The 114,153-nt window shown below is 39.6% G+C and overlaps 4 protein-coding genes, 1 long non-coding RNA gene and 1 other non-coding gene across 10 annotated transcripts; 4 read left to right on the top strand and 2 right to left on the bottom strand.

Moving 5' to 3' along the window:
• Positions 1-5,955: 5,955 nt before the first annotated feature.
• SLC44A5 (solute carrier family 44 member 5) lies at positions 5,956-74,210 on the bottom strand. 2 transcript variants are annotated; one of them, XM_015636725.3, is made up of 22 exons: positions 73,982-74,210; positions 42,817-42,865; positions 41,309-41,382; positions 39,405-39,489; positions 35,395-35,479; positions 32,846-32,974; positions 32,017-32,077; positions 30,258-30,381; positions 29,283-29,366; positions 26,626-26,738; positions 26,066-26,197; positions 23,254-23,353; positions 20,322-20,414; positions 19,308-19,395; positions 17,340-17,602; positions 16,178-16,272; positions 15,744-15,847; positions 14,439-14,512; positions 12,523-12,593; positions 11,537-11,625; positions 10,809-10,893; positions 5,956-8,854 (listed from the first exon to the last, which is right to left on the bottom strand). In XM_015636725.3, exons 1-22 carry the CDS (start codon positions 73,998-74,000, stop codon positions 8,742-8,744), a joined length of 2,130 nt encoding a protein of 709 aa, XP_015492211.1. In that variant the 5' UTR covers positions 74,001-74,210; the 3' UTR covers positions 5,956-8,741. The 2 variants fall into 2 exon arrangements, with proteins under 2 accessions (XP_015492211.1, XP_015492209.1); XM_015636723.2 differs by lacking the exon at positions 73,982-74,210 and adding an exon at positions 73,567-73,783.
• Positions 74,211-84,704: 10,494 nt separating this feature from the next.
• Positions 84,705-99,328, top strand: ACADM (acyl-CoA dehydrogenase medium chain). The gene is made up of 12 exons (XM_015636750.2): positions 84,705-84,979; positions 88,363-88,462; positions 89,272-89,369; positions 89,489-89,558; positions 91,469-91,569; positions 91,656-91,736; positions 92,597-92,727; positions 93,774-93,882; positions 94,735-94,875; positions 94,953-95,048; positions 95,720-95,968; positions 99,027-99,328. Exons 1-12 carry the CDS (start codon positions 84,956-84,958, stop codon positions 99,096-99,098), a joined length of 1,272 nt encoding a protein of 423 aa, XP_015492236.1. The 5' UTR covers positions 84,705-84,955; the 3' UTR covers positions 99,099-99,328.
• On the bottom strand, positions 93,775-94,773 carry LOC109022782. Its single transcript, XR_002002042.1, has 2 exons — positions 94,687-94,773; positions 93,775-93,936 (listed from the first exon to the last, which is right to left on the bottom strand). It is a non-coding gene; the product is annotated as an uncharacterized LOC109022782 (long non-coding RNA).
• Positions 99,329-101,156: 1,828 nt separating the features above from the next.
• On the top strand, positions 101,157-105,990 carry RABGGTB (Rab geranylgeranyltransferase subunit beta). Its single transcript, XM_015635733.1, has 6 exons — positions 101,157-101,177; positions 101,416-101,607; positions 102,090-102,209; positions 103,187-103,384; positions 104,738-104,779; positions 104,961-105,990. The coding sequence occupies exons 1-6, from the start codon at positions 101,157-101,159 to the stop codon at positions 105,099-105,101; spliced, it is 714 nt and encodes a 237-aa protein (XP_015491219.1). The 3' UTR covers positions 105,102-105,990.
• LOC117244825 lies at positions 102,364-102,446 on the top strand. The gene has a single exon (XR_004498620.1). It is a non-coding gene; the product is annotated as a small nucleolar RNA SNORD45 (small nucleolar RNA).
• A 1,894-nt stretch (positions 105,991-107,884) lies between the features above and the next one.
• Positions 107,885-111,771, top strand: NAA20 (N-alpha-acetyltransferase 20, NatB catalytic subunit). Of its 4 annotated transcripts, XM_015636730.3 has the most exons (7): positions 107,895-108,072; positions 108,213-108,237; positions 108,317-108,407; positions 108,560-108,643; positions 109,595-109,730; positions 110,686-110,831; positions 111,438-111,771. In XM_015636730.3, the coding sequence occupies exons 1-7, from the start codon at positions 108,020-108,022 to the stop codon at positions 111,521-111,523; spliced, it is 621 nt and encodes a 206-aa protein (XP_015492216.1). In that variant the 5' UTR covers positions 107,895-108,019; the 3' UTR covers positions 111,524-111,771. The 4 variants fall into 4 exon arrangements, with proteins under 4 accessions (XP_015492215.1, XP_015492217.1, XP_015492216.1 ...); XM_015636729.3 differs by having other exon boundaries at positions 107,885-108,072; positions 110,686-111,771; XM_015636732.2 differs by lacking the exon at positions 108,560-108,643 and having other exon boundaries at positions 107,902-108,072.
• Positions 111,772-114,153: the final 2,382 nt, after the last annotated feature.

Here is a 114,153-nt window from a genome sequence, read left to right on the forward strand (position 1 = left end):
ATAGGGGACTGCAGCAGAGAATCTGGTCTTTGACTCTTCATTTGACAGTGCCAGAGCCATCAGAAGATGGTGTTGGGCTGACAGAGTTTTCTTTAAAACTATGCCATAATGCAACAAAACCAATCCCCTTCCTGAATGATATGACAACTGCCATCACTAACTGCACCAATATTATTTCCCAAGTTAATCTTATGGGAAAAAGATGTCTCCTGCTCCAAGCTTCCCAAAAACAAAGGTTATTACCAAAACAGGGGAAACTTAGGGCAACAGTATACTTGTATATAAAAAAATTACACATTTTCTTATTTTAAAATTAGGCCATTGCATTTTAAAGATAGCTACTCCATTAAAAAAAATCACATGGGAAGCATTTGATTTTGTTTAATGTAAGTTTGCAGGTGATCCAAGAAAATTAATCATAAAAGTATCATTTAAATACTATGTAAGCTGTAATATGCTGAATGCAGGAATCACTAGCAGCCACTTTTTTTTTTACTACTTTCAGAAACAGCAGAAATACTAGCATTCCTACAATAGGGATACAGATAGTTAGCCAAAATAAGATTTTAAGACCAAAGAAGTATGTATCTATGTTGTTCATAGTTAAATGCATAAAAATACTACCTTTCAACATGAACTTTGATCTTCAGTGTCTCTGGAGGAATTTGTGCAGGTGACTGGGTAGTGGGCTGGGATGTGCAGACATGCTCCATTGATATACTGAAATATGCCAGTGCAGGCTTATCACATCATCAGTTCAGGAAGAGTTGTCACTGCAATACAAGAGCCACTAACATAAAACTTACAAAGAGTTTAACAACAGATTTTTTAAGCTCTGGTGACCCAGAACCACTACAGCTGACTGTTATACTATGATTTGTTAGTCTGTTTTTGACTATTGTTAGTGTTCTCAAAAAAACAACCCACTTGTGAGTTTAAACATACCAATGTCATGACTGTTAAAATTGTCAGTATTTCTGTAAGAAAGTGGAACTTTGTAAACTAAAACAAACATAAAGTAAAATAAAAACTACAAAACCCTTTTGACATTATTATTTGGAGCAAAATAAGTATAGACCCTTCTCCCTCGGAGGACTTTGATTATTTTCCAAACTTAGTATCTTTCAGATTCTAAAATTAAAACTCATAGCTCACAGAGCCCAGCCAAACCAACAGAAATGAGAACCTGGGACTTAATTAAATGAAAGTTGATTCAACACAGGAACTTAAGTTGGTCAGATGTGTTGAAAATTATGGCAACCAGAAACTACATTATGAAGCTTCATACAAAACAATCCTTTCCTTCTCCAAGCCATCTGCAGATGTGTGGATTTGCAAAAAAAGTGCCAGGTTTTTGCAGAAACTGCAACAAGAGCAACATTCATCTGCAAAGTCAAACTGCGAAGATGGTACACATCAGATGCTGGCTGAGACAAAACCGGGAATATTTTCTTCCCATATTTATGACCAAAGTCTGTTTGATGTAGCAGGTCAGTAACATCACCATTTCCTTCTTTAGCAGAAAGTTCAGGCAGGGCACACCACTTCAGCACAATGACAACTTGTGGTGCCAGAGCAGAGGGAGGCAGCCTCTTTTCCTCTCTCCCTGAGCAGCTGGCACCAGTTCTGGAGAGGACACCTCCATGAAGAGGGTGCTCACAACATAGGTGCTTCCCAAAACAAACCTACTGACTGAAATCAAGTAGCTATGCTGCATTCCATCAAGTGGTGACATGGGTCACTGGTCCACATTCCAGGGCTGCCTGAGAGACTTGAACAGTATGACATTCCTCTTGGCTAACCAAAAAGAACAAACTGTGCCAAAGTAGGATCCCTAGAAGAGACTGGAGAGTTGACTGCTGGTACATGAGAAAAATCCCCAGGTATGCTTTGAATTAATCTAGATGTGGATTAGTTTCTATGGCACACAGCCAACATTAGATTTAAAAGTAATATGAATAGCAAGAAAACCATGTGAGGTAAGAAACCCATCAGTCTGGAAACAAATTTTATAAAAGGCAAGAAAGCAATTTTGTTAGTAAACCTGACATTTTCTGAAGGAGGACAACATAACTAATAGCTGCAGTCAGCTCCAACAGGCTGCTTGTATTAACAGGAGATACTGATGTTAGCTTAAAAAATAAAAACTTCCAGATTTTAATCAGAATAATACATATGAGACACAGTAAAGGTCCTCTGTCCTCCAGAATCACCCTAAAATAAATTTTCTATTACAATTGTACCTTTCAGTTTCTGGGTACACTATGTTAGATTCTGCAAGGCTATACATGATCACTTTTATTCAATGTTCTTTAACCTACACAGTGCTTTACTGCTATTATTACTTTCTGGCATGGTCAAAATTGACTTTTACAGCAATGCTTTACAGAACAAAAAACATGCAGGTTTTGTTTGCCAAATTTGCATCTGATTAAATGTTAAAAAGAAAAAAACCCAGAACAAATAAAAGGGAAACAAAAGCAAATATGCTTTCATGGAGATTTACCATAGCACAGTAGTGTCTTTTATCTCTTCCAAGCAACTGTAATGTACCTCTTCCCATGTGGCATGGCCTATGTCAGTCTAGCTGCTAACCTGGGCTCAGGGAACACCAATATTCCTCTGAAGATCACTTCTGCTTGTTCACCTTTCACTGTCTAGTTTGGACTGAACTGGCCCACATCTAAACCTCCTAGGCTGTCATTCTCTTCTCCATAAGCATTTGCTTTCACAGAATCACAGAATGTTCTGAGTTGGAAGCATCAAGTTCAACTCTCAGGTGAAGAGCCCATACAGGGATCAAATCGACAAAATTGTCACAAGTTCTCTTTTCCAGCTGCCTACCACCCCTTGTGGCACAGACCTGGGTGGAACAAGTACTGCTACTCTTGGCCAGTGACTGGACAGCACAAACCAACCATTCTACCCACCAACACTGATAGCATTTAACTCTTGCCAAAAAATAGCATCCTATGGTATAAGCCTCATACACACTCATTTTTGCTTAAATGATATATGCTGCAATTAGGTGTACACAGATTCTGTGTCTGCACCATTTGCTATTCAGCCACTGAATCCCAAACACACAGCCATACCAGCTTGCTTTGCTAATTTATGATCTCATTGCAGGGAATGCTGAATGTCAGAAGCAACTTCAGACAAGACTCCCCACATATGGACTTACAAGGCATACCCATAACCTTGAGTCCAAATTCTTTCTTTGTCCCGACTCAAAATAATTGCTTCCCTGCTAACTCTGCTGAAATCCATCCTCATCCCTGAAAAGCTTTTGCACAGGGTTTGGTGGTGGCCTTTTCCTTTCCTGTCCTCCAGAAAAACGTATGCAACAGGCCAGATGGGGAGTCATCTGTCACAGGTCATCTGCCTGTGATGCTCCGCCAACTCATGGCGTACAATAAAGGTTTCTTCGCTTATCACAAAGACAGGGGAAGATAAGACTGAGCCTCCTAAACTCCAAAGAAGATTTCTGCTGAGTTCTATGGTATCATTTCAGCCAAATAGCTTACTTTATATAAGATCTCAATTCAGGTTCAGACAAGAAACAGTATGGTTTATTATTACATGGTTCAAAAAATTTAAATTGAAATGAAAAAATGTAAAAACAATCCTCCATCCTTTATAAATAAACCCCAGAATTCCCCTCCGACCAGGAGCAGCGGCAGTGGCCCCTCCAGGCGCCTCCTCTGCTCCACTCGTACGCGGCAGCGGTCACCACGCGCGCCCTCAGGACCAAACTGCGCCTCGCGCCTCACGCCCCGCTCCCACAGCCCCGCGTACAGCCCGGCGCGGTGCACACGCACTCTGGCTTATATTGAAATCTTTATTAGAACAATCCCCAGGAACTGGAAAACGGTGAAGTAACAACAAAATTAAGCACTTCTGTTATCAAAGATATTTAAACAATAGGATTCTATTTCTGCATAGCAGAAGCAACAGGGTTTAGAGCTCAAATCATCGTGCTCATGTTAAATCGGTTTTGGCAAAACAATACAATCTTAATAATCATATTAATGAAACAGTAACCTACCTTTCATTTCTTAAACCTCAAAGAGCCATTTTTATGGTTTTAAAACTCTGTTTGGGACAAATGCATGTGGACATTTTGTAGCATAGAGTAAGAGACAATATAATACTAGTAGCACTAGTGTTACTTGAACATGAAGAAACACTCATTTTCTAACTGTTTACAGTGCAGTACAAATTACATATTACCCCAAAAATCATTGCCTGTATCAAAAGTTTAAAAATTTAGAACAATTTATAAAATGGTTTCAGAATAGGAAATTATCAGTCTTGAAATGAGAAGGAAGTTTATGCTTATGAACACACAAATAGATGTATTACAGTAATACAGATGTAATTTTTAGCTTTATTCCTTCCGTTGTAAGTAGCAAGAGCCCAGTTCTACCCACAGTTACACAGGTACAACATGCATGACCATTGTAAACAGAAAGCAGAATAGGCCCTACTCAGAAGTCCACTGTATCACAAATTAAAGCTATTTTAAAAATCTACTGTATAAAAATGGAACAGTCTTGCATTGTTTTCATTTATTTGCAACACTATTGTCATGTTTTCTCCTGGACCACAAAATCAACTTTCATAATCTGACAACAGCAACAGGGAAATGATGGGTGCTGCATCACACAGTGCAAACACATCTGACATCCTCACTACAGTTCATTTTTTGTTAGTCAGTTTGAAATAAAGTGTTGGTTTTCCTCTTTAACCTTCTCTGTTTTGTAGTCTACACGGTATAAATGAATTTCAAAATGTAAGCTAGGTAAAGTAACAGCCAGTAAGGCACTTGGTCTGCAAGGACACAGCTGTGCAGGCTGAGCAACTGGCCAAAGGGAGACATTCTGGGTTACTCAAAAACTGTCAGTTCATTCTCCATAATCACTTCTCTGACAGCCCATTTGTGGAAAAACACCTACTGACTATTCCAGAATCAGCCTGACATTGCATCCACCAAAATATTTTTCCCATTCTAGAGCAGAACATGCAATTGTAAAATATTTCATTAAATACTATAATTTTGAATATTCAGTATGCTTGGATCACCCAAGAATCATCTGCTGAATACTGTTTGGGAAAAAAAACCCTCAGCAGAAGAAATGATCCTGTCTTCTTGTTTCTGTTTTGTTTCCACGGGGGTTTTTTGTGTTTTTTTGTTGGTGGTGGTTTTTTTTGTTGTTGTTGGTTTGTTGGTTTTTTTTTAATTTTTCTGGGTTTTCTGGGTTTTTTTTTTTTACAAAATTTGAAGGCTTGACATTAAAACTTTGGTATAAAACATGTAAATGGAAGCCATTCGGTAATATGTCTAGGGAGATACAATGAATCCAAACCAAACTAAACAAACGTGATTTCATGGATGTGAAAGCAGGTGTTTTCTACTGTCTTGGTTTCTACATTCTGCTTGTTTGTGATCTTGAGAATGTTCTTTATTTCTACTTATGTAAAAGGGTCTTTCTTCAGATCCACCTGCTTTTCCACAGCTCCTCCCAGGGAGAAGGTGCCTGGCATAACCCTGACTCGTGCTGGGGAGCCTGTGGGTTCTGGGGCCCCCACGCCCTGTGTCCATCAGCACCACATGCACAGAACCAGTGCAGCTGGTGCCACTGTGGCCACTGTGTCACCAGCTCCGGGGGGCTCAGCAAAGCACGTGGCATATTTTAACGTGTTCCACTCTCTAACATAAAAATGGAATTTTGAATTTTATACTAAACCAAGAAATAAAGTAAAAGTCCAAATCCATAAGTGTCAATATTAGTACTCCTCTGTGGTGCACATCTGCAGACTCTGGCCCACAGGATTAATTAGGAACCATTATAATAAGATAGTCTTGAAACAAGTTAGGTGAATCTTTCCCAAGTAAATATTTGCATTAATTTTGACTTAGTAATTATTAAGAATTTATTTTTAAAAAGCCAATTTTAATATTAAATAATTACTACTTACTTACTGAATTACTTATTTATTACAATATCTACATAGTATTGCTTTGTATTTTCACAGTTCTCGTAATTATATCGTAAGAAAATGGCTTTCAAATTTTCTCCTCATAAATGATGATCAGTACATTCTAAATACTTTCACAAAATAGTGAGAGGAGCAAATTTATACATACATATTTTTTACCATATATAAATAATAATACAATTTAAAACTTTCACTTTTAGAAATTCCTTTAGTAAATGCATAGGTTTGTTACAAAAGTTTTCTAATCAAATAACTGTATACTATTTCTATAATGTTTTATTCCTAGTAAACGCTGTGGTTACATTCATATGATAAAAAAGCAAGCTATAATCAGAAATACGCTTTTTCAGTTGAGCTCCCAGTAAGACACTCAAGTCCAGTAGAAATATAGATTATGTAATGCAGTTTCTTTAGCTGAAAATTAATCAGTAGTATTGAAAACAAAACAAAAAAAAATGGTTTACAACATGGATTGTAGTGAGACCAACAGCTTCTTTAATCACAGAATGGTTACACATACCCCCAAAAGTTACTGACTAAATCCTCAGAAAATATTAGAATCATGGGGGGTTGTGTAATCCATGCCATGCACATAATGAGAAATGAATGATGATGATGATGATGATGATGATGATGATGAAAAACTTCATCCCTCAGGAGTCCTTTTTTTCAAAAAGGTGGGACTCTCAGTCCTTTCTGAAAGTCAAGTTTACTCAGGGTATCTCAGGAGCAGTTACCAAAATCTAAAGGTGCCTATAATCAGTAGCAACATTTGAAACCATATGCCTTTATTTTACATTATTTGAGTCCAAAACTGAACCCCCCATTTTTGCTTCAGGGAAAAGGGCTCCAGCACCCATTGGACCACAGAGAAAGCTTACAAGGACACTCCCACCTGCACCTCAGGACACTGAATTTCAAGATCTTACCATGCCCATGACTGCAAGCATGTGGATGGTGGTCACTTGTGTATCAACATGACCCCAGACCCATGGCATGAAGGAGAGTGTTACTGCCTTTGCAGTGATCACAGTTACCACAAACAGAGCTGTAAATTAGAGAGCAAAATCCCATTGGGCTGTGGATGGTCAGTAAATTTTCCCTAGAAACTTGCCTTCAAATCATCTGGAAAAGAATTTGCATTTCTTTTTGTGACACCAATGGACTTCTAGGGTTAGGAACGTATTTCCAGGTGCTGAACTCCTGTCATAGAACTGGCAAATGTATGGCACATGCCATTCCTGAAAAGTGGACAGTACTGGAATAATTTCTTCAGTACACTGGAATCCATGAAAACTAGGGGCTGGCTTCAGTATGGCTGGGACCTTGGATCCCCCAGGAGACTAATAAAATAAAATACTTTTAGCTCAGTCTTGGCAGTAACAGACCTGGGAAACTCTCCAGCGTTAAGACCTTTACCATCAGCGGAGCTGTTACTTAATGACAGTGACTATAGTAGTTCCACTACTGGGAGGGTCATAAAACACACTGAATGTTAACGTGCTTTCTACCAACAGGTGTATTAATGACTTTTAGTACTAGTAACTGGGAAAATTTAACAATCAAAAAGCAAACTAAATCTTTCAGAGCATCTCAGTACTCACAGTAGTTGAATAATTCATCCTGTACCATGAGAAGACTTGAGTTCAATGTCCTAGTACCTTACTGTGTGAGCCCCTGGGAGCACAGGGACATGCAGGAAGCGCAGCCCTGACCTTCTGCACCTGCACAGTCATTCCAATGGCTTGGTAGGAGCCCTTCTAAGCTAGGCAGAGACAATGAAACTCCCTGTGCACACACACAGAGTAAAGACTTTCTTTCAATGAAAAAAAAGAGTGCATTTAGTTTTCTTTCAGTGAAGTTCAACTTCCTTATAACACAGAACACAATCAGAGACTTGTCAATGATAGGGGAATAGTAACACATGTGCATCTCTCTTAGACATCAGCTAAAAATTATACATTCACCATCTTGTACCAGATGAAACCTCATTTGTGTGAACCACAAATCACTTCAGCTGCAGTGGGACCATCTCTCAGTTATATCATCTTTTAAGCACAACTCCCAGAAAACTTCATGTTAAGCAGTATCAACTAAAGTCTTTTCTGACTACCTTCTTTGGGACCTGCAGGGTACCATCATGTCTTAAAAGATGCAGTTGTGGATGTGATTAAAATATCACTACGTTTTTCAGTGTAGGGAATCATTAATGCATGTATAATCACAGTTTAAATAGCTGTGAACCAGCTTGTACAAAAAAATACAATCATAGCACCATATTTACAAATTTAGTACCATCTCCTCGTTAACTAGAGTCTCAAACTATCTTTTTTTTATGGCTAATTAGGTTATACTTAGTGCTTTCAAAAAATTGCCTGATATTCTTTTACAAATATACACTTATAAGAAGAAACATTATCAAAACTGCTGTCATCTAATGCAGCAACTTGTATTACAAAAGTTATTAAAACATCATTATACACTTATAAAAGTTTCAAATTTACATTTTCCTTTTCATAGGCACTCTATAAACTAAAATGTGGCCTTGTTTTCACAGCTGTTAGTTTAAGCATTTAAACTAGTTAAATGTTACCAATGTTGCCTTTTTTTTTTTTTTTCCCAAAAGGAGAAAAGAATCACCCATTAACCAGAAGCATCATTTACAGTTTTTACTTTTGCCTACTTTATACATGTTTTGCTTAAAAGTGACACTTTTTGATGTTGAGGTTTAGTGTTCATTATCCCACTGCCTTCTTAGGGCTTAGCTTCTTCTTTCCTAGAATTCGGTGGAGGCTAGCTGACATGAAGTAGGGTTTTGCTGTAGATCCATCATTCCTTTCCAGGTCTTCACCTGAATTTACACAACAAAACCAGTCAGAAAAGGAAACAACCACACACACAGACACACAAACAGAATTGAAAAAAGGAGGGAGTAAAACACCCAACATTAAAAGAAAATCAAGGTGATTTAGCTTTATTATTAAGCTGGCAAAGGACATTATAAAATTTCTATTTTCTTAGACCAAAAGAGGTTTTACATGAAGGAGAGACACAAACATCTTGCCGTTTTTTAATGATAGCAATACATCCATTTTATTGTCCAGATCTTTGGTTTGGCAGTATAGGTGGAAATTTTCAGGAATTCTCATTCCTTCACTGAACCCTGGCATTTTGGAAACCTCTTGCTAGAAAATATGTCATGAAGACAGCCATGGAGTTAAGCACTTTCTAAAACTGGACTATTTTTCACTGCCTAAGATAAAGTTCACTTGAAAACCTGTTGCCGTGAAGTAATAATATTCTATCTGATCTATTGTTCTTTACTTAATGGGAGGCAGAACAGAATATGAATTTAAAACAACAAGGCAGACATCACTTTTTGTCCTACGGAAGGTGCTGACTGAATCACTAGTCAGGGTTCAGCTCAGTTGGTGCCATGCAGCAGTGACAGACCAATGAACAGTTACATGCCAGTGGGCATTCGTGAGTGAGTGTCACTGAAACTGCAACCCTGCAGAGGCAGACAGCTGCACCTCCAGAGCCAAGATGAGAGTCTGAGCTGTAAGGAGTGGCCAAAGAAGCTAGAGCAGGCAAATCTTAATATATCTCCATGGCAATATATACCATGTGTCTCTGGAATAAACTAAAAGGAAAATATATTTGGTTTTGAGTGCACCAACAAACTTGATATAGTCCATTCTAAATAACAAAATAAAGAAATACGTAACAGTAATAATTCAGAAATTTATTTGTGGCTTAGCTTATTTCTTTGAGTGTTATTAGTGTTATGACTGCTTGTGTTCATGTTTGCTTACTTTCTTATGGTGTGAACCATAAGCATAACATGAGATAAATAGGATGTAGTTCTGAACTAGATAGCAATTTTGAGTTTTCTAACTGATCTTGTTATTGTGATTCTTTGGCAACCCAGTTTTTAAGAATCCCTGCTAACCTTAGTTTCTAGGGAAGCAAGATAAAAGTGAGTGTTTAAAGAATCACTATTACCATGTTTACCTCACTTCAGTAACCTATAGTACGTATTTATGAAAGCCTATGACTATTTCCCTTAGTACTGTCAAATAAATTGCAAATTGCAAGAAAAATCACTACCATGTAATTAACTTCTACTTGGACCTACCAGAATAGCTTTCATTATAGAAAAATACAGCACATGGAAGGTACTACATGATAAGGATGCCTGCTTCTTATAATCACATCCTAATTTAAGAACAACAGATTTCTTTTGTGATTTTAGTATTCTCTGACTGTACAGCCTGAACAGTAGTCCCTTTGACAGGGCCCATGATTTTTTCCCATTTGGAGTCCAAGGGATAGTTTCAAGTGGTATTTTATAGAATCTTCGAGGTAATTCAGCATAATACTTTGTTCAGAGTTATGAAACTGAAAAGCAAGTACCATCTATATACCAAATAATATATTTGCTGTTGTCAAGATACTTAAGCAAATCAATACTGTACAGGGCTCTTCACAAAGCACCAAGAAGCAAACTTCATGAAATTTAAGGACAGTTGAAAATTAAGAACATTAAGAAATTAAGAACAGCTGAAAAACAAAAGCCAGATATTTCCATAAAACATAAAGCTACCTTACACTTCTTAAAGTAATTAAATTTGAATACTAAAGCATGGAAGACTATATCACAGAGACAATATGAAAAGAAGAAGCTGCTAATTTTTCATATAGTTTGCTAGTATGTCACCAGATTCTGTAAGAATGGATAAGGTGATTTTCAACTCCTCTTTCCATGACTTGCAGGTATTACTGAAAGAAAACGTAATACTTACAAAAGCAGAGGAAAAGTGTGTCGACACACATTGCATAGACGCTGAAGAACCCGTGTGCAACTAGGTAGGAGCCAATGATGACTGTCTACAAAAAACAAACAACAATAAACCCCCAAATTTCTCTTGGCACCAGTGTGGTAGTATTAACATAAGTCAGAAGCCTAGTCTGCTAATCAAATTTAGAAGAATTTAATGTCACCTCTGTATTTCTACCAAAGTTTACTACTGCTGTGGACAGGGATCACAGGTTCAAGACACTGCATTCTAACATAGTAGTAGCTTCTAGTTTCCCAGCTTGAAATAGTTCCAAACTGGAACTATTTCAACTTCTGAGGAGAATATATGTCAAGAATATTTTGAAATCCTTCAAGAACCACTCAGCCTAGAGATGTTCTGAAGCTTAACGGGGGGGGGGGCGCGCAACAAAAGGAGAAAGAGATGCATTGCAAGTCCTTTCCATTAGAAGACATACTGTGTCATCAGTGTCTTGCTGTCTGGGAAGTCTGAGATGTGTAACCTATTTTTTCTGAAGGCTCAGAGTCACTGCAGTGCCACTTCTGCCTGAAGGATCCTGAGGACTGGAGTACAGCAGCTCAGCCCTCACTTGAGTGGATACTATGATGGGATATGCTGGGATGCTGACCAAAGAAGCTGTTCCCAGACCATGCTCTGAGTAGTGTGAGTTCCTCAATGCCCCAAGCATTCAGGAGATTAAATGGTTGCCTTACCAACAATGGTACCCAGTAGTAATTTAGCATTGGCACTTCCTGTGCAAAGACTGGTATTCTCTGTGTGAAGAAAAAGAATGCAAGAACACCTGCAAGAAGCACAGGCAATTAGTGATTCCCATGCTAGCTCTGATTTCCCATGATCTAAAGAATGGATAAGACAGACAACAGATCCAAGGCTGGTTTCAATAAAAGTCTGTAAACAATACATTCTTCAGTACTAACTATCAAACAGAAGAGACATGTAAATGAATAAATTACCATAAAGATATTAATGGGCCCAGAAAGACTACTGAATTTAGCAGCAAAATAAATAAATAATGTAATTCTACAGTGATGACAAAATACTGACAACTTGTATTTCTGAAAGTGCTTCATTAAAAAATAGAAAAACACTTTTTTGTCATAGCAAACCATGAATAATCTCCTTGATATTTACTGATAACAAAGAAAACCCTATAAGGATGCTATAAATATTCTATTTATTTTACTATAGCTTATAGCTGTAATGGGCTTGAACACAGCAGAGCTTCAGGTCCATTCCTGCAGACCTGTACCTTCACAGCTTGTAGGCAGCTGTCTGTTAACACGTGAACCTCATTTGCAATTTTGTTCAGTTCTTACAAAAGGAGAACTGACTGTGGCTGACTTATTGGATGTGAATTTTGCTTGTTTCAACTATGCTGCATGACTGCAGAAGTCCTTGCACAAGCCACACATGCAAAAGCTGTAAAAGCAATTATAGAAAAGATGCTGCCAAGGCAAACCAGGTGCTGGGCAAGTGGGAGACAGGGGGAAAATAAAGAAAAAAGGTTTTAGTTCAATCTAGCAAACCCTAGAAACACAGAAAGAGATTTCCGAATACTCAGACCAATGAGATCCTCCAGCTGCTAACTAAGCATATATGAACATGGCAGGCGTGCTTGTGGGTACCAGAAAATAGAGCACACCATTTAGAAAAAAAAACAAACAAACAACCGGCTTACCCACACCACCTGCAACAAGGATTTTCCCCAGAAATAGAAGGAAGTCTGTAACTTTGTCCAGAACTGCAACCCTGTTTAGCAAAGGACAAATGATACATGATCATCACAAACCAGACATTTTTATTCTTTCTCCTTAAATCTATGGATAACTGCAAAATATGACCAGAAGCTGTCTTCTGCTGGTTTTACAACCTGACAACACAACACCACAGACAGGCAGTGCTGAGATGGGTGTTGCTACAGCGTAATCTCAGGAGGCAAAAAAGCACTGAGCCTTTGCTGAATAAGGCCATAATGTAGCAATGCTGCTACAGGATTGACATGAAGACTGTTTATTCCTCAAGCTGGTTTAAAAAAAAAAATCAGCCAACCCAAAACTTCAAAATATTTTTATTTCAGGCTTACTTCTAGGGGCACAGATAAGCCAAACCAGAATAGGGGAAGTACACATCAAAACAAAAAGCAACATTTATGTAGATTGCTGGTAGGCCTCCTTTCAACTTGGTCTTATCTGGCCATCTTTCATGATCCCATAACATGCCAAATCTACTATTTTAAGATATCATGGTACAACATGGAAGGCAGGAGACTTCAAAGCAGGAAGATAATCACAGATGAAAGACGACAGACAGAAAAGCTGACAGTAAATCTGCAGCTCTCATTGAAGCACAGCAGGGAGTTTCTGCTCAATGTCCTGCCAGCCTGTAGAATCAGAAACTGCAGATAAATGATGGGCTGAAAAATGAACTTTGTATCATCAACCTCTTGACAGCATTGAAGGCCACATTACCATTATGGATATGGTATATATAGTCCTAACTACTGTGAAAAATAAATGTTAAGAACTACTAAAGAGACAAATCATCATTAACCTGTCAGAATTCAGATTTAGCAAAATACACAAGATAAAAATACCTTTATTTGAAACAACAGAATTATATGTCTAGCTTTTAACTGTTCTTACTGATTTAGAGCAAAATCATAAAGAGCAGAGAGATGATATTCTGTAAGGAAATAAAAGTAGCTTCTCCTCTCTGTTGCACAGCCTTTACTCATTATGGACATCACTGTCCTGATATCAGTGCAGGGTAACACAGTGAAGATATTTCATCTCCCAGCTCCAGTTCTTTCCTCTTCTTTCATAAGTATAATTTCCACTTTCCTCTTTCAGCCTTCCCGTCCATTTCTCTCCTTCTCCTTCACTTAATGCTTTAAACCACCTAACCAGCTTTACTGTGTCTCTTGCTTGGTAATTAGATTGTGTGATATTACATCAATATGGCCTGCTCCTAAGTTATTCTCCCATGATTTTTTTGATCTTACAATAGCAAAGGAGGAGCCAGGAGCAATGGAGGGAAGTACTGATGAGAATGGGGAGTTTGGCAGCACACTTGGTAGTGAAAGAAAGGGCCAGGAAATTTCCAAGCATCAGAGGAGATCAGGTTATGTTAAAGACAATCTTTTTGAAATTAAATTATTCTGTCTTCTTTACTTCCACTCTCTGACACTTCGTAAGATTTCTGAATGAAACTGAAGACTTAGGTTTTTCTGCTTTCCCATTCTCACACCAAGTTCAAAAAACAAATGTATGGCAGATGATGAGCATCCCATTCCCATGTATCTGCAGATCTCCTCTCAGGGCCTCCACTTGCTTCTTTGAGGCATTATTACAATATACTGGATATTTTGGAATTTAAATAACAAATCACAACAAAACCATGAGATCACATCAGCTCTGCATAGGTTACTGTACTGGCCAGCCTGCTGTTACACACTGAGTGCAAGAAGTGAGGGCCATGTCTGAGGACAGAAGCAGCACTCAGTACATGGAAGAGATATGGGAGAGGAAAGAAGTGTGCCCAAAGTGCAACAGCAGAACTCCAAACATTTCCAAGGACAGGGAGATAGTCCCTTACCTCACCACATTCCGCATGAGTAAAAAGAATGCTTCCTTTGCTGAGGTGCAGAAGTTTTTACCATATATGGCAATCTGCAAAATAATAGTAGGTGTTAAGTATTTTAAATAGGATAGCGTCTCGTATGCCAGGATCTATCTGCATGTAATGCATAGCTCTCCCTATATATGTGGCCTTGAAACTCAGATGAAAAGAAATCAGTTCCCTCTGTCACCTGCTATTTCTCAACACCTCCCATCAGGCTGGGACAGAATATTATCCATCCTTCCCCTTCAAATCACCTAGTGATGAGCATGCCACCTCTTGTGATCTCACAGGTAGTAGACCCAGTACTTAGTTTGCGAAGCAGAGCAAAAAAGGTACTTGTTGAGGGATTCTCCCTTTGCTAGTTACCTACACTAGATTTATAGTCAGTGGAAAAGAACAGGCACTTGTAGAGCTGAAGTGAGCTGACCCCTGCAGTTATCTATCGCCTTGGACCTGATGTTGCATTCCCTGAAGAAGAAATTGGCATAAAGTAAAGTAGCTAAAGTTATTCAGGGACAAATCCACATCTTCCTGGAATAGTGTCCAGCACGGTAAGATATACTAGAACAGCTCTCAGCTCAGACGTTTTATGAAATGTAAAAAAGATTATCAAAAATGCTTCTTCTTCAAGATGGCAATAATTTGAAACATCAACACAGATTGTAATGGACCACTACAGCCACCTCCTTTGAGACAAGAAGTCTGTGAATGTACCACTCAATCACTGAAACTGCTTGAAGCCAGAACATCCTAGGCTGAAATCTGTGTATGTTAATTTATGTGAAGATTTCAAACTTCTTGTATCTGGAAGCTAAGAAGGCTTATTTGAGAGAAATATGGCTGCTGCTGCTAGTAGAATTTGTGCTTTTAACTTCCAGGTGGAAATACAATTATCACATTCCTTCTGACCTCTTTATTCAAATACTGCCTCCAAAGAGAAATGTCATCAACATGCAATATGAAATAAGTTAATTTTCCTGTTGAAACCAGGATATCAATGACTGAATTACAGGGGCAGTTAACCAGTTATTCCATCCCTTCCCAATTATTTTGGGAGTTAGAGTGATGGAAAAAGGCAAGAAAAAAAGGAGGCTCAAATGAGAAGGAAAAAAAAATCTTATTTTTTCATGGTAGAACCACATGCATGTACTGAAAACTCCCATAAATCACATTATTTATTCAGCAGATTCAAGTATTGCTGCCTTCTGATCAACTAGTTGCATCTAGGATATTTCAGTGTCCTAGACAGGGAAGACCATATGCAGATACAGCACATACCATGATGTAGGCATTTCTGTTTATAAATTTTAAGAATTTTTCCAAACACCAGAAACAGCACTTGAGGCAGCAGAGTAGGAATCTAGTGAAGGAGTTCTGAGTACCTAAAAAGAGCAGGAGAGAGTACATCATACAGAGAAGATCTTAAATTGTGACATTTCTTTATTTCTAGGTATGGACTCTCTCTCTCAACCAAATTTAACTCACTAGCTTTCAATCAGACCAGACTCATATCCCATCTAAACTTTGCATTAGGTTCCCAAGATCATAGACTCAGTTTGAGTAAATGAACATAAATTTACTGGCTTCAAAATAAACTACAATGGATAATGTTGAATTAGTCTCTTTTCCTTGCTAAAAAACAGCTTGGGGAAGTAAAGAAGTAATTTAGCAAGGAAGGTCTTAACAACTTATGGCAGATTCATAAATCTCACCTTTCAGTTTGTGATCCAGGTACTCCAGTATTACTCTAATAAGTTGGACAATCGCAAGAATTAAGGCTCCAAATGCCAGTGAACCTGTATGGTATCTAAAAACAAAATATTTGACTGTTATGTCACGTGTGTGCCCATGTACATGGATATATGTATGCATATGTGTATGTATATACAAAAAAAATCAGAAGTGAAGGAAAGTCCATTAGTGGGAATTATACAAAACTAATGGACCTTCATCCTGATCCACCACAGAGGAACGGGATAAAGCCATTGGTGCTGCTGCTGTTTGTGAGTCCTGTGTCTGCATCTCAATCTGTGTACACATCTGTTGTACACATGTATTTCATGTGTGTGTCTACTAAGAGTACCTGCTCAGCATTACAATTGGTTGGACCTAGGGGCAGGGAGCTGCAGCAGCCTTAGTACTGTAGGGCTACAGGATCCAGCCTTCCCCCAACAACTACATCTTCCCAATTGTGCTGGCTGGATGGACTGTGCTTTTTTTTATAGTAGCTTGTGCTGTGCTATGTTTTGGGTTTTTGTCCAGGATAGTGATTATAATGCACCCATGCTTTAGCCACTGTTGAGCAACATTTGCACAGCACCACGGACTGCTCCGCTCCTCACCCTGCTGCACTGGTAAGCAGGTTGGGGGTACCTGAAGAGCTGGGAGGGGACATGGCCAGGATAGCTGATGTCAAATGATCCCAGGGATACCTCAAGCCATACTGTGTCGTGCTCAGCAGTATCAGCTGGTGGAAGGAGGGGTAAGAGGGGAGCATTTGAAATTTTGGAGTTTGTCTTTCCAAGACACTGCTATTCATGAAAATTCCCTGCTGTACTGGGGATGGCTGAACACATGCCTGCCTGTGGAAAATGGGGAATGAATTCCTTGCTTTGCTTGTGCATGCAGCTTTCTTTTACCTATTAAACTGTTTTCATCTCAGCCCATGTGTTTTCATATTTTTACCCTTCAGATTCTCTCCTCCATCCCACTATGGGGGAGCAAGCAGGCGGCTGAGGGGGACTTAGCTGCCACCAATATTAAACTATAATGCTGACTAATAGTTTTATTATATTCTAAGACTGGCTTCTTCAGATGTAAAAAGAGCACTTGTCAGACACATGACAAGGCTCCCTTCCAGCTCCACAGACTTACCGTATTGCTCGTCCAAATGAAGAGAAGAGTGGCCACAGTGGAATATCAGCTGGCTTTCGATAGGCCCAGTAATAAGAGGCAAAGGCACCAGCAAGGGTACACTGACCCAGTGCAATTGCAAAGTTCACCAGCCAGAGAAAGACAAAGGCATTGGCTAACTGGAAGATGAAGATGTACTTATGGTACAGGCCTTCTCCTCCATAAAAAGCGAAAGTACACTGAGCACCTGGGCACAATTTAGTCACATTGGTTGTGTTAAAAGTCTAAACAGAAAGAAAAAATAACACAATCATAAGCAATGAATTCTATATACATAGCCTCTCATATTTAGCAGGTTAATACAAATAACGTAACTCTGCTTGATATTTCATTAGCTCATTCAAAACTGCAACACTACGCAACCTGTTTACATATTTAAGGATTCATATCAAGGACTTATTCAGTCTCATGCAAAGACTTAAGTTTAAACTAGGTATTGGCAAACAGGGCTGTTAACCACATCCCTGAAACTCAAATAAATGGAATTTAAATTTCAGGAATCTACTTTTAAGATACATAAATGCTTCATTAAAGAAAACGCGCTCAATTAAGGAAAAAAAAAATACTTGAAAACTAGAGGCCAAATTGGATGTTCAGGTAAAATCACCATGGTTTAAATGAAAAACTGAGCTATACAATGTAATACAAACTGTGGATGTGGTCACAACTTAGCTTATGTATATCAGACTATTATAAAAAGGAGTCATCTTTATACTGAATTACTTTTCCCTATTTCTAGTGTTTATTTCACGTATTTGCTTGGTTTGGACATGAAATGAAACCACATGAATTCTAATTCCTTTCTTTTGTAAGTGTTCAGACATCTTTAAAATACTTTTGTAGTGTTCAGACATCAGCAGCATGTGCATCACCACTGCAATACAATGAAACTTAATGCATCAGTTTCTGCTCATTGCCTCTTGTCCCATTGCTGGCCCCCAGAGCAGAGCCTGGTTCATGCTCTGCTCTCTCCCTGCAGCCAGGGACACTCAGGGACATCCAGGGACAGAGGGACAGCCAGGGACAGCCAGGGACAGCCAGGGCTGAGGCCCCTCTCAGCTGGGGCTCCTCTCCAGGCTGAGCAGCCCCAGCTCCCTCAGCCTCTCCTGGGCACGGAGATGCTCCAGGCCCTTCCTCGGCTCAGGAGCTCCTGTCCCTGCTGTGCTGAGGATCCAGAGCTGGACACACACTCCAGAGGTGGCTCCAGGGCTGGGCACAGGGGTAGGATCCCTCCCTGACCTGCTGGGAATGCTCTTCCTGAAGCACCTCTAGACTGCCAGAACAAACTGCTGGCTCAGGGACAGCTTGTCGTCCCCACCAGGATTCCCAGGTCCTTCTCCAAAGAGCTGCCCTCCAGCAGGTCACCTGCAGTCTGTGCTGGTGCATAGGTTTATTTTTCCCCTGGTGCATAACATTTGATAAATATTTCTATTTTTTAAAGAATCCTTAAATTCAAACCCACAGCCAAGTAAAAAAATTTGTCTGAGGGCAAAATTAAAAAAAACAAACAAATATTTCTGGAGCTTTATAAATATAATTACTGTGACAGAAGCGGCTAAGCTTCAGCTTCAAATCATGGCTAGTCCCTGAGCAAGTTTGAGGTGCAGCTTTCAAAATTTACCACTGCCTTTGGAAGACCAAAAAAAAAGACTCCTCACAAATTCAAGAACATCTTCCCAATATTTTTTTTCTCTTCCTTTCTCACCCTGTAAATTAGAATATTCACATTTACAGAACAGTTTAGCAGAAAAACTAGTTTATGTCTGTAAAATAAGAAAGTGTTACCTGAATATTAGGTAATATTATCAGGTTTAACGTGAGGTCTCATTACTTAAAACATGCACATTTTTTACCAGAAGTGCATTTAACAGTGATTAAAAAATGCAATTAGTATAGCTCTCACTATAGGTAAATATTTTTCACACTTACCTCTGGGTCACAAGTCAGGTTTGCATACTTGCACAGTGTTTGATTAGCCATTACTTTGTACACAGGTTCTCCTGATGTGGCCAGAAAACTGAATGAAATATTTTAAGAAGGAATCACAACACTGTGGTTTTTGTGCAACTTTGGATTCTGCAGTGGGTAACTACTAGCTCTAAAAAACTTGCGTAGATAACAGAAAAGCTACTCTTGATCTGCAGAGACATATCTGAAGAGCTGACAGACAAGACCAAGTACTCTCATTACCTAGAGAAATAAGGCAGACTCATACCTGGAGCTGTAATAACCCCTGAGCAAAACAGGCAGGGGGCATAACCTTGAAAATTGTCTCCATCTCTCCTCCACATCTATCTTTGACAAGGCAGACTATGCAGTAGTTCTTGTACTTTGCAAAAGTAAATACAGAGCATAAGGATGAATTAACACTGCCCTGAAAAGCAGCAACTGACCCTCTTTGCATATGAAAAAACAGCTGGATTTTAAATAGCAGTTTTCCCTTTTTTTTGGTCCTTACCAAACGCTTGCTGTTCAGGAACAAACAGTGGTTGCTGTCAGGCAATTCAGAGAAGATAGTGCACTTTATATTCTCTCAGGTTTTTCTCATGTTTTTCTGAACAAAACGCACACAACCCACTCTACCTCCAGTTAACTAAGAAACCATTAACAGCAGGCCTATGGAGCGCACAGCACATCAAAGACCAAATTCACTCTTTGCTGAGAGCCCTTTTCACCACCTAGAGTCAACCTTATGCAGCACACAGGCTTTGTATGATCCCCCTGCCTTGGCCTGAATTTTAGTCCAGTTTTTTTTAATTCAAATAAAATCAGTCTGTTGATCACATGTCGATGTGCAGTATGGAAGACTGCATCAGAGGTGTAAGTGCTAAGTGACCAAATAACCCTATTAATATTGTTTTAATTAATGTGAAATAGCAGAAAATCATCTAGTCTTGCAGACCAGAAGACTTGCTTCAGATAGGTACACAGACAGAAGGATACACAGCCGTCACTGCCCAGTAGGAAATACAAATTGCAATGAGTAAGAAGGTGACGATTGGGTAGAACAGTGTAGACATTATATAGCCAATTGCCCTATAAAAGAAAAAAAAAAAAATCAATAAGATACAATTCCAGAAACAAGCTTTTTATCAGTTCTCTTCTAAGCAATTTTACTTTGAGAACCTTGTTAACACTCACAGCATAATCTAGTACTAGGATATCAGAATACTGCAGGAATTTTTTTATGTCTTCAAACCTCGACTTTGTCATTTCTACCACTCCATTTTTATCAATGGTACTACAGTGAACTTTATCAAATTGCCATGTTCCAGCCTGTCTTCTACTTTCTCCTTCTTCATGGCTGCTTCAGAGATCCATCTCTTTCTAGGCCATTACCTGATTTTCATGACATCTTCTTGCTAACTTTGCAGGCATTATTACCCTTTATGTCCTTATCTCACTCTGCTCATCCTGAGTTCTTCCCTCACTCTTACAGATCTGAAACTATCTTGTTCTATTTTGTATTTGACAACTCTCTTCTCAGCAACTTTCCTGCATTAAGTGCTAGCTATTCAGAGGCAGAGACAGTCAACTTGTCTTTGCAATGCCAGGACAGACTGACACCTTCCTGCGACTATGTGACCTTCCTTGCACATGCTGTAACTAAGTGGCGCTCTCCTATTACTACTGGAAGGCAAAACGAATAATTACCTTTTCCTGCTGACAGCTTAGAGAGGTTCTTTTAATATCAAGGCATACGTAGACTGATATTCTACTGCTAATTCCTGCGGCTAGAATGTGACTAGTGAGTAGGAACTCGAGAATCCTAGTTCCTACCCTGCCAGGGGCTTGTTCTCTGTAAATGGGAGTTGATACCAGCCCTCTTGGTAAACCTGCTGCTATCCCAGAAGTGAGCTCTGCCAGCTGGGTATCTCACTGGATGTGAATTCAGAAAGCATGTGCTTTGTTCACTGCAGGCTGTTATGGGTTGGCTCTCTTTATCACATGCCTTTTTGTCTAGTACTATTTCCTATAGTATTTATCCTGTGACATAGGGCAGGCACTTCTGATGCTATTTGTGTAATAGGATGTAGTTTCCAAAATGCAAAAGGAGAAAACTTTACTCCATTTTTAAAGGTAAACTAGTAAATGCTGGGGCGAATGAAAGGAAACTCTTATGTGCAATCCAGAGGTTATAAGCAAAACATCAATTGTTGTCTGAGTCTAGAGACAAAAGAGTCCACTACAAGTCACACAGGAGGACAGAGCCTTATGCTGTCTGAGAAACAATCACAACAAATTAGCTGTGTACAGCTAATGGTGTCTTAGTTATCATTAAGACCATTGGCTATATTCCAAAACACTGATTAACAACTGTTGTTTCTAACTATGGATTTCAAGTAAATTATTGGCATTATAACTGTAATATTTTTCAAAATGTAGCTAAAAGCTATTGAAAAATATAATGTGATTTCAAATCATCAGTGCCTTACTTTTTATCTTTCTAAATACAGGACCTGGCCTGTTAAGTTTACAGTAATTACATACACTGTTTCATCTCATCCATTATGCAGGAGAGAAAAAAGTTCACCTTCAAGTGACCCTTCCATGCTGCTGGAAAACTATAGAATGTTATTACTAAACAGCAAGAAGTTTATGAACTTTCTAAAAACCTTCTACCTGTCAAGGTTGTGAACAAAGGTTCTGAAGAATGTTAAAAGTGTTCCTGGATTTTAATGAACAAGAATTTAAGAGTATAATTTAGTGGTGCCTAAATTAATTGCTATGCTCTAATTGCACAGTAGCATAAGACAGGAAACAGATACCTGGCTAAATGCAGAACTTCTGTATTTCTTAATCCCATGACAAAAATCCCAAATCCCAATTCCCAGGAACCACAGTGGCAACAGAGATAGCAGAAAACCACAAGCAAGTGCATATAGATGAACTCAGAGCTAGCTCTATGTGCTCTGAGAACACAGCCTTGCTTTCAGGGCCTATGAGACCATAGCCTATCTGGAATGAAACCCAAGGGCCAGGTGTTTTAAATCAGTCAGTTTAAAGTCCATTTATTCTTTGTAATATTCCCAATAAAAAAAAAAAAAACAAAACAAAAACAAACAAACAACACCCCCTACCCCCCTGCCCCAAAGAAAAAAATAAGCCACCAACAAAAACACTAAGTATTTGCACTGTGTAAACTAGGAACCACTGTTAACAAAGACTATGCAGATTTCAGGAAACACACAGTGAAGGGGTCCCTTAGGCCCTAAACTCTCATATCCTGCTCTGCTTTCTCCTTTACTCAGAGCTAAAAAGAAGTATCTTAGACTGCAATCTCTTAAAATGTCTGGTCACAGGAGTCCCCTTTTTTATTTATGCCTGTCCACACAGAAGTTTGATTGGAGCCAGAAGAAACTCCTAGTCTTTCCTAAATAGAAGCCACAGCCAAAACAACACCAATCCTCTACCACTAGTATACAACTCCAGGGACAATCCAATGACAGAGCAAAGCTGGCACTTATAGGTCCCAGACTCCTATGAACAGCATACCATACTTAGCTTTTCTGCTGAGACACCTTCTTTGCACTAAGGATATGTGGTAACATCAACAGTGTATGTATTCTTAAGGCAAGAAGTGGAGAGATAAGAAATACCTTACTTTAAAAGAGAAAGCTCTATTAAAAGCACAATCTCATTAAAAGGTAACTGGCATTGCTTGACTGTCTCCCCTGAACTCCTTGTTGAATCTGTTTGGTTCAACAAATGCAGTGTTGCATTTTAAACCCCAATTTGCTGCCCTTGCTAGCACAAGATAGAGTTCAGGAAGAGTGTACTCTAGAGATCATTTAATACCATTCAACATATCCATATCTCTATCTATATAAAACATATATTATATATAACATACATTAAAATCAAACAAACATACCTACTACCTTCCTTCAACAGTGCAATAGCAATCCGGATCCTATTTCTTAGGAAGATCAGCATCAGTATGATAATGACCTCAACACCACAAAGTATTATCACTGTAAACAAGCAAATAAAGAAGTTAGATTTATCAAGAACCAAACCAATATGCTGCCTCTGTAATTTTTTCCTTGTAGTTCGAACTATTGATCCTGAACCCTGTAAATTCTCTGCTTGAGCAGTTCTTTCTCCAACTGCACCTGCCAAATTTCAATCCCATTTCATAGGTTTCTAAGTCCCACTGTAAAAAAATTATGTATGCAGAGAGTTAGTCAGAATGTGTATGACCCAGATATTTGTACTTTTAACAGAAAAACAGAACACATAATTCTCAGAGAAAGATAAAAATTTACTTCAATGCGAGTGCAGTATCCTTAGATCTGTATCCTTAGATACAGTTCATCCTTTACAAATTCCACTTTCCAGAAACAGAATTTTTCTCATAATAGAAGCATTTGTTCATACTATACTGTTGCTCATTTGTAGTGTTTAGATAATAATAAACAGGAGTTTAATAATAGGAGTCAAGTTTTTCATGGAGAGTGCATTTTTCTGATCTACATTTTTCTAAGATGTAGATGTACTAAAATCAATAAGTTTGTTTGAACATTAACCTGGCATGAGCTCCTTTCACCAAATTTGAGTTTAAAAAAAATAAAAATAAGAGACTAAGATAGGACCATTCTGGACAAATTACTTTCACCTTCCAGTTGTGCTGCTGGAATCATGCTCTAATATTAGAGAGCTGAGAACTGGTTATAAGCCACATTTGAATCATAACTCTGATTTCAGTAGAGTCTGCTTCTGTCTGATTTCTATTCATGTTAGTTCAAAACCTACTTCTACAGTAGAAAATTAGAAAATTCTGTGAACTTCACCTAGAGAGGACTGAGTCTTTAATGTCTGAAGCACACATCCTCTGACTCTGAGACATACCCATTTATTTTTGGTGCTTCAGATTGTTAGACAATACTTCAACCAGCCCAGCAGGGGCAGGTTGTTGTACGCAGCAGGACCTGTGCCCTCCAGCTGAAACCAAGAAGTTCTGTGGAGGGAGAGGAAGACAGTAGGGACAGTACCCTTAAGTATCCCAAAACTTATACGAAGGTTTGCAAAGGAAGATGAGATTTGACTTTAGGTCCCTCAGTTAAGGCATATCAGACCAAATAGTCACAGATGATGTTGAACTACAATCCCAAGTATTACCCCCGGCAGCAGAACTGCAGGTGGTCGTGCTCAGACCCATGGAACTTGTTCAGAACGTAGTTTTTGTTAAATACATTTCAATGACATTTTCCCATGAAGGAATATATAAACAGTTTCTTTAAAGTTGATCTAATTCCAATTTGGCTCTGTTAGATTAATAGATCGTCTGAAACATCGTGAAAAAGGCAAGTAAAATCAGTACATGGTAAGTCCTAGACTAGGACTCTGACTATGTTTTCTTCAAGGACATGTAACTATCTACATTGCTCGGTGATTTTGGGAAAGCAATTTAATTCCTGAGTACCTCAATTTATTCTTGTGGAAGGGACACTAAACTCTAGATAAACTATACATGGGCTGCTAAGAATCAGGCAGGAGAAAAGCTTGAAGAGTTGATAATAAAGCATAATAAAGTCCTAATATTCTCTAGGGAGAGCATACTAAAAAGCTCTATACGTAGAAGATGCTTCATAAACTCAGTGATCCAACATGGAAGTAAATTATGACACAAAGAAGAAAAAGGAGATTTAAGCAGTAAGGTACTGTTCTATTAATTTAGCTACCAATAGGGAGAGGCAGTGCTTTTGGTTATGACCCATCCATTATCAGTTAGAGTCTGTGTGTCTTCTAATAGAGCAGGAACAGGAGTGCAAGTAGTATTTCACAGTTACTTCTTTTCTCTTCTGCCCCCGCTTTCTTGGGGAGGAACGTGTATGCTGCAGGTTCCAGGAGGATTTTGTTTAATATGGTTCGTTCCAGAGTCTTAGATCAGACTCCAAGAAAATTCAGTGGCATAAGTGTAAACTGACAGGAGACCTCATTGTGGTCTTCAATATCCTCACAAGGGCAAGTAGAAGGGCAGGTACTGATCTCTTCATTCTCATGTCCAATGACAGGACTCAAGGGAACAGCTACAGCTGGGACAGGGGGATTTAGGTGGGAGATCATGAAAAAGTTCTTCCCCCAGAGTCGGGCACTGAACAGCTCCCCCAGGAGCTGTGGTGATGGGCCCAAGGCTGTCAGAGCTCAAGGAACATTTGGACAATACTCCAAGGCACAGGGTGAGATTGCTAGAGTGTCCTGTGCAGGGCCAGGAGCTCGACTTTATGATCCTGATGAGCCCCTTCCAACTCAGAATATTTTATGATTCTAAGACACAAAAAAGTGTAGTCATTAATTATTAATCTAATTTCTGGGGCTCTCAAAGAGGGAGGAAAAATTATCTGATAGAGAAAAGTACCCCTCCATATGCAACTTCATCATGATGAACTTAATTATCACCTTCTGCTTTCCCCATGATGAAGACTGAACACACAGGAAGCAGAATGCTAATAACAAAAGGTTTTTTCACTCTTATCACTAGTATGATTGCATTATCTCCCCTTACAAATATACTAGTGTCCTTGAAAAAAGCACATTTTTACACAATACAGAGAAAAGGAATTCTGCTTCCTTCTCTGAGCAATGTGTAGAGGAGGAGATTTAACAAGGCAGAAAGTGTATCAAGACACTGACTGATTTTTCTGAATATCCATTAACAGATACCAAATTTAAAGGGCACTTACTAAAGGCTAACCATGTTTGCCTCAGTTGCAGGTACACTTTGAAGTCTGTCTGGAATCCAATATCATAAACAGTGAGGTCAGATCCAGGTATTCCTTTAAGATGATCATACTCCCAGTAACAATGCCAGATGCCTTTTAAAAAACAATCAATATAACAGGAACATGTCTGAAGAGGGCAAAGACAAATTTAAAAAAAATCTTACAAGCCAAATGTTTTGCTTTTGTATAAGCCTGTCAGGTAAGCAAAACCCAAGAATGCATCACTATGAGACTAGCCAATTATGATATCACATATATGGGAAAGAAATACCAGTACAAGTGATTACAGACTAAGCATACTGTGCACAAGTGATGCAGGTTGCTACATCAGCTGCTAAGTATCAGCACAGCTGAATTCTTACTACATTTTTCTGCATTTATGTCCTTCTCACTTAATTGCGTCAAAAACTAAGCATTAATTCACCCAACTGTACCATTTAATTGAAGTAACTACTGATTTTCTTTCCCCAGATTTAAGCAGTAAGAAAAAATAGTCTCAGAGGCTAGAAAATTACACCTACCATAACCTATAATACCAATCACACCAAAGATGAAAATCCAGAAGAGAACCCCAGCTGTGAACCTCAACAACACAAGGAAGAGCAGACTCAGCATCATTGCAATGAACAGCCCACTAGAAAGTCAAGAAACAGAAACACAGGAAAAATGAGTGTAAGAATCTATTCACTTGCATTCCTGCTACTCCAAATGAGGGTCACTTCATCTCTCATAATAGCATGATTTTTGATAATGTATTTCAAAATCTTTTTTATGAAATACATTCTCATGGCTATTATCTGCCATTACAAAGAGCTTATATATGATGACCTCACAGGGCAGAGCCTGAAATGTTTATGTGCACTGTGTTCTCAGGCTGGTTGAATGGGATTAATATAATGCCTTTTTTTTCACTTACACCAGCTGAAAAATTCACTGCCTTTTTCAGGCCACAGTTGAATCTACAGTACAGAAAGTTAAATTGGAGGAATACCTATATTTGGGGAAGTTGCTGGTTTATGTCCTCCACAGAAAACCCCTGCTTGCAAAGAAACAATGTTAGTAAATAACATTTTAGGAGCTTCCTAGGGAAAAAAAATAATTAAATTTAGGAGGAAAGCCATCAGGAGGTTAGGAGGACGTAATTTCTACTCATCGCCACTTCTACTAATCAGAAGAGGAAATGATCACGGCACTATGATGCATAGAAAGAAACTGTTAAGAGCCTTACTATGCAGGCCCTAGGAAAGATGTCTACAGTGCCTTCTCTTCATCAAGATAATAATAATAATAATATACTACTACTACTGCTGCTGCTGCTACATAGAATATTTTCATTTCACTCCTAGAAAGCAAGTCCAAAAGGAAAAAATTATTGCAAAAGACTTTTTTCCTCCGCAAAGCTTTCTAAACAATTATGAAGAAAGCAATATGAATATTAATCCCATAAAACAAATGTCCAGCTCAGGTGCTTCAAAGAACAATTAATGTCTCATTTTTATTAAGTGTTACATCTGAATTTTTTACTAGTACAGACTCAAAAAAATTTAAACCCCCTTCTTGCCTGTGTTCAGTAATTTTTCTTCTGAATGTTCCCAGCTTATTTAGCCAATAAGCAAAGCTAAGAAATGGGGCAGCCTGATCATAAAATAGCACATCAGCTTATTTAGTTAAACCTTTCTAAGCTTGCCTTAAGTCCTACCCCTTTAAAGGCTTCCTTGCTTGATGTACTTTCCCTTTCTGAATGATTTACTGAAATTCAGAATGTATTCCTCAAGAAAAGTTGTAGTTTTGGAGTTCAATCATGAAAGCAGTAAATTACGCTTATCTAAAGTTATCTTTAGTATATATGAGTCCTAGTAACACCAAAACTGAGTACATAGTAGCAACTGTCTTCAACGGAGTAGTTCCCTTAAATTGAGCCTTGAAGCAGTGTTCTTTTGGGGTATGCTAAAAAGATTACAGCAATTCTGTATTTAAATTTTAATCCAGCCTCCCTTGCACTGTCATCACCCAACATTTGATGTATGCATTTGATCTATGCTAGCATTGGGTGAAAAGTGTAAAGAAAATTACCTATCCAACTACCTTAAAGTGGCAACACTTACTTACAAAAAAAAAAGTAAAAATACCATATTCAAAATGTGGAAACCTGTTTCAAGATTTAGAATTTCTGTTCAAAAAAATGATCTGTCTCTGTCCAGTGTGTTGAGTGGTATCTCCTTTGAAAGAATCTGTACCATTAGCCTGATTTCATTAAGAGATAGAGAGACCCAAGCTTGCTGAATATATGTGAGTTTCCTGCTACCAAATACTGTGAGCTGAGTGTCAAACTATGAGAAAGCTGTCTTTCCACCAGTGACTGACTTTTAAAAGTTGACAACTCATGTTTCTGAATTGACTAAATCACTATATTATTATCTAAAGTATGTATTAATTGTTATGGATTTGCATTCAGGATTGACTAATGTATGCTTAACATGTGCATGTTATAGGTTCTCACCTGGTGACAAGTTCTGTTCTTGTTTAAATAGATCAACACACTGGTCCATCAAAACCAATATCAATGGGCTAGGAATTCACAAGTACTGACACATTTGCTTTAGCAAAGTAGCTTCTCTTGTTTCAGTGCTGCATTTTAATTAATCGGTGATTAATGAATATTAATTGCAAGATAAAGTTAATACTCCTCAATAATTTTTATTCTTGATGTTGCTTTGCCTGCTGCATTGGATTTATGGATTTATGTTGAAATTGAATATTATAATGGATTTAACTGTATATTGCTTGCATGAATTTTGAAACTATCTGTTTTATATATATGCTAGCGACACTTGGCAACTGCAACTGGCTTGAAAGTCACTTAATTAAGATTTTTCAGTTTTGGAGTTGCCACACACGGGTGCTGCAACAGAACACTGCGCCTCTTGATTTTCTGTCTGGCAGGACATTAAAAAGGTATTCCAGATCAACTGACACTCCATGTATGTATGCTGTACTATCCTTACTTCACACACAGAACCATAACAATCTTATTATCACGTGTGATGAATGGAAATTACAGTTGCTCCTTGAGTTTTAAGGTAGGATTTGTACCAAATACATACATGATCTATTTTTCTATACCCTGCACACTCCAGAATGGGTTTGGAAATGCTAAAATACCAACAAGAACCCTTACATTAAAATCCAATACCAAGAAATGGCATAGTCTTCAAAAATTTTCATTCCAACTGATCTTGCATCCAGGACATTATTGATGCCACTGAGAAAAGAAAAATCAAAGAAAAGATTGCCTCAGGTAGAAAGTGAGAATTTATTTAAACAACAAGCAGGATCAGTGAAAGAATTTGAAATATCTTTGGCAGTGATAAGAGTATATTACAATTTTTCAGCCCCAGTTCTGTCACCAAGCAAACATCAATCACAGCAAAGAAAAAAACTGTGTAAGAATGTCTCTACAAGTCCTGAAAAATAATTTATTAAAAAGGCTTTATTGTCAGAACTGCTTATTATGTCACAAGACAAGGGTATAGCATCAATATTTGCAATGTACCAGGACACAAACAGTTGTGACTCCAGAACTGCTAATAGCACAGGACCAAGAAACTAGTCAGTGGAACAACTTCATGGAACTGTTTTTCTGTCCTGCAGAATGCTTGCCCATATAATTGTTTTCTGAAGAACAGCCCAATACATTACTTTTTACCAGAAGCAGGAGCACTCTGATGAGCTGACATACCCAAAGTTACTAGGCCAGTCCATGGTAGCAGAAAGGCCATCACAGAACAGGAGAGCCAAGGCCATTACTGGCTGGCCTGAGTCCTGCAGCATGAGGACTGCATTTTGAACCTCATTTAACTTTCCTCACAAAACTTATTTTTGCTAGGAAAAACAAGAATGATTTCAACAAATGACTGCTACCATTGGACTAAAGCTTTTAGTACTTTTTCAGCACAGTTTTAGCACAGAACAGTGCTGGATTTCCTAAATGGAACTTTGGAAATGCTCAGGCACAGAGAGACTATTTAATACCAAGTCTTGCTTGGGTATCCTCGGTCATTTGCTATGACAGAGTCTGAATTTTTTTTTTTTCATTACTAAATTATTGCACAATCTCAGAATCCAACAAACACTGAAGAAAGGTAAAACCTACTTTGCAGCTTCCCTGAGATCAGTTACATTTCTTGTTTTCCCTCTTCCATCTTTGAATGTAGTCTGATTTGCCACGGTCAACACACCATTCTTCGTGGAGAAATCTGGGAAGCATCTCTTCAGAACTATTCAAAATATCAAAACAAAGCCTGCATATTACATTTCATGTCAAGCTCCGCTTTTATCATGTGTGTTTTGTAACATATTTAAATAATTTCAGATTCACAGTCAATTGTTTTTGAACTGATTATCTAATAATATGTTGACTTTGACAAATCTTGGAAGAGCCGTTACATTCAAGACTATGATTTCTATGCTCTGGGGCTTTTTATCTATGCTCAGGCAGGGTGGGATCATAGATTTCAACTGGAGATTCTAGGTCCTACCAAGTAACAGCAGTACTATACATAAGAGTTTAAGAATTTGTAATAAATGTGGAACTTACTCTCTGTCAGTATCTGGGCAGATTAAAAAAACTGCAGCTTCTCAAATATGCCATTTTAAGGTAATAATGGCGTATTTGAGAAGAACAGATTCCCAGGAACAGATTCAACTTGACTGGTCATGAATCATATTAGCCCCCAAAACAATATATAACAGCAAGTGTCAGTTTCCTTATATGCCAGATGAGCTCCAGTACCAGTCACTACCACTAGATATTCTTGGAGATGAAGCAATGGAAAAAAAGATGGAAACAATTGGCTAGAGAGAGGGAAGACGAGATTACAAAGAAGAGAGAAAAGGAGAGATGTTTGCATACTCATTTACACTGCCCTGTTCTTCACTGCAAACCATCCTTGGTTTCATTCCAAGGAGAAGAGCAGCTGAGTCCTCCTTCAGAGCTGTACTTCACATAACCATTCAGTTCTTTCCTTACCAGATTCCAACAAATACCAATGCCAGGGCTCAGTGTTCAGTCTGGTGCATCTCCCCCAGCAATCATTCTGACTAAATGATTAAGGACCAAATCTTAATGTATCTTTTCCTCCCCGTGCAATCTCTGCCCCTTGATGTAGTCTAAAAGAATATAAGAGCTTCTTTGTAAATTATTTCATGTCTTTTGAGTCAGTACTTCAGTTTTCATACAAATTCATACTATGTTTTGAAAATTTAATCTTTATTTTAATGACATGTTCCTGGTTTATATGATCCTTACTTTAAAGTATGGCAAAAATAAACACCAATTTCTTATTTCCATAAGATTCTTGGTCAGTACGACACTCATGCAGCTGAGATGAGCTCTGAAATCAGTGGTTATCTACTCAGAAACACTTGTTGACAATAGTGACATTTTTTGCCCCTTAATTCCTCTGTATGCCCTGTGTAGCCAGCATTGCACTGAAAAGAAAGATGCATTGTAACTGGGCTGAAGTATCATTTGAACTTCAACAGCTGGCCATATGATCCTTCCAACATTGACAGCATTTTCTTTATGCCAATGGCGTTGCTTGCTCTTGTTTTGGAAGGCACAATTTGAGTTAAAGAGCTTTTGCTATCACTGATGATTCTAGAGCAAGAAAGAGTTCAGCGTGACTTGATCACATGCTAAATGCTCCCAGATGACTGTTAGAAAAAATATTAATAAATATTTATATTTTCAAATTGAATTGATTTATACTTTAAAACTGAATGGATGTCAATGTCAGGTAAGAGAAAGCTCCTAGTGATATTGCCACAAAACACATTTCAGGCTGTAGTTGTTCTTTAATATGAACACTCACAAATCTTCTAAGATGTGTATAAGAAGTAGAACCACTCACAAGGCCTGCTTGGAATGATCATCGAAGGACAATCTTCATCACGTAGGACTTGAGCAACAGACTAAAAAGGGGAAAAATAGGAACGCTGAATACATAGCAGTGTAACTAGTGTTATTTGTTTCTCACCCATTCTCAGGGAATGCCCCAAACTGGGCTTTGTAGCCTCCTTCCCAAATTTCATTGGTGGAGCTGCAAGCTACATTTATATCTAAGTGAGAATCCAAGCTGTCATCATGACTTGGGAAAAGACTACTCTTTTCTTTTCTAGTGACATAAAAGAAAAGACCTTTGGATCAGTATCTAAACCAGAACTGACTGGGCAATTATTCCTTGCCTACCCTTCCTCTTAAAGAAAAGTAAGAATTTAACCCAATTAATATAGCTAAATTGCAAGATGTTTTAAAGATGGGAGAAGTAATGAAGTACATTTGAGTGCAAATTCAGTTACATGAAGGATAGATTAATTTTCTTAGCTAACTTTTCAAGCAGCTATAGATGACTTAGGACCCTTAAGAACTGGTTTGAGACACTCCACTCTACTGCTGTGGGGTACCTAAGTACTAAAGGATACTGCTTGCCACAGTATTACAACTACATGGGTAGCTGCAGGTAGTCTTTTAAGCAAACAGCAATCATTTCAAGAGTGGGGGATTTAGTGTGCATTCAAGACCTTCAGCCTGGATTAAACAACTGTCAAATCACATAAATGGGACATCTTATATGCTAAAATCAGAGTAAATCAAATCTTTGATGCAGCTCAGTAAAATTATGCATATTACATACTGCTTGAAGAACAAACGTACTTTATCATCTATAGAGACATACACACCTTGCGAGGATTGTTAAAACCAGGTTTGCAGAACTGCCTGAAGTAATTCCACTGATCTGGTCTATATCTGTAGGAAGCCTGAACATCAATGTAGGTTGCAAACCTGTCTGGGCACTTTGAGACACAAAGCTGAAAGAAAAGAAAAACGTAAGTTTTTATACACTCTGGATAGAGAAGGGTAAGGAAAGTTGGTGCAATGAAAAAGCAAGAAAAATGTCACTGCCTTCAGTAATGTTTACTGCAGGTTTTAGAAAGGATATGTTGTCCTTTAGATTCCCTAAATGAATACTTAGAGAATTCTTTGATAGAAAACACTTTCAAAGTGTGTTCTCCTCATATCTGGTATATCAAGCCCCTCTCTGTATCTTCTTAGGTTCTACACATTCTGATAGGTAAGAAGAGCTTCCAGTCTGTTGAAAAGAGTATTATTTATTTTTTTGGACAGCAAGCAAAAAACCTGTCTTGTGCTCCTTGTCTACATCTATCAGCAGCAGTATACATGAGCAAGGTGGTGTGACAGCTACTTTCACAGGACACATGCAATTTCTTTCTACTACGTGTATAAAGAGAACTTTATTTAAAGAAAGCCTCACTAAAATCAAAAGTCTCAGGGAATGTTGTTCCACCCTTCTACACAACCTCTTCGGCCAATTACATCTGTACAAATATTGCCAAGTTAGGTGTAAATCACTCAAAAGTGAGTTTTGAGTACAGACTAAGAATGGATCTCCCCTAGTTACAAAGAATGGGGATGCTCATGTCAAGAATGAAGTTCACATGACTCAAAGTACAGCCATTATAAGCTGGATTAATGTGAGAAAACAGGTGAGGACTGGGGTTTATTGAATGCATCCACTGAGAAGTTGTGATTTAGATAAGTGGCTGCCCTGATAAACAGATTCTGAAAGTTCTGCTTGTTCCTGGAATCACACAAGTGAACAGACATTCTGAGTCCTCAGTGTTAAGACTGTGAGGTGGTTTGAATTCCATCTTAACAGCAAGTTTCAACCTTTTCTAGAAGGCAGTTTGTTTCCAAAGCTGTGCAATCCAAACACCCTTTGCAAAGCTCTGCTGTCCAAGTACGAGACAGACATCATCCACAAAAAACTGTCTTTCATGTAAAAGGCATTCCGTTGTAAGTAATTACATTAAAAGAATTTTGGGAAGAGGTCTTGTAGTAATCCTTAGAACAGGGCAGATGCTGCAAGAGGGTCCTTCTAGATGAGTATTTTAGTCCTACAGACTACCCACAGGCCAAGGAACAAAGAAAGAAGAGTTCTGTCCTTGCTGGGGCAACAGGTGACTAACAAGTACATACTTTGCTATAAACTGTTTGCCATCTATGAAACTGGCAGTGAAATGTGCTGTCTATGGATCCCATGGGCTGTAATAACAGCTTTCCAATCCAGTCTTATTCAAGAACTGAAGCTCTTCTCATGTTAGTTCTTGGGGTTTTTTCTCCTGCTATGTATATTTGTATATATGTACATTTAGATGTATAGGTCAGGAATGAAGACACTCTTTGCTGTTCAAAAGAGGAATGATCAAAAAAAATTTCTTCAGCAATTTCCAAAAAGACCAGTAATTTACCCATCTGCAGTAACAAACAGCATTCAAAAACAGCATTCTTAGTTTTGGAGTTGTCGCATTATTTGAAAATGAACGAAGTAACTGCTCTGCTTCCAAAAACTCTCCTTCAACAAGTACTTCACCCTATTTGATTCATGGCCATTGCCAACTTGACCACAGCACCAGTCAAATCCCACACAATGACCTCATATTTCTGACAGACTGAACTGTTCTAGTAAAAGAGTCTAAAGTCAGCAGGGTAACAGTGTCAGTGTCTGCATGTGGACAGATGGAGATTCCTGAAGCAGATTTGCAGCTGATGGAGCATGTTTTATTTCTGACAGCAACTAGCCAGTGTTAAGAGGGTTCTTGCTCTTTCTTGGTAGAGATTTTCAAGTTCTATGGTCAGGAAAATGGTCTTGTAAGAAAGATCAGGAGATTAATCTTAACCCACACAAATGCAGTGATTTGGTTTATTTCACAGCTTCATGAGGAGTCACAGCACAACAAACAGAGTACAAATTGTGGCATAAGGCAAGAACAAGCTTTCAAAATCTTCACTTTTGAAAGAGCCATAGGCTCTAACCACACCCAGATACTCCTGTCACTGGTGATATGAAGTACCTTGAACATGCCTAGCTTTGAAAACCTTAGATATAAATCAATATTTTCTGCATGCACTGAATATTACTGGATAGTTGCCTGTGATGAATTCATAAGTAACAAATTGCTGTATTCAAGACAGCAGACTTTTTTTTGTCTACTCTTACACAAAATACATGATTTTGTGCATTTCCATTTCATTTTTCTGACCGCCACATGCTACAGAGAGTGTGTGCTACATGTCATTTATAAAACAGTCGCGTTGTATTTTGAAGGACATGAACAACAATTTTTAAATCTAAACAAATACACATCTCGTTTTTAAGCACCTTGACTAAGATGCAGGGAAAATATTTTACCTCCACATTTTCACTCACCTGTGTTGTAGGGCACTGTAGGTTTATTAACACTACGGGGCTGGCACATTTCAGAATATTGAAGTAAAACAAAATGGTTTTGTTCCTATGGAAATGGATATAAGATAATCATCATCATAAATGTAGGTGCTTATACATCCTACCATTTCAAAATTTGTAGCATACATTGATATTTAAATTCTATTACCGTGAACATCCATATTGCAAACTCAAAAAAAAAAATCCAAGTAGACCTTGAATGTTTCACATCAAGACATCTATGAAACCACAAGTATTTGTTCTAAATAATGTTAATTTTGACAAGCTATTCTCTGCAGCAAGATTTTAAGCTGAAACAATCCATGTATCTGTAGTCCTGCCTCGAGAGGGTGAGGTTTGTAAAATAACACTAAAAAACACCATAGTCTCTGTGCCACCTACATCCTGTGTATGCACTGCATGCAAACTCACTATCAGCAAATGCTTCACTGTAAAAGCTGCCTAATTGTTATTGATCAGAAGGTGGCACCAAAATCAATCAGAAGCTTTTTATGGTTTGAAACCAGAAGCAGTTGTCCAGAAAGCAGAATATAATATCATCTACTAATGACACTGACAAGATCCCCCTTGATATAAATAAGGGTCAGTCTGTCAGTCCCACATCTACCAGAACTTGGAGCCTTGTGGTAGCCATTACTTAAGTCTGAATTTATTGGAAACCGAGGACCCCAAGATCTCTTGATTTAAAGACTTGGGTTTTGAAGACAGCAAAATGTGCTGTTAGTCTTCACTATGTCAGAAAATTATCAGATAGCTCTAGTGAAGATAATATGGCAATAGACCTGCCCTTTTTAAACAAGACTTCAAAGCCAGCTAGCCAGGGTTATGCATTACTCCTGGAAGAAATGCTGCATATGCCCCTCTATGGACTATGAAAGTCCACCAAGTTGATCAGAGAGATGGAGCACCTCTCCCAAGAGGAATGGCTGAGAGAACTGGGATTGTTCAGCCTGGAGAAGAGAAAGCTTCAGGGGTGTCCTAACTGTAGCTTTCCAGTACCTGAAGCGAGCCTACAAAAAATACGGAGAGGCCATTTACAAGGGCCTGGAATGATAGGACAATGGGGAAAGGCTTCCCACTAACAGAGAGTAGGTTTAGATCGGATATTGGAAAGAAATTCATTGTTGTGAGGGTGGTGAGGCCCTGGCACAGGTTGTCCAGAGCAGCTGTGGCTGCCCCATCCCTGGAAGTGCTCAAGGCCAGGTTGAACAGGGCAACCTGGTCTAATGGAATGTGTTCCTGGCCATGGAACAAGGGTTGGAATGAGATGAGCTTTAAGGTCCCTTCCAACTCAGGCTATTCTATGCTTCTGTGATGTGCAAGAGACCCCACAAAGCAGTGTCTGAGCCCCCACTGACCTTCACCATAGCAATGCAGCACAATGGGAGCTCTGTCTTGTGAGCAGCATGGCAGTATTAACAATCAAGGGTGCTTGGGCTAACAAGGCTGTCCCTCCTCTATGTGTCCTGCTTCAACACTAGTCCTGCTTCTACATCTCATTGTATCCCCAAGTTTGGGACATATCCTCTGCTCTCCCACCAGCACGTGACTCCCACCAATTGCTGAATAGGGCTGTGCCTTCAAAGCCATTATATAGCACCAGTGCATAGTCAAGCTCCAGTTAAAACTGGGGTTAACTCAACAAGGTTAACTTGTTTTCACTGAGGTATATTCTGCTATGCACTGTTTAAGAAAAGATGCACCCTGGCAAAACTAATTCACCACCATTAGCTGCTATTTCTTCAAATTAGTAGAATACAATTTTGGACTGAAATGTCATCATTCTTCAACAGTTTCTTGAAGGGATTATTTATGATCTGTGAGCTGCTCAAAACCATTAATGATTTTTTTCATTTTTTTTTATTTTACTTTTAGCCCACTTACTGGTATTGAAAGCAGAAAATAAAGTTTAAACATATACATAACACATGAAAACAGCCACACCCATTCAGAATTAGGTCTGTATTCTGTATAATGAAACTGTGTTGTATTCCATTAGTACACAATGCGCTGTAGAAGGCACAAGTTCAGAGATCAAATGGCAATTGATGGACAGATAACAAGAAGACATGAAGAAGTTTAACAGAGACTTTCATGATGATACAAAAAGAATTTATTTGACTGCACAGCATTCACTGGAGTTCAAATAGGTTTTTGCACAAGCTGTGAGCGTTGGCTTTGTTTCTAACTTGTCTTTTCTACTCCTCAGTTAGATTGCTGAAAATACTTGTTACAAGGACAAGATTCAAAACATGAAGACTGATTACTTTCCAAGAAAAACGTCTCAGATTAAACCCTTGGAGACTTTGGAAAACCACAGCTTTGAGTTAGTCTTTCACACTGCTTACTTTCAGGGAATCTGAAAAACAATGGTATTGACAAAAGCCTCACAAGTGCATCCACAGCCCCACCCCAGGAACTAGAGGGACTCATTCAGAGGGGTGTCCTGGCCTACTGCCGTAAACACTCTTCATTTTCCAGTAGGCTGTATTATGTGTCTTCTGATTTACATTTTTATAAGAATCTCCTCAATGTACCAAATGAATGCCAAAATGCAGTCTCAGTAGCTGTTATATTCTCCAGTAATCCTAGGGATTAGTAATCCTAATAGGGAGAGTCATTTGTAAATACAAACTGAAAACCATTGTGTAAGAAATAACTAAAGCAAAGGATCAAGTAACAAAGAGAAAGAGGGAATGGGAGTGAATAGTAAGAATCAGAGAGAAACACCTGGCTCCACATCACACAGGATACTGAAGCTGTGTGTCTGAGACTCCCAAAGCCATTTGTCCACTACTTCCTGCTGGTGACACAGGGGACAAGGACAAATTGGCAGCAAGGGGGGGAGCAGAGAAGGAGTATGGTAAAGGGAACACACACTACTACAACTCTTTCTCCTTGTTTTTCCTCTTCAGGAAGTTTGACTCTCCAAGAATTGCTGTGAAAAATAGTAAGAGAGTAGAACAGGCTTTCTTTCACTAGCCTGTTTTGCCTGAAAAAAAACTTGAGAGGATATATAGCCCTAGCTCTGCTTCTGTTCCGGTCTCTATCTCCTCCTCCGCCCCTTCTGAACTGCCCTTTGGACAGTGGCTTCCTTATTTTTTTCCACAGAAAACTAAATGAGGAAAGGAAGAAGCAGCAAAGAGTTGTTATCAAATACTAGCATAGCAGCTTCTCGACAGTAACAAGGGCATAAAGTGTGCCTAAAACTTATCTTTTGAAGGGAGGACTACGCTGAGTGAAAAGGTAAATCTTTTTTAAAATTCTGTTTCATAAACCTCTTAGATTTTCAGAGAAAATATTGATGCAACATCTTTCTTCCCCGAGCAGTTATTTTCATGTGTAAGTACTCTGTTGGTATCAACCAACTAATTTAACTCTTACAATTCAAAATCTAAAATGACTGAAAAACAGAGATAAGTAAATAGAGCAATTTGGCTCTATTTACCTCCTGTTTATCCAAGGAAGATGTGGTTACAGTTGCCTGTCTCCCACACTACTCAGTCTCCTCTCTACCAGCAGTGGATAAGCACCAGAAAAAAAACAAGAGCCTTTCACTACGGACCTTTCTGTTATTTGGTGCAGGCTGAGAAAAACTATAGACCAGGCTACAATGTCTTAAGACTACTCTTATCCCAAGGTGGATGAAGAATTACTCAATGGGCTATGAATTACCCTGCCAAACTTTGGCAGTTAGAAGCTGTGCCAGCTAGTCACTTTCTATTTAACTGCTGACACAATCTTTAATTTATATTGATACCTTACAAAAAAATATTCTCTAAATGACACAAACAACTGCATTACAGTAATAATTTGCATCTGGATTTGCACTGGGAACCTAATATATTTCTGTGCTTTATTTGGAATAAATACTGTCAGAGTGTCACTGTCTCTTCGACAGAGAGATTTGAAACCACATCTTATTCACACTGCACAAGTAATAAAGGTAGGTGAATGGATTTAGTACTCACTCATTGAGGGTATCTCTCTGACCACAGAACTGTCCATAGCTGTCAGTTGGATAAATCACTTTCCTGGGGTCCCCATGCACCCAAGCTGCAAAATATACAATATCTCTTAGGGTTTCAGTCAAATGTTCACAGTTAATGATTAAAACTAGCTAGCATGAAAATGTATCACTTTAATACTGTGTTGATCAACACTGGAGAGTACTGATTAGTAGACTTCCTAATGAAAAACTAAAATGCAAAGCACAGTAAGCCGTACTAGATATGGACTAATCTGCAAAAAAGCAATCCAATGCTCCAAGCACCCCTCCAGCCTGCCCTTGAACACTGCCAGGGATGGGGCAGCCACAGCTTCTCTGGGCAAAGGCCTTCCCCTGTTCCAGGGCCTCACCACCCTCACAGGGAAGAAATTCTTCCTAATCTCCAACCTAACTCTGCCCTCTGTCAGTTTAGAAGCCATTTCCCCTTGTCCTGTCACTCCATGTCCTTGTGAAAGTCCCTCTCCAGCCCTCTTGGGGACCATTTAGGCACTGGAAGGGGCTCTAAGGTCTTCCCAGAGTGCACTCTTCTCCACACCGAACAACCCCAACTTGTCAACCTGCCTTTATAGTAGGTGCTCCAGTCCTCAGAACACTTCTCTGGATTTGCTCCAACATGTCAATGTCTTTCTTGTGCTGGGGGCCCCAGAGCTGGATGCAGGAGTGCAGACGGGGTCTGACAAGAGCAGAGCAGAGGGGCAGAACCCCCTCCTTCCACCTGCTAACTACACTTCTTTCAAAACAGCCCAGGATACGTTTGGCTTTCTGGGCTGCAAGTGTATATGGCTGGCTCATGCCCAAACCTCATCAGTCAGCATTGCCAATTCCTTCTCCTCAGGGCTGCTCTCAACCCAAATTGTTTTTCTCTAGCTTCTGCTGCCTGAAATTTTCCATCACAGTTACTTTTTGATTGCAAACTTTTCAAACTCTGTCATTTTTTTGAGCACACTTAATTTTGAGGGTTTTTTTATATCAGCAAACACATGGCTTTGAACTTCTCTCTAATTACCTGCAAAAAGCAGCTCTGGGGGGACAACAAGCTGTCCCTGAGCCAGCAGTTTGTCCTGGGGGCCAAGAGGCCAGTGGGATCCTGGGGTGCCTCGGGCAGAGCATTCCCAGCAGGTCAGGGAGGGATCCTGCCCCTGTGCCCAGCCCTGGAGCCACCTCTGGAGTGTGTGTCCAGCTCTGGATCCTCAGCACAGCAGGGACAGGAGCTCCTGAGCCGAGGAAGGGCCTGGAGCATCTCCGTGCCCAGGAGAGGCTGAGGGAGCTGGGGCTGCTCAGCCTGGAGAGGAGCCCCAGCTGAGAGGGGCCCTCAGCCCTGGCTGTCCCTGGGTGTCCCTGGCTGTCCCTCTGTCCCTGGATGTCCCTGGGTGTCCCTGGCTTCATGGATGGGGCAGAGCATGAACCAGGCTCTGCTCTGGGGGCCCAGCACTGGCACCAGTGTAACGGGCAGGGACTGAACTCAGGAAGTTCCACCTTAACAAGAGGAAAAACTTCTTCCCCGTGCAGTGATTACACACTTGAACAGATTGCCCAGAGAGGGTGTGGAGTTTCCCCTCACAGGGGATATTCCAGAACCATTGATGCAATCCTGTGCCATATGCTCTGGGATGACCTTTCTGAGTAAGGATGTTGGACCAGATGACCCACTGCGGTCCCTTCCAGCCTTACCCAGCCTGTCATTCTGTGAATTACAATAGATACTGAATGTTAATTCATTATTTGCTTCTACAAAAGCCATCACTTTATCGATTGGAAAGCTTTGCACAAATATAAGCAAAAGGGACATTTCAATTAAAAATTCTAACATTCACAAAGCTGCTTCCCCTCTCTATGAAAAAGTATACTATACCTCTATTTACTTACCCACAACTCCTAATGCAATGTAACCCAGAATGACAACTATGAAGATCACACAGCAAATAATGTCTGTGCAGTGCCTATAGGTAGGGGCAAGAAGAAACACTTTTAAAAAACAAGGTGTTTAATATAACCCTTCAAAACCACTGGTTGTCATAAGGTATTTATACATCCGAATAAGATATCTGCACCAGTACTTTGCAGAACTTTTAGTCACAAACTCACGTTTGAGGTGTAAGGTCCTGTTTTTGCAGCAAGACCAGCAAATAAATGTGTATGCTTTTTTCACTCTAGACAATGAGAACATATTGAGAAACATATTTAAATGTTGTTGAAACAAGTAATACCTTACAACACTGAACCCATGATATCACTTATCATACAAGTGATCATATAAGAGCCAAGACATACTATAGGACATCTGCCTCAGAATTCATTTTTAGCACCTGACATTCTTTCTTTTTTCCAATCTATGTTTCCTCGTACAGAGAAACATTTCTAATGTAAAAGAGATAAAGAGAGCAGATTTTTTTGAGCAGCTGGAGAACTTGAAATGTGTTTCCAAGTGTAGATACTTCTCTAGAGAGGAACATCTTTATCATCTCACTGAAGTAAACTTTAAGTGAGGCTGAGGTGGTACAGGATCCAGTGTCAATATGAGAGTAACTTAAGATAGGACAACTGATCAAAATTGAAGAAGCAATGCTATATCAATGCTCATTTTCCCTGTCTCCATTCAGTTCTGACACCACTCAAGCTTGGCTTGACACACTGGCAGTATCAAAAAGATACTTCACAAATTAGGACAAACTCCCTAAACAAGTATTTCTATTAATTTCTAAAATTATTAGCTTTCAGAAAGGAAGAAATACATTCTGCATAGACAAGAACAGTGTGTGTGTTCAAATGATAGTACAAACACCGCAAGTCTGCAGTGTTCTTCTCTCTCATAAATTTTCTCCTGAGAACGATAAATCTGAAATAACTTGTGGTCCTCTAATTTATTTTTCTCAGTAAGGACAGTAAATGCTAGTTTAGAACTTGGCTCTCTACATCTAGAAAAACACTGAAAAGTTGCCCATAATTAGAAGTTGGACTTGATGATCTTGGTGGTATTTTTCAACCTTAATAATTCTATTATTTCCTTGGATGCTTTCTGAGAAATTTCACTCTGTAAACTAATGAACCTTCTAAGTGGCAACATGCTTTCATCTGCACTTCTTAAAACTAAGTGAAGTCAAGCCAGATTGTTCTGGGAGGAGGCTCTGTCATAAAGAGGTGTGTCAGAACTCCTACACGTTAGACAGCAGATACTAGTCAATGCAAGGCACACAGAATTGACATTCAAACTAAAGGGACTTAGGAGAACACAGCTTAATACTCCCCAGTAATCATCCATCCTCAGGGGTGCTAAACTGGATTTAGAAGACTTACAGAATTTCCAAGTTTTGCTAACAAAAATTTTTAACCCCTGTTCACCAAAAGAATTTAACAGAATGAGTTATGATATTTACCTGTTATGAATAGGTCCTCTGAACTTCGGGTCAAATTTCCTTGGTTCACCTGCATTTAAAATAAAGCAGTATAAAAACTTGTCCTTATCTAAAATAAAATCTGTCCAGAGGGGATGTTAACACCAGCCTTTGAAGAGCATTTTCCATATATTCCTATTTAATCAGTTTTGTTAAAATCATTTCATATGGGAAATACCAGTAATTCACCAATAAAATTACCTAGGTTTTGTACATGAAATTAAAGCTTTTTTTCTTCTAATTTAAAAACATTGAGGGCCTCACATTTACCACATGATAAATTACCTTTAATGTACATTCCATGACTACACCTATGCACATGTTCACAATATATTTGAGAGACAAAGATTATGTCTCCCACTCACAGGCTAAGTGTGTCTGACAGTGAGTAAATGAAGATACCTTTCTGCAGTTACAGGCTATGTGCTTCTGATTTTTCTCTAGACCCATCAAATGTTAAAGGGTTACAAGGAACCGTAAATATAATCCCAACACCTCCTGCTATGGCATTGGCAGGGACATCTCCTCCTAGACCAGGTTGCTCAGAGCCCCATCCAACCTGCCCTTGAACGCTGCAGGGGTTGGGGCATCCACAGCCTCCATGGGCAATCTGATTTTCATGTGGCGATATTCTGGTTTGCACAGTCCAACTGATTTACTTGACACATAAAAAAACCATATTAAAAATCGATCAAATACCAACCCACCAACCTGTGCTTCCAATGTGGCCCAGAATAAGAGAAATTAAAGTATGATCTCACTGGGTAAAGAGTTACAACACATTATGGTCAAATTGAAACTTTCAAGTTTTGAGCTACTGTATGAAGACAAGCAAACAGTATTCCATTCAGCAGACCAGATTTTGGATTTTTCCTTTTGAACCTAGCTATCCAGCTTTATGGGACCTTTTCTTTACAAAGTTCAGTAATTATGAAGATTTACTGAACAAAACTCTGTGCAATGAAAAATTACTTCTTCATTCAAATGTCAAAGCTACAATAGCAATTACTGCATCTGAGTGCTTTTTCACTGCTTTCTTGAGGATCTCCTTAACATCCCCAGTATTACATGGTGCTACCAGCCTAAACTTCCTCCCCTAGGCCCCAAAGAAAACTACTTGTTTTTGTCAGTTAGAGAACAATTCAGCAACTTCTCAAAAGCAGAATTTGCTTATTAACTAAATGCCAGACTTTGCTCTTGGTTTGGTATCAGAAAAACCTTATCAAAATACAAACATACAGCAGTACAGTAAACACAGCAATTAATAAAATCCTATTTGCCCTTCATCTGAGGTATTCAGATCCCCCTTAGCAAGCTCCTGCAAAAAAAAAAAAATCTTAATACAGAAGAGACCGAAAAATTAAAACTTTGGAGAAGTGATGTATGACAGCAATGCTGGGGAGTGGAAGAAACTATGCTGTGATACATGGCCAGAAAGCAAATGTACCATACACAATACCTAATGTTGGTCCAACACCTATATATTGAATGAACCTTTTTGAACAGAAATTTCTACAAAATAAACTTTTCTACTACATAATAATTTACCACCAGAACAAAAGCGCATGTAACATCATGCCCTATAGACAAGTTCTGGCTGTAAGGCAAACTGAAGTTGGACCTCTGTCCATTGCTCATACAGGACCTGTTGAACACGTAAGAACAGCTACCACACTAGATCACACAAAATAATCCACTGAACCCACACCCTGAATCTTATAAAGGGCCATATCTGTGGAGGAATGCAGCACCAAGGTAAACACTGCGGTATTTCTCCAACACTGAAATTACAGAGATTTGCAACTGCATTTTTCTTAACTGAAAGGACTGACTTTGCATTTAATAGCTGTGAGGGAATTTCTTTTTCATTCACTGAAAAACTGAAATTCAAGAAATGTCTACTTACCTTGCATATACTATAAGAGTCTGCAATTCCCTGCATCACAGATGATTACAAGTTAATCAAGCACTGAAGTACTACCTTCTTTTATCTGTTTTAAGCTTGCAATCAATCAGTTTATAACTGTATTGTATAATGTGGCAGCATGTTATGCTACCAAAAATGTTACCAATTATTATACTCAAATGTTCTGATCTGCTCAAATGTTTCTTGTACATAAGCCATCTCATAGTTTCACTCATGCTTATATTCCTTTTTTTCCCTTTGACAGTGCTATTACAAATCACTAGAAAAGAAGGGGCCTGAACTGCACAGACTATTCACCACAAATATTGGATGTGATTTATATAATCCTATAATCCTACAATGATTCTTTCTATCTTACTTCAGTCTATTCCTAACAATTCTTTCTAACAGCCTACTTGCTTCTGTGGGCAAACATTTTTACTTAGTCACCCATTAAGACTCCAAGTTCTCACTTTTGCATTTTAGTAGTAAGCTCAGTCCCACTACTGGAGGAGCCTATTCTCCAAAGCTAGTCAATGTTTTCCTTAAAAATTAAAACAATGAAGTAGAACGAACACATTGAAACTGTGCAGGCAGCAAGCGTTCAAATACTTCCGGAGACAGAAGTATTTATCAAAAAGGATTTTGATAACACTTCAAAATGATTTTTGTAAAGTAACAAAAGTTAAAAAGACAAACTCTATTCAGAAATCCATACAGAACAATTGATTTCAAAAACACTGTTGAGAAGAAACCTAAAGGATTGAAGCACACTACAAAGAAAGAATGAGTCAGTCAAACAATGTCTTCAAAAAAAGCACCACTCTTTCAAGATGTATGAGCACGACTGAAAAAGTCACTGTTCCTTGTACCTGGGGACATGTGAGGCCTCAGATGAATAACTATTTCTAGATCATGGCACTAGAATTTCAGAAGATACAAATAAATTGGGAAGAGTAGAGGGATTTATTTAAAAGAAGATATTAGGAGATTTACAGAAAGCAGTAAATGAATGCAACTTCAATGTCTGTGATTACACAAAGAAGCACAAAATAAGAGTCTTCAATCACCACACAAAACAGACCACGATTAGTAGTTCTGTTCCTCTACCAGTCAGATAAGCTAACTTCATTTGCAGCGAGGATAGTTTAGATTAGGCATTAGGAAATCTTTCAGAACACAATTATATATTGAGACATACACTGGAGTTTTCATCACCTGAAGTTTTTAAGAAGGGATTACACAATTACCACTTGGGAAGAGAACAAGAAAATGTAACATCTCAGCACACAGACAGCCAAATGGATGTAATAAATAAGAGGATAAAAACAAAGCACTACAAAAAGGGAGCTTTAACTCAAATGGAGACTCTCATCTTCAACAAGCAAGAAGACGGATGTTATGAAATAGTAACCACCATTAACAGCTGTAAAATTACTGCAGTACAGCAAACTCCTTCCAAGCACTTCCTCACACCAGCAGTCTGTACGCTTGTGGTGGCATGGTGTAGGGCAACATGGCTCAAACTACCTCCTCTGTCACTGAGCTCTTGGTATAAATTCATTGCAGAATATGGTAAGAAATGGTAACAACATTCTAAGTTCAAAATACACTGGAATTCAATGTCAGAAGTAGTCTGGATCCCTGGAACACTCATTACCAAAACATGACACAGCTGATAACAACTGTGATCAGTTTCATGGAATAACAGGAAAAAAAAAAGAAAAATGCCATTTGTTTAATCTAATTTTTCTAACTTAATTCTAAATTAAATTCAAACTCCCTATTTAATTACTACTATTCTTTAAAAATACAGACTTTTTTTTTTTTGGGGGGGGGTGAGGTGGGAATTATTTATCTTTCTAGTATCTACATAACTCCTGGTAAAAGCAAACCACTTCCCCAGCAACAAAAGCCCAAATGCATTTAGAAGGCAAATTCCAAGCTCTAGGAGTTTGGTAGGCATAAGGAAGAAAGCAGTGGTGAGGGGGGACTGGCAGCTTTTGCTAAGATTAAAAACTGGGATTATATTTGTTCCTTGCAGATGAGACAGATCTATTTTAGAGGCTGCCTTATAATATGAAACTTTTGTATAATGAAGTAAAATATCATTACAAGAAATAACTCACAAGAAATTTACAAATTCTGACTCCAAAAAGCATATGAAGTTAATTGTTACACTTTAATAAATTTAATAAATCTAATCTAATGAAATTTAATAAATTAAATAAATCACTGTAATAATTTTAAAAGCAACTCTGAATTACTTACCTAAAATAAAAATTGACTAGATACACATGTAAAATTTATTTTCAATGTGCAATTTAAATAAACTAGGAAATGACATGCAGGAAAAAATGAGAATATTGTTAATAACTGAAGAATTTACAGAAAACCATTTGAGTCTGGATCCAACCCCATTTAAATCAATTGAAATAACACAGCTCAAATGCATGAGCTTTAGATCAGGTGTTTTGAATTGTCTTTAAAAAGCAAGCAAATTACCATGTTTTCCATAGTAGTTGTCTTCATCTCTATCCATGCTACTGTACCTGGATCAGATGAGCAAGCTGTCTGTGTGAGATACCAACTGTGGACTTTTGCCTTGCTAGCTAGCACACTTTCCCCAGCAAGCAGAGATACACAAAAACACTATTTAAATTGATTTAAAAATAAAGCTGATTGTCAGGGACTTCTCCAACCAGAACAGAAATTCACAAAGTAGGCAGGCCTTTCTGTGAATAGAAAGTTATCACTCAGTGCCTTGTCCACCTACCCGAGCCACTCCGTACAAAGAGAAATTACTCTTATCAGCTTGTATTAACCTACACTGTACATGCAGAAAGAGAAATAGCCACACCTGAATACCATTTCTGAAATAAACATATGGAAGTCAACACCACCGAAAAAAAATCCCGATGACTTGCTAACTGAAAATAAGGTGCAACACTGTTGGCGACATTTCTGTAGCCTGTGCTACTGTGTTACTGTGACTGTGCGCCTTTACAGGCAACAGGTGGCCACTTCTTTCTTCTATACATAGGACTAGCACTCCAAAGTTCAAGCCAAGTAAGTCTAAAATGTAAACTGCTGTATACCAAATTTCCAGTCTTGTCAAGTGGAACTCTATCCGTTGAAGTAGTCATAATTTACTAAATTGTACTAGAATGTACTTTTTGTATTTCTGCACAGCACAGAAGTGCAGAACAGAAGAAGTAGTGCTAGAAGGTCTAAGCATTGTAACATTAATACTGTAATGATTTTACAGTGAAATGAAGTACAAGGCATTATACACAATATGTGCATCTGAAAGCCTGAGGCAATCTGTCCTTTGAAGCCCCAAAGGAACAGAATCTACATGTGGTGATCCTGATCAAAATGAAATTTCCATTCTCTGCAAAATAAGATTAAAATACCAATTGTAGAACTCTGCAATGAAGAATGTGTACACTTGTATATGTACTCCGACCATAATGCACAAGACAAGGTTGAACTACAGGCTGGAACGACAAAAACAACATTTTTTAGAGAGTCCTGTCACTGCATAGTACTCAATGACAAAGAAGAATAATCTCATATGACATTCAACCAATGATGCCTGTCATATGAAGTCAAAGCCCATTTTGTTATTATAGAATTTAGCAGCAATTTTCTAATGTTTACCAAATTAGATAGTTGGTATAACCAGTATCAGACAACCAAGGTAACAAGGTAAAAGTAACATGCTGAAGATAGAGACTGATCTCCTGCAAAATATTAACTGTTGACTGAACCCTTGTACTGAACTACCTCCCAGACCTCCTGTCATTCTCAGACAGACAGAAAAAAAAAAAGAAACGCAGTGAGGCTGAATGACTGATTTTACTGTGCTCCCACTCAAGTTTGCACCTCTGTGAAAGGCTGCTTCACTAAATCTCATTATAGTAAAGGAACAGAAGGCACTGAATAAACAGCGCTAAGCATAAATGCACAGTAACATGCATTTGGTCAGCAATGCATTGCTATTTCTAGTTTGGCAACTATTAGTTTCTTCAGGTTTCTCCCCTGGTGTTTGGTCAACAATTACACTTCCCAGTGACTAGAATAGGCACGGCTTTTTAAGAGAATACTGTTTCTATTAGCAAGCCGTTGAACCTGCATGTGTAGGCGCTGCTCCCCTCTACTGGAGCACATCAGTCAGTTCAAGTAATTCAAAGAATTGCTAGAAAAGGCCTCAGCAACAGTAAGGCCTTGTGTACACAAGCTGCTAATTGAATGCTCAAAGATGCAAGTGCACAAGACAATGAACTAGGCCGCTAAAAAATGCACAGGGTGTAGTAGGATTGAAAGAGGATCACTCCAGTTATGTTTCTCAAAAAAAATCACATTAAGATTTTGATGCTTCTGCCCATCTGTTCTCAGTAGGATTATAAAAAAATCCCAATACGTGTTCCTGCACAACTGATGTATCCCTGACAGAAGCAGAAGCTTCTTGAACACGTATAAAACCCTAAACTTTTCAAAGTTTACAGTCTTAATTTTGCAATGAATCCAAATAAATGTTTGAAATGTACTGCTGTTTAGTGGTAGCCAATTTAATTTTACTTAGAAGATTTTTTTAGGCAAACTTAAGGTACATTTTAAGCCACATGCAATATTCCTGATGCAGACACAGCCTAATAATCCTAATAATTTAAATTAATACCTTATTACTGTAAAACACACATGTATTGAAGCAGGCTATTAAGTCAAAAGGTTGCCATTAATACAAAAACAACTCTTCCAGTAAGTCTCTACCGGCATACCATTTTTTTTTTTTCCTCTTTGAAAGATTCAGGTATACCTAATTTCTTGTAAAATCGTTTATTTTGTATCATATATATTTTACATATGGGTAAAACCTTATAAAAAAAAGGGCCTTTTTCCCCTTCTAAAATCATGGCTCAGGCCTGCTACTTTGGCTAAGCAGAAAAGGATTATGGGAAAGTGACTCAGCTGAATTGGAGGTAGAAAAACAAGTTATATAACCATTACGTGTTCACATCATGGTTTATAGTGGTTGGTTGGATTATCTTTGTTCAATGCCTTAAAACTGTGTAACTGATAATGGGCTAACTGCTTAAAAAGGCCTGGTTTTTGCAATAAAGTGGCTCTCCTTTGCACCTGCCTGGGGACCCTGTGTCACTTTGCTTCCTACGATCCTGCATTTCACACATACATTGCAATTATAATAAAAATACACTTATGATTCCTCTCTTGTGTAAGAAATCACACTAAATGGTAGCTGCCTTTGAAATATGCTTTATGTGCCAGTATAAGTTTCTGGACTGCAATTACACTGTTGATACTGGCTCTTGACTTGCAAAAAACAGAAGGGTGAAAAGGGAAGAAGAGTGGTAGATGAGACAAACCAGTCACCTCATCATTTAAGTGTCCTTTTCTTTAAAAAACTGCAAAGACAAATCTCAACTTCTGAGTCAGTTTCCACCCACACTTGGTCGTCCAAGTTTCAAAAGTGACTGTTGCTGACTTACAGTGAAGCTAAAGGCATTCAGCCTTACTAACAAACCAAGTGCCACTGCTGCAAGTCTTACCAAAGGACAGAATAAAGGAAGAGGGGGTAAAAAACAGAACACAGTGAAAGGCAAGGGTTTAAGGTTTCAAGCAGACCAAACTACTAAGCACTATTTCTTTTTACCCATCATTCATACTCCTTTGCTTCCCAAGAAGTCCAGGCATGTGCACTACAAAACAAGAATTGCCCAGGAATCTTGATGTCAGTGACAGTTCAGTGGAGAAGGCTGACCATTTTTCTACTATGGTTAAAAAAACAAGCACTAAATCAAACTCTAATAATGAAATTATTATCACTGCAGTCTCCTAATTAGTCATGTAGCTGAAAAAGTATGATGTACTCCACGTCATAGCCACAAGACAAAGTGAACACATCATACTCCCAGATGACTATCAGTCTAAAGATTGTGCCATTATTTTTTCCTGATAGTGACTATACAATTAACATGCTGTCCATGCTCATGTAACATTAGACAAACTATCACCAGCATGATATCATCAAATGTCAAAGGTCCACATATAACATTCTCCAATATTAGTGACAGCACAGGCTTTTAGGCAGGTATTGAAATATACCAGCTGCCAATTACCCTCAGAAAAGGTACTGAAAATGTATACAGTTAATGTATTACAACCAAATTACCACTGAACTGCTATTCCACCATGCAATCAAAAACAGCAATAGCTAGTGGAAGTTTTACAGTTCTCTGAACAACAAACAAAATGTTCCCAGCAGTTTGGGTCACACAGAGAGCATCATTACGGTTTCCATTTCAATGTGCTTATTAGCTGTTCCCCCAGATTCTTCTTTGGAGCTGAAATTGTCTGTTCTTTTTTTCTTTTTCCCCAGCTTCCATTCCTTATTTCTGTTCTGGCACTAATGCAGCAGCAACAAGTTTCATGGAATATCCAAGCAAAGACACAGCAACGCAGCAAAGATATTTATGAAATGGCATGATGTGTGGGAAGGGTACTTCTCTGCAAACGCAACTATTCCACAAGACATCTTCTGCAAAGTGAGGTTGAGCCCAGGAGACTGGGTGAACTCTAGAACAAAGCAAGTTCTGTTTGTTAGCTATGATTGATGTGACTGTTTTGTTAAATATTTCCTTTCCCCCAACATTTTGATGTATTAATCCAGCCAGAAAGGGCTCTGGGTCTTGGAACATACTCACACTTTAGAAAAAAACAGCACCTAAAACACAGCTTTGATGATGCTTTGCCCAGAAAAAGACATGTTTTGAAATAATCAGATGCATCCTACCCAGGATGAGAAAATGCCAGAATTTTCTGTTTCTAGGCTGCTTTACACCAGCTGATCTAGAATGACAGTTGTCACCTAAAGGATTTTTTCTCCTAGCAGAGTCTCTAACCCCAAATGCTTCATACCATTAAATATCATTGCAACCTTTGCTAGTTATTCTTATTCAGTAAAATGCTGCATGCAGATACCATACCAAGACCTTTTCTATAAATCATTAAGATAGCATAATCATAATCTCAGAGAGAGGATGTTATCTTCAGCATCTACCATTAATAATCACAACACTGTAGGAGACGCTTTCTGGGGTGGACAGTCTGAGACACGGCAAAGACCTCTATAATCGAGTTAGGTGTTAGAAGTTTATTTCAGGGCGTGGGGGAGAGAGAGAGAGAGAGCCTGCTATGAGCCAGCAGATAGAGCTCAAAGCAGGCTCGGAGAGAACAATACAAAAAGGGGTAAAATATGAATACATGAGTTCAAGAGTTAAGATGGCTAAGAAAGAGAGGAACAGAACAGAAGTGAGAGAGCCGGGGAAAAAAGAGAGAGCGTAAGAGAGCCAAGAGGGCTAAGAGAGAGCCAAGAGTTAAGAGAGACTAAGAGAATCAAGAGAGCCAAAAGAGCCAAGAGAGACCAAGAGGGCTAAGAGAGAGAGACAAGAGAGCATAGTAAGAGAGTACCAAGAGCGAGAGTTCTCTTTTACAATTACTTATATAATCTATACATTTGAATATTCTATTCCTTTACTAACCAATCTTTCTAAGTATACTAATACAGTAACATTTGTGTGCAACCTATAGAAATCGCTGGTTTTGCATATTTTTAGTTATCTCAGGGTCCTTCAGACCTTTCCTTATAAGGCTGGGGAGAGGGGTCTCAACTTAGTTTTATTGGGGGAAAGAATGTGTTCTGGCATACCAGCCCGGTTTCTTTGAATTATTCAAACCGTGCTTTCATTTGTATTTCTTTCTTAGCCTTTCTGGCTAAAGAGTCATATTTATATTTTCTTTCTAATTCTACCTTCCCAACACAACACAGCACTGTTGCTACTGGGAAAAAAAGTGCAACTATACACATTTTTTTATATATAAAAATGCCAGTTGGATGAAACAAGAGCTGGTTTATTCTGGACTGTGTACATCATCTATCTGACACTATTTTATTTGTACAAATGCATTCAATTACTTTGGAAGCAAGAGAACAGTCAGACTCACAATCTTATGAATAAACTAGTGTCTAACGCACAAAAGCCACGTTGAAACTGCAGTCAGAGAATGACCGCAATGCATAATTTTGAAGAACTGTCTTTCTCTGTATACCAGGTCTTTTCTAATAGCTGCATATTAAACCAAGAATGGCCAATGGTTGCCTGTATTTGTTTAATGAGCTGACTTCTTTTTTCGAAGCTAGACATCAAAATCCTAATGTAACATGTTGGTACAATGTCCAATATAAAATGAACAGGGCAATCACATGTCTCAAGTTGTTCCATAACTCCAAATTTTTTCAGTCAGTATTACTTATACAATTCTCAGAATACTAAGATACATTTAAAAATGCAGCTTGTGTCTTGAAGACAATGAATCAGGCATCCAAATCTTAAAGACAATTCCCTCTGTTTTATCTCCCCTTATGGTTCTTCATGTCTCAGAGATTCTATGCACTGTGCACTACCCTGTTCCTGATGTAGTACACATGTATGACACTTCCACTTCAGCAGGAAGTGCCTGCTGAGCATATTCAGAAACTGGTGAGCTCACTTCTACAATTAGGACCCCACTTTTAAGAGGAACTGTATTCCTGCAGGTAAACATAGGAATTTGAACATAATCTTTACACAGTTAGAGAATGTACTGAGTTGGACAGCACCCTCATTGATCATCAAGTCCAACGCCCAGCCCTGCATAGCATCATCCCCAAGAGTCATATCACATGCCCGAGAGTATTGTCCAGATGTTTCTGAACTCTGTCAGGCTTGGTGCTGTGACCACTTCCCTGGGGAGCCTGTTCCATCACCCAACTACCTTCTGGGAAGAACCCTTTCGTAATACCCACCCTAAACCTCCCCTAACACAGCTTCAGGCCATTGCCACTGGGCACCAGAAAGAAGATATCAATGTCTGCCCCTCCTCTTCCCCTCACAATGAAGTTGTAGACCAATGAAATCCCCCTTCAGTCTCCTCCAGGCTGAACAGACCAAAGGATCTCAGTGGCCCCTCGTATGACTTCCCCTCAAGGCCCTTCACCATCTCTGATGCCCTTCTTTGGATGCTCTCTAAGAGCTTAATATATTTCTCATATTGTGGTGACCAAAACACACAACACTCAAGGCAAGGCCAACCCAGTGCAGAGCAGAGTAGTACAATCCCTTCCCTTGCCCAGATGGTGATGCTGACCCTGATGTGCCCCAGGCACAGTTGTCCCCCTGGCTCCAGGGCACTGCTGACTCAAGCTTCAACCTTCTGTCAACCAGGATCCCAGGATGCTTTCCACAGCACTGCTTTCCAGCATCTCATTCGCAGTCTATCCATACATCCTGGGTTGCCCATCACAGGTGCAGAACCTGGCACTTGCCCTTGTTGAACTTCATATGGTTGGTGATTGCCAGTCCTCTATCTTATCTTCCAGTTTTTCATTCAACAACAGAACCCCCACCACTACTATTACAAAATTAAATGAGTCTGATATTGAAATCAAATGGAAGGTGTAAAATAAATAAGATAACCTTTAGCTCTAGAACAAGTTATTATTTATTGTTAAGGGGAAAGCAGACTGTTAACAGCCTTTCAGAATTCATTTTTGGGACTCACAAAATTTATACCACTAAACCTTTAGCACAAGGTTCAAACCCCACAAAACATTTACATGCCATGGACTCTGACCTTTGATAATTACTATAATCTTCTGTAAGATGGACTCTATCCTACATGATTAAATACCCCAAAATGAAGACAATTCATAGATTTGTCACAATTTTCCATTAAGAACTAAAAACAAATAATAATTTTAAATTGTATTTTATCTCCTATTAATTTTTATACTATCATCCACTAGAAAACAAATATTACAACCTATTTAGAACTTTCCATTTAAAACTTATGTAGCAAATTTTAAATTTCTTTTAGATGTAAATAGAATGCTGGAAGTGGCGTTACAAATGATGTTTTTCCATCTACTGAAGTAGAAGCATTTGAATAAGAACTTTGTAGCGTAGGCCAATTCAAAACCAGAGAAACTACATAAGCGTATTCTGTAAAAGAAGCATACACATAAAGTTCTGTTTTTAAAATAACATTAAGAAATTACAAAAATTTTTTTGAATTGCAAGCCAGACATCCTTATTCACTCAAGACAAACTACTGTCTCTCATCTCTAGAATATACAAACATCCATTCCCACAGTCCTTTATTCTGGAAGGAAAAGGGGACATGAATCTATGGAGTACAGTCTTACAAAGTAGCACAAAGTCTCTAGAAAAACTGTCTCTAGTAATTAAATGCCCAGCTTTCAGAAACTCTTAGCCCTACAGTCTATGAGAATCTCGCATGGGAACTGCACTCATCTATGATGGCTGATTAGTAGAGAAGTCAGAAAACCATACAGAAAATATCCCTGCATAGCCTGGAGAATTAGTAAAATTTAAATCAGTTTATTTTACTAGTCCTTGGATGTCGTTATTTTATGACAAGCCGTTGCAACATGTTTTCTGTGGGTGTCATCACCATTCTCCTTGCATTCCATATCTGAAATAAAACCACTCTTTTGCTTAGAGAGATTGTAAAAACTGGAAGCAGGGCAAAACATTTTCTGCCCTAGTTCAGGTCCATGGCTCAGGCATCCCCTTTCGGCGCACGCCTGAGTGGGAGAAGCGTTAATGCCAAGCCCTATGAGCTCTCTGCTTGCTCTGCCCCAGGCCTGGGCTCAGCACGGCCACCGGACCTCCGCCGTCAGCCGTCTCCGGAGAGGCGCCGGGGCAGCGCCGCGAGGAGGCCTCAGCCAGCGCCGATGCCCTTCGGGAGCCCTGCCCTGCCCGCAGCTCGGCCGTGCCCGCGCCAGACACAGCCCAGGCCGCTTCGCGTTCCTGCCCGAGGCCACGGAGGCGTCCGACCCTCCTGAGGCCCGCGGCCCCTGCCGTGCTCTGCCGCGCTCGCAGCGCCGGCCCAGCGCCACCTCTGCCTCCCGGCCTCAGGCTACCACAGCCCCGGGCTCGCTTGGACTTGCTGGCCTTGCCCAGCGCCATCCAACAGGCCCTGCCTGCCAGCCCAACCCCGGAACTCGTGGCCCAGCTTCCAAGGCAAACCTTGATCTGGCAGCAGGATGGTTACATGGAGAGTGACTAATTAATTATTCTTGAAGAACAACATAATAGAAGTTTAAGCATATTTAACATTAGTAAAACATCTTCTCTCAAAAGAATACCCTCCACAACAGCTGAAAGGGTTGTTTCACCCAAACATCACTAAATACCAATAGATCATGTCTGCATAGCAGTGTCTGGTAAATTACAACTACATAAAGCTTGACAATTTAACATATGGCATGTTGATAGTTCAAGGCATTTCCAAAGGTAGGAGATGTCTTATTTTGCCTTTACAAAGGGCGTTGTTTGAACTAAGCACCCAGAGTTTCACTGAAAGTCCCACTGCCCAAATGCATGACCAAGTTTGGACTTGGTTACTAGTATTCATTGTGACATAGAAAAATAAAACCATTCAGATGAGGATTTGTTGAGTCATGACTATTGCTGGTTTAACAGAGGTTAAAATTTATGTTTATTTAATATTGCACATAAGATGCATTATTATGAATGCCCATCCCTATGAACAGTCTCTGAATAGCATACCGTCTGGTATAATGAACAAAGCGCCAGCTCTCCCTGGTTGTTTCTGAACCATTAGATATGTAGTGACAATTAAGAGTTTGTGAGCCTATATTAATTAGATCCAGTATTTTAACAGGCAGGCACATTTTCATTTATTTTCCCTTCAGTTCTGAGACTTCTGCTACTTACTGTAGGATGTGCTCAGTAGTCTTAGGAGTGTTAACAATGGCTCTGTGTCTGGAACAGTGAATATATTCTCAAAATTATAATACAGGCAGATGTAATTTAAGAATTTATTTGAGCAAATACAGTTGCTAAGAAAGGGTCAGAAGTCACCCTTTATTCCAAGTTTTTTCACTTAATAAAAACAGACTTCCACTGTATTCTCTATTTTGTCTTCATAAAAGAAAATACTCTGGAATCAAAAGCTTGCCTTTACACAAAGCCAAATGCATTCTTAGACAAAAGGACTGTGACTACTTATGTTTTCTGTTTCTACAGGCTTCTAAAAGAACAACACTAAGTTGGTCTCATCCTTTGAACCAGGTTTGATTCCCAGGACTGTTAGCAAATAAATAATCCAGTATTAGTTACAGGTTTTTATTCCTCAAAGGAACTTGTTGGCATTTCCAACATATACAAAAAATGAGAGATTGTTACACGCTGATGCAGAAAACAATGTCTCCATACATTTTGTTATTAGGTGTTACAACAAAGAAATTATGATTTGAATGGTGATCTGAAAACCGTTTGAATAATTTTGCATGTAAGAGGACTAAGTCTGAAAAATTTCACATTAGCTAGATATCTGTAAAAACTGATACACAGTGAGTCCTAAACCTGCACACATACTGACTTGCAATGCTACTACCAAGCACTGTGCATTACAAGTCTTTCTAGGAAACAACCTGTTTCTGCAGAAGCAGGTGTCAAGTTAGTGCCTAAAGCACAGACCTGGCTCAGATTCCCCCTCTGTTTCAACAGAAAAATATACAATATACTCATTGTATAAGACTAGATTTATTACAACTAGTTTGAAGATTTTCCAGTTTGTGATGGGTAACCTAACCCTAATTTGGAACTTCTGTTGCTGTTGGTGTATCAATTTAGAACAAAAAACAACTGAAAAGTATAATTCTAGATGTAAATCCACAGACACAGTGGCACAAATGACAGTCCTAAATGCTCAGTCTAGACTGAAATTATTACAGGACTAAAACCCATATGTATGAATCATTAGGTGTGTATCAGTTATATGTGGAATTAATGAAGATGTGATCACAAAAGATAAAATCCTCTGAGAACCTTTCTACAGTGCTGCTCCTTGTTCAAAAGAAAGGGTACTCAGTGATAACCCAGCCCAATATCTGCCTCATTATAGGAATGGGCCATGGGCCTTCCTAGCATCTTAACAAGTGTTCAGGCTTCAAAAGCTGGGCATTTGGTTAAATACTGATGTTGGATCAGACCCTCATTGTTTTCTAAAAGGGAGTACATATTCTTACAGATTTTTCAGCAGCTCCAGAATATGACACACTCGTTATACATAATGACATGAAAAGTGTATTCCAGCTGCTGGAGGGAGAGGAAGGAAAGAAGGAAGGAGAGAATCACAGTCCACTGTAGATGTGAACATTTAATGTGAATGTTTAACACATGAATATTTAACAGACTGACAAGTAACTTGTATAGAAGAAACATCTCAAAGACAAATCAAAAGCAGACCAAAACAGGAGGCAAAATATGATTTGGGGAATTTGGGGAGATTTTCAGAATACGTGTTGTTGTTAGCAACACTGAGAAAGCTTTTAAGAGAGTTGTGAAAAAATATGAGAAGATTGAAGCCATATGAATAAGAATTTGGTTTACTCTGATGAAAGATCAGAAAATACCTTCCCAGTCTCAGAAGCAGAACAAGCCTCACCTCCTTACAAAAAGTAAAAAACAAAATCTGAGCATTTTACAGTCCTACACTCAGCTTTATGCACTGCAGATACCTTAACATTTTGAGAATAACAGTAAGCAATAAAATCATAATGTATAAAAGAACTTGCTGACTGGAAGTTCTGGTACTATTTTCTCAGCTAAAAATGCTTAATGTTAGGCCCAGATGCCTAAAAGTTAATCTCTGGTTTAATCTCCAACTCATTCCTAGACATTGATGTCTTATATTTGATAAATATTATAAATTTGATAAATTTGATAAATATTAATAATATAATGTAAATTATAACTGGAAATAGCTTCTGTTCTTGTATGTGATGAGGATGTGATATTCCATGAAAACGTGAAATCCTAGGAACTGGAAGCAAATTTTGAAAATGGAGCCTTTAGCATTACAGATTTATTGCTGAATCAACTCCAGTGCTTTTTTCTTAGGGTTATCTGGCACTGAAAAGTATAGTCAAGAAATATCATGCTACTAATAAACAACTAATATATTGTTACATTGCTGTTATTATTGTTACATGTCCCTGGTAAAACCGCATTTTTTAAAGTGCTACACATGAACACCCAAGTTACTTACACTTTTCTCTGCAATGCATGAAGCCAGTTGCTAGTAAGTACAGATACCAGAGGTGGACTGAAAGCACCTAAGCCTAGCATTCAGCTATGAAGGTGCTGCTAACATGCTATAGCCCTAAGGTTTCTGTGGCTAGTAACTCTGCTATCGGTGCCATGAAAAATTCTACTCTGTTCTTCCCAATGGTATTCTAAGCAAACACCCTCAGAACACATGTACTTGGAGCCAGTGCAGGTCACAGCACTCTTTCTATGACTTTCAGATACTGTGCTTAAACTATGACTGAGCCTACAGAAGGCATTACGACAGGACACCTCATCTCTTCAGACTTTGAGCAAATTGCACTTCAACAGAAATTTTATGGTGTGCAGCCTGAATTTGCCTTCTCCAGTGAGCCACAAGACCATGGTATTCATTCTGATGAACATCTAGTTGATGGAAACAAAAGGTATTGCAAAAAGTGTCAGTGTGTAGAGGGAAGATCTCATAGTGCACGCTTGTACTCTACTCTTTCCTTATGTTCTGTTAATCCACTCATCTCTTTAAAGAATGGAAAGTGAGGAGAAAGACATTAAATCTGTATTATATTATATATAAATGCAAAATATGTGACTTTATTATCAGCACTCACTAAATATTCCAAATCTCTGGAGGAGCTAAAACACCCCAAACTATTAACTAGCAATTTTGCAACAATTGTATTTTACTTACTGTTTGCTTCCATGTGTGTTCTGTGAGCATATTCACACACAGATTTTAAATTTTAATTGGAAGGATTTTCTTCACTGTGACTCTAAAATGCAAGATTTTAACACTCCAGGGTGACATGTGTCCATATGTTATTGCATAATAACACTTTTTATCACCTATATTTAGCTATCAGGCTACATCCTTTCCAGTTGAGCAGAAGTGATTGTTCTGTTAAGAGAGCAATACATTCATAATAGGGAGATCTTCATGGAATTCCTCTTGCTAAAAAATAAGTAGAACATGTTCAAGGATTCATAAATGCTATTTCCATAATCTGTGACCTCCAATGTTCTGGGTCCTGTAATCTGTTTCCTTCTGTTCTGTCAATGTTTTTCAACCCTCCTTTCCTAGTTCACATTCTTAAGTAATTCTCCATCCTGAATCCCAAATTATTCTCTCTTCTCTTCCTAACCACATTTTTATTACCATTCTGCTGCCATATATGAAATGGGATTGCCCCTGAATGACAGGTTTCCATTCTGTTCACCCTTAGAGATAAAAAAGTTTTATACGTTTTTAATGTGGAAAACTGGTCCAAAATCCTAAATCTTAACTGCCTAAGAAAGGATGTAAAGACCAACCAAATAAAGGGACTACTGCATACAAAACCTGTTCTCTATACCTTAGAATGCTTAGCACTAATTAAATATCTCAGTGAGCAGTAATATTTGTCTAGTCTCCCCTGAATTGGTGTCATTTACACTGCACCATCGCCCATTAAAAAAATATCAGCTCTTCATGTCCCCTAAAATATTTTGCCAGTCAAAAGGCAATCTTTTTGGAAGCCTACCACAGAAAATAACTGTGAAGAGTGAAATTCCAACATTCTAACATTCCAACAATATTGTAAATTATGTAAGGTAACCAAAAACTAATTTGAAAAAAAGAGATGTTTTGTAGAAACAACCCTGTGTTGACAGAGAGATTAATAAAAGGAAATGCCAAAAAAAGGACTGTTTATGATGCAAGGAGAAAAATACTAATTTTGATTTACATTCCTTTCCTGGGTATAATTCAGCATTACAAATTTGAAAGTTGAGATTCTAAATCTTGCAAATCTTTTTTAACTTGCTCAATTAAAAAGACAGGTATATCTATGGGTTCCATAGGAAAGGGCCTAGGTTAAGTCTTTCCTGTAAGCTGAATGAGACTTGAACTAGTCTGAAATAACAGCTCAGAAACTTCATCTTTCTCTACTGCTTCTAAATAGTATGTTCTCATTTGTTTTTCTATAAGACAGATGGAGTCCTTAAAGAGCAACCTAAATTTGTGTGGCAATTACTACAGTAATTCCAAGAAAAGCTGCAAACATATGCACTGAAAATAGCAAGAAATCTTGAATTTCTCTCCTGTTTTAAGCAGCAGACCTTATGCTAGAGAAACTGATGCCAAATATAAGTATCAGAAATTTTTTTACTCTCTTTTTACTATTTTCTGGAAGGTCTTCTCTCCTCTAGTAACCCAGTTAGGGCTCGCCTAAGGTGAAGAGACAGATCTATAAAGTGAACTAGGGGCGTAAAAAAAATGTGAAGAAGGCTTACGGGATCCGATTACAAGCAGACCACATGGACAGTAATTTAAAAGTTGAGATCACTGTAAGTAAGCCAAGAGGAAAACAGGACTAGTTTACAGATACACTTACCTAGTGGGAGAGGCTTGGTTTCCACACCCAGAGTACAGAAAAAAAACAACAAAACAAACAAAAAACAAAACAAAAAAGACCACCAAAAACCCAATAAAAGCAAATACACACAAAAAAACCCAAACCAACTAACACCTTATTCAGGACCTTCCCTGGTCTCTTAGCCAGAGCATCCTCATACAAGAACCACTCTGTTGAGATTTTTACAGCAGTAGAGCTTTTCTGAATGTTTGCCTATTCAGAATCCCCAGTCACCTAAATAAGACTTACGGTATTGCTAAGAAAATACGTGGTCTGTACAATAGCAGTGTCTTTTTTTTTTCTGAGTGCTGCTTCCAGGATGGCAGGATTGTGAGGTTTTTTTCTTTGGTTGGGTATTAAAATAGGACTGATCAAATGTTTTAGAATGCTAATGTTTTCTGCTTCCCAGACTTATTTCCCTGTCAATGCAGCAACAGCAGTATTTGTTCTTCAGTTTAAAAGACACAATACCAGATGTCCATCTAAACTGCAATTAGTGGGGCTTGATTAATGATTAAATGGAATAAAAGAAATCTTCTGGAGGGAAAAAAAAGGAAGGAATGAAAAAAATAGAGTGGAAAGCAAGTAGAAATGGAAATAATCAGATAAGCAAGGGAAACAGGAACAAGATGATGCAGAGGGGTAAATTGAAGAACAGGCTGTAGCATAAGTGTGGGAGAGTTTATAAGATTGATCAGGTATCCAAGAACAGCAGCAAATTATCCATACGTCCTTTACAAAAGACAAGTCCACTACAAATTGTATTTAATAGGCAACCTAAAGGCATTAAGTTAAAATTGGACTTCGGTTATTCTGACAACTGCAAAATGGAATAAACTATTCAAAAAATCAATTTCTGAATCAAAATTTTGAATCTAAAGCACAGCAATTTTGTAATTTAGAACACTGTGAACGATGAAAGCATGCTAGCATTTGAAAGACGTTCAAATGCTAGCATGCTTTCAAGATACAATTCATATTATGACTTATAAAGAGTTGTTTCTTGAATCTTAACCATCAGCAATAATTTCTTTTAATGCACCAAAACATTTTCTAACTACCAGTACACTCCCATCCCCTGAATCCATTTACATCAAGCTATAACTGTAGCAAACTGTGTGTAAATGATAATTTAATACTTACAATATGTTTTTACTTGATTTCTGGATAATACACTAATTAAATGATTCCTGAATGTTTACAACAAAGACAGAACCCTAAAGACAATGAGCATGTACTGGTAAAATGCAGAATGAGATGACAGTACATATATATCCTGAATGCTTTAGGAAATGCAATACGGAATTTGACTGAAGGACAAATTAACAGACAAAATGAAGGCTAATAAATGGTTTTCTTCTTAGAATAGCTTTTGTGAAAGATCTCAATCAGTAAACCTAATCAAAGCTTATTTAAAACTGAAAGGATTAATATAGATTAAATGGGACAAGTTGGGAATACTAGGACACGAAGACTGACCTTCTAGTCTCGTGCTAGAAGGATGTTCCAAATTACTGTTGTATTCTAAGGATGGAAGCCAATGTTTTTCAATCCCAGGCTTTTTTAGATATGCCAGTAATTACCCTAAGTCTCTCTTCCTGCTTCACTACAGGCTAGGAAAAAAAAAGTAAAAAATTGCTTGAGTCGTGGATTACTGCCCTAAAAATCTGAAAATTAAATCAGTTTGCCAGTGACTCTGTAGTCTTGCAAAACACTTCTAACTACGTGCTTGCCGATTATTTTATGCCAAGACATGGTCCCCCTTTCCCTCACTGTGATTTGGATACCTATGCTGCTAAGCCCTACTTTGTTATACAGCTTGTGCTGGAACACTGGAGCAACCATATGTCTTCACAGAACATATAAAAGCCATCATTCAGACTTAAGGAAAAAAAAAGACGGCAGTGGATTGGCTCCCCACCCTTTAAATACTTCCCACCCACAAGAGAATTTGAGCAAAAAACTGTCCCACAGTGCACATTCCATCCTACTGGTATTCCCAGAATAGAAGTGTTTCCATTGTTTGGCACAGTGTAGCACCAGGAATAAAGACATCAAGCCAAACAGAGCTTGCGTATTAAGACGTGTTATTTCTGGGATACTCTGCCATTCTGTCACAATATCAATACAATTGCATTTACAATTGCTTTGAGTGCTACTGGGAAATGGTCCTGAAGCACGAACAACTTCTCACACATTCCACAGGTCTCCCATCTTGAGCAACACACAAGTCATTAACAAACAAGAGGCTTCCTTTACCAAATAAACGTTTCCTCATATTTTTCTAATGTGATAGTACATGGTCACATTCTTCTTATTTAGTACTTCCAGAGAAAGACCTTCTCATGGCAAAAATGTCTTTTATTACAGATGTAGCACATTAACTCAGCAGAAGATTTGGAAAAGATTTGGAAACAACTTTCAGCTGTATAGAAAATCTGCTGCAAAGCGCTTTCTACCTAGTTCTATGAAAGCTGAAAAACAAATGAACAAAATCACCTCCAACAACCTCTTGATCAATGTTTATCACTACTGAGGTTTTGCCAAAAAAAGGGGCAGGTTTTCTACAGGGGTCCATCATGCATTACAGAGGATTCACAGCTGGAAGTCAAGTACAAACTCCTCCTGAGAGAAATCTTGTGTTCTAAATATGATTATGTTTTGGAAATCTGCAATTACCTTTAAAAAAACATTCTGATGGTGAAATATGCTGCAAATGTAACACAGAGGAAAGCTTCAGATTCCTTGCTTTTTGCTCATATCTATTTTGCAGAACTGAAACCAAGAGAGAGATAGGAAAGAAAAAATCACAAAATTCCTCTAAAACAGAGGACAACAATGAAGAAGCATGTGATAAATTAAAACTGTATTTTGTAACAAAAAGACAGATTGACAGAACAGAGAGAGACAGACAATAATAAAAGACAAAGCAGATAGTCCAGATGCCTGTAATGACAACAGCTACAGTACAAGAACTTGACACCTGTACTAATCATTTGCATCAACTTTATCCTTGCAGGGATGCAACCTCACAACTATTTAGAAGCATCTACATTAGTAACATTAGCATTATTTGGTTGAGGGATTGTGTCAAATGGTCAGGAGGAAACCGTGAGTAACTACAGTGTAACTTACCACAGCTTTTGTAGTGCAGCCAAAGCAGCAGAGAAAAACAGTATGTAGCTGTCATCAAATGTAACATAGCCCCAAAAAATGTAAGTAACATAGTTTAATCTTCTAATCAAATATTTAGCTTGCATCTATCTTTGAAAAAGAAAAGGTAAGGACATGGGTAAAGAGTAAACCAATTCCAGTGTTAAGTGGAAATCATGTGCAAGACCATAGCAAGGGAATGAAGACACATATGGCTTTGCCTTTTATTACGCTAATCATGACTGATATCAAAGTTAAAATGCCCTAACATCAGTAAAACATGTTTTAAGATAGTGCCCAGCCAGCTAGGGTTTGCAAGTGCTCATCAGGTCTACTTGAGAGGATGAGCAGACAGGCCAAGACAGCGCAAGCACGTTCGAAAGGTCAGATAAAGCACAGCTATACAGACCATAGTCCTGCCCTTCCACAGGTGCTCCAGAAAGGCTCTTGGGATCACACAGCGAGAACAGAATCCACTTCCTCTTTCAGTTTCATTTATTATGCAGGCTACAAGCAGAATTTTACCCATAAACAAGAGAATCTTTCCAAATGCATAGCAGTCTGTGTAAGGACCACTGTCATTCAGTTGCCCTTGTTTGGCTGGGCAACTACAACTTATTATTTTAAAGGCAAAATCAATACAGGCAAATTCAACACTTTAAAGCAAATTCACTGCAGGATGCCTTTTAAAGATAATCTTTGGTACAGACATGAAACTGTGATACTTTGCCTTAAAGTATGACAGAAAATGGTTAGACAACACAATTTAACACAAGCCCATAGATTTGACTACGACTAAGTCAAATCTAATGAACTTTAATTCCCATGTTGAATGTAATATTATCATTAACTGATCCCACTAACTGAACAACAGCTTCAAACAAGTCAAAAAACAGGTGACCAAAAATACATTAATTGACCATTCACATCCCTCAGGAGTCACTATGTGGGGAAAAAAAGAAACTTCCCTACATTGTTCCTTTACCATGCCACCCTCTCTCACTACATTTTTCTTACACCTTTGAGTGAGACAGAGCATAAATAAACATTTGTAGGTTTTCTCATGTATCTTATTCTGACAGTGTACGTAACAGGGAAGAGTCTTGGAAAAAAGCTCTTGGCAGTTGGGGGGTTTATTTTTTTCTGCTTGCAGAGCCACATTTCCACGTGTACTATACAACTTAACTGATAGTCATTGGCATAGAATTCTAGTGCACTTGTTTATTTGTTTACCATCCCCACTTACAGATTCACTTGATTTGGAGTTACTTTCACTTTGTTAAGAAACTTTCACTGATTTCTCTTCCTATTCTACTTGTCAGTATCCCAAACCACTACCTACAGATTTTTGACTCCCTCAGTTGAAAGGAAAACCTTTCATTATAAAAGGATTAGAAGAAAAAGCCAAGTTTGCAGTAGCTGAGCTCTCTTTATTATCTTCTCTACAATTCCAAAATAAGCTTCCAGACAGCTGCCAAGATGGTTGTTTTCCCTCAGACTGGAGACCAAAATGGTAGCTAACCTCAAGTTTGTGGACTGGTGTTACACGGCTCTTGCCACAACACTTAAGTCATTTGTGAAGACTCTATCAGCATAAATTAGCAATGATCTGCTCTGCATGAACTGAATAACTAGAAATACAATATAATGTAACATTATGTTACTTGCTTTCCAAATGAAATTATGTATTCCTAGTCATAATAATTCTTTTAGAAATATATATGTACATATTATATACATATTCACTTAAATACACACACACACCCACCCCTATATACATATGTATGAAAGAACTTTATTATCTCAAAAAACCTACACAAACCTTTAAATTACTTATGGGGGTAAATATTATAAAGTTCAAGAGTATTGGTCACAGGGCACATCATTTCCCTGTTAGCAGTTGCCCAGATGCTAGCACAGATATTGCACTGTACTGAAACCAACAAAAAGGCGTATTCACAGATACAGCTCTTTGCCTTTTGTCTGACAGAATAAAGCAACAGTACAGGAATAATTTATCATTCTACTGGGGGTGGGGGATGGGGGAAGACCAGAGGGGGATGTAAAAATAAATGCTCTATTTTGCTACACTTAGCCAGTTTTTATCAACCTGATTATATCCAAGAAATTATAACTCTTATAGAAAAATAACAATGATGAAAAACCCAGATAATTTTAATGTAATATCCACTACAAATAATCCCTTATAATAAATACCAGAGGTATTATTTTGCATATTCATTTATTTCAAAGTACACTGATTATAAAGGATACTAATTCAGCTACCAAATTTCACAGTACATCAGCTTGTACAAGTCTAGATGATCTGCATGGATTAGATACTCTCTTTCTTCTATATACAATGAGCTGTGGAGAAGAGATAATTATGTGGTATCCCAGCCCACTCATGTCAGATCTTCTCTTTCAGGTGAAACATACTCCTAAAGTAAAAATGGGTTCCCACCCTCATCACATCACAAGTACATACTAAATCATATATTTTAACAGATATCTACTGGTTAAAAGCAAGCTCAAGCATGGAACTTCCTGCTGAAGAAGTAACCCACCAAACATCTCTTAGGAACCCTAATCAGGGGCCTCTTTAGGGAGAGGATCGCTTTAGGCAAAACTTCCTTTTCTTGGCAGTCGTCAGAGGTCAATCAAAGACACCACTCCAGGTTTTAGTAAAACAGAAGACCTTTGACTTCAAAGTGACTGCTCAACAGAGTGCCTTCAAGGAGTACAGTCACTTGCTGCAAATTTCTTCAGCAGAACCTAAGAGGGAAAGGATGATTTCATTTATGTGGAATGAGGCTGGAAAAATGCAAATATCCCTTAACTAGAAGGAACAGCCAGAAGTATCCCATCTTTGCCCATGAAAAGTTGTCCATATTTTGGATGGGCATGTGGACAGCATTGAATTTCTACATTAGCAGTAGACACTGTGGAATTATGCTACAAGCGAAAGAGATTCCCTCCTGGCTACTTTTATTTCTGGGTGCTTATAGCATCCCGGCTGCTGCAAAGTGCCACAGCAGATGAATGGGATAAGAAAAAACTCTTGATGTTTCATATGGATTGCAGCTCTATTATTCGGAATGGCAGGTATAAAGCTATTTATATCTATACCTAGAGAGAAGTGAATTCCAGAGACTGGAATTCCAGTATCACAAAAACTTGGTACCAACAAATTTAGACTGAATAATAGGAAAAGGAAAGAAAAAAGCTGAAACATTCACACAAAGTTTAAGTTGCATGGATCTTTTGTCCAAAATAATATTCAGTCACTGTTGGGATCTGTCACCTAAGAATACTTAGATATCTAAGACATCCACTTAACTCTAACAGCTGCCAGGCATTTATTCCCTGTAGTCCTAGCAAAAAATAAAACACAGGTTTATTATAAACTTTTTTCCCCCATAGTTACTTACTAGACTGGTCACCACTTTCCTGCACCATCTTCATGGACTTGACTCATGTGTATCACACATGTGTATCACACATGTGTATCACACCACCTCCCAAAGTAAGTGCTCACAGAAAATAAAGTTGGAAAGAACTTTGAAATGTTATTCAGTTAGTCTACTTCCAGGATTTCTTGGGTACTTCTTCACTGTTTTCTCAACCTCTGACTGAAGCACCTTCTTCTAAGTCCCAAATGAATCAGAACAAGTTCCACATATGGAAATCTAAATGTCCAGGTTCACTTATATGTTGCACAGTGCACAGACATCCCATTTTCCTTAGCCTTCGCTGTAACAAAGTAAGGTTGTTAATAAATTTGGGTATTTATCTTCCCTGTATTAAACAAATCAGAGTTTTATTTCATTAAACACATCTTGTTCCTAACCTCACAGGAAAGCTCTTTCACTTATGTGCTTTAATAGCCCTAAGTTAATGTAATATACACTATCCTGCTAGATGCTTCTGTATTATTTTATTAGATTATTAGACAGTAATGGCACACTGACTCTCTGACATATTACCCAGATGCTAAGGAATCACGTTAGCAGATTTTGTAAATCTGACTGCCTCTGAGCCAGATACTAGCAACAGGAAACACAAACAAACACAGTTAAACAACTGTGAATGTGACGTGCCTTTACACTTCAGCAGTGAATTCAGAGCAAACAGATTTTCTCATATCCAAGTGAAGATCAATTACAGAATTACTAAATCACCTCCACATTTCTGTGTGCTTAACTGTAACAGCATTTTTATCTCTGACCAGAAGAAAATTGTGGCCAAAATATTTTATTTTTGCTTATTATGTAACAGTAACAACCAATTACCCTCTGCAGAATGAGATATTTATGACTCTAATATAAGGATACGGTGTAGAGAAATACAGGCCTGGTACAATAGGAGAGACTTTCAGAAGCAGAGATGCAAGATTGGATGATGATATACTATACATGCTTGGGATGGCAGTAGAGAGAATTTCCCCTCAACTATGTATTAGTATCCTGCTTGTTAAAAAATATAACAAAGTTTAACTAGTCAACAAGAAGTCTAGCTTATTAAACTCTTTCTAGATAATGTTCAGTGACAGTTATATGTAACTCATTCAATAGTGTATAACTATGCATAACAGTTCCATTAATCTCCTTACTTACAGATGTTCTGATTGTATCATCCTTGTCCATGGCTGAGCCAATACCTTACTACCAAGAATGACTCAGCTTAAGTTAATAAGTTAAAAGATGTGCAACACTCAAGTGCTAAAGGATAACAAATGTAGAACCTTTACACTTTCAGATACTCTAGAATCTTAATTGGACTGGAAAATGCAGTAATTAATTTGGCTCAAGAAAGAGCCACTTACAAAGACATGCTAGACCACTAGGTGAGGAAAAATTGTACTACCTAAATCCTACCAGTTTTATTGCCTATACTGACCAAACCATCTCTGGTATGCAGTACTCTTCCTATTTTCACAGAATCACAAAATGGTTTGGATTGGAAGGGATCTGACAGCTCATCTCATTCCTACCCTATGCCATGGGCATGGACACCTTCCACTAGACCAGGTTTTTCAGAGTCCCATTCAGCCTGGCCTTATACACTTAGATGGTGCAGCCACAGCTTCACTGGGCAACCTGTTTCAGCACCTGATTACCCTTGTGATAAAAAATTTCTTCCTTATGTTCAACCAAAATCCTCTTTCAGTTAAAAAACATTGCCCCTTGTCCTGTCAATAGAAACCTTGGAGGAAACAAAAAGAGAAAAAAAAACAAAAACAAAACAAAACAACACCAAAAAAAAAACCCAAAACCCCAGAGGGGTTAAAAAAAAATGAAATCTTTCTCCATCTTTCTTTCAAATCCCCTCTATACATATCAAAAAGCTGAAAAATTTCAACTCTTTTGGCCTTTCCTCATAGGAAGGTGCTTCAGCCTGCTAATCATCTTTGTGGCCCTCCTATGGACCTGCTCCAAGATTGCTGTATTGTTTGTGTTGGAAACACTGGAGACAGGTGCAGTACCTTCAGTGGGGGTCTCACTAGAGTGGAGTAGAGGGGCAGAATTACCTCCCTCAACCTGGTGTCCCACTTCTTTTCACGCAGCCCAGGACACAACTCGCTTTTTGGGTTGCAGATGCACACTGCCAGGCCACAGTCACTTTTTCATCCATCAGTACCTCAAGTCCTTCTTCTGCAGCATTGCTCTGAAACCGTTCATCCCCCAGCTTGTGCTGATAATGGGGATCTCCTAACCCAGGTGCAGGACCTTGTACTTGGATTTGCTTGACTTCAAACAGCCTGCAGATCCTCAAGCCTGTCATGGCCCCCTGAATGGCATCCCTTCCTTTCACTGTATCAACCAAACCACTCACCTTGGTGTCATCTGCAGCTGTGCTGAGGGTGCACTTAACCTTGTTGATTTTGTTGATGTACATACTAATAGCACCGGTTTCAGTACAAACACCACTCATTACTGGTTCCCACTTGGATACTAAACCACTGACTGTAACTCTTGGGAGAAGGATGTTGTGGAGGACATTACCACAGAACCAGACAAAAAATGAGGCAGTATGCTGAAAGTTTTCACCCAAAAAGACCTGTCTGCAGTGAAAAACAACAGGGAACATATTACAAAATGTTTAAAATTCTTTCTCTGTTTTTCTGCACAGCCTCACAAATTTATTCCACAGTGAATTGCTTTATTTAAAGCTAGGATATTGGCAAAATCAGGTGTGTCTGAAGCTCTGTAACCACGTGCAGCAGATCTGCTCAAAGAGAAAATGATTTATCCCACCTAAAACGTGCACTGCAAAGCATAGATGGGAAGTGGACCCAATTTATGGCAGAGAAGAAGGCCATCTGAATCTGCATTTCACTACTTCCAACACTTCTGAGTACATTAAATTGTTAATATAATGTTAAATAGTTTCCTTTTTAAAATGAACCTACCCCACTGGTATGAAATTTGAACCTCAGAAGGCAAAATGAATTACATACCACACGCAGAAGAATTTGCCAGCAGGACCTAGGGAAGATTTATCTGCAGTAGTGTCACAGCCAATAGCTTCCACATCGTATGACACTGCTGAGGCTAAATAGCCTATTTTCCTCAGCTTGAGGAAGCCCTTCCTGCGTGGCACATATGCATAACTGGAGGAAATTAGGAATGGTAAATACAGGTCAAGTGACAAGAATGACATCTTGATATTAAGTGTCACAGTTCCTCAAAAGCTCTCCCAAGTGAAACAGAATTTCCCCGACTTGGGAACATAAACAAATAGAATTCTTCTTAGGAGAAACCTAACATGATCACTTCACAGCAGTAACTAGGAAATCACAATTATAAAATCAAGTTTTGGTTGCATTCATTATTGGCAAAAGAAATCACAGGTAAGTAGTTCTTCCTAGAGAAGATCTAAACATGCAGATATAAAAAAGCTAGATGAATTTGAGTTGGAAATAATAAATTGGGCCTTCTCAATGTTTCTTAAAATGGTGATAAAAGTTTTTCTTAAAAATGTTATCATCCCTTTGGCCTTCAGTGTAATGGAACTACAGTTCACTGCTACGGGAAACTGATTATGGGACAATCACTGATTCTACAATGAAGTAAAAAGTAATTTCAACATTCAAGAGTCACATGATGGCATTTAGTACTGCAGTCCTAGAAAGAAAAGTACTGCTTCCCTTAAAAAATAAAGACCCCAATCATAAACCATGCACTTGACTAACCTCTTCTAAAGAATCAGACTGATGACACAAGTTTAAAAAATTTGAGAAGAATTTGCCTTTGTCATTCATAAATGCTGCGAGGAATCCTTGAGATTCCAAGAAAAGAAGTTTAGGGCATCTATTCCTCTGAAAAATATACCTGCAGGCTAATAAATAACCAGTTGCTGGCAAAGACAACAAAGTCAAGAGAATAACTATTACAGCAACCTAATTTAAAAGACAAACCGTATTACATATGCTCAATTTGAAAATACAGCACTTTCCATTTTATAAGTCCTTATCATTATACGATCTAACAAGAGAAAGAACCTTGCTTCCCAACACAAGAGTAATTGCTCAGGATTTCTGCAAATGTAGTAGCACAACAAACATTACCACTATTAATATCCATACATGTAAATGAACTAAAAGGAAGTAAGCACATTGATGAAACAGCTCAAATAGCAAAAATTCTACAATTCTTCACAACACTGCTTCCCTAAAAGTGAATAAAAAGATTCACCCTTTCTTACCCATCTAATATGCTTTCAAAATGAAGTTTAAAAGACTACTGAATTACGACAGTAAAACACTCGGTATCGCTCATCATGACTTTACTAGAGTCTTCTTGCTAACAAACAGTAAATGAGGAAGCATACATAGCACTTACTGAACTATATTCGAAAGCTATTTTTCCCTTCCTGAATACTGTGCGCGCTTCTTTCACAATAATACTTCCACTCTTTCTGCCATCGGTGTTGAGTATCTATGATCTTAGGCCTACACTCTCTCTGCAGTAACCCGCAAAGTTATTTGAATTCCATAGGAGTATAAAAAGGTTCTCTCAGAAGGTAAATGATTTCTGACTCACCAATTTTTATTTCACCTTAGTTCTGTGGCTTGTCATCCCTCCCTAAAGGCTTTTTTTTTTTCATTTCCCTTTTTCGAAGGAAGCCAAAACATGGATTTTCCTTCAGACAGATCAAGCTTCAGACCATGGCAGTGAATTAAAAACCAGATTTTTTCAAGGTCTAAACATGTCACAAAGCATGCCTGTGGTACCGAGGCAAAGTCTGCTTTACCAAACCACGTTTACCCTTTTGCGTAACTCGGCTCATTACTGGAGGCCTTCAAGGCTCCTGGAGCAGCAGACCTAAGGGGGTTTGCTTATTCTGCACGTTTGTTTTGCCATGGAAATCTCGCGCACACTGGAAGAGGAAATCGGCTTTGTAGCGACACCTTCAAACAGGCTAAGGAGCTTTGCAAACCCCGTGCTTCCATCGCAAATATATCGCCTTCCAAGGAGCAATTAAAGCAAAGCTCGAACACCCAGATGAAGTTCTGCCCCCGGTGACCTTCCCGCAGCGCCGGTTAGCAGGACCAGAGGGAAGCTCCCGCTGCACGCGCCCCGAACACCAGCAGCCCACAGGTACCACCGCTCAGCGGGCTCCGCCCCCGCACACCGCTCCGGGCAACCCCCGGCCCCGCACAACGCTTCAGGAATCCCACTGTCGAGTCGCCTCGGCTCGTCTCGGCCCGACCCGGCCCGCGCACCTGCCGCCCGGCCCCTCTGTGCCCCACAACACGGACAAAGCGGCCACAACGCACCTGCTCCCGCGGCGGGGGCGGCGGCGGAAGCTCCAGGTCTGCCCGCCCCCATCTCTGCGCCCACCGGCTCCTTCCCTGAACCGATCGTCCTGCTTGCTTCAGGCCGGGCCAGGTCCCGGCGTCCCGGGGTCTACCTCCGACACGGGGGACCCCGCGGCCACCGCGCCCCCACATTCGCCAAGGGAAACAAACTCCGTCTGCCTCTGGCCGTCGCTGCCCACCGGGCGGATTCGCGCTGTAAACAGGCCGGAGGGCAGTGCAGGCGCCGGCCGTCCCCGCCCCAGCACCGGCGCTCGCCCCGCCGTACGCCGCGCTCACCGTAGAGATGTGCGGAGGCTTCGCCCTTCCTCGCCATCGTCTCCCGTTGCCCTCTGCGCCGGCACTGCCGGGGCACAGCCAGGGGCCCGGCGCCTCCGCCCGCCGCTCAACGCGTTCTTTGTTGCCGTGAAGGCATGAGAGGCGGCGGCGGCCGGGCAGCCTCCCGCTCTACTCTGCCGCGGCCGCCCGCACCCCACGCCCACCCTGCCGTCCCGCCGGCTCCGCGGCGACGCCTGCGCCGACCCGCGGGGGCGGTGCCGGTGCCCGGGTCGCGAGGAGGGGGGGTGCGGGCGGCGCGGCCGCGTCGAGTGCCGGCGAGGGCAGCCGGGACGGGTCGCGCGTCGCCAACTTCCCTTGGCCCCGGCGGCAACTTCGGCATCCGGCGAGAGCGCGGCCGGACCCGGCGGGGCCGTACCTGGCAGGGCGGTTTCCATCCTCCCGCACCAGCCGCCGCTGGTCGCAGCCGGGTGCGCTGCCCGTCTGTGCCAGTGCCCTGCGCAGAGCCCTGAGGTGTTGCCGCTGGTGGGAGGCGGCCGGCCGATCGCCGCCCGCCCGGGCCCCGCTGGGAAGCACTTCCCTTGGCGGAGCTGTCCGTGCCGCCCGTGCTGAGCGCCGGGCCGGCCGGGCCGCCCTCGAGCAGCAGTCTCGTGCACAGCAGCCGGCACGGGCTCCCGGGGCTGGAAGAGGACGAAGTGTTCCTACGTGCTCACCGACAGCCGTGCGTGTGTCTCCCGACGGAGGGAAAGCATGTTGGTTCTGAGTTGGGGCATTTTCATGATTCAGTAAAAAAACACCCTGAGAAATACGCATTTCTGGTTATAAACTTGCCTTTATTTGACATCCCCCATGCATTGTATCTGAACGGGGCAATGGCCACTTACGAGCAATTAGTCAGATTGCTGAGATTCTTTCACAGTCGTGACAGCACAAATCATCACTATAGCAAAAGGCGACTATACGCAGATGTCACAATGCTATTAGTCTGTTGTCCCTAAGTCCAACACACAGTATTTTGTAAGAGAAAAGATTCTGACACGACAGAAGTGCGCTGTCGCTTATATTTTCAGGCATGAACTTTAGAGGAAAAGTTTCTTTCCAAGGCTTGCAAATAAAGGTACCCTTTCAAAAATTGGCTTAAGACCTCAAAAGCACATGTCTCATTCGTTTATGAGTAAGTTAATGTCCATAGATCATGGAAGTTGTTGCTATGCTTGTATGGAAATGTAAACCAATCATCTGTGTATTAGTGAGGGTACGTGCCTCTTACATACATGGTCCATGCATCGTCGGGTCTTGTAGAGGTAGCTGCCTTGGCTAGTTTCAAGAAAACTAAATCAGGCATATGCACAACTTAACCCATCCTCCTAGGGGGTCTCAGTTCAGGCTAATTGCTCCAATAGTTACTGAATTTCACATATGTAGTTTTGTCTGCTAGTAGTGGAAATACTGTGTGGAGTCACCCTTCCCCCCCAGTATTGAATTGTTAGAGTTTATACTTTTAAATATTATGTTTTCAATTGAGTGCATGCTTCCTTCAGTCATCCCACATCATCAGAGTAGTGTCTGGGCAGAGGTTTATGATTCTGTGCACTGCTCGTGGTCTACAAATTTAATGAGAGCTCCTTCTTAACCCAGTCCCCCATCCTCTAGGCCACTTACCTAGCCTAGCTACCCAAGATGCCTGTCTGTGTTCCAGGAAATGGACCTCAAGTAAACAGACGATGTAGAAAAGGGTTGATATACTTTGCTATATAAGAAGAAATTCTTATTTCATCTCAGTGATGTTGACTAGGAAAACAATTCAGACAATCACACCTACAGAAGAAAGAGCTTCTTGCGGCAAAGCCTGAGCCAAACATGAGAAAAGTGGCATAGGGCAGCTTGGTAAGAAGGAAGGAGGTGTATTGATGGCTTCTGGCTTGTTCTGATAATGCACAGCAACCTAAAGATAGCAGGGCATGACCGGATTTGATAGTCAGAGCTTAAGTAGCATGCTTGAGGAAAGTTCAGTATTATTCTACAGCTCAGTGTTCTTCTGTTCCCCTTGTACAGAGGAATGTATCTATCCGTAGCTGTATTGGTTTGGTTTGGCTTCATGGGTACCTGTCATTGGGCCAGCATCAAATCACAATAGCCTGCCTTTGAGAATGAATATTGGAACCTCAACAATAAAAACCATAGGTAATACAGGTAGTATAGCCTGTTCTAAAAATAAATATATAAGATATATAGGTATCACATATTATATATATTATATATAATACAGAGCATATACAATATTGTGTCTATACTATACAATTTATATAATACAGTATTTATATCCTCCAGGAGAATAAATAACTTTTGACTTGGTTCCAAGAAGTTATTCCAGAACCAAGGAATAACTTAAAAATACACTAAAATAAAAGCAAAAACTTGCTAAAAAGAATTCAAAAGGTTAGAATAGTGCTAAAAACTATAAGACAGCTATAGGGATAGATAGAGGGCGATGTAAGGAGACCACTTTGAGATGCAGCAGATCATCTTTGCATATTAATGTTTCTCTGGATGGTCTGAGAAATGGCAGAAGGAAGTCACCCAGATTAGATAGAATTAAAAGGGCAGCAGTTATAAACTAGGAGGAATATTCCTATATTCCTATAACCATGAAAATAAGGAACAGTTTTGTTCAAGTGAGTAAATTATAAAGGATCACAAAATTTGGCACGTTAAGTGTAAAAGGCAGGCCAAAAAAGAGTTTGACCATTAATTTTCAAAAGAGTATGGATGTTAAAAAGAATCCTTTTTCTAAAGGCTAAGAGGAGGAAGAGAACATGTAGAGTTAAGCGGATATTTTCCTTAAGCTTCCTATGCACATATAGCCTTGGAGGTGATAAACATTTTCAAAATTTTTGAAAATCCTTCTGATGAAAATCCATAAAACTGCAGACCTTGCCTCTGCATTTTGCAAATAGTGAAAACTACAGTATTGCAGACAGATTTGGAAAATGTGATGCATTGGCAAGTATAATTTTTGTAAAAAGAAGTCAGGACTCAGAGAACTACTGAAGACTTCCCAAGGAGCCAGCAGACATGAAAATGTGGGAATGCAGCTGATTTTCAAGTTATTTGTATTTCTGAAAACATTCCATAAGTTTCCTCATGAAAAAAGTTTTAAACAAAATGAGCCACCAAAGAGGGAAAAGTCCTTTTATGGCTAAAAATTGTTAAAGGGTGTTAGGAGGGCTTGTCATTTCTTGCAGCTCCAGGACCCCTCCTGTCCTGCCCAGCTGCCGGAGCCCATGCTAGTACGTGGGGACACAGGGTCCCTACCAGGCAGAGTGGCGTGGCTGCTGCTGCCTTCCTGTTTGTGGTGCACAGTCTTCAACAGCACCTACATGCTTGACTCACCCTTGGCTCCAGCAGAGTACAGGCAGCCATGTCCTCTCCTCCTCTTGGGCTGGCAGAGACAAAAGGTCACTAGTGCAGACACACACAAGACTCCCTGGATGCCCAAGCACATGCACATGCATGCACACCCAGTACCCCTGCCCAGATCCCACCTTCCTTACCTGCCTCAGGAGTGCCTATTTCCAGGCTAGTTCAGCTTGATGCTTGCTGCAAACATATTGCACTCACACATCCCACAGGCACTCCACACTCACGGTTGCCACGGATGACAGGATGGATCCCTGCCTGCCTGATGACCCGACGTCTGCTACTCATTGGCAAGCCCAGCTTGAAGTTTGCCAGGAAATGAGACATGCACACCCACTATGGGGAAGATAATGGCCCCCTGAGCATCAAGCACCACGCACACAAGCTATGACATGCGGTCACTCTCCAGCTATTGGTGCTGAACCCATCACTCACCTCACCCACACCAGTCCCTCTCAGTAGAAGATTTTTCAGGACATGCACTGTTCCCACCTCAGCAGCTGGCAGCTAAGACCTCCAACCCCTCCAGCAGCAGATACTGAGAGCTCCCCAACACCAGCAGCAGCCATGGGCATCCACATCCCAAAACGTAACCTTGGTACCAAACCCACTCACAGAGGACTCTCAGTAGTTGCCACTTGATCCTTACAACACACATACACATGGGACAGCAAGATACGGATCAGTCAGACAAGTGTACCTACTGCCCTTTTTAACATGACTGGTCCATTTAATGCTCCATTCTTTACTTTCTCCTCTGTTCCTCTAGATGCCCTTCCCCTGCACATTCCTTCATTAATTTGAATAGCTCCACAGATCCATTTCCAACATTATGGACCCTCATGTTTGCATCTTATCAGGTGCAAAGTCCCAGTCTCCCTGCGGTTTATTGAGAGGCAGTTTGTTTCTTGTCCTTATCATTGTTATCTTTGACTGTCAAGTTTGTGTCTCCACATTTATGGCTTTCCACCTTTTCTTATTATCGCACTTGACAAGACCTTTGATCAGATAATTGTACTGAAATAAACATTCCTCATCAGTTAGCATGAGTGTCTGATTTGTGTCTCACCTCTGACTTCCTTACCATTTGCCAGTCAGGTCTCTGTATCTTCATGTTCTTGTTTATGGCTTCCCCCGTTTCTGCACTGAAAAGGTTCATGACCAGATGACCGCAAAGAAGCACATATCTTCCTTCCACATAGCCTTATAAATTTTTTTTTTTTTTCAAATCTGAAGACTAATCAAATTTTTTTTAAATTGGTGAGGTCACCCATAGAATTTCAAAGGCACGTACGTAGGAACTCTTGTTCCAGATACTCATCAAAGATTTAAAAAAGGAGAGGAATACTGAAGTGGGAAAAATTAATGCCAATAGTTATGGGGCCGAAAGAATTTCAGATAAGCTCAGGGCAAATAGAATGTAAAATGACATGGACACCAGGTGCAGAGAAATAATTATATACAAAGATGAGCTTTGAGTTGACCATTATATCCCACATCTTGTTATCACAGATAACATATGAAAATTTTCACTTCAGTCTTCAGAGGTAGTAAAAAAAAAAGGGTAACAAAAAATCACACAAAAGACCACAGAAGTTATACTCTTTATCTTTTTGTGAGAACATGAGCAACATTCTGATTCTAATTCTTTGACACAAAGCTAAGACATTGTAGAGAATACTCAAATATGATTATTCAGCTTGGAAAAGAAAATGCTATGGGGATATCAACACATTTTATTAAATCTTTGATGCAAAGAGGATGACTGCCTCAAAGATGTTATGTTTGAATGTGTCTGAATTCAAGTAGTAGGGACCACAAATGAATATAGCAGATGCCTGATTAAAAGGAAGCAACCTGAAGTGGTTCTTCATAGTGTAGAAACTAAGCTGTGGTTCCCAACACATTCAAAAATCAAGTTAATGGCAGAGCTATGAAGCATGATTAAACACAAAGACATCACCTCCAGCTCAGGAAACTTATAAATTGAAAAATTTTTGGAGGGTGAAAAAAATTTGGAAAAAAAGATAAAAATAATCACTACATTATTGGCAAATGATCTGTTCTGGAACCATGTCCTGACCATTCTTCATTGCACTGCCATAAACTGGATACTATGCCAAACAGATCTTTGGTCTGACCTAGTGAAAGTCTTGTTACTTCCATGGCAAAATGAGTTTCAGCTATTCATGTTGTAAAGGCCCTCATTGTTTGTCATATGAATGTTAGATGAAAATCTCAATCACCTTCTTGTGCTTGTGTTCTCAATCCCAATATTCTTCTTCCAGAAACTCCAGCCCAAGATTTCTCCCCTTCTTTACTTTTCCACTCTATGTGCCTAAATAGGGATATAATCTCAGCTAGTGTTTCTAAACTCTACCTTATACAATTCAACAACAAGCAACAGCTATAATCATTATTGAATTCTGTCTTTATTATGCAGGCATAAGTTCTGTCAGCTGTTACAGAAACAGAACTCTTGTGCTTTAAGGCATAGTTTACTTTGTGTTTTGTCATTTACTGCACTTAGTAAAAAAAGTATACATGTTTAGCTATAAAATTAGTTAAAATTGTATCAATACATATTTACATGGTAATTTCTTGTATACTATTAAGTGTTAGCATTGGTATGGTCTTGCAGAGCCACAAACAGAGTTTTACAATAGAAATGTTTATTAAAAATCACACCCGCTGTACTGTCATGGTGCTGCTTATGTGGTACCTCACCTTTAGTCAGCTTGGGCTGGCAGAGTGGTAACTTCACTGTTCTGGGTTCCAACATACAAGTGTTAAATTTGAGAGAGGTATGTTCACTATAACTGGACTTTTATTAATATCTGATTCTACAAGGAGAAATGTACAAAAAATATATATCTTGAGAATTATTAGGCTGCTAAAGTGCCAGCTGCAGCATGTTTAGTGCAAAAAATATCCTCGATCCTTCCTTTACATGTGGCTAGGCCTACCCCTCTTTCATAATGATTAACTTGTTTATATTTCATGAAAGCAAAAGCCATGCTTGTCTAACCAAGCAATGGTTTCTTAAAGCAGTTAGTCCTGGAAAAGTCTCAGCATACGTTAAAAAAAAATTAGGACAAGTGATTTTTACACTAAGGCACAGTTCAAAAATCATCTTCTCAGGTTTCAACTGACTTTCTGTTTCTTCAGAAAGGCAATAGAGAGCAAAATTATTACTGGATGCCACTGATTGGTTTTTATTTGTTCTCAAGCTCTGTACATCTGTCCCTTCTCTTTCCTTACAGTTCATGTTTGATAGTCACATAAATGTAACCCAGTGTAGTTATACAACATTAAGGAAAAAGATTTGAAGTGCTTACATACAGTAGTTAAATAAAAAACTTTCAAGACTTAGAGCAGCTATGTCTGTAATTAAATAAGATTGTTTAATTCCTGAGTATCACAAACAGTGCTTAATGTCAAATTTCCAATCTAAAAATATACTTGAAAATATTTTAATTCAAGAATTAAATCTTTGATGCAAAGAGGATGACTGCCTCAAAGATGTTATGTTTGAATCTTGATTTTAGATCATTCAGATGTTTCCATAGGGATGCTTTCCTTTTTTTTTTTTTTTGTTTCTCCCCCCCTCCCCCCAATAAAGTTATGGCTTTAAAAACCATGAAAAAGCTGGGAAAAAACCCTAACTACCTAGCCTGTGCCTCCCACTAAACCCCAAGAAAAATTATAAAAATCACAAGAGCTTGCAACAGAAATTTAGAAAAAAGTGTTGCATTTAAGATGTTTTAAGTTTCTATTGTATCAAGGATCACAGAAAAGTAAAACATGTCATAATTCTATTAAGAAAAAGTTGCCATGCTTGTTGCATTGCACTGCGTCAAAAATTAATCTACTTTAGAGATCATGAATTCAGGACCTACACACTAAATTTTACTATGTTTCTTTAATGCAGTAACTTCAGTAACTTTTAATACATAAATCACTGCAGAAACTCCAGTAGCTTTCCATTTCTAAAACAAAAATTCATTAACAAATGGTAAAATCCTGTTTGTTGTTAACAATTAAAAAAACTCCAAACCTGTAAAACACTTACAATTACTAATAAAAAAAAAAAAAATTACACTTCAGCCTAGAATACAGCTGTTAAGTTGATAAGTATCCTGGTTCTGGCCAGGAGAAGGTTAATTTTTGCAGTGGCCAGAAGGCACATGGCCAGGACCCAGAGGTTACTCTTCACCACCTCACAACTGTCGGGGTGGGGGGGAAGGGGCTGCTTCTGATTGGAGTAGTCAGGATTAATGAGCATTTTGCATGTGAATCACTCTCTCTCTTTTGCACACTTTTATTATTATTGTTACAGTTACTAGTAATTTTTCTTACCTCATTGCTTATTTCAACCCACGATCTTTACCTTTTGTGCCTCTGATTCTTTACCCAGCCTTCCATAGCAGGAGTGAGAGGGTTAGGGAAGAGGGAGTGAGTGAACAGAAGTGTGGTTTGGAGAGTCACACTGGGAGCTCTAAGTCGGGGAGTACTGCTCCTAAACTACGACATTACAATATCTTCAAACAATCCTATATCTAACATTACGTAATACAATTTATAATTTTTTATGTTTAGTGGAGGAGCATGGAAAAATATGGAATTTGCAGAAATTAAATTCAGAGATCAGGTTATTAACTGACTGTACAAACTCAGATTATGACTAAGCAATGTCAAATCTTGTGGACATTATCCATTTAGCTTGCTCTTGTAAGAATGTGTCTCCCTCCATGTTTTATCATTGGATTTATTGCCCTGAATACCCTGCCAAGAAAGAGATGCTGAATTCTCTCCAGCCTGCCACAGGAGGAGAGGGAGTGAGCGAGCGGCAGGGCAGTTTCAAGAGTCTCAGCATGAGCACTAACTTGGGGAATACTATTCCTAAACCATGACAATGAGCTGTAGTTTGTAATGCAATGATCTTACTGTGTTTACTTGCTAAGTTATATATTTCAGCAATAAGCATCATGCATTTTGCTGCTTAATATATAAGAGATTATTCTAGGCTAATAAAGCAACATACTGTGCAGTATACAATTCTTACTGTAGTAAAAGTTAGCAGAGGAATATTAATTAAGAAATATGACACGGTAGTAAGTATTTAAGAAAATAAAAGCAAAAAGACAGATGCTGTATTTCCTGTTTCAGAGAAAAATGCAAAAAAAATCTAAGTACACCTTATGGAAAATTTTATCTATTGTCACTCCTTATGTAAATAACTTTGAACCTCAAGGTTCTAGTAGTTCAGGCTTTGACAGATAACCTTGACATCTTTCATACCCCTCTATTCCCAAACACTTTGTAGACATGGATCATCCAGGCTTTGAATTTTCTTCTCCATGTTAGCTTTGGAAAAACTATGTTGACAACATTTTGGCAAAAAAATTCTCTTTCATTTACCCATGGAGATGTGAAGAGAGGTAGCAAACGATTTGAAGGAGAGAAGGAAGGTAAGGGTATAGCTTCAAGAGTGGAAGCTGCATAACGAGCAGTTTTAGTACCTTAACCCAATTGCTCCTGTCATTTAGCAGGAATGCCCTGGAATACCTTTGTCTTGGCTCCACGAGGTCTTTCCTTCCTTTTTCTGGAACAATTTATGTTCTTTAACATCTACAACCCTGCAGGAGATCACAGATGGTTAGCAGCTTTTTACTACAGAAGCTTCCTTCCAGACAGTATAGACATCTGTCTTCAGAAGCAAGTAGAAAATTTCACTTGTTTCTAGCGTAAGGCAAACCCAGACAACAGCAAATGTTATGGTGTATTCCTGACTCAATTCCTTCAATTTCTCTTTCTTGAGAAAGACAATAACCTTCTCAGTCTCATGAACAGTTCAGTTCAGGTGAGGAGTCTAGTTTTGAGGGGAGTCTCCAAATTGCCCCCACTTACTGTGTCTTACTTGAGTCACAGAGAGATCGCAAAACACATTAACTGATTTTTGGATGAAGTTTACTCGAAGACATGGTCTAGGAGTGTACCCAAAGTGTTCCAACTCCTTACTAGGGAATATTCTGTCAAGCTGGAAGTAGAAACACTCCAAAATGTTTTTTAGATGAATAAAACATTTCACTGTATAAACGAAACAGCATTGCTCCCATTACTTCCTGATGTCAAAATTCCCTCAATGTATTGATTTATTCAATCTCCCTGCCTTAGGGATGTCCTCAACCCCATTCAAAGCTGTCTCTTCACCTCAAAAAAGAGCTTATTCACTACTAAAGGTCTATGGATCCTAATCTCAAAGGCATCTAGAAATAATGTTTCATTTCTGATCCACTGTAGGATTTGAATCCTGCAGCTAGGAACTGTGCTTAGTATATAGCGTTCTTACAGGTGTGTTTAATCATGATCAGTCAGCTGAAGTTGCTTTTTACATATGACAGTATATATTACATATGACATCGGCTTTTCATACATACTCTGAACCTATCTATGCATCTTTAGAATTTTGATGTGTGCCATCTTAGAAAATGCACAGTATAATCCATGCCGCAAATAAAAAAATTAAAACTTTAAAGCTTTCAAATGAGATTAGTGTGTTTCATTATATATCGTCACAACATAGTCTTCCAATGATAAATAAACTGAGGAATACAAAGATATTGCATACACACATACCACACATATAGTTAAATAATAATTAGACAGAAAATTGACTGCTCAGTAATGAAATTCTCACACTAAATTCTGAAACGTGACCTACGGAAGAGAACACTATATAAATTGGAACACAAAATGCTGACTTTGAGTGCTGGTATTTGAAAGTCCCACTACAGCTTTACATTCCAAAGGTATGTGTACTTGAAACAGGAATATACAGAATCTTCAAAAATACTTAAGCAACACAGAGTTATAAATTATGCTTCTGTCTTTTACTCAATTACCCTTAAAATATAGGAGAAAAAATTCAACTGATATTAGATTGAAAAAGCTGCAACCTATGCACTGAATCAAAGCTGCCTACATGCCTCCCTTAGGTAAACACCTGCAATCACAACAGTATGAAGTCTGTAAAACATTACAATCATCTCCTTTCAGACAGTTGATAAATATGCCTGGAAATAACTTTTATATGGCTAGTTTTCTATCAAACCGTTTCTTTAGTATTAACTACAAAATCAATACTCTCAACCATCAGAAACAAAACAAGCAATTAAGAGCCAAACATAAAAAGGCAAAAAATGAGGCAAAAATATTATTTTGTATTATTATGTAAAATAAAATGTTATTCAAAATGCAGCTTCCAGAAAAATACTTTATTTTGTTAATTCTGTTAAAATTTCACACCCAATAAGGAATTCACAGAAAAATCAATGGCTGCCATTTTCCTTGAAATCCTTGTTTGAATAAACCCCCAAATAACACTGCCGTGAAACAATAATATTCAAAAGCGTCTATTTTATGCACCGCAGATAATTACCTAAAACACTGCATTTCCTTTAATATACAACCGGAATTAAGAACGTTTATGAGAACATTTTATGTAACTATCAACACAGTTGGCAACAACTCCTGTGCGTCAGGCCCACTCTCTAGTTCCTGGCACACCTACGAAACATGAGTTTATGATTCTCTGAGGTGCAAATGACAGTACAACTGCTTACATGGGCTTTTCTGCTGACAGGTGAATGATACAGGTGATTTGAGCCAGCCTAGCACACTCAGCAAAAAGGCAGCAAACCAGCCAAGCCCGGGACACGGACACTGCCCGCGTCCGGGCGAACGGGCCGGGCCGGCTGGGTCACAGGACGCGGCTCTCCTCGCACGAGCGGCCGGAGGAATAACAGCCCGGCCGACGCTCTTCTCGCAGGAGCAGAGCAAGGCGGGACGGGACGGTCGAGCTCAGGGCTTCCCCGGCCGCCCGGCACAGTGGGCGGCCCGCGTGGCACCGCCCAAGCCGCCCGAGCACCGCCCCGCCGACCCGCTGCGGCTGCCGGGCACTCCCGCCGAGATGGCTGCTTTGAGGGCGACGCGGGTGAGCGGCCCGGGCGGGCGAATGCTCGGAGGACACAAGGGAGAGGCAGGGGACGAGACGGGACGGGACGGGACGGGACGGGACGGGACGGGACGGGACGGGACGGGACGGACCGGACCGGACCGGACCGGACCGAGGCGCTGCCGGTGCTGGCGCGGAGGGAGCCCGGGTGGTGGGAAAGGGCCGATGGATCGCAGAGGGCGAAGGGCGGAAGAGGCAGGGCGAGCCCGGGTTCCGCCCGCCGTGACCGCCGGGACAGCTGCAGGCGTAGGAGCTGCGCCGGTGGGGAGGGCCGGCGAGGCTGGAATCCGCCCGCTGTGCTGCTTTTCCTGCCTCGCGGTATTACCCGAGTTTATGGCCGTAATCCTCACGGTTCGAATGGGTAGTGGCATCTGATGTTCTTTAGTGGAGTTACTGTACAGCCCTGGGGTTCCTCAGGTGGCAAAGGCCGCGTCGTGCCAAGTGTTTCTGGCACCTCCCATTTAACGGAGGAGACGGCTTCAAAACACGGGGGTTAGAGTTCAGGGTATTTTATCCAACGCGTTTCCTTTAGCGTACATAGCTGTACTACCTATGTTAGTTTTTTTAAAAAATATAGGTGAAATATAATAGTTGGTTCTCTAAAGTAAGAACTTTCTACTGTATTGAACCACCAATAACCTCACAGCTTCAAACTAGAAAATAAAAACTTCAAAACACGTTTAGAATGTCTCCATGCCTTTTTCTGGATTCTCCACTTCCAGAGACGTTCAAGAGTCTGAATTACTTGAAAGGCCCTTCACAGCCTCCTGGCAGCTGTGTTAGTTTGCCCCAAACTGATGCAGCTTGGCTACAGGTCCTAAGCGTTGCTGTGAGCGTGAGGGAAGAAGTCTCCATCTGAAGTTGGTATCTTATGGATCAAAAGTAATGCCTTAGATAAAGGAAGCCCACAGGAAGGAAATTGTTATTTCAAGTTCAGCGACCTCCTGACATGTTACCCCAGCAACAAACTGCTCTTGATAATTCTTTTCATTTTTGCCCTGAGATACATGAGGGAGAATCAAGATTAGCAACCCTTAGCTTACTGTTCTCCCGCTGTTTTCTGTGATGTGTTTTTTTTTCCACAAGTTCTATAGTTCTTTTGGCATCAAGGTAATAAAGAGATTGCATCACTTTTGTGAGTAGCGTTGTCATACCCTTTTCCTGATAGCACATTCTTCCAGTGTTAGTCTTGCTACATTGATGACCGTATTTGTAATTGCGACAGTTTATACAATAGTGCAGGGAAATGCAGTAGGAGTTGCATCTGAACATCACTAGCAGTAGTTTGTCACTGGATCTAACTGTTCCTCAGAGTCAAGCAACAGGAAAGTTGACAAGTAGATAGATGGTCATCCAAATTCTTAGATGTAGCAAACCCTCATCCTTTGTCACCTGATCGGTCATGCAGATTCCAGCTGTGACTCCCATCTGTCCATATTTGTTTGTGGGGTACTGTTGAGTTTTTCCAGAGTAATCCTCAGTGTTTCCTTGCATACTATACCACAACAGGCATAAGTTCACTGGTTTAAGTTTTACAGCTTCTTTCATATAGGATATCTCTTTTAGCATCAGTTTGAATCCAGTACTTTTCCAAATGTAGGTAAAACCTTTTAGTGGCAAAACTATGCATTAGTCTACCAAGGGCTGCTGCGTAAAAAAAGAGAAAAAAAATTACAATCATCTGACTTTTTTTCAACCTCATCTTGTCTTTTTTCCACATAAAATAAGGTGTAAATAATTCTGAAGGATTAAGGTCTTTCTAGGTTTTTGTGGTATTGTTTTGGTTTTTAATATGAGAGGTAGCAGTAACAGAAAACTTAGCAAGATACTGTTTTGCAATGTCTATTGTTTCTAAAAACTTGAAATTAATAACATATTACCTACTGCAAAATGCTATCCTGAACTATTAATAAACTGACATTACCAGCACAGTGTGCAAATATGTTGTAGACTCTCTCTCTTCTGTGCCTAGCAGTGGTCCTTCTGCATTTCTTCACCTTTGCACTTTATAGAAGTTTTCAGTATCTTCTGGAAATACTTTTTTTCATTGTGTTGATACCTGTTATTGGCAGTATTCTTCATGCTTCTTTTGCTGTGTTATAACCACCTATGACAGTATTATTATTTCTAAGAGTACAGTTTATCTACCATAATTTTTTTGAAGATACTTGTTGCCTCCCCAGCTGTGTAACTTTCTCAAATGTCTGTCTTCTAGATTTACCAGTAAAATTCTGGCGATCTTGTTTTCATTACTATCAATAATTAATTCTTTTTTAATGCTAGGAAATAAGTGACTACTCCGATCACAATTTAAAAAAAGAAGTCTGCATTTTCACAGAAGAAAATCAAGAAGCCTTTCCTTAGTGTTCAGGCAAATTTGTTTTTGCACTATTGATTTGAGTCATCCTAAAAAAGTATCCAATTACATATTTTTCACTAATTTCCAAACATTTCAGAGATTCGTAGCTCTTGAAGAGAGTGAACCATGCTCTTAAAACAAATTCAGACCTGCTTTTGCACAGTATTAAGACATTCTGAAATTAGCTGTAGCAACGGTATTTGGGACTCTGAACTAAAAAAAGCAGAGAAAGTATTTACAATGAAGAAGAAGAAATTCATGATAATTATTAAGAGGAGAATAAATTTCAGATAGTCTTCTGTGTTCTCTCCTATTTGGAGGATAACAACAACAACAACAACAACAACAACAACAACAACAACAACAACAACAACAACAACAACAATAATAATAATAATAATAATAATAATAATAATAATAATAATAATGTTGTGGCAGTAGCTTATTTAAAGAAAGCTACTTTCTTTAAATAAAGATTAGAGAAATAATCGGAGATTAGTACATTGTTAAAATATTCTGATTTATTTGCTAATAAGTAGATTGTTTTCAAAACCTTGCTAAATCTGCACGTAGGTAAACATTGAGTAATAGGATATTATTTCACTAGAGGGCCAGAAAATGAAGTTTGATGAGTGTGTGTATAAATGCAAGAAATATATATTGCTGTGTCTCAGTGAAGATAAATTTGAATTATGCTTAATAATTTTTAAATACTCAATTGCACAATACTTAAAAGCGTATACAGCACTTTACTTGCCCTTTATCCTGTTAAAGCCTGAGATTCCTGGTAGAGGTGTCAGTTCATGTAAGTGCTGCTAGCCACAGGAGGAAAACACAAAAATGTAGCCAGTAAATCTTTTATCACTGTAGTAATTGTATTATACTTGATGTGATACCGTTTCTAGAGAGGAGTCTACATTTAAAGTTGTGCTGTGGATAGGTTAGTAGCTTTAGGAGGCTTGAGGTGTAAAGGTCTTACAACTCATGTTCTTTTCTTCTTTAGCAAATGCTTCAAACCATCACAGGGCACGGATGGAGGTCCTATTCTAGTAAACCTGCGCAAAACTTACATGTAGGCAAACCTGGAGCTGGCTTTAGCTTTGGTAAGTGGTACAGTTTTTCAAATAAATGTAACAGTAATGGGCAAACTGCAGAGTTAAAAATGAATAATACCCTCTATTGTAGTTCATCATGATTTTAAAATGAAGGTGTTTGTTCTAAATATATTTCTATAAAAAATTAGTTTGAAAAACAAAGTGACTGTATCTTCATCTGAGGCAAGGCAGATATGTGTGTTGTGATCCTAATTAAGATTTTATTCTTTTTTTAACTCATGTCCCTCTTAAGTCTTTTTTAATTGCCAAAGTGTCTTAGGTTTGAATACTTACCTCATATTGCTGTTTTCAATATTATAGTACCCAAATGTAGTCATAGTTGAACTTGGTTGTCAAGAAATGTAAAAAAAAGATATTCATCTTCATCTTGGTATATTGTATACAATATATATACAAGCAAATTTAGAGGATCAGAGCTAGATGTTTGAAACTGAAGAGTCAGGATCTTTGGGCAACCTCTGTCTTTTTATGCATTTAATTAGCATAGCATTCTTCTTGTTTCTTTTGGTAACACATTTTATTTTGCACAGTCCTCTCTACTTAATTTTCAGTATTTTGTGGATAGTTTCATCAGATGTAAGTAAGTGCATGTAGGGGTTGATCAGAGAACAACGGAGGTTTTCTCCCAGGAGAAGGAGGAACCTGAGCTTTTTTGCTTCCTGGAGAGCCCCAAACAGTGGTGGTTCGGGTTGTCCTGGAAGGATGCTCTGGTTTCTTTTTTCTCGTAGTCCTGATAATTGGAAAAATAAAAGACAGCAGAGGATTTATGATCTTTTTCTCTTCCTTTTTTAAAACAGAACTTACTGATGAACAGAAAGAGTTTCAAGCTACTGCTCGTAAATTTGCTGTGGAGGAAATTATTCCTGTTGCTGCACAATATGACAAAACTGGAGAGGTAAATCTACCATAGTGTAAGGGAAGAGTAGGGAAAAACTGACTTTTACCTTAGCCTGCATAAAATTTAAAGTTTTGGTTGTGGTGAATCAGAAGGTGATTTTTCCATGTCTGTTTCAGTATCCTGTTCCACTTATAAAGCGGGCTTGGGAGCTTGGTCTTATGAATTCACACATACCGGAAAGCTGTGGTAAGTAAACATTCTTTTTAATTTGTAAAATGAAACAACGAAAAGACATTAGATGAGTTTCCATGTGTAATTATGGATTTTGTACCAACTAAATAGTCACATACTCGAATACTGTAAATTTAATCAGTAGGCAGGTTGACACATGCAAGTGTGTTACTAGGTGTGGGTGTAATCAGGAGACGAATTAGACAGATTATGGTTTAGTAATTTATGACCAGATTTTTCTACTGTGATTACAGCTGCTTAATGTTCCCCTGGTGCAGTGTCAGCTGGTTAGGCAGGGCCATTAGAAGGTCATGTTTCGTTCTAGTCTCTCCTACAGAGCAATCCAGGAGTTTATCCCTTCTGAGGACAGTTTTTCAGTTTAGATTGAGTCCAGTACAGCAGAGTCCTGGCTTGTAAGATGTATGAGTGATACAGATAAACATGATGTACTAGAGAAGGGTTTTAGTGAAAGGAACTCATGCCTCATAAAATCATAGTTCTCTGAAATAGCTGATCGATGTGTGAACAAGGGATCGCTGGTTGAGAGAGAGTGCCTGAGCTTCCAAAGTAAGTCTTAAAAATCATCAGGTTTCATACTGACAAAATTAGCAGCACACCCTTGCTAGGTCTTGTGCTATTTGGGATGCCTATAAATAAACTGGAAAAGGGCGTAAATGCAAAGTGATAGAGTTTGCTGGTAATACTAAGTTATTCGGCGTAGAAAAGATGATCTGGTTCAGAGAGCTGCAGGAAGAGGTCATGAAACAGAGGGAGAGTTAAAATGGCAATGCGATTCCAAAAAGAAAAAGTGATGCATATGTGAAGGGAAAAAGGCAATCTGAACTTCACAGAGAAAAGGTATGCTGTGCACTAGATAATGCCTCTCAGAAGAGACTTCTTTGGATCCTGTGAACATGGGTGTAATGCTCAGAAGTGGTCAAAACTGTAAAATCTAAGGTCAAGAGGGATCCTTAAGGGAATTTAAAAAAAAAAAAAAGCAAGCAGAAGGCATAATTATGCTGCTTGCTTCCTGAATCCAAATTGCACTTGCCTCTTTAACTCATATAGTCAGATCCTTCCATCTCAAGAGAGTATTGGGGAAATGGAGAAGGTTTGTAAAAGGATGACAAAGTTTACAGAAGTTTTTTTCTGTGTGAGATGTAAATTCTGTGGGAGAAATGACTAAAATGTCAGTGTCATGGGAGACTGTGAAAAGGGCTTGATGGTTCACTGTCCCTTTCAATATAACTAGAAGGCATCAAATTATGTCAGCAGGTGCTAGATTCAAAATACGTGAAAGGAGATGGTTCTGCATGCAGTGTGGAGTTAATTTGCGACTTATTGCCCCCTGTAGAATATAGGTGCTAAAATTTTACACAGATTCAAAAAGAGACTGGACAAATTAATGTAGCAGATGGCTGTGAGGGGTTGGCGTAACAAAGATACCAAAGAGAATTATTTCTCAGGAAAATATTTTTGAGGTATTTGCTACTGTATTTATATGCAGTTTTGGCCATAGTGTTGGCTTCTGTCAGAAACAGATTATTGCGTTGGTTGTCTACTGATAGCGACACTTTTTTGTTCCCAAATGCTTTTGGCTCAGGAGCCCTTTCTCTGCTTCCTAGGAACTCTTAATTCTTGAATGTACAGTAATAAAAAAATGTGAGTGGTACATTCTTGCCACTTTGTGCAAGTTGTCCCACATTAGTCAAACAGTAACTCTGGATACATGATACGCAATTTTATCTGTTACTCTTCTGATGAATATTTATTTAAAATACATTTATGAGAATGCCTAACCAAATACAGTACACAATTACATGTATGTGGAAGAATACATTTGTGTCAATTATGTTGTGTAAATCACTAATATTAATATGTTATAATTTAAACCCCCTCGGGTAACATAAATACTTCAACCATAGGTGGCCTTGGCCTTGGCAGTTTTGAAGCGTGCCTTATTACAGAAGAGTTGGCTTACGGATGTACAGGGGTTCAAACTGCCATTGAAGCAAACTCCCTAGGGGTAAGTTCTGTCTTTCCTTAGATCCCTTAAACTACAACCTCTGCACTTGAAAGAGCTGCATTAGCGGTCTAAATATTCTCTTTCAGCAAATGCCAGTCATCATTGCAGGAAATGAGCATCAGCAGAAAAAATACTTAGGAAGAATGACAGAGGAACCAATGATGTGTGTAAGTATAACTGCTACACTGTAGAACATTTCTAAACCATATTAATAGTATTACTACCTTTTTTTTCTTACTTTTTCCTCTTTTTTTTTTTTGTGATTTTTTTCCCCCCTGAACACTTACGTGTACTCACAACGTAGCCCTTTTTGATTTGTATGTAAACAGTGACATTTACTGAGAGTTGGCAAATACCTAAAGAGATACATCCTGTAAGTAAACAGAAGATATTACTTGGAAAATTATCTCCATCCTAAGTCACTTACCAAAAATTAATAGTTTTTATTTCCCTTTCAAGAAGGGTTGTACACGTTTAAGAAAAATACAAGGTTTATGTAAGGAGACCCTTAGCTTGGATGGGAATGAAACCTTATTTGTGATCTTAAATATTACATAAACAGTACTTGTTACATAGAAAGAAGTAGAGATTTGTGTGCAATGTATGTAAATCTACAACTAAGCCTCCTTAATTGAAGGACTCAGTAAACATAAAATGTTACTCAATGCTCTTATTTTCAGACTTTAAAGATCCTCAGCTTTGACATCATGATTTTTGAAGCCTGAGGAAGTAATAACTGAAGGGTTACAGAATGTTTCTGTTTGATTAAAAGCCAATTTTATGTATTATTACAGATTTATAAAGAAAATTGTAATTTCAGCCAGCTGTCTGCAGGAGGGAGGGGGGTGGGTGTTGGGTTGTTTTGGGGTTTTATTGGAGGGGTTTTGTTTATTTGGTGTTTGGATTTTACAATGCAGTTCACTTAAATCTTTGACAGCTAGTTTGATGCACTTAATCTGCATTAATTTGTCGCTGACTAAAGACAGAACTTTTACTCCCCAAGATGTCGCATCTTAATTTCTTTTAGGCTTACTGTGTAACAGAGCCTGGAGCAGGCTCTGATGTGGCTGGTATAAAAACAAAAGCTGAGAAGAAAGGAGATGAATACGTTATTAATGGTCAGAAGATGTGGATCACAAATGGGGGGAAAGCAAACTGGTATGTTAACTGGTGTCATAGTTCTATGCTGTTATGTAGTGGCTTTACCCCACCCCTCCGATCTCAGTTAAATTCTTTAAAGACCTATCCTTCAGATATAGATATGAATGTTCTCTGCATTTCAGCGGATTACATTTTAATTTCTGCCCAGTTTATCAGGATAGCATATACAAATGCAGTCCTGAGTGCTATGCAAAGCCTAAAAAGCAAAATGAATGATGACATCATGGCTCCATACCCAAGAATGGCCTCTTGCGGCTATCAAAATTAAATGTGATTCTACTAGAAACACCTTTTACTCCTAGTGAAGCTAGAAACGCTGTTAGATTGTAGTGTTACTTACTTAATTTCTGCAAAGAAGACATTTTCTATCTGTCAAAGATTGCAGATATGACTCTGTTGTCTGGAGCATGCTATTACCATATAAACCTCTTAAATCATGTCTTATATCACGCTGATTCACAACACAGAAATTTCCCTGAATTCCAGGAAAAAACTTTATACACCTACCCAAAAACTGAATTTTCTAGTTATTTTCTTGTTGAAGGCAGACCCACCAAAGACAGTCTATCAGATTACTGAGTACCATAAAAGCTGTGTAATTTCTAAGATAAATACTTATTTACAACTTACATTTAGAAAAATAAAATGAAGATCTTTGAAATCAGGTGATTTCAAACTTTTACATCCGAGAATGTATGTCCTAAGCATTAATTTTTATGTACATGGTATGAATAGGTTTCTTTTGTACTATTTGGGAAGGTGTTACTTTCCTAAAGACTTAGAATACATGGAAAAGGTAAGGAATCTTTGCATGTTGATCTGAATAATTTTATTAAATTTTATGAAACCTTGAATCTTTGAAACTTCTACTCTCTTGCTCCCTCTCCTTTTATTTTCAGGATGAGCAAGAAAGAAAGGTTGTTAACTCAGAGACAGAATCTCTTATATGGTAGAAATGCACATAAAAATGTTCAAAGCGCTATAGAAATATATCTTATTAATTGTGAGGATAAACTGTATCCATCTACTTTGTTTTACACTAGGTATTTTTTGCTAGCACGTACCAGTCCAGATCCAAAAACTCCGGCAAGCAAAGCCTTTACTGGATTCATTGTGGAAGCAGATAGCCCAGGGATCCAAATTGGAAGAAAGGTGAAGACTGTTATTTCTTGTTCAACAAGCCAGGAATTATTCTTCATTTCTAAACTAATAATAAAACAAGTATACCACTAAAGAAAAAGACTGTTACACAACTGAACAGTTTCAGATGCTTATGTACAACCATCTTTTCGTTTTCACAACATAGAGGAACTATTCATAAAACATAATTTTAAAGCTATTATTCCAGAAAAGGAATTACTCAGAATGGTCTGCAGTAGGATGACTACTTTGAATGGCTGCAAGAGAGTCTTTGAGAACTACTGTATTGGCAGGTGCCAATAAATGAGACGTAGTATGCCTTGAAAGAATAAGAAGCAAGTTGGAGAATTTTGACTGTAAATACACGCAGTGAGTTTTAATTTTAGCTAGTGCTGGTCAAAGAAGAGGCCTTAGAGATACTGATGCTAGTTCTCTCTATATACAAAAAAGTACTATTTTTAACTAGGTAAAACTGACTGTTGAATGTTAGGCAAGAAATCTGAAAACCGGAAAAGCTCATTTATTTATTCACTTGTAGTATACCTGTACTTCCTGCATATTAGATTCTTTTCTTTTTCCACTTGCATCTCAAAGATAGTTAAACTAGAAGAAGACAAGAAGACTGACTACAGTGACAGAACTAGCTACATATAAGGAGAAAGTAAACTGCCCAGCTTAGACAAGTTAAGGGCACACTGGTATGCGAGTACAAAACTAGTATTTGCCTTGTATATGGTAATTTTTAGATTAAGTGTTTTGGGGAAGAAAAACTATATGCTTTGAGTCACATATTTAAAGAATAAAAACATATTGTACCTTTTAATAATCCAATTTAGTAGCACATCTCTAACCTTCCCGCTTCAGGAAATGAATATGGGTCAACGCTGCTCAGATACAAGAGGCATTGTCTTTGAAGATGTGAGAGTCCCAAAAGAAAATGTATTGATAGCTGAAGGAGCTGGCTTTAAAATCGCAATGGGAGCTTTTGATAAGACCAGACCACCTGTAAGTATCAGAAAAAACTTGGTTATGAAATATAGCAGGAATTTCTGATTTTTTATTCTGGCCTGTATTCAATTTAGGTAGCAGCCGGTGCTGTTGGATTAGCAAAAAGAGCCCTTGATGAAGCTACTAGATACGCTTTGGAGAGAAAAACCTTTGGGAAACCAATTGTAGAAGTAAGTATGAGGGCAGACAGAATATAATAAAACCTTACGTTTTCACACCAGATGTACGGCTACTGATTTTTCAAGGTTATTCCTTGATATTTATATTTCCTTAATTTTTATATTAGAACTCTGCCATTTAGTGGTTTCCAAGCATATAGGTTGCACCATAAGTAAACTTAGCCATGTGGTAACTTCAAGAATTTTTGGTAATTTATCAATGATAGGAGTAAAAGCAGAAGGAAAACTCAGAACTTACATACCAGCAGGGCATACTTAAGTGCTAATAAAGAGGGATTTTCAGGAAAGAAGAAAACATCTGAGGTATGTGAAACAAGACATATAGCATTAACACCAATAGAATACATTGCCCATCATGCTGCTTACTAGTTTTGAAAAAATATGAATAAACAGGAAAGTAAACACCAATCTCATAAATAGGAAAGAAGAATTTCAACTGTTCTTTAATCAGTATTTAATCCCTGTGACTAAATGGATTTGGAAATAGAAAGCTTAAAAGTATACTTCAACATACATATATGACAGCATGACGCATATTCTGTAGAACTTCTCTTGTACAGCTGAGTTTTTTTAAAGAAGTCCCTGTATTAAGGAGATTATATCTTTCTCGGATGTCATAGAATTTTAAGCAGGCAATATTAACCTAGTTTATTTCATCATAGCATCAAGCAGTGTCATTCTTGCTTGCTGAAATGGCAATGAAAGTTGAACTCGCTAGGATGGCTTACCAGAGAGCTGCATGGGAAGTTGATGCCGGTCGCAGGAATACCTACTACGCTTCCATTGCGAAGGCATTTGCTGGTGACATTGCAAACCAAGTAGCTGCAGATGCAGTACAGATTTTTGGAGGAAATGGATTTAATACTGAATATCCTGTAGAAAAACTAATGAGGGATGCTAAAATCTACCAGGTAAGCAAAAGAGAATGTGATAATGCATAGATTTTATATAGAATAAACTAATGGTTACTTGCTTCAAAGCACGATGAACACATACTAAAAACATAATTTTAGAATGAAAGCAGTAATCCTTCCATTTAAAGAAAGAGTAATTCAAATCAGGAAATTACTTCAGATCAGGAAATTACTTCCATACAAAAGTCATTGCATTTGATGAAAACTGAAACCGCTAAGAGAAATAAACTATGTTGTGTGGTTTTGGGGGATTTTTAATTCCAATGTGGTAACTCGTTGCAATTCTTGGCTTCTCAATTTTGATGTTTTTCAACTCTTAGGAAAATAATCCTGATCAAAATACCAACGCTTGCTTTAGCATTTTATAAGTAGAGGTGGTTTACGTATCATACAGCTCTCAAAAACCTTCCAAGATGCAAATCTTCTGACTATCTATCTGTATGGATTGATGTCTTCTTACAGTTTAGCTGTCTTCTTAGCCTGAACACTAAAGCAGTTCCTTACCCCAGTGACTTCTGAGGGAACAGGTGGTTTTTGTTCGGTTAGGATTTTTGTTTTTCTTTCCCGTTAAAATTTCTGTTTGAAACTTTGGCATTATAAACTGTGTAGAATGCTGTGGCTGAGGTACCACCAGTATTGTGTATCACGGTGTTGTAGTCTAACCCCAGCTGGCAACGAAGTTGCCACACAGCTGCTCACTCCCTTGTCCTCCCTGCTCCGGAGGGGTGGTGGAGAGAATTTGAATAAAAGGTAAATCTCATGGATTGAGAATAAGAACAGTTTAATAACAGAAATAGAATAAATTGTAATTATAAAAGGGAGACACGGATAGGAATAGAACCCAAAAAGAATAAGCGATGCGCAATAAAACTGTTCACCGCCTGATGACCAATGCCCACGCAATCCACCCACAGCAGTCGGCACCCTCCTGGTCAACTGCCCCTAAGTTTATATACTGGGCATGACTCTCTATGGCATGAAATACCCCATTGGCCATTCCTGGTCAGCACTCCTGGCCATGCTCCCTGCTTTTTGTGCACCTCCTCACTGGCAGATCACAGGAAACTGAAGTTCTGAATTTGGAGTAAGCACTACAGAGCAAGAACTGAAACATGAACGTGTTGCCAGCACTATTCTCACAAAACACAGCACTAGACCAGCTACTGGAAAAAACATTAACCCTATCCCAGCTGACACCATGACATCTAAAATGATTACATGTGTTGTATCAACAGAAGCGTGACATAACCTAGAGGGATTATACTTTTTTTTTTTTTTAACAACAAGACCTTTTTGTACTCATGTTTAGCCCATAGTTCACTGTAATCCCCAGGTTTTTTACTGCAGAGTTAGTGTCAAAAAATTCTCCCATGTCATGTTATAATTAGTATATTGGCATATATATATGCTGCAGCTCTTCATTCACCAAGAATATTTTCATTGCATTCAGCGAAACCAGTAATCTTCATTGACATCTAACACTAATAGTTCCATTTCATCCCCTAAAGAAGCCAGGAAAGGGTTTTGTCTTGCAATTATTTTGTCCATGTCTTCTGATTATATCTCGCACTTCACTGTGTTTTGCTGTATTACTGCTCAGTTCCAGATGGTGTATATTTCTGGCCATACGTTGCATGCATAAAAACTTTATTTTTTCAACTTGTTTTTCATATGTTTGCTCTTTTTTGTTACTACATGATCCTTTTATTGTGTTTACTGATAGCATTTTAACACGTCCTTACTGTGCCCTAGTTTTGTCTGGCTACAAATCTCAGCTACTTTGGTAGAAAGTCTTAGGTTTGGAAACTCTTAAATTTGGAAAACTTCCTTTCTTTATTTGTCAAGGAATCTTGAAACTGTTTCCATCAGCTTATAAACCAAAACCTTTCCTGTAATTACTTAAGAAGATTGTGAGTTGTGATGTCTTTACATTTGAATTCCATGGCTGTTGGCAATTGGAAATTTAGTGCAATAGGAGCTGTTTTGTAAATTGCAGGAACAGCTGCCAAGATCAGCTACACTCAAAGCAGTTTGAGCAGGCTCATAGAGTTCACAGAAAGCCTTGCAGGCTTGAAAAGCCATTACGGCTTTCCTAGGGAATGGTGAATGTTTAGTATAGAGAGAAAGCAGAGCTTCCATTTCAGTTGGTTTCAGAAGGCACCTAGTATTCACAAAACAATCTGTTTTGTGGACTGGATCAACATGGGCAGCAGAGAATTCACCCTGGGAATCAACAGCTTGTTCTGGACCAGAACACTAATGTGAACGCAGGTTATAGCGTTCTTATTTTTAAAATGCTTTTTAAGGTTTCTGGAAAGTTTATTCCTATAACTGAATTTGCATGATTTTCAGCAATTTGCCAAATCAAGTTATGGCAGAACTGGGAGCAGAAACATTAAGGCCGGTAAACTGTGTTGCCTCAGGCCTTGCATTCCATTGCAGTATGCCTGTGGAGCATACATCCTCCTTTGGCGTTAGAACTTCATAGGTGCTTTTTTGTCTATTTTTGACTTTGCTGCCAGCAAACAAACAGAACAGAGGGGTGATGCAGGCTGTTTCTAGAAGAAAATGCAAGAATAGAGAAAATCACAAGCAATACTGTATGGGAGAGAGTACTCGTTAACAGGAAGCAATGGAAACAAATGGATCCGAGACAACATGTGGTAGGACCTTGAAAGGCTAGTCGAAGAAAACACTTGAGGACAAGTTATCTCTTCCCTTCTACCCATGATTTCATATCCTACTTTGAAAAATCTAAATAATGTATTTTCTTCCTGAAATAAGAGGAATTTGTTTATCTGCCTATCTGCACAAGAGCCCCTCTGACTTTAGGTAAGAGCACCTGAGAGAACAAGATTTTCTCAGCATCTTATATGAGTTACATTCCATTTAGCCCACTGTAATTTCTCTGTCACACTGGAATTTTCTCTGTTTTTTCTGTCTTCCTGCACATCCTAATCCACACTGGATTAGTGCCGTGGAGGTTTACAAATATGTACCTGTTAAAACCTTTCTAAAAATCACCCAGTAACATCATTGCATTTCTTCTTTTCAGATTTATGAGGGAACTGCCCAGATTCAAAGGATGATCATAGCTCGTGAACACGTTGGCAAATTTAAGGCTTAAAATATGTATAAAGTGCCTCCTGTGTGGCTGTAGTGGTCTGTGTTCTTATGGAAAAAGATTTTAGTGTGTTTCTCAATAGAATTAAAAAGGGATGAAGAAAATAATTCCTTCAAAATACTTTTATTTGGTTCTTTATCAAGCACCAATTCTGTTCTCACTATAAAATAAGATAATCAGAATGTAATTTTTGACAGTCAATGCTGCATTTTAATAAAATATTTTTAAGAGAAGTTGTGTTTGGTTTGTATTCATTTTGCTTATCATATCACGTACACTGGACAACTAACCCAAAATACAAATTCTGAAGCATGTTAGTAGCCGTATTCCAGTTTCTTTATGCTCTTGCCCCAAGCAGCTGAAGAGCCATTCCATTTAGGCAGCTGGAAGGCCTGCATTGCTATTCTCTGCAATGGCAGAGTTGTGTGTAACTGCAATAGCAGTTGTGGTAAACTTAACCAGCATATCTTAATGAGTAGTGAACGAACCGTGTCTGTGCTGAGGATTTATGTACTATCCAGAAGTATCAGTATCAGCTTGAGAGTCTCTGGCCTTTACACTCTGAAGCATGTATATATTAAATGAGGATGAATCACTTCAAGTGTAGCTTTTCCTTAAGAATGACTTACAATATATTTTTTATTTAAAATCCATATATTTAAATACAGAATCACAAAGTACACCGAGATGGGAAGGACCCACAAGGACCATCAAGTCCAACACCTCGCCCTGCATAAAAATCCCACCCTGTGCCTGAGAGCACGGTCCAAATGCTGCTTGAGGTCTGGCAGTCTCGGGGCCGTGACCAGTGCCCTGGGGGACCTGTTCAGCACCTGACCACCCTCTGGGGGAAGAGCCTTCCCAACTCAGCTCCAGCCATTCCTTCAGCTTCTGTCACTGAGCACCAGAGAGATGAGATCAGTGTCTACCCTTCTTCCCCTCACAAGGAAGTTGTAGACTGTGATGAGTCTCCCCTCCAACTCCTTCAGGCTGAACAGACCAAGCGACCTCTGCCACTCCTCATACAGCTTCCCCACAAGGCCCTTCACAATCTTCATTGCTGTCCTTTGGATGCTCTCTAATAGCTTAATGTCTCAGATATATATAAACTTATTATTCTTTTCCATCAATGTATATATTTAATTATGCAGCAAGAACAGCCAAGAAGAAGGAATTAGATTGATTTTTTTTTTTTTGATTTTTTTTTTTTTAACCTTGGATAGATCCTTCTTGGCCATGTTGGCAGAATGGACATTCCCTGGAGTTATTGAACGAATTACTGGATACAGGTGGCTATACTGCATCCAGTTCTAGGCTCCCCTGTATAAGAAAAAACGGGGACTCCCTTTAAAGGAGGGAGTTTAACATATGGCCACAAAAATATTAAGGGCTGAAGCATCTGTCATGTGAGAAGAGGTTAACTTTTCAGCCTGGACAAGAGAAAGCTCAGAAACACCTGATGGGATGCAATGAAGAGGATGGAGCCAGTCTCAGTAGTACCTACTGACACGACAAGAGGCAACAGGGACAAATTAAAATACGTGATATTCCACTGGAACACAACTTATTTTTTTATTGTGAGGGATATCATACGCTGGCAGAGGTGGTGGTCTCCATCTGACACTCAAAATTCAACAGGTAGTGGTCTTGAACAACCTGCTCTAGCTAAGCCTACTTGGTGTAGGTGGGTTGTGCTCCAAAATTTCAAGAGGTATCTTTAAACCTCAATAATTCTACTAAGTCATTTCTAATTTCCCTCCAAAATGCCCTTTCCTCTGTTTGATCTTTCATGTCTCATCTGAATTTGATGCTGGGTGGTACTATTACTGTTATCACATAGAAGCTCTGCAATCCTTACTTCTTGGGTAAGCTACCCAGGAAGTTACTTCTCTAAAGAAAGTGTTTAGCCTCCATAAATTACTGATTTTCCTCCAGATGGACTCATAATGCAACATCTTTGGTAAGTATTTGACATATGTAACAAACAGACCTTATTTTTGACTGTCCTACGTGATAATACTTCTTGTTTGATGTTCCCACCTGGTATAGTTCATGGGGAACATGTGCCAGCGTCAAGAGCTGGTAATCATGAACTTAATCACTCAAGACATCCTTAACTGGGAAGCAAGAGAGACGGTTATGAGCAAAAGGACGGTTATCTTTACTCGTTTAACCTGTGACTAAATTCTTGGATTTGCTTTTCCATAGAGCTGAGGGAGGAAACCGAATTTATTTCTAAACGCTGTCCTGTTTGCTGTGATGCAAGAAAGAGCACAGCTGGAGTTAAGGTATTTTGCATTTACTACCTGTTTCAGACTAGACTATCTGCAGCAAGTCACAAGGCCACAGGCGGCCCTCGCCTCACGAAGGGCACGACGCGGGGCGGTGGCGGCGCCGCTCGCTCCTGCGCAGCCGCCGGCGGGCGGGGCCCGAGCGGTCCCCGGGCGGGCGCGGCGAGGCCCCGCCGGCCATCGCCTTCCGCTTTGCAGCTTCCTGGGCGTGCGGAAACATGGTGGGTGGCGGGGTGCGGGTTGCGGCTCGTCTCGCCTCCGGGAACGCGTTGTTTTCTAGCGCGCCGCTGTATCGGCCTTGGAGGAACGCGAGTCGCACTGGGTCCGCTCGGGGGACGGGGGTGGCGCTCGCCTTTCCGGCTCTACAGCGGCCCCGGGAGCGCGCGGGCCGGGCCGGGCCTCACGGGGGCGCGGGGCGGCACGGCCGGGCCCGGGGAAGGGCTCTTGCGTCCGGCACTTCAGGTTATTCTTGGCGAGTTGGTGTTATTTCTTAGCTTTATTGCAAGGTTTGGTTCACAGGCTTTTCCAGGGGAGGATTTAGCCAGGCTAAACAGTGATGGCGTGAGATATGCAACCTGACCTAGGCTCAAAATGGCTAGAGATGTCTTTTCCCAGTCACAGTTACCGGTGTTTGCTATATTATACCAAGGTACTGAAAAGTTTTGACCTGACATTACAACTGACTTGTTGGTGCTTTTTACAGGGGACACCGCAAAAGGATGTTATCATAAAACCCGATGCCCCAAGCACATTACTTTCAGAAAAACATGCAGAAAAACATGCAGACTATATCGCTTCATATGGACCAAAGAAAGATGACTGTGTAGGTATCAGTTTGTTGCAGTACAGTTGTGGTTTTGTTAACAGTAATATTTATTTATTTATTGTCTCAGAGTTAAGGGTTAGATGCATGTTGACAAGATAATTGTTTTTTACCCTGCCATCTAAAGTATAAAATAAAGGTGCCTATTTCTCTAGGTCTGTGATGAGATTTGGCATGTATTATCTGACTATAAATTTGAAGATTATCATTTTAGCTCTGTAATTACTCTCAGACCTGCTAGCTTCTTCATCCACTGGAATGCACACGTAGAGTTGCATTTGCATGTTACTCTTTTGATGGGACAACTTACATAAATTTTGTAGTCACAAGTGGTTGGATGTAGTCCACAGCAATGAGATTCTGCTTCCAGCAGGTGAAAATTGTCAGCAGCTGCCTGTGTGAAGAAAAGTTGCCATTACCTTTACTGTTCACAAAAGCACGCCAAGCACTGCTGCTTTTGATTGTACTGCATGTTAAAAATAATGTTTGTGTAGTGTAGTTGATGTAATCAGTGTAAGAGAATTCAATATAAAATTTCACTTCCTAGCACAACTTCAAATTATGAGAGTTTTGGCACTGGGAAATAATAGACTTTTTATTTTTTGAGACTAGTTGGGGTGGCAATTTGAGGGCTTCTTTGAATGCCAAAATAATTAGTGATCAGAAGTGAATTGGCACACAGCTACTTGTTCGTGCCTGATTTGACATTGAGTTCGATGCTTTGAACTAGAAAAATACAGAGAGGGAGGGAGTGTAGTATGTGTTGGTATCTACACGTGCATTTCCCTGTATGTGTGTGTATATACACGTGTGCACGATGTACAGAATATCCGTGAGTGGCTGATGCGTGATTGCTAAATGGATGGAAGGTGGTTGACTAACTAGAAGCTAATTGTGAAAGTTAACTAATGTATTTTCATTGCACTGTATTGATGGTGTGCTTATCTGACCGAGAACTAAAATAATGCACTGTTCAGGAATACTGTATGTCGGAGTATTTGAGGATGAGTGGTGTGTACTGGGGACTTACAGCAATGGATTTCATGGGGCAGCTGCACCGAATAAACAAAGAAGAAATTTTGTCATTCATCAAATCGTGTCAATATGAATGTGGTGGAATAAGTGGCAGCATAGGTCACGATCCTCATCTTCTGTATACCCTCAGTGCTGTCCAGGTGAGTGTAGCAATTTTAGAAAAAAGTGTTTGTGATTAAGATTTTGATGATTGCAGATTTATGAACCAGTTACTGTTGGAAGCCCATGGCAAAAATTATTTCAGTATCTTATTAAAAAAAATAAAAATCTAATGGACAAAACTGTAGAATTTAGCTGTATCGCTTTCTAAACGTTGTCGTATTTGAGAATGTTTTCATGGTCAATTAATGGTTACTGGATTGTTGCCAATTTTGTAAGTTATCTTGAAATACCCCTTAGCTACAGGTTTTACTGGAGCATTTTATAGATAATTTTTGATTCTATAAATTATTCGTGTACACTGAGGTGACAGATACGTATGACCAAAATAAGACTAAAATTTTTTATTTTAATCTGAGTTTTTTGGAGGTATATAATTTAAAAATTGTACTAGTCTTTTGGGCATTTAATTTCTTTATTCGTGCATACACTCCCCCAGATAAGAAGCAGCCCTTAATCTTATTTTTTCACTGCAATTCTCTCCATTTATAGGCGTATTTTCTCATTATCGCTTGTGCCTTTGTTTTGTTCTGGTTTTTCACTTTAGTTTATTCTGGTCATGCAAACTGTTGTGAAAATGTACCAAAAAGGCTCAAACACTTCTGAAAAATTTGCTTGGTTGTTTGCAGTGTGCATCTCTCATTCTGTCTTATGGAGGAAGTATTTTAATGGCATTACAACTAAATAATACAGCATTCTTTTCTAGGCAGAAACTATGCTGGATTTAAAGTGCTGGGTTTGAACTCCTTATGTAGGACAGGATGCTCTAAGGTTGTTCTTTATTACTGATTACTTTAGCTCTAGAATTACTCTGAATACTGTGAGAACCAGGACACTAAAGTTTCTCCAGGCTGTGACCCTAACCCTTGCCCCCAAAATACAAATAGTTGATATGAACTTCTTTGTATTTTCTCTTGAAAAAAGTGCCATGGTTTTTCAGCATCTCTCACAGAAGGTAAAGTCTTTAAAAATCACATTCTTGTGGTCTTGTTTCTTGACAAAGGGAAGAAGTTTGAGAAAGATACTTTCCCTTCCTGAAGACAGAAGCCTGCCAAAAAGAGACGCTGTCAAGAAAGTCTTTTACTCCAAAGACGTTCTTAAGTGTTGTGTCTCTGCAAGAGTATTATGACAGCTCACCTGATAATGTGCAGAATTATCAGTAAAATTTGCAACGTTATGTTTAAAACCAAATGAAATAATAATCTGCTTCTATGCTTGCCAGTTACCTGATGTATTTTATTCGTGGTGGGTGCTAGCTTCTTTGAAGATGATTGGTAGGATACAGTGGATTGATTGACAGAGAGAAATTGCGCTGCTTTATTTTGGCTTGCCAGGATGAGGAGACCGAAGGATTTGCTGATAGACCAGGAGATATGGTAAGTAGTATTTATTTTTTCTAAATAAAAGATGCATAAAATCCTGTGATCATTCAGTTGTATTGTCCTCCCCAGCCACAGAGATTTTCAGTTTCTTGTTGGCAAACAAAAACTTCATTCTATACAAGTGAAAAACCAATTGACTTTTGTAAATGGACACAAGCGTTCTTTTTTTTCCCAGGTGGATCCATTTCACACCTTATATGGTATTGCTGGACTATCTTTATTACGAGAAGAACAAATTAAGGCCGTTAATCCTGTCTTTTGTATGCCAGAAGACATCCTTCGAAGAATAAACGTGCAGCCTGAGCTTGTAAACTAAGCCTTGTAGAGACAAAAGGTTTATATGACCAATTGCTTTGTTTTACTTATCTCATCTGTAAAACCGTCAGCATATTCTTCTTTTGGATGCGTTTACATTCTGGAACTGAAGCAATAGCTTTGCTGTGGACTTTGTCACTTTATACATTGTATCAGAACAGGCTGGTTCTCATAATCTGAGTATAACATGTTCTTTGGTTGTATTCTAAGATGTTTAGAAACATTTAAATTCTGTATCTAAATGTACAGGCCTTGGCTTTTTTTTTTTTTTTTTAATATAATATTCAAATCAAAACTTGACTGTGTGAATGCTTAGCTTTTCTATCCCTTGAATATCAACCATGCTGGTACTGATCTTCATACAGGCCTCTTTCCATGGTGGATCATGCATTTGAAAAAAGACCCAAGCCAAAACAACAACAAACCCAAACAAACAAACAAAAAACACAGTAAGATCCTACCTAAGCCACGCACTTAATACCACACACTTATGTTTTTAATTTTTCCTGTTCATGCATCATGTTTTTTTCCATGTTCATGCATCAGTTTTCTGTACTGAGAAACAGCTGCTGCTTCTCACAGTAATTGATACCAGTGAAGCCATGTTTATGGTTCTTTTTAATATATATAAATGTCTTCATTTATTGATGAGTCCCTTAGACAGAATTCCACCAATGCTTGAAATACAGCATACCTTGAATACGTTCAGTGAATCTTGCTAACATTAAACACTCTAGAGAAAGTCTCCGTTGGACAGTGACTTGTAATTGAACATAGAGTTGATTCTACATTTGTTGCTGGGCTGAAATCCTGCTTCTGTAGCTTTAAAGACACTAATTGTCAATACTTGATTATGTTGTAATTGAAAATAAAACTATCTGTGGAAAATACTTGTTTTCTGAAGGGAGAAATCCTCTTTGTCTTCATAGAAGTGCTAAAATTGCCTCTTAATTTACATTCTACACATCCTAGCTGAGACTGAATGATATTCCACTTGTAACATACAAGTAAAAGCTAATTATGAAGGGGAAGAAGTCTTGGTTAATCTCTGTACTTTTGCTTAAGTAAGGCCTGAAGTTGTTTCACCTGAACTTCACTCAACAGAGATAGCTACCCAAGATTTGGCCTGCACAGATGTGTATTCATTTGACATATAAACCCAGACTCACTGAATAGAAAATACCGTTTTAGGCTACAATATTGGGAATTAATTTGATAATAACAAAGAATACTCTAGCCATGACCAGGTTTTGAACCAACTTCAGTCACAATAACAAAGTGCCTTTTAGCACTTCAGATGTAAAGGCAGTACAGCAGAACAGCCTGAGGTCTGGTTTGGCTGGAGAGTGCCTTAGTCACAGTGGTCAAGCGAATGGTTGAGCTTTTTCTCCTCTTAAGGGTGTGTTCTGCAGGAAAAGAATGCCTCAAGCGGGAGAGCACTCTAAAGCTGTACATTTCCTAACACCTCAAAGGACCAAGAACCAGCCTTAAAATGGTCTATTCCTTCTCCCAAGTTTCATATCCCCCCTTCACACCTCCACTACCATCCTGAAAAGCATAGTCTCTTCCTACTTCTAGCAACTCTGAAATCCCACATCACTGTTGCACAACTACAGACCTTGAATCAACTTCCTCCTACCAAAATGTTGACTCTTAAAGTCAACATCAGAAGTCTGACAGATCTCGAATCTGACAGGCTACGCTCTGCCTGGCGTAGCCTTGCCAGCATCTCCCGATTCCAAATTCCAGGTCAAGGAAGGCCCCTTTCATTGTCCCAAGACACACTGTCCCAAATTCCATTCACTGCATCTCTTGCAGAATTTTCAAAGACAAAAATCAAACCCGCAGTATAGCCTCAAACTTTTGAGATAACCTTCCTTCAGAATAACTAGAGTGATCTGGGTCCCGTGCAGTGGTAACCGTTCAGAAATAGCTCAGCATTTGAATTACCCTGATGGAGGTGAGACGAGTGGCACAGCAGGCTGTGTGGAGTAGGCAAATGCTTATGGGCGTAGTGGACATCTCGTCTTTTTGGTTTTTTGGGTGCCACAGGAGGTGCTGTGCAACCGGTGAGCGGAGTATCATCCACTGCTGAGTACAGCGTGTTTCTGGAAGAGGTCAGGGTTGGCTGGCATGATGTCCAGCCCTGTGTTTTTGCAAAGGATGAAGAGGCACCTATCTGCCGCTGGTAGCAGCGTCCCAGTTAAATTGATGTTGACCTTCTTGAGGATGGATTCTGATGCACAGCCCTCTGAAAGCAAAGTCGAAGAGCCAGTGGTCTGAGGGGGTAAGGTGGAGAGACTGCAGAGCGGGACGGGCGAGGTGCTTACATCAGTGCAACGGTGAGGGGTGTTTAGGATCAGTCACGTTTTGGTGCTGAGAGCAGGCGTAGGATTCAGTCCACATGAGGCGAGCATGTGCTGGGCACGGCAGTTCCCGCCTGTGTCCGGCCTCGTCTGGCGGTATCTTTCCCGATCCAGAGTTGTTTTTTCTGCCTATGGTAGTCTCGCATATTACGGTCACGTCGTGTTACGTGTAGCCGGTGTGTGCTCGGGGTGGAGCTGCACAAGATCATACCACTCCCAGTACTGCGGCCCCGCTGGGCCCCGTCACACCGCGCCTCACGCCACTACGGGCCGGCTCAGCCGTGCCAGCCGGCCGCCCGCTGCCCCGGGTCGAGGTTCCCGCGCCACCCCTGCTCGGCCCGGCCCGCGCGGCAGCTCTCGGGCCGGATCGGGGCCCCGCTGCGAGGCGGGGGCGCGGCCGGGGCGGTTCTGCGGGGCGGGCCAGGGCTGCGTAGGGGACGGGGCGCTCCGGCTGCCGCCTTTCCGTGGCAGAAGTGTTCCTTGGGCGCTGGAGCGCTTCCGGGGCAGCGCCATTACCGTCACCCTCACCGTCGGCGTCGTGATTACCATCATCATGACAACGCTCCGCGCCTTCACCTGCGACGACCTCTTCCGATTCAACAACATGTGAGCTCAGGCTGTCCCCTGTCCCTGCCCCCGAACCCCTGCGCGCTTCCCCACCCCGCGGGGTCCTCGGGGTGCCCCGCCGGCCGGGCGGGCCCGGGCGCGGGCCCGTGCTGAGCTCCGCTCTCTCTCTTCCGCCCCAGCAATCTGGACCCGCTGACCGAAACCGTATCCTTCCCGCCGGGGCAGGGGCGCGGTGTCGGGCGCAGCCGTGGCGGCCGCAGTTGCTCCTTAACCGAGCGCCCAGTACGGGATCCCCTTCTACTTGCAGTACCTCGCCCACTGGCCCGAGTATTTCATCGTCGCCGAGGCGCCCGGCGGGGAGCTGATGGGTTACAGTGAGTGCCGGGTGTTCCGGCGGTAACGTCTCCCTTCGTTACCTATTACGGGGATTATAACGCTGGAGCTTTTCTTACTCTTCGCGTTCACCGAATACCCAACACGGAAGAGCAACGTTGCGTTGCATCTTCCCCTTTCTTAAATGTCTTAGGGTATTATGCAGCGCTCGTGGCCGTAGCTTCCAGTTTGATGTTCCTAGCGCAGCGGGGAGCCTTGGCTGTGGTAACATCCACCGGTATTTGATGAATGGGTATTTCTGTAATCAGAAGTTAAGTCCCTACGCTGCCTTTACAGTCAGTAAAAGTACTGGGCTTGCGTTTTGCATTGCTCTGTAAGGGAAAGCTCTGGACCTGGATGTCATTTGCTATTTTGCTGTGGAATATTTGTGTTTTTCATAAATCATGCCAAAGAGAACTGCCAGGAGGCGAGGTGGGGCAGAGTAAGGGTTTTTGCAGGGACCCAGAAAATAAAACTATTTGTCTAATACTAAAGCTGAAAATACATGTGTTGTACAGAACATTTCTCTGTACCCACCACACTTGTTGCTTATTAGCAGTGACTGTGATATCTGTAAAAGCACAGGGTAGAAGTGTAAATGTTCATTAATTAACTAGCATTGGATTGGCCCAGTGTACAAAGGAGAGAAACTAGGGAAAAAAAACAACCCAAAACACCATCCCCACCTCCACTTCCCCCCCCCCACCAACCTTAAACACATCCTGTTTGCAGGGCCTTAGCTTTCTATTGCCAGATTGGCAAAGCTTCCCAAGCTCTATTCCCCCATAATTTCCAAAAGTCTCAAATAGTGGCTAGGATGGTAGTTTTGGTAGTTTTCTAGCCCTTTGCTCCTCCTTTACTTTAGTCCCGTTTTAAATTTTGGTTCAGGGAAAGACTTGTGAGAATTGCTTGAAATTTGCATTTAGAAGTCACCTCCAGCAAGGACTTTGCAAATTTGTTTGGTGTTTTTTTAACACTAGTCAAGGAACTGCTGTAATATATGAGCAGAATGACATTTTTAGTGGCTGCTGAATCTTAGAGTGAAAAGGTAGACATCCCTGTTTTAGCTTTTACCACAACCATTGTGACATATGTTTACGCATGGCTTATTCCTCTCGTGAAGTTGTCTGGCTGTGGGCAATGCATTACTCCAGAGGCGCTGCTGCACTGATGCTCTGTATGTTCACAGTCATGGGCAAAGCTGAAGGCTCTGTGGCTAGGGAAGAATGGCACGGACACGTTACTGCTCTCTCTGTTGCACCAGAATTTCGACGGCTGGGTTTGGCTGCTAAATTGATGGAGCTCCTGGAAGAAATTTCAGAAAAGTGAGTAGTATGTCTATCTTTAAATGTATCTTTTAAAGTAATATTTTAAAGCAGTATTTCTACAGACACCTGTCCCTGGTTTATGTGGCAGAATTTTGCTTCACTGGTGTTGTAATTTTCTGAAATTCCTCATAGTTGGAGGAGTTATGAAAGTTGCTTAGCAGTTTAAAATCTCAGGGTTTCTCTGAAAGCTAACTTGCCAGACTAAGGACGTAGCCTGAATTCCAGTAGAGATACTGCATAAAAGAACATTTCTTGACAGGAAAAGAGCTTTGTGAAACGTCAGCACTGTTTCCTGTAGGGCCTCCAACGTACTTGTTCAGTAACTGGGCTTTGTACAATGCCCTCAGGCACAGTCCTGAACAGATTTTGCACTGCAGAGAGTATCTTAGCTTACTTGCCATCCTGTGCTCAGTACCTTAGAAAATTTAATTCAGTGTCAGATGAACCAACTGGGAAATCCCCCTAACTGATTCTGGTAGGGCAATCGCTGGAAAAATGGGAAAATTGGAAAAATAGTACACCATTTTGAAAAATTTGCCTTGTGAAGTTAAGGGTCTATCATCTCCTGTTAGGCAATTGCATTTCATAACTGATTCCACTCCTCCTAATCCAAGCAATAAAATATCTGGATATTTCTTTAATCATGTCACATGGATTTAGGCCTGTGGGGGTGTTTAGCTTGTCCTGTTCTTTCTGTTCAAATTTCTGAGTCCACTGACTGTTGTAGAAGGGCCGTGTGACAAAAATAAAATTAAATCCATGTTTATAGTTGAATTTTCCCTTGGTAAAGGAGTGTATCTGTTATTACATTGTGAAAGACGTTTGATTAGCATACTACATCAGACTTGCTTTGGTTTCATTACAATTTATGTGTTCTTACTTAGAAATACATTTACCTACTATTCCTTAATGTGGTTTTGTCTGTTTGTTTTTTTTCCCTCCCCTGCTAAAGAAAGGGTGGATTTTTTGTCGATCTCTTTGTGAGAGTATCAAATCAGGTTGCTGTAAATATGTATAAGCAACTAGGCTACAGTGTGTACCGGACAGTCTTAGAGTACTACTCAGCTAGCAGTGGGGAGCCAGATGAAGATGCTTACGGTAAGTTCTCCTTCTGTCTCAAATTGAATGGAGCGATTCTCATGTTGAGGGTTCCTGAGCTTGTTTGTAAGACAATTATTCTTTTTTTGGTATGTGAAATAATTTCAGATAGTTGCTGATTAGTGGGGTTTTTGTATCCTCCTTTAGATAACTTTTCCTACTTAAGATTATATCAGTTACGAAACTTAATCTTGCCATTTACACATTTTGTAGCATCTCCAGCAAAATAAACTGCAAAACAATAAACAAGAAAGAATCTCAGTGCTTTCTTCCTTTCATCCTGTAACAGGGACTTGAAACTTTGTTTTTCTCAGATGTCTACCTATAAATTAACATTCAATTGACTGTTATAAATTCACAGTCACAATGCCAAGCCCATCAGAGCTCAAGGAATAGCTGCACCGTGTTCTAATCATACAGTATAATTTTAGGTACTACTGTGTGGAGCAGGGAGTTGCATCCTTATGGGTCCCTTCCAACTTGAGGTAGTCTTATGATTCTAGGAAATTTCATTGATTAAAAGTTGCCTTATTTTAATGGAGTATTCACTTAATATGGCTTTGTATAATGACTGTTACTATTATAACATTTTTTCTTTTGCTATAGATATGAGAAAAGCTCTTTCCAGAGATACAGAGAAGAAATCGGTTATACCTCTGCCTCATCCTGTGAGGCCAGAAGACATAGAGTAACTTAAGCTGTGGTTCTCATGCAATTTACTGAGTGTCAGGTTCCATCTCCTATAACCCCCAGCAACTTACGGATAAGTTTTAGGCCAAATGTTTTTCCTTCAACTCCTTTTTCCTAATACTAAAAAGCAACATTGAGAAGCTGACTAACACTGCTTCTCTTGGTAATGGCTGTATACTGCCACACTCTATTATTTTTTCTTTCACATATTGGAGATTTGGAGACTATTAAAATGGTATTACCCCCTGTATGGTCTTTTCTTGGTTTTCTTGCTGCAGCTGGAATTTATTCCCATCTCAGGAAGTATCTCATCGTATAGTCCACGACTCAACAGTTCCCATGCCGGGGTAATCACAGCAGAAGGTAGCAAAGGTAGCCAAGAGACACGACTAGGATGCCCCCGGTGCCTGCTAAGCTCAGATTACAAAATAAGGGAAAATGAGGCCAAATTGGGGGGAAAGTGGGAAAAAAAAAAGAGAAAATTTGGGGGAAAAAAACGAAAAAAAAGAGAAAATCTGAAGAAAAAGGGGAAAAAGAAGAGAAAAAATTTGGTGGAAAAGTGGAAAAAAAGGAGAAAATTTGTGAAAAAAAAGGGAAAAAAGAGACAAAATTAAAGGGAAAAGTGACAAAAAAAAGATTTGGGCTAAAAACTGGCAAAAAAAAGATAATTAGAAGAAAAAATGGGGGAAAAAAGGACAAAATTTTGGGGGAAAGTGGAAAAAAAGAAAATTTGGGATAAAAATGGAAAAAAGAGACAGAATTTGGGGAAAAAATGGGTGAAAATCCCAAAATTTGTCTGAATTTGGTTCCAAAGAGGCCCCATAGATTCAAATGAGGCCAAATTGGTGTCAAAAATGGGGGAAAAAAGAGACAAAATTTGGGGTAAAAATGGGGTAAAAAGGGAAAAAAAAAAAAAAAAGAGGGAGATTGGGGCAGGTTTGGGTCCAAAGATCCATGAAAGGTTCCTGAGGAACTTCCAGAAGGTTCTGGAGCCACCCCGGGGGTTCTAGACCATCCTGCAGGGTGCTGAGCGGTGCTGAGGTTCTAGATCTCCCTGTGGGTCCTGAGCGCCTGACAGAAAGTGCTGGATCCGGCCCGAGGGTGCTGAGCACCTTCCAGAAGGTTCGGGATCCGTCCCGAGGGTGCTGAGCACCTTCCAGACGGTTCTGTACGCGTTCTGAGGGTGCTGAGCACGTTCCAGAGGGTTCAGGATGCATCCCGAGGGTGCTGAGCACCTTTCAGAAGGTGCTGAGCACCATCCAGAAAATGCAGGATCTGTCCGTAGGGTGTTGAGCGCCTTCCAGAAGGCGTTGAGTGCCTTCCAGAAGGTGCTGAGCATCATCCAGAAGGTCAATAGATCCGTCTCGAGGGTGCTGAGCGCCTTCCATAAGGTGCTGGATGCTTCCCGAGGGTGCTGACCGCCATCCAGAAGGTGCAGGATCCGTCCCGTTGGTGCTGAGCACCTTCCAGAAGGTGCTGGATCCGTTCTGATGGTGCTGAGCGCATTCCAGAAAGTGCTAGATGCATCCCAAGGGTGCTGAGCGCCTTCCGGAAGGCACAGGATCTGTCCCACGGGGTGCTGAGCGCCTTCCAGAAAATTCTGAATCTGTTCCGAAGGTGCTGAGCATTTTCCAGAAGGTCCTGGATCTGTCCCACGGGGTTCTAGACTATCCTGCCTGGTGCTGAGGTTCTAGATCACCCGGCAAGTCTCTAGACTATCCTGCCTGGGGCTGAGTGGTGCTGAGGTTCTAGATCACCCAGCGGGGTTCCAGACTATCCTGACTGGTGCTAAGGTTCTAGATCTCTCTGTGGGTCCTGAGCGCCTTCCAGAGGGTGCAGGATGCGTCCCGAGGGTGCTGAGGACCTTCCAGAAGGTGCTGGATGCGTCCCGAGGGTGCTGAGCGCCTTCCAGAGGGTGCTGGATCCGTCCCGGCGGGGTTCTAGACTATCCTGACTGGTGCTGAGCGGTGCTGAGGTTCTAGATCTCCCTGTGGGTCCTGAGCGCCTGACAGAGGGTGCAGGATGTGTCCCGAGGGTGCTGAGCACCATCCTGAAGGTGCTGGATGCGTCCCGAGGGTGCTGAGTGCCTTCCAGAGGGTGCTGGATCCGTCCCGGCGGGGTTCTAGACTATCCTGTTTGGTGCTGAGCGGTGCTGAGGTTCTAGGTCACCCGTGGAGTTCTAGACTATCCTGCAGGGTGCTGAGCGGTGCTGAGGTTCTAGATCTCCCTGTGGGTGCTGAGCCCTCAGGAGCAGCAGCAGCACCCGCGCCAGGGCCGCTCCCATGGTGACACCATGAGGGCAAAAAACCCCGGCCCGGTTTGGGGGGAAACAGCGGAATCGGGAAAAAAACAGGATCGGGAAAAAATAAATGGGAATTGGGGGAAAAGGCGGGAATCAGGAAAATGGGAATTGGGGGGAAAAAAATCGGGAATGGGGAAAAAAACAGGAATAAAGAAAAACCGGGAATAGGGAAAATCCCGAGGGTGCTGAGCACCATCCCGAGGGTGCAGGATGAGTCCTGAGGGTGCAGGATGAGTCCCGAGGGTGCTGAGCACCATCCCGAAAGTGCTGAGCACCATCCCGAGGGTGGAGGATGAGTCCCGAGGGTGCAGGATGAGTCCCAAGGGTGCT

Source organism: Parus major, chromosome 8 (assembly GCF_001522545.3).
Source record: "Parus major isolate Abel chromosome 8, Parus_major1.1, whole genome shotgun sequence".
In the NCBI taxonomy this organism is placed as follows: domain Eukaryota; kingdom Metazoa; phylum Chordata; class Aves; order Passeriformes; family Paridae; genus Parus; species Parus major.

Coding starts and splice junctions, on each gene's coding strand:
- NAA20 (XM_015636729.3), top strand. CDS start 108,020: ATGACAACGCTCCGCGCCTTCACCTGCGACGACCTCTTCCGATTCAAC. Junction 108,073..108,212: donor CTCTTCCGATTCAACAACAT/GTGAGCTCAGGC, acceptor CTTCCGCCCCAG/CAATCTGGACCCGCTGACCG. Junction 109,731..110,685: donor CTGGAAGAAATTTCAGAAAA/GTGAGTAGTATG, acceptor CCCCTGCTAAAG/AAAGGGTGGATTTTTTGTCG.
- ACADM (XM_015636750.2), top strand. CDS start 84,956: ATGGCTGCTTTGAGGGCGACGCGG. Junction 92,728..93,773: donor AATGGGGGGAAAGCAAACTG/GTATGTTAACTG, acceptor GTTTTACACTAG/GTATTTTTTGCTAGCACGTA. Junction 93,883..94,734: donor GGATCCAAATTGGAAGAAAG/GTGAAGACTGTT, acceptor TTCCCGCTTCAG/GAAATGAATATGGGTCAACG.
- SLC44A5 (XM_015636723.2), bottom strand. CDS start 73,603: ATGGCGAGGAAGGGCGAAGCCTCCGCACATCTCTACG. Junction 16,273..17,339: donor TCATTTGGACGAGCAATACG/GTAAGTCTGTGG, acceptor TTTTGTTTTTAG/ATACCATACAGGTTCACTGG. Junction 8,855..10,808: donor CACACTTTTCCTCTGCTTTT/GTAAGTATTACG, acceptor GTGTAAATTCAG/GTGAAGACCTGGAAAGGAAT.
- RABGGTB (XM_015635733.1), top strand. CDS start 101,157: ATGTGCCAGCGTCAAGAGCTG. Junction 101,178..101,415: donor TGTGCCAGCGTCAAGAGCTG/GTAATCATGAAC, acceptor GTTTCAGACTAG/ACTATCTGCAGCAAGTCACA. Junction 104,780..104,960: donor CTGATAGACCAGGAGATATG/GTAAGTAGTATT, acceptor TTTTTTTCCCAG/GTGGATCCATTTCACACCTT.